Source organism: Coregonus lavaretus (assembly GCF_964263955.1).
Source record: "Coregonus lavaretus genome assembly, chromosome: 17".
In the NCBI taxonomy this organism is placed as follows: Eukaryota; Metazoa; Chordata; class Actinopteri; order Salmoniformes; family Salmonidae; genus Coregonus; species Coregonus lavaretus.
In genome coordinates, this window is record NC_140004.1 from 25,383,861 (window position 1) to 25,509,035 (window position 125,175).

Below are 125,175 nucleotides of genomic sequence, written 5' to 3' on the forward strand. Positions count from 1 at the left end.
CACTGACCTGTAGCTTCCAGCCTCCCACTTAGAAGACCTTTTACTGTCACAGTCTTAAAGCATCACCCGAGCTATACAGGGCTGTACAGTATACAGTATGAGCTGCTGTAATCTGAAATCCTCAAATCAATAGAGAACTTCTTAGTGGGGGGATGGAGGAAATTGATTTATCAATCAGCGGTATTAGTTACTGTGGATTATCATAACCTATTTTCTGGCAGTGTAGAGATGCACATCTGTACAGTACAGTACATGGACTCTGACCTTGTTTAAGTTCACATCATTCAACATAACATTGTCGACATAATGCTATACAGGTTGTAAAAAGTAATGTATATAGGGCTGTTACGTTGACCGTATTATCGCCACACCGGCAGTCACAAGTCATGACCGCAGTCAAATTCCACGTGACTGTTGAGTCATGGTAATTAGGCTTCTCCGAAACTGCTAACGGCCAGTCACTAATGGCCTGGTGCTCAGCGCTCCATTGTCCTTCAAATCACTCTGACAACAATGCAAATGCAATAGAAACATCTAAAAAACACTTCATGAACACCCTGGCATTCAGAGTTTGAGCGGAATAGTATTCCTTTAAGCCCAGGTTGCAAACATTTCTATAGGCTTGCTACGCAATTGCTGAGAAAGCACAGTTTTGATGGCCTCTATTAAAAAGAGGAGGATCCCATCAACTTTCTATAGGCTATGCCTGCTATATTTATTTCTCAACTTTCCTAATATTAAAGGCTTACTCTACCCCAATTTCACCCTTTGCCCAACCCCTTCAAATTTAAAAAATTTGTGGGTGGGGGAATTGTCCATAAATACTCATTTTGGGGGTGGGTAAACCTAGTTGTACCTGATCCCAACACTTTCTTACTAAAGGATACTTATCAGAAATCCACTGGCGTGCTCTCATAATAAAATTGATGTGCATTGCATGCAAATACAGCTCTGGACAGTTAGCTCACAGTGGTAAGGTGCCGAGTACCTGACAGCTATTGCCACTTGCAGTGTAAATTCGAATCCCCCATAAGGTGCAAAACAAATATTTGAACTGTGGACTCACATTTATTGCGGTATTGTGTTGGGAAGAAAAGTGCAATCATCACCTTGAAAATGAAAATTAGGGTCTCAATTCAATCCAACCCCCAATGCAGTATTTATGCAGTAGCTCTTTCCAATGGTCAAATTAACTCACATATTGTTACAGTATTGGGTACTGTATAAAAACCTACAACTATTACCAGGGCACATGTAATGCTTTCACTTTTCAGCATTAGATGTGTGTGGGCACAGGATGAATATAGTAAATAATGGATTTGTAGAAGAAAAAAAATATGGGATTGTAGGATTAGAACTCATAACCATAGAGAGAAATAGCAATAGCGTCTTTTTGTAGGCACTAACTCCCCCATGGGTCGTTGGACAAAGCCTATGGGGAAATTAATGGTGTTTTTGTAGGGTTTTTGGATAAACGCTTTGTATACGTTTTGTTCTATGAGGTAATCTTCATCAGCTAACATCAATTTTTGTGAATTTTGAAGAATTTATGTAATAACAAAACCACAAAAAGCACATAAAGGCTTCATAATTAACTGACTGATATTATTTCATAGAACAAAACGTATAAGACCTGCGTTATTCCTCAGACCTTATTTTCGGCTATCCTAAAACCATATTCTTTCCCCATTCATTTTCCCTATGGGGATGGCTGAATGAACCAGAGGTAACTAATTTTCGGGTTTTAGGACTACAATCTGGCGAGCTCTATTGAACAATGAGCCAACTGTTTTAACAGACTGCACCACCAATCAGTCATAGCAGTTGGGAAAAAATACAACGAGTTGACATTACCACCATTGTCATCTATTTCTTGTTCAAATGGTTGTATCTACGAATATAAATGTATGATCCTCATAGCCTACATGTTTTTTTTCTTCGTAAGAGCACATAGATGTGTATGAAATGGTAAGCAAAAACGTTGAATTTGGTCATATGCAAAAAAAATGGCATTATTGCCTATAGAATTTTGTGTAACATCAGTAGTCTAGTCAAGGAAGCATCATGCAAAATATATTGGCTCCACTTACTCCACTTACCAAGCAAAACCTTTGCCAAATAAGGTGCTGTCACCTGCTTTTACAGTATATTAAGACGTGAGGTGGTACCATCCAGCACATCTAGACGGGAGTTTATTTCATACCGAACCCCTACTCTTTAAGCACATTGCATTGCTTCACTTTACAACGCTGGCATGAAAAAGAAGCGTGGGAAAAGCGCATCCACCCATTCGCTATTCAAGTACATACGGATGACATGTCTTTTTTTGCCTGCCCCTGTTCCGACAGGTGCATGATAATGGCCCATTCTAAATCAAAATTAATTTCACACATATATTATCCTTTATGTAAAGACAATATTACATTGGGAATTGTCTGATGGGTGTAAATATTATCACTTGTGAATGATGCCCATGCGTGAGCGTCTTGATCAGACCGACAGGGTCATTGCACCAATGTTGCATAATACATTCTGCAGTCAAACTTTTTTCATGATGTAATCCCAAAATTGTTGTGGATATGTGTGCAACAAAAGTTCAACATTCACCTTTTGCTACTATTTCTGCCTCTTCAACGCAATGCTGCAAGGCAAACACAGCGTTCCATTGGAAATGAATGTACTTCTGGTGTACCAAACAGTGCATGCATTTTTTGGGGATACTTTTTCAAATCATAGTTGCATGCATGTATTTTAAAATGAGAGAATGCCAAGAGTGTGCAAAGCTGTCATCAAGGCAAAGGGTGGCTATTTGAAGAATCTCAAATATAAAATATATTTTGATTTGTTCAACACTTTTTTGGTTACTACATGATTCCATATGTGTTATTTCATAGTTTTGATGTCTTCACTATTATTCTACAATGTAAAAAAAAGTAAAAATAAAGAAAAACCCTTGAATGAGTAGGTGTGTCCAAACTTTTGACTGGTACTTGTAATTGTTGTGTTATTTGTTCACTTATGTTCCCTTTATCTAATATTAGGTTTTGGTTGAAGATCTGATAACATTCAGTATCACAAATATGCAAAAGAAGAGAAAATTAGAAAGGGGGCAAATTATTTTTCATAGCACTGTAAATACCAGATTAAATTGAGAATAGTCTGATGTGTGAGAATATTATCAAGTGCTTGTTAAATTGTGAATGAGAGACTGATGAAGTGTGTGCAATCTGCTCAAGAAACAGAGCAGAGCTCATGCCTTTCATGCAACTTTTTTCAAATCATCATTAGAGTTGCATCATGCAGCCTTTTTAAAATGTAGATATTCCAAAGGTCCGCAACATGCAATCATTTCTTTCACTTGCTTTGGCAATGTAAACATATGTTTCCCATGCCATTAAAGCCCATTGAATTGAATTGAGAGAGAGAGAAGGAGGATGAAAGGAATAATGATGCCTGTGGGGTTGATCTTTATACACTGAACAAAAATATAAACGCAACATGTAAAGTGTTGAGCTGAAATAAAAGATCCCAGAAGTTTTCCATACGCACAAAAAGCTTATTTCTCTAAAATTTTGTGAACACATTTGTTTACATCCCTGTTAGTGAGTATTTCTCCTTTGCCAATATATTCCATCCACCTGACAGGTGTGGCATATAAAGAACCTGATTAAACAGCATGATCATTACACAGGTGCACTTTGTGCTGGGGACAATAAAAGGCCACTCTAAAATGTGCAGTTTTGTCACATAACACAATGCCACATATGTCTCAAGTTTTGAGGGAGCATGCAATTGGCATGCTGACTGCAGGAATGTCCACCAGAACTGTTGCCAGATAATTTAATGTTCATTTCTCTATCATAAGCCGCCTCCAACATGGTTTTAGAGAATTTGGTAGTACATCCAACCGGCCTCACAACCGCAGCCCACGTGTATGGCATCATGTGGGAGAGCGGTTTGCTGATGTCAACGTTGTGAACAGAGTGCCCCATGGTGGTGGTGGGGTTATGGTATGGGCAGGCATAAGCTACGGACAACCAACACAATTTAATTGTATCTATGTTAATTTGAATGCACAGAAATAGCATGACGAAATCCTGAGGCCCATTGTGAGGCCCATTTTCTTTAAGGTATCTGTGACCAACAGATGCATATCTGTATTCCCTGTTGTGAAATCCATAGATGAGGGCCTAATGAATTTATTTCAATTGATTGATTTCCTCATATGAACTGTAACTAAGTAAAAACTTTGAAATTGTATTTTTGTTCAGTATAGATAGATTGAGCTCAATTGTCACCTACGTCTACAGTTTTAGTTTGTGTGTGTGTGTGTGTGTTTGCATGCATGTGTGAGTGAGAATGTATGCGTGTGTATTTGAGTCTGTGTGTGTCTAGTCCCCTGTCCCAGTGTGCACATGGGTGTAAGCCACGTCCACATGCCGTTAGTGCTGACTCCAGTGCACAGGAAGAGCTGCAGTGAGGAACTCAACGTGCCCTCATAATGAACAAACTGAAACTGGCTGTTCAGCAACTACGCCTGCTGGGTTGTGTATGCCTTGTGTGTGTCGCTCCAAAGAGGTGTGTGTGTGCATGCAATATTAAGGCTGCCAGGCGGTTGTATGTTGATACTGCGGATTATCAAATCATTGACATGTATATATGTCTGCAAGACAGCGGGTGGGGATTGGGGGAGTGGCTGGGGGATTAGAGGAACTGAAAGTCCTGTACTGTAGGCTGGCTGTCTGGTGCAGAGAAGAGGGGAAGTTGGAACCTGTAAGTACTGTACTGTAGGCTGGCTGTCTGGTGCAGAGAAGAGGGGAAGTTGGAACCTGTAAGTACTGTACTGTAGGCTGGCTGTCTGGTGCAGAGATGAAAGGAAGTTGGAACCTGTAAGTACTGTACTGTAGGCTGGCTGTCTGGTGCAGAGAAGAGGGGAACCTATAAGTACCGCAGTGAGTGGCATCTGTTCTGACCTAGGACCTGCCTGCCTGTACCAGTTACATGGGACATTACTGCTGCTGCAGGGACTCCACCTTACACACACATCTATCTCCAGTCTCTCCTCTCTCTCCCCCATCTCTCTCCCTTCTCCTGTCCATCCTATCTCCTCTACTCTCCTCTCCCTCTCTTTTATGCTCTCTCTCTCTCCTCTTTCCTCTCCTCTCTTTCTCTCCTCCCTCCGCTCTTCTCTCTTCTCTCTTCTCCTCTCTCCTCTCTCACCTCTCCAGCCAGGTCTCCCAGGCACTTAAGACTGGTGTTACACACTTAGCGAGAGCTTCAACATTGTGTGAACATCCCCAGGACAGAGCTGCTACACACACACACAGATGCACAGACTAACACAGACGTGACTGCGGCCAAACCAGGGCTGGTCTCTCTGGAGGCTGGTCACTCTGGAGGCTGAGTCAGGACAGTGAGGAGAAGGAGGGGACAGAAAGAAAGGGGGATGAAGGAGGGAGGAATGAGAACTACAGCTCTTAACAGCTAAACCAAGTAATATTTCATATATCTATCTGTCTGTCCATTAATCTCTCTGTCCATCTGCATGTAGTTTTTGTAATAGTAGGTACAGCATCTCTCTGCCTTTCTGAGGTGCAGAGCAGCGACAGAACTTTACTGACATAATGTATGTAAATATAAGGTTGATATTACATTAGATTGCACTTTGCCCTTTGCATAGATACGTCAGCATGACAGAGGAGGAGTTGGTGAGAGTATTATATACAGCTGTGGAAAATATTAAGGGACCACTGCACATTTTTCTTAAATCAGCATCTCTACATGTATGACAGCCATTCCATTCCAGTGTCTGTTGAATTCCAACACAGGCATACCTAATTCTACTGAATTAGGTACTGATTAGGTGATCACCTGAACCAAATCTTATTTAACGAGGAAAAGTAAAAAAAAAACACTGCTGTGGTCATCACTATCCTCTTGCAATAGGACCAGCTGGATGGCAAAAACAGTGCTAATAGTACCTCAAAAGTAATATTAATCAAAAAATAACTATTGACCATGCCAAAAGAGTTGAAAAGGAAAGTTTTGAGTGAGGAAAAGAAGGGTTCAATTCTGGCTTTACTGGCAGAGGGATACAGTGAGCGTCAGGTTGCTTCCATCCTTAAAATTTAAAAGACGGCAGTTCATAAGAACAAGGTCAAGCAGCAGACATTGGGGACAACAAAGCTACAGACCGGCAGAGGGCGATAACGACTCTCTACTGACTGGGATGACCGCCAACTCATTCGAATGTCACTCAACAACCGTAGGATGACATCAAGTGACCTACAAAAAGAATGGCAAACGGCAGCTGGGGTGAAGTGCACGGCGAGGACGGTTCAAAACAGGCTCCTAGGGGCAGGGCTGAAGTCGTGCAAAGCTAGAAAAAAGCCCTTCATCAATGAGAAACAAAGAAGAGCCAGGCTGAGGTTTGCAAAAGACCATTAGGATTGGACCGTAGAGGACTGGAGTAAGGTCATCTTCTCTGATGAGTCCAATTTTCAGCTTTGCCCAACACCTGGTCGTCTAATGGTTAGACGGAGACCTGGAGAGGCCTACAAGCCACAGTGTCTTGCACCCACTGTGAAATTTGGTGGAGGATCGGTGATGATATGGGGGTGCTTCAGCAAGGCTGGAATCGGGCAGATTTGTCTTTGTGAAGGACGCATGAATCAAGCCATGTACAAGGTTGCCCTGGAAGAAAACGTCCTTTTGCTCTGACATTGTTCCCCAACTCTGAGGATTGGTTTTTCCAGCAGGACAATGCACCATGCCACACAGCCAGGTCAATCAAGGTGTGGATGGAGGACCACCAGATCAAGACCCTGTCATGGCCAGCCCAATCTCCAGACCTGAACTTCATTGAAAACTTCTGGAATGTGATCAAGAGGAAGATGGATGGTCACAAGCCATCAAACAAAGCCGAGCTGCTTGAATTTTTGCGCCAGGAGTGGCATAAAGTCACCCAACATCAATGTGAAAGACTGGTGGAGAGCATGCCAAGATGCATGAAAGCTGTGATTGAAAATCAGGGTTATTCCACCAAATATTGATTTCTGAACTCTTCTTAAGTTAAAACATTAGTATTGTGTTGTTTAAAAATGAACATTAACTTATTTTCTTTGCATTATTCGAGGTCTGACAACACTGCATCTTTTTTGTTATTTTGACCAGTTGTCATTTTCTGCAAATAAATGCTCTAAATGACAATATTTCTATTTGGAATTTGGGAGAAATGTTGTCAGTAGTTTATAGAATAAAACAAAATTTTTATTTTTACCCAAACACATACCTATAAATATTAAAACCCGAGAAACTGATAATTTTGCAGTGGTCTCTTACTTTTTTCCAGAGCTGTATGTATAGGATGTGAGGCCTAGGGTTGTGAAATTGAATTAGCGTTAGAAAATAAACTTAAGAACGTGTGAACAGTACAAACCCCAGTGGCCCCACATACACCAATGTGTAGATGGGTAACGTTGTATCATTCAGTATTATGTCAGTATTCTTTTCCTAATGTAATTATCTCCCCCATTGCAGTCTCTTAATGAGATGTCCCGCTTTGCCGATTTTTGAGGCCTTTGTCTGTTAAAGGTTAGAAAGACAAATCCATTTATCTGTGGGGGTTGTCTGGCTCAGTGTGTTGTCGCTCGCTCTCCCTGCGCTCTGTTTTCGTACCTTCCCCTTTTGAGAATATTGCCCTTCAGATTCAATTTCTCCACTGCAAATCTAATCAGAGAGGTGTAGGGGGCACAGCTCTGATAAATGACCACTAGGCCCTGCTTGGAGGGCAGATTGCTTCTGGGAGCAGGAGTCACAACAGTGCACTCATATACATATATACCCTGTCAGCAAGGTGAGCACAGGGCAACACACACACACACACCCACACACACACACACACCTCTGAAGGGCAACTTCATCGCCCTTCTCTCTGTGTGTGTGCGTGCGTGTGTTCTGCCTCTGCTGTTTTTATATGCAGTATGTGTATCAGTTGTGTTTGCTTTCAGATAGAGACATTGAACTGCTTTTTTCTGCTGGTCTATACTGTGTACAGTAGAGACAGTAGTAGCCTACAGGCTGTCTATGATACAGTCCTGGTTGTGCCCTGGCTAAAAGAGCTTCCCTGTCTGTCTGTTTGTCTGTCTGTCTGTCAGAATGCTCTCTGATGCCTAAGGTAGAGCAGCTGCTCCTGTTGGTTTACCCACATGTATACTATGGTAGGAATACTATAGAATTCACTATAGTGTTTTTGCTGTCTTTACTGTAGTATTTAATGTAGTATACTGTAGTATTTACAGTTTACTATAGTATAAATAATGTAGTAAAAAAAAGAGTAGTATATACTACAGTAATTACTGTAGTGTTTTTGCGGACTGTAGTATACTGTAGTATTTACTGTAGTGGTTTTGCAGACTGTAGTATGCTATAGTATTTACTGTAGTTTTTTTGCAGACTAGTATGTTATACTGTAGCATTTACTGTAGTGTTTTTGCGGACTGTAGTATATTGTAGTATTTACTGTAGTGGTTTTGCAGACTGTAGTATGCTGTAGTATTTACTGTAGTTTTTTTGCAGACTAGTACGTTATACTGTAGTATTTACTGTAGTGTTTTTACAGACTGTAGTATACTGTAGTATTTACTGTAGTGTTTTTGGGGACATTATTGTAGTATTTACTAAAGTGTTTCTGTTTTATTATATTTGACATAAGTGGGAGGCTTTCTCCTTGAGGAAACCTACTGGAGAAATGCTAAAAGAGCACATTTTCCATAACCTGTAGGTAGGTACAGTAGGTCGTTCTGGGCTCTGAATGGAGAGTTCAGAGCTTCTGCTCTTTTCTATAACCATATGGAACACAATATATGGTCTATACTTGGCATGTAGGTTACTCACTTATGGGTGGCACGAATTGGGATACAGGGGAGGGAAATGGGCAGGGTATATGCAAATTAAATACTGTAGTATACAGTCAGTGGTGGAAAAAGTACCCAATTGTCATACTTGAGTAAAAGTATAGATACCTTAATAGAATGTTATTAAAGTAAAAGTGAAAGTCAGCCAGTAAAATACTACTTGAGTAAAAGTCTAAAAGTATTTGGTTTTAAATATACTTAAGTATCAAAAGTAAATGTAATTGCTAAAATATACTTAAGTATCAAAAGTACAGTGGGGAAAAAAAGTATTTAGTCAGCCACCAATTGTGCAAGTTCTCCCACTTAAAAAGATGAGAGAGGCCTGTAATTTTCATCATAGGTACACGTCAACTATGACAGACAAAACGAGAAAAAAAAATCCAGAAAATCACATTGTAGGATTTTTAATGAATTTATTTGCAAATTATGGTGGAAAATAAGTATTTGGTCAATAACAAAAGTTTCTCAATACTTTGTTATATACCCTTTGTTGGCAATGACACAGGTCAAACGTTTTCTGTAAGTCTTCACAAGGTTTTCACACACTGTTGCTGGTATTTTGGCCCATTCCTCCATGCAGATCTCCTCTAGAGCAGTGATGTTTTGGGGCTGTCGCTGGGCAACACGGACTTTCAACTCCCTCCAAAGATTTTCTATGGGGTTGAGATCTGGAGACTGGCTAGGCCACTCCAGGACCTTGAAATGCTTCTTACGAAGCCACTCCTTTGTTGCCCGGGCGGTGTGTTTGGGATCATTGTCATGCTGAAAGACCCAGCCACGTTTCATCTTCAATGCCCTTGCTGATGGAAGGAGGTTTTCACTCAAAATCTCACGATACATGGCCCCATTCATTCTTTCCTTTACACGGATCAGTCGTCCTGGTCCCTTTGCAGAAAAACAGCCCCAAAGCATGATGTTTCCACCCCCATGCTTCACAGTAGGTATGGTGTTCTTTGGATGCAACTCAGCATTCTTTGTCCTCCAAACACGACGAGTTGAGTTTTTACCAAAAAGTTCTATTTTGGTTTCATCTGACCATATGACATTCTCCCAATCCTCTTCTGATCATCCAAATGTACACTAGCAAACTTCAGACAGGCCTGGACATGTACTGGCTTAAGCAGGGGGACACGTCTTGCACTGCAGGATTTGAGTCCCTGGCGGCGTAGTGTGTTACTGATGGTAGGCTTTGTTACTTTGGTCCCAGCTCTCTGCAGGTCATTCACTAGGTCCCCCCGTGTGGTTCTGGGATTTTTGCTCACCGTTCTTGTGATCATTTTGACCCCACGGGGTGAGATCTTGCGTGGAGCCCCAGATCGAGGGAGATTATCAGTGGTCTTGTATGTCTTCCATTTCCTAATAATTGCTCCCACAGTTGATTTCTTCAAACCAAGCTGCTTACCTATTGCAGATTCAGTCTTCCCAGCCTGGTGCAGGTCTACAATTTTGTTTCTGGTGTCCTTTGACAGCTCTTTGGTCTTGGCCATAGTGGAGTTTGAAGTGTGACTGTTTGAGGTTGTGGACAGGTGTCTTTTATACTGATAACAAGTTCAAACAGGTGCCATTAATACAGGTAACGAGTGGAGGACAGAGGAGCCTCTTAAAGAAGAAGTTACAGGTCTGTGAGAGCCAGAAATCTTGCTTGTTTGTAGGTGACCAAATACTTATTTTCCACCATAATTTGCAAATAAATTCATAAAAAATCCTACAATGTTATTTTCTGGATTTTTTTTCTCAATTTGTCTGTCATAGTTGACGTGTACCTATGATGAAAATTACAGGCCTCTCTCATCTTTTTAAGTGGGAGAACTTGCACAATTGGTGGCTGACTAAATACTTTTTTTCCCCACTGTAAAAGTATAAATCACTTAAAATTCCTAATATTAAGGAAAGCAGGCGGCAACATTTTTTTGTTTTGAAAATGTACGGATAGCCAGGGGCACACTCTAACACTCAGAGATTGTTTACAAAAGATGCATTTGTGTTTAGTGAGTCCGCCAGGCCAGAGACAGTAGGGATGACCACGTGTTCTCTTGATAAGTGCATGAATTTGACAATTTTCCTGTCCTGCTAAGCATTAAAAATGGAACAAGTACTTTTGGTTATCAGGGAAAATGTATGGAGTAAAAGTACAATATTTTCTTTAGGAATGTAGTGAAGTAAAAGTAAAAGTTGTCAAAAATATAAATAGTAATGTAAAGTAAAGATACCCAAAAAAACTACTTAAGTAGTACTTTAAAGTATTTTTACTTAAGTACTTTATACCGCTGTATACAGTACATTCGGAAAGTATTCATACCCCTTGACCTTTTCCATAAGTTGTTACATTACAGCTTTATTCAAAAATGGATTAAATTCTTTTTTTTCTTCTCATAAAATACAGAAATACCTTATTTTCATTAGTGTTCAGACCCTTTGCTATGAGACTCGAAATTGAGCTCAGGTGCATCCTGTTTCCATTGATCATCCTTGAGATGTTTCTACAACTTGATTGGAGTCCACATGTGGTAAATTAAATTGATTGGACATGAATTGGAAAGGCACGCACCTGTCTATTTAAGGTCCCATAGTTGACAGTGCATGTCAGAGCAAAAACCAAGCCATGAGGTCGAAGGAATTGTCCGTAGAGCTCCGAGACAGGATTGTGTCGAGGCACAGATTTGGGGAAGGGTACCAAAACATTTCTGCAGCATTGAAGGTCCCCAAGAACACAATGGCCTCCATCATTCTTAAATGGAAGAAGTTTGGAACCACCAAGACTCTTCCTAGAGCTGGCCACCCGGCCAAACTGAGCAATCGGGGGAGAAGGGCCTTGGTCAGGGAGGTGATCAAGAACCCGATGGTCACTCTGACAGAGCTCTAGAGTTCCTCTGTAGATTGGAGAACCTTCCAGAAGGACAACCATCTCTGCAGCACTCCACCAATCAGGCCTTTATGCTAGAGTGGCCAGACGGAAACCACTCCTCAATAAAAGGCACATGACAGCCCACTTGGAGTTTGCCAAAAGGCACCTAAAGGACTCTCAGACCATGAGAAACAAGATTCTCTGGTCTGATGAAAACAAGATTGAACTCTTTGTCCTGATTGCCAAGTGTCACATCTGGAGGAAACCTGGCACCATCCCTACGGTGAAGCATGGTGGTGGCAGCATCTTGCTGTGGGTATGTTTTTCAGCGGCAGGGACTGGGAGACCAGTCAGGAGGGAAAGATGAACAGAGCAAAGTACAGAGAGATCCTTGATGGGGCGGCAGGTAGCTTAGTGGTTAAGAGCGTTGTGCCAGTAACCGAAAGGTCGCTGGTTCTAATCCCCGAGCAGCCTAGGTGAAAAATCTGACAATGTGCCCTTGAGCAAGGCACTTAACCCTAATTGCTCCTGTAAGTCGCTCTGGATCAGAGCGTCTGCTAACTGACTAAAATGTAATGTAAAATGAAAACCTGCTCAGGACCACAGATTGGGGCGAAGGTTCACCTTCCAACAGGACAATGACCCTAAGCACACAGCCAAGACAACGCAGGAGTGGCTTCGGGACAAGTCTCTGAATGTCATTGAGTTGCCCAGCCAGAGCCCAGAATTGAACCCGATCTAACATCTCTAGAGAGACCTGTAAATAGCTGTGCAGTGGTGCTCCCCATCCAACCTGACAGAGCTTGAAATGATCTGCAGAGAAGAATGTGAGAAACTCCCCAAATACAGTGGTGTGTAGATGGATGAATTTATATCCATTATAGAATAAGGCTGTAAAGTAACAAAATGTGGAAAAAGTCAAGGGGTCTGAATACTTTCCCAATGCACTGTATACTATAGTTTTTAAAAAATGTTGCGGACTGTAGTGTTTTTACATTATTTTTTGTGTGGATTTTACTGTAGTATTTACTATAGTATTCTACAGTATAGTACAAAATTATATACTAAGTACTACACATGATCGAGGAATACTACAGTTAGTAGTATAGTATTCTACAGTATAGTACAGTTTACTACAGAATTATTTAGTACAGTGCCTTTAGAAATTGATTACATGTTGATTGTTGGTCACTGGCCTACACACAATACCCCATAATGTCAAAGTGGAATTATGTTTTACCACATTTTTACAAATTAATAAAAAATGAAAAGCTGGAATGTGTTGAGTCAATAAGTATTCAACCCCTCACGAAAAAAGATTGCACTCAGAGTGCAGTATAACTACAGTACACTGCAGTTATTCTGCAATTACTGTGTCCAAAAATCGGAGGGCCTGTTGTCTGGACCTATGGCAGTCTCTATGGGGGTGCCACAGGGTTCAATTCTTGGGCCGACTCTTTTCTCTGTGTATATCAATGACGTCGCTCTTGCTGCTGGTGACTCTCAGATCCACCTCTACGCAGACGACACAATTTTGTATACATCTGGCCCTTCATTGGACACTGTGTTAACAAACCTCCAAACAAGCTTCAATGCCATACAACACTCCTTCAGTAGCCTCCAACTGCTCTTAAACACTAGTAAAACTAAATGCATGCTCTTCAACCGAACGCTGCTTGCACCCGCCCACCCGACTAGAATCACTACTCTCGACGGGTCTGACCTAGAGTATGTGGACAACTACAAATATCTAGGTGTCTGGTTAAACTGTAAACTCTCCTTCCAGACTCACATTAAGAATCTCCAATCCAAAGTTAAATCTAGAATCGGCTTCCTATTTCGCAACAAAGCCTCCTTCACTCATGCTGCCAAACATGCCCTCGTAAAACTGACTATCCTACCGATCCTTGACTTCGGCGATGTCATTTACAAAATAGCCTCCAACACTCTACTCAGCAAATTGGATGTAGTCTATCACAGTGCCATCCGTTTTGTCTCCAAAGCCCCATATACTACCCACCACTGTGACCTGTACGCTCTTGTTGGCTGGTCCTCACTACATATTCGTCGCCAAACCCACTGGCTCCAGGCCATCTATAAATCACTGCTAGGCAAATCCCCGCCTTATCTTAGCTCATTGGTCACCATAGCAACACCCACCCGTAGTATGCGCTCCAGCAGGTATATCTCACTGGTCATCCCCAAAGCCAACACCTCCTTTGGCCGCCATTCCTTCCAGTTCTCTGCTGCCAATGACTGGAACAAATTGCAAAAATCTCTGAAGCTGGAGACACTTATCTCCCTCACTAACTTTAAGCATCAGTTGTCAGAGCACCTTACCGATCACTGCACCTGTACACAGCCCATCTGAAATTAGCCCGCCCAACTACCTCATCCCTATATTGTTATTTATTTTGCTCATTTGTACCCCAGTATCTCTATTTGCACATCATCTCTTGCACATCTATCATTCCAGTGTTAATACTAATTGTAATTATTTTGCACTATAGCCTATTTATTGCCTTACCTCCATAACTTGCTACATTTGCACACACTGTATATATATTTCTTTCTGTTGTATTTTTGACTTTGTTTTGTTTTACCCCATATGTAACTCTGTGTTGTTGTTTTTATCGCACTGCTTTGCTTTATCTTAGCCAGGTCGCAGTTGTAAATGAGAACTTGTTCTCAACTGGTTTACCTGGTTAAATAAAGGTGAAATAAAAAATAAAATAAAAAATACCACAGTCTACTGCAGTTACTGCACTTTTACTGCAGTTTAAAAACTGCAATCTTTTTTTTGTAAGGGCTTTGTTATGACAAGCCAAAATAAGTTCAGGAGTAAAAATCTGCTTAAAAAGTCACATAATAAATTGCATGGACTCACTCTGTGTGCAATAATAGTGTTTTAACATTATTTTTTAATGACATCCTCATCGCTGTACCCTACACATACAATTATATGTAAGGTCCCTCAGTCTAGCAATGAATTTCAAACACAGATTCAACCACAAAGACCAGGGAGGTTTTCCAATGCCTCGCAAAGAAGGGCACCTATTGGTAGACGGAAAAACAAACAAAAAAATATCCCTTTGAGCATGGTGAAGTTAATAATTACACTTTGGATGGTGTATCAATAAACACAGTCACTACAAAGATACAGGCGTCCTTCCTAACTCAGTTGCCGGAGAGGAAGGAAACCACTCAGGGATTTCACCATGATGCCAATGGTGACTTTAAAACAGAAACAGAGTTTAATGGCTATGATAGGAGAAAACTGAGGATGGATCAACAACGTTGTAGTTACTCCACAATACTAACCTAAATGACAGAGTGAAAAGAAGGAAACCTGTACAGAATAAAACAATTCCAAAACATGGATCCTGTTTGCAAAGAATGTGGCAAAGCAATTCACTGTTTGTCCTGAATATAAACTGTTATGTTTGGGGCAAATCCAATACAACACATTACTGAGTACCACTTTCCATATTTTCAAGCATAGTGGTAGCTGCATCATGTCATGGGTATGCTTGTAATCGTCAAGGATTGGGGAGATTTTCTGGATAAAAAGAAACGTAATGGAGCTAAGCACAGGCAAAATTCTAGAAGAAAACCTGGCTCAGTCTGCTTTCCACCAGACGCTGGGAGATGAATTCACCTTTCAGCAGGACAATAACCTAAAACACAAGGCCAAATATACAGTGGAGTTGCTTACCAAGAAGACAGTGAATGTTCCTGAGTGGCTGAGTTACAGTTTTGTCTTAAATCGACTTTAAAATCTATGGCAAGACCTGAAAATGGTTGTCTAGCAATGATCAACAACCAATTTAACAGAGCTTGAAGAATTTTGAAAAGAATAATGGGCAAATGTTGCACAATCCAAGTGTGGAAAGCTCTTAGAGTCTTACACAGAAAGACTCACAGCTGTAATCACTGCCAAATGTGCTTCTACAAAGAATCGACTCAGGGGTGTGAATACTTATGTGAATGAGATCTTTTTGTATTTGACTTTCAATAAATGTGCAAACATTTCTAAAAACATGTTTTTACTTTGGCATTGTGGGGCATTGTGGGTAGATGGGTGAGTTTTTGTTGTTGTTGATATTTAATCAATTTTGAATTCAGACTGTAACACAAGAAAATGTGGACTAAATCAAGGGGTATGAATACTTTCTGAATGCACTGTAAGTACTGTAGTATTCTATAGTAAACTCTAGTATTTTTTTATGTCGGTGGTTTTGGCTCGGTTCTTTAGCTAGCTACACTTATTATAGTATGTAACATCCATGCAACAATTGGCACTGTTCACAGATTAGAGGTGTTTTGAGGAGTAGTCAGAAGTCAGTAGTTGTCAATGGTGTTGTAGTGGGGCATTTCCAACAAAAAGGACCCATGAGCACCAACATGTGGTTCATAAAAGCATATATTAATTGGGTGTCAACTGAAAGCTAACTACAAACAGCTAACCACAGTTGAGTCACCTGCCACTGTCCTCCCTCCATTAGCATACTGATATGTTCAGCTGATAACTGTTTTCTTTCTCTTTCTTTCATCTGGTGGTCAAACCAAGAGTGTTAAAACAGTCTGAGTCTGGTCAAACCTTCTCTCTCACTCTCCAGTTAATGTCACCTCTCCCAGCTCTTACCGACACCTACCCATGAGCCCCCTCTCTTTCCATTTACTGTAACCAGCATCCTTACCCACTGAGCACCAACTGACACTGGACATCCATGGACGTTGAAAAGTAGTTTACATTTGATGTTAACGTCCACAGATGGACTGGACCGGACCAAATCATATCATGGACGTACAGTATGTTTCACAAGTTTGGATAGCACAGTAATGTACAGTACAGTGAATAGAGCACAGTAGTGTACAGTACAATACAGTAGAGTACAGCGAGTAGAGCACAGTAGATTAGAGTACAGTACAATACAGTACAGTACAATACAGTACAGTAAAGAAAAGTAGAGGATAGTACAGTAGGGTAGACTAGAGTCGAGTAGAGTACAATATATTGTACTGTACTGTTCTGAACTATACTCTACTCTACTGCACTATACTGAACTCTACTCTACTGTATTGTACTGCACTGTACTCTACTGTGCTCTGCTGTGCTTCACTGTGATGTCCAAACTTGTGAAACATGAGGAGAATGACATTCATACCATAATTATGCATTTCCACTTCACTTCCTGTAGTTCAATAACCAAAATAGATTTTTTTAAACTCAAGGTGCCATGTCATAGCTGACACCCCATTATTTCTGCAGACATCTTTGAATCGTAATTCAGAGCAGATATATAAAAAACTGAGGGAGATTGTACCGTAATTTCGTTACCAAAGTTTGCATCTGCACAATTCTTCCACAAAATTATTTTTTGTCAGTGGACATTGTTAAAACTAGTCCTTTTGCATAGCGATGTATGGTCTGTTAAACCTTGAAGTAAATGACCTTTGTTTGGAATACATTTTAAAGTGAAAAAACTGAGTCAAAGCAAAAATCTGTTACCATGGAATTGCCCAGTGTTAGTATGTGAAGGGGGGCCCAGGGTGAGTGCTGATTGGCCCAGTAGGGGTAGCTCCACTCTGCTCCCACCTGGGAGCTTCTAGACTCAGACAAAAGAGAAGTGCTGAAAAGCACCATAATGACGCCCAGAAAGAAAAGAATGGAGCAACAAAAAAGAGGGAGAGGAAGAAAGATGAAAATAAGCCTCTCAAATCCAGGTTTTTGGCTGTGCTGTCTCTTTGTTTTAGTTTTTTAATGCGTGTGTTTTATTATGTTAATGAAATGGCAGTAAAAAATGGTCTGGAATGGAAAAGTTCCCCTTCTCAAAGGAGGGGGGGAGTTAGTGAGAAAATGAGTTTTTGTTAATCAATGTCATTGATAAAAACAGATTAGAGCTTACTCTCCTTCCTCACATACCCTCCATCTTTCTGTTGTCCTCCTCCTCCCCTCCCTCGCTTCTCTCCTTCATCTCCCAGTCAGACATTCTCTGCTTCACTGGTCCCATGGGATTACATGAGAAAACATGTTCATATTTCTTCTCAGTACAATAATACAGTTACAGTATATTCATCAGGCGCCATATGCAAGCTGGTTATTTTCATCGTATATGCCCACATGAAAAAATACTACAGCTTACTATAGAATACTACAGTACTTACTATATAATTCTACAGTAAATGTAGTATACTATACTACACAGTGTAGTATCCCCCAATCATGTGTAGTACTTACTATATAATGTTGTAGTATAATGTAGAATATTATAGTAAATACTACAGTATTATTCCGCAAAAAAACACTGTAGTAAATACTATGCAAAAACACTACAGTCTGCAAAAACACTACACTTGTTTAACTATAGTAAGTACGAAGTATTTAATTTGCATATACCCTGCCCATTCCCTTCCCATATTGCAATTTGAGCCACCCATAAGTGAGAAACCTACATGCCAAGTATAGGCCATATACATTATTGTGTTCCCTACAGGTTATAGAAAATAGCAAAAGCTCTGAACTATCTGTTCAGACCCTAGTCCTACCTAACTACCTACCTACCTACAGGTTATGGAAAATTTGCTCTTTTAGCATTTCTTCAGTAAGTTTCTTGAAGGAGAAAGCCTCCACTTCTATGTCAAAGATAATAAAACAAAACTACTACAGTAATGTCTGCAAAAACACTACAGTAAATACTACAGTATACTACAGTCTGCAAAAACACTACAGTAAATAATACAGACTTCCTGACGGACCACCCCCAGGTGGTAAGGGTAGGTAACAACACATCTGCCACGCTGATCCTCAACACCAACAACGATGAGACAGCCTATAGGGAGGAGGTCAGAGACCTGGCCGTGTGGTACCAGGATAACAACCTCTCCTTCAACGTGATCAAGACAAAGGAAATGATTGTGAACTACAGGAAAAGGAGGACCGAGCACGCCCCCATTCTCATCGACAGGGCTGTAGTGGAGCAGGTTGAGAGCTTCAAGTTCCTTGGTGTCCACATCACCAACAAACTATCATGGTCCAAACACACCAAGACGGTCGTGAAGAGGGCACGACTATTCCCCCTCAGGAGACTGAAAAGATTTGGCATGGGTTCTCAGATCCTCAAAAAGTTATACAGCTGCACCATCGAGAGCATCCTGACTGGTTGCATCACCGCTTGGTATGGCAACTGCTCGGCCTCCGACCGCAAGGCACTACAGAGGGTAGTGCGTACGGTCCAGTACATCACTGGGGCCAAGCTTCCTGCCATCCAGGACCTGTATACCAGGCGGTGTCAGAGGAAAGGCCTAAAAATTGCCACCCTAGTCATAGACTGTTCTCTCTGCTATCTCTCTTAACAGCTTCTACCCCCAAGCCATAAGTCTCCTAAACAGCTAATCAAATGGCTACCTGGACTATTTGCAACAGTAACATGGCAAATCTTACTAACATTTGTTGCAGAATATATGAATAATTAAAAATAAGAAAAATTGAGAATCAAAACCCTTCAATGTTGAGTACCATATTTCCATGTACCATTGGTTCATTGAGCTTTCAACCTTAACATAAAATGATCCTTCATTGGGAATGATATACAGTGGGGAAAAAAAGTATTTAGTCAGCCAACAATTGTGCAAGTTCTCCCACTTAAAAAGATGAGAGAGGCCTGTAATTTTCATCATAGGTACACGTCAACTATGACAGACAAATTGAGAAAAAAGAATCCAGAAAATCACATTGTAGGATTTTTAATGAATTTATTTGCAAATTATGGTGGAAAATAAGTATTTGGTCAATAACAAAAGTTTCTCAATACTTTGTTATATACCCCTTGTTGGCAATGACACAGGTCAAACGTTTTCTGTAAGTCTTCACAAGGTTTTCACACACTGTTGCTGGTATTTTGGCCCATTCCTCCATGCAGATCTCCTCTAGAGCAGTGATGTTTTGGGGCTGTCGCTGGGCAACACGGACTTTCAACTCCCTCCAAAGATTTTCTATGGGGTTGAGATCTGGAGACTGGCTAGGCCACTCCAGGACCTTGAAATGCTTCTTACGAAGCCACTCCTTCGTTGCCCGGGAGGTGTGTTTGGGATCATTGTCATGCTAAAAGACCCAGCCACGTTTCATCTTCAATGCCCTTGCTGATGGAAGGAGGTTTTCACTCAAAATCTCACGATACATGGCCCCATTCATTCTTTCCTTTACACGGATCAGTCGTCCTGGTCCCTTTGCAGAAAAACAGCCCCAAAGCATGAAGTTTCCACCCCATGCTTCACAGTAGGTATGGTGTTCTTTGGATGCAACTCAGCATTCTTTGTCCTCCAAACACGATGAGTTGAGTTTTTACCAAAAAGTTATATTTTGGTTTCATCTGACCATATGACATTCTCCCAATCCTCTTCTGGATCATCCAAATGCACTCTAGCAAACTTCAGACGGGCCTGGACATGTACTGGCTTAAGCAGGGGGACACGTCTGGCAATGCAGGATTTGAGTCCCTGGCGGAGTAGTGTGTTACTGATGGTAGGCTTTGTTACTTTGGTCCCAGCTCTCTGCAGGTCATTCACTAGGTCCCCCCGTGTGGTTCTGGGATTTTTGCTCACCGTTCTTGTGATCATTTTGACCCCACGGGGTGAGATCTTGCGTGGAGCCCCAGATCGAGGGAGATTATTAGTGGTCTTGTATGTCTTCCATTTCCTAATAATTGCTCCCACAGTTAATTTCTTCAAACCAAGCTGCTTACCTATTGCAGATTCAGTCTTCCCAGCCTGGTGCAGGTCTACAATTTTGTTTCTGGTGTCCTTTGACTGCTCTTTGGTCTTGACCATAGTGGAGTTTGGAGTGTGACTGTTTGAGGTTGTGGACAGGTGTCTTTTATACTGATAACAAGTTCAAACAGGTGCCATTAATACAGGTAACAAGTGGAGGACAGAGGAGCCTCTTAAAGAAGAAGTTACAGGTCTGTGAGAGCCAGAAATCTTGCTTGTTTGTAGGTGACCAAATACTTATTTTCCACCATGATTTGCAAATAAATTCATTAAAAATCCTACAATGTGATTTTCTGGATTTTTTTTTCTCAATTTGTCTGTCATAGTTGACGTGTACCTATGATGAAAATGACAGGCCTCTCTCATCTTTTTAAGTGGGAGAACTTGCACAATTGGTGGCTGACTAAATACTTTTTTTCCCCACTGTAAACATGAAAATATTGTTTAAGAAATTATCAGCAATCTAAATCAGAATACATTTTCACGGTACGAAACAAAATCATCATGTTGATACTGAGCAACTCCAATTGGTCAGCAACTATTTCCATCCCCGTAACACCATCTGTAGAAACTAAAATTAGCATATCTTGTTGGACAAATCCAGGTAGTGACTCCCGGTTTAAGTAAAATGTATTCTGTTTAGTGCCTAATGAACATGACCAAGGACAAGCATCATGATCCCACTATTTATAAGGCAACACCTATGGACTCTATGTTCCATTAGCATATGGATATAGGTAAAATAGATTAGGATCAGTTTCACTCTCAGGATCAGAGTTCACCCTCTCCATTCACCAGGGCATGCTGAGAATAGTGTCAACATCTTTAGTACACAACTTCTTTACCCATGTCACAATCAGCATAACAATCAAAACAATCAATCCCTAATACATATTAATTGCTTCACTCATATAGTTATTAACATACTAAAAACGTACTCAAATCAATTAGTCAGTTTTCAAAAAATCATTCAGTTCCCAAATCATAATCAAAACCCAATTAATTATCCAACCCAAATTCAGAATGACAATGCTTCAGTGATTCACATTAGTCCCATCACTCAAAGTTAAAACCCTCAACTTAGCACACATCGACACTGGCAGAATGTATATTTTAATTAAAATACATTATATTCATCTTATAATTTTAGTATTAACTTTCTCATCAGGATTATAATTACAGATCGGTATCTTAATGCATTCTTAATCTAAATTACTATACATTTTGCAGTGTATAGACCTCCACAATCAACCTGATACCCCAAACAAACAATTTTAGACAAGCCTAAATCAATTACGGGCACAGTTGACCAACCCCCCCTTCAGGCACTCATTCTTCTGGCGTCTCTTCATTGTCTTCTTCAGATAGCTTCACAGTTCAAAGGGGATGGCCCAATAAATGTCCCAATTTTAATGTCTAAGGAATAATCTGATTTTCTCAGACAGACCAATGTCTCACCTGAGCCCCACCACAACACCTATTATGTCTTGTCCCTTTGCCAACCAGCATACCAGCAACATGAGAGATGTTTGGAACAGAATCCATGCTCACTCCACGTGGACTCCTGTCACACCCCTGAGAGAAAAGGCATGAGAGAAAAGGCAGTTGATAGCTTCGATTGGATGCTGTGTACAGGTTGCTGGCTCGGACTCAGGTCTCTCGGTAGAAGTGGTGCAGGACAGGGCCGTATTGAATGCCATTTTCTTCTTCAGCCGGTCAGAGGGGGTTGAGGTTCACACCGTTCTCGGCCAAATTATCCCTTCCTTGCATCTAGGTACCATCTGTAGTCACCTTCACCAGAACCTCGAGAGAAGACAGATCAGAACAACAGTTTAGTTCAGTTCATTTCTGATTCAGGAAATCCAGACAAGCACTGACTGTATGACAAATTATTACTTTTACCAATATTCTTAATACACATTTCTGAAACAAATGTCAAATAGAATAACAACACATTCTGTAGATTGTTTTTTTTCTTCAAATTGGCTTATACTCCCCTATCACACTGTCGACCTCACTGCGGAGTCACAGGATCAGGAAGTTAGACCGCTAACCTCAATCATCCAGCAGACCCAATCTGGTGAGATTTGTGTCGAAACACAACAGAACAAACAACACAACAATACACTCCATCATTTATCACTCAATACACTTCTATATATCACTCAAGGTGTGTAAAACTTCAATCCAAAAACTCTTCAGAGGACTGGTAATTCCCCCCTTTTGACACATTACTTACATTGTGATTAATGTGTAAAACACTAAAGTAAATATTACAGTATAGTGCAGTCAGCAAAAACACTACAATAAATACTATAGTATAAACTACAGTTTTCTTTTATTACAGTATTTATACTATAGTTAACTGTAAATACTACAATACACTACAGTAATTACTACAGTAAATACTACAGTATTCACTGTAGTGTTATTGCGTAATAAAGTCTGGGTAACACTACAGTGAATACTACAGCAAAGTCTGCAAAAACACTACAGCGAATGCCATAATATTTATACCATAGTATAGTATTTTTTCATGTGGGTAGGATCCTTTAACCAGTATCATTAGGCTAAGTGCTGAAGTCAGTCACAACACAACCACTACAGATAATTGAAAAAAGGCAATAAATAAAGAATCATTAAAACATCTCACTAACTAATTCAGGATCCTAAGCCTTGCTCTCAACTTTCCCCATCTTTTGTCTCTCATTGACTCCCAGTTTAAAAACCAGCTAGAGGTCATGTGAAAGTTACCAACCAAAAGCAACAGGAGAGAATCAGTGTTTCACTGTGTACAAAGCAGGCTCTTTTGAGTTTTTGCTGTACAGTAATGTCATAGCATCGCCCAATGCTTATTCATACCCCAGGCTTCCAAAAGATCCTTTGATAAAACAGACTCTTCTTTCAACCCCCTCTTCACTGCCTCTCTTCTGTCTCCCTGGAGCCTAACTGCCTGAGAGAGAAGGAACAGAGAGAAAGAGAGGAGAGCGAGTTGAAGTTCAGCAGAGGCAATGCTCCCTCTCAACCACAGATCAAAGAGCTGCTCTCCTCTCCTCTGTTGTGATGTGAATCGGCCTGCTTTAAAGGGAAATATCCACAGACTTCTAACAGAGAGGCTCCAGAGTTCCCTAACAGAGGGGGGAGAGGGGCTCCAGGGGCCCCTGACAGAGGGGGTAGAGGGGCTCCAGGGGCTCCTAACAGAGGGGGCAGTGGGCCACTGTCTTCCCCTCCAGGCTGAGGCCTCCACACACAGCTCCCCTGGCAGTCACGGACCAGTCCACTGTGTGAGGCAGAATCTCAACAACACAGAAAGAGAATGGAAAGATGGATATGACTGTGCATGTGTATGTTCATTTGTGTGTCCTTGAGTGAGAGAGAGAATGTAATGGTGTAGAGAGTGAGAGAGGAAAGGTAGAGGTGACTGCAGTCCCTATCCTCTCCTCTCTTACCTGGCTCCTCCTCTACCTGTGTCTCTCCAGATGGCATCTCAGCTCTCTGCTGATGGAGGACTCCGCTGCTCTACTCTTTCTGCTCTCTCTCTGCTCTGCCCTGTGGAGGTGGCAGCTCTCCCTCCACAATGCATTATTTATCAGTCTGGGATCTGCAGAGTAAATTCTCGCTCACACTCCTCCCTCTCCCTCCCCCTCTTTCTCTCTCCCTCTTTCCTCTCTCTCTCTCTCTCTCTCTCTCTCTCTCTCTCTCTCTCTCTCTCTCTCTCTCTCTCTCTCTCTCGATCATTCTCTCTCGATCATTCTCTCTCTCTCTCTCTCTCTCTCTCTCTCGATCACTCTCTCTCTCCTTCAACACACACACACACACACACACACACACACACACACACACACACACACACACACACACACACACACACACACACACACACACACACACACACACACACACACACACACACACAGTGTTTTACAACTAACCTTGTGGGGACACAAAATTCAGTCCCATTCAAAATCCTATTTTCCCTAACCCCTAACCTTAACCCTAACCTTAACCCCAAAACCTAACCTTAACCCTAACCCTAAACCTAACCTAACCCTAGCTCCTAACCCTAACACTAACCCTAGCTCCTAACCCTAACCCTAAACCCCTAGAAATAGCATTTTACCTTGTGGGGACTAACAAAATGTCCCAAGTTGGTCAAAATGTCCCAAGTTGGTCAAATTGTAGGACTTCTGGTCCCCACAAGTATAGTTAAACACATGTACACACACACACACACACACACATTCTCTCTCTGTCTATCTTTCTCTCTACCTACCTATACCTACCTCTCTCCCTTTATCTAAACTCCTTCACCCCTCTCCTCTTCTTTCATCTTTCCGTCTGTACTGGTTTGTACTCATCTCTTTTATCTCCCCTCTTTCCTCTCCCCTCTCCCCTCTCTCTTTTCTCCTCTCTCCTCGTTCCTCTCCCCTCTCCCCTCTCTCTTTTCTCCTCTCTCCTCTTTCCTCTCCCCTCTCCCCTCTCTCTTTTCTCCTCTCCCCTCTCTCTTTTCTCCTCTCTCCTCTTTCCTCTCCCCTCTCCCCTCTCTCTTTTCTCCTCTCTCCTCTTTCCTCTCCCCTCTCCCCTCTCTCTTTTCTCCTCTTTCCTCTCCCCTCTCCCCTCTCTATTTTCTCCTCTCTCCTCTCTCCTCTCCTCTCTCCTCTGCTTTCATCCCATCTCGACTGTACTTTGAACTCTCCCCCTTATCCTTTTTGTAACATCATTCTAGAAGTGCAGACTGATACAGTCCTGTATGGTGCACTGGTCCACTGATATGACAATGAATCCCAACAGAGTAGTTCAACACTAATAGAAGTATTGTATAATAAATAACTGTAATATTATATTGTAATAAGTATTGTAGTCCTCAGACCCAGCATAGGGAGTGTTGTTGGCTGTGCCTCCAATTGGCAAAAGAGATGCAACAGTCATGTGCTTGTGTTTCTAGGTACTGTAGGGCGAAGAAATGCAACTTACCATGGCGTGACAGGTAATTCACTAACAGTGCTGAGGGCAGACAAACCATAGGTGAGCTTTATGCACTCAGAGACTGTTGGCTCACCCAGTACGAAATCAATATCAGGATCACGTCTGGATTTAATGCACCCATACATTGGAACTGACCAGCATTATTTTACAGAATGCACTGAGTGTATATTAGCTGTATAGTTATAATCTCATATTGACCATTTCCGCGCTGTAGGAGTCTCTGGGTCAGATTTTCTAACTAAGCGTTTGCACTTGTTATGTCCTACAGGGAGTAAAACTAGTAATTCCTTTCTGAAAATAACAGGTGTAAACTTTGCACAGCTGCAGGCGCTTAGTAAATCTTGCCCTTCTAATGTTTTCATCCAGTGACATGTGGTTGGGTCCCCCACCCGTCAATGTGCTCTCTAGGAGCTAAAAGTCTCCATTGATCTGTAATGTGTTTTCCAGGCCCAAGGTTGAGGACAAGTGACATACAGATCAAACTGACAGGAAAGATTCAGGACTATCTTCTTTAGCTAGCTATGTGTGCGTGTGACTGTAAGCTCTACTTGATTGGTCCACAGCGTACCTGCAGTATTATGGGATTTTATTTGACATTAATTCATGCACTAGCCTTAGATCACAGTTCCTCGTTTTTAACAAGATGTGAATAATTTAGTACGGGTCCATTTAGTCTAGATATACTGTGTCAGAATTTTTACAGGACTGGCAGGTTTGGAGCCAGGCGTACTGCAGCATTACATTTTACATTTTTACATTTTAGTCATTTAGCAGACGCTCTTAACCAGAGCGACTTACAGGAGCAATTAGGGTTAAGTGCCTTGCTCAAGGGCACATTAACGTCATTTAGCAGACGCTCTTAGCCAGAGCGACTCACAAATTGGTGCGTTCACCCTATAGCCAGTGGGATAACCACTTTACAATTTGGGGGGGGGGGGGTTAGAAGGAATACTTTATCCTATCCCAGGTATTCCTTAAAGAGGTGGGGTTTCAAATGTCTCCGGAAGGTGGTGAGTGACTCCGCTGTCCTGGCGTCGTGAGGGAGCTTGTTCCACCATTGGGGTGCCAGAGCAGCGAACAGTTTTGACTGGGCTGAGCGGGAGCTGTGCTTCCGCAGAGGAAGGGGAGCCAGCAGGCCAGAGGTGGATGAACGCAATGTCCTCGTTTGGGTGTAGGGACTGATCAGAGCCTGAAGGTACAGAGGTGCCGTTCCCCTCACTGCTCCATAGGCAAGCACCATGGTCTTGTAGCGGATGCGAGCTTCAACTGGAAGCCAGTGGAGTGTGCGGAGGAGGGGGGTGACGTGAGAGAACTTGGGAAGGTTGAACACCAGACGGGCTGCGGCATTCTGGATGAGTTGTAGGGGTTTAATGGCACAGGCAGGGAGCCCAGCCAACAGCGAGTTGCAGTAGTCCAGACGGGAGATGACAAGTGCCTGGACCAGGACCTGCGCCGCTTCCTGTGTAAGGCAGGGTCGCACTCTCCGAATGTTGTAGAGCATGAACCTGCAGGAGCGGGTCACCGCCTTGATGTTGGCGGAGAACGACAGGGTGTTGTCCAGGGTCACGCCTAGGCTCTTCGCACTCTGGGAGGAGGACACAGCGGAGTTGTCAACCGTGATGGCGAGATCATGGAACGGGCAGTCCTTCCCCGGGAGGAAGAGCAGCTCCGTCTTGCCAGGGTTCAGCTTGAGGTGGTGATCCGTCATCCATACTGATATGTCTGCCAGACATGCAGAGATGCGATTCGCCACCTGGTTATCAGAAGGGGGAAAGGAGAAGATTAGTTGTGTATCGTCAGCGTAGCAATGATAGGAGAGACCATGTGAGGATATGACAGAGCCAAGTGACTTGGTGTATAGGGAGAAAAGGAGAGGGCCCAGAACCGATCCCTGGGGGACACCAGTGGTGAGAGCACGTGGTGCGGAGACAGCTTCCCGCCACGCCACTTGGTAGGAGCGACCGGTCAGGTAGGACGCAATCCAGGAGTGAGCCGCGCCGGAGATGCCCATCTCGGAGAGGGTGGAGAGGAGGATCTGATGGTTCACAGTATCAAAGGCAGCAGACAGGTCTAGAAGGACAAGAGCAGAGGAGAGAGAGTTAGCTTTAGCAGTGCGGAGAGTCTCCGTGACACAGAGAAGAGCAGTCTCAGTTGAATGACCAGTCCTGAAACCTGATTGGTTTGGATCAAGAAGGTCATTCTGAGAGAGATAGCAAGAGAGTTGGCTAAAGACGGCACGCTCAATAGTTTTGGAAAGAAAAGAAAGAAGGGATACTGGTCTGTAGTTGTTGACATCAGTGGGGTCGAGTGTTGGTTTTTTGAGGAGGGGAGCAACTCTCGCTCTCTTGAAGACGGAAGGGACATGGCCAGCGGTCAAGGATGAGTTGATCAGCGAGGTGAGGTAGGGGAGAAGGTCACCGGAGATGGTCTGGAGAAGGGAGGAGGGGATGGGGTCAAGCGGGCAGGTTGTTGGGCGGCCTGCAGTCACAAGTCGCAGGATTTTATCTGGAGAGAGAGGGGAGAAAGAAGTCAAAGCATAGGGTAGGGCAGTGTGAGCAGGACCAGCAGTGTTATTAGACTTAACAAACGAGGATCGGATGTCGTCAACCTTCTTTTCAAAGTGGTTGACGAAGTCATCCACAGAGAGAGAGGAGGTGGGGGGGGGGGAGGAGGATTCAGGAGGGAGGAAAATGTGGCAAAGAGCTTCCTAGGGTTAGAGGCAGATGCTTGGAATTTAGAGTGGTAGAAGGTGGCCTTAGCAGCAGAAACAGATGAAGAAAATGTAGAGAGGAGGGAGTGAAAAGATGCCAGGTCGGTAGGGAGTTTAGTTTTCTTCCATTTCCGCTCCGCTGCCCGGAGCTCTGTTCTGTGAGCTCGCAGTGAGTCATCAAGCCACGGAGCTGGGGGGGAGGACCGAGCCGGCCGGGAGGATAGGGGACACAGAGAGTCAAAGGATGCAGAAAGGGAGGAGAGGAGGGTTGAGGAGGCAGAATCAGGAGATTGGAGGGAGAAGGATTGAGCAGAGGGAAGAGATGATAGGATGGAAGAGGAGAGAGTAGTGGGAGAGAGAGAGCGAAGGTTGCGGCGGCGCATTACCATCTGTGTAGGGGCAGAGTGAGTAGTGTGGGAGGAGAGCGAGAGAGAAAAGGAAACAAAGTAGTGGTCGGAGACTTGGAGGGGAGTTGCAGTGAGATTAGTAGAGGAGCAGCATCTAGTGAAGATGAGGTCAAGCGTATTGCCTGCCTTGTGAGTAGGGGGGGACGGTGAGAGGGTGAGGTCAAAAGAGGAGAGGAGTGGAAAGAAGGAGGCAGAGAGAAATGAGTCAAACGTGGACATAGGGAGGTTGAAATCCCCCAAAACTGTGAGGGGTGAGCCATCCTCAGGAAAGGAACTTATCAAGGCGTCAAGCTCGTTGATGAACTCTCCAAGGGAACCTGGAGGGCTATAGATGACAAGGATATTAAGCTTAAATGGGTTAGTGACTGTGACAGCATGGAATTCAAATGAGGAGATAGACAGATGGGTTAGGGGAAAAATTGAGAATGTCCACTTGGGAGAGATGAGGATTCCTGTACCACCACCCCTCTGACCAGATGCTCTCGGGGTATGCGAGAACACATGGTCAGACGAGGAGAGAGCAGTAGGAGTAGCCGTGTTTTCAGTGGTGATCCATGTTTCCGTCAGCGCCAGGAAGTCGAGGGACTGGAGGTTGGCATAGGCTGGGATGAAGTCAGCTTTGTTGGCAGCAGAACGGCAGTTCCAGAGGCTGCCTGCGACCTGGAACTCCAGGTGAGGGGTGCGAGCAGGGACCACCAGGTTGGAGAGGCAGCAGCCGCGCGATGTTGTGCGTTGTTTGTGTAGCCTGTGCAGAGACGAGAGAACAGGGATAGGCAGAGGCATAGTTGACAGGCTGTAGCAAATGGCTACAAAAATGCAGAGGAGATCGGAATGAAATGAGCTAAGCATCTGGGAGAGGAGAGAGGGGGGCCTCCCTCACCAAAAACTTCTACCTCAGAAACTAAAATTGTTTCACTGAACAGTTGTTCAATGTTTAAAGGAATAAACTCAAACCCACTTTATTCAGCTAGCCAACTATGACACCATAGCTGACTAGCATGCTAGCATCCAATAACACACAGTTTAACACACAGTTAAGCACAAATACTCACAACAAACCACCAATAGTGTGTTAACTAGCTAACCAGCATGCCAGCATCCAGTAACACACAGCCAAGCACAAACACTTGGTCACAGCAAACCACCAATAGTGTGATAACACACTAAACAGATCATTCGTGTCTGTGTCAAGTTCCTTTCATGACGCAGCAATGATTCAACATTGGCTAGCTAGGACAAGTATATTGTAATTAGCTGCTACCGTACCGTTCGCTGGTCGTGCTGGGTAGCTAGGTCGTGCTGGGTAGCTAGCAATGGCCACTGTGTTGGCTTTGTTTTAAGAACGGCTAGCTAGCTAGCTTCGTGCTACACCCGGCACACAATGGCTACTGTGTTGACTCTGACTCTGTTCGAAAAAACGGCTAATTAGCTCGCTTCGTGCTACAGCCGGCACGGCGGAAGACACTGCCAAGACACAGTAGCTACCCACGATACCTAGCTATGACGCCGTAGCTGACTAGCAAGCTAGCATCCATTAACACACAATTAGCACCAATACTTGGTTACAACAAACTGCCAAGAGTGTGTTAGCACACTAAACAGATGATTCATGTCCGTGTCTAGTTCCTTACATAACGCAGAACGCAGCAAAAATTAAACGTTGGCTAGAAGCACATTTAACAGTGGGACAGCTAATCGTTACCAGTAGCTACCCGCTAGCTAGCTAGCCTCGTGCTTCGATACTAACCTACAATAACCTACGGAAACCTACAACAACAACAATACTAACCTATAATAAATACAATACCTAACTACACTAACTACCAACCTACGATCTAATGCATGGTTAAGCTATACTCAACACCAAATGAGAAGTTTGCTTACCTCCAGCTGGAGAGACCTGAAAATAGCTGTGCAGCGACGCCCCCCATCCAGCAGCGACGCTCCCCACATTTAACAGTGGGACAGCTAATCGTTACCAGTAGCTACCCGCTAGCTAGCTAGCCTCGTGCTTCGATACTAACCTACAATAACCTACGGAAACCTACAACAACAACAATACTAACCTATAATAAATACAATACCTAACTACACTAACTACCAACCTACGATCTAATGCATGGTTAAGCTATACTCAACACCAAATGAGAAGTTTGCTTACCTCCAGCTGGAGAGACCTGAAAATAGCTGTGCAGCGACGCTCCCCATCCAACCTGACAGAGCTTGAGAGGATCGCCCTTGATGAGGAAGACAGGGACACAGGAGAGAAATAGGATATAGGATATAAAGGATATAAAGAGAACAAGAGAGGGGTAGAAAACAGAAACAGATGTATAGGAGCAGCCGTAGGGAAAAATATGTGTGTTTTTTGATCAACATGAAACAAAGTGATGATTGATGATTCGCTGTGACAATAATACTGTATGGCTGATGGTTTCTTAACTGTGCACCAGTCATGTGTAGGAGAGGAGAGCCAGTGCTGGTGCTGACGGTGAGGCTCTGGTCAAAAGTAGTGCACTATGTAGGGAATAGGGTGCTATTGCTCTCTCTCTCTCTCTCTCTCTCTCTCTCTCTCTCTCTCTCTCTCTCTCTCTCTCTCTCTCTCTCTCTCTCTCTCTCTCTCTCTCTCTCTCTCTCTCTCTCTCTCTCTCTCTCTCTCTCTCTCTCTCTCTCTCTCTCTTTCTCTCTTTCTTTCATTCTCTCTCTCTCTCTCTCTCTCTCTCTCTCTCTCTCTCTCTCTCTCTCTCTCTCTCTCTCTCTCTCTCTCTCTCTCTCTCTCTCTCTCTCTTTCTCTCTTTCTTTCATTCTCTCTCTCTCTCTCTCTCTCTCTCTCTCTCTCTCTCTCTCTCTCTGGAGTGTTTATTGTAATGAGGGCTTCATGCACTGTGCATCTCAGCCTCTCAGCCTAGTGAAACCAAACCTCACAGCTCAACTGGATACATTCCACATTATGCTAATAATGTCAACCCCACTGCAGTTGATCTCTCTTTTGAACGGGCTGATATCTGAATGGAACCATAGTTTAGTGTGAGATGTGGCTATGCTGTTTCGGCTCTCTCTGGTAAGGAGTCAGCCTATCACCGGTCTCTCTCTGGCTATGAGTCGGCCTATCTCCTGGCTCTCTCTGGCTATGAGTCAGCCTTTTTCCTGGCTCTCTCTGGCTATGAGTCGGCCTACAGTGCCTTGCAAAAGTATTCACCCCCCTTGGCATTATTCCTATTTTGTTGCATTACAACATGTAATGTAAATGGATTTTCATTTGGATTTCATGTAATGGATATACACAAAATAATCCAAATTGGTGAAGTGAAATTAAAGAAATAACTTGTTTCAAAAAATTGTACAAATAAATAACGGAAAGGTGGTGCGTGCATACAGTTGAAGTCGGAAGTTTACATACACTTAGGTTGGAGTCATTAAAACTCGTTTTTCAACCACTCCACAAATTTCTTGTTAACAAATTGCTTGTCACCTATAGTTTTGGCAAGTCGGTTAGGACATCTACTTTGTGCATGACACAAGCAATTTTTATAACAATTGTTTACAGACAGATTATTTCACTTATAATTCACTGTATCACAATTCCAGTGGGTCAGAAGTTTACATACACTAAGTTGACTGGATCTTTAAACAGCTTGGAAAATTCCAGAAAACGATGTCATGGCCTTATAAGCTTCTGATAGGCTAATTGACATCATTTGAGTCAATTGGAGGTGTACCTGTGGATGTATTTCAAGGCCTACCTTCAAACTCAGTGCCTCTTTGCTTGACATCATGAGAAAATCAAAAGAAATCAGCCAAGACCTCAGAAAAAAATTTGTAGACCTCCACAAGTCTGGTTCATCCTTGGGAGCAATTTCCAAATGCCTGAAGGTACCACGTTTATCTGTACAAACAATAGTACGCAAGTATAAACACCATGGGACCACGCAGCCGTCATACCGCTCTGGAAGGAGACGCGTTCTGTCTCCTAGAGATGAACGTACTTTGGTGCGAAAAGTGCAAATCAATCCCAGAACAACAGCAAAGGACCTTGTGAAGATGCTGGAGGAAACAGGTACAAAAGTATATACAGTGGGGAGAACAAGTATTTGATACACTGCCGATTTTGCAGGTTTTCCTACTTACAAAGCATGTAGCTACACTTCAACTGTGAGAGACGGAATCTAAAACAAAAATCCAGAAAATCACATTGTATGATTTTTAAGTAATTAATTTGCATTGTATTGCATGACATAAGTATTTGATCACCTACCAACCAGTAAGAATTCCGGCTCTCACAGAGTTTTTCTTTAAGAAGCCCTGCTGTTCTCCACTCATTACCTGTCACGTTCGTTGAATGACGGGTTAGACTAAGGCGCAGCGTGATATACGTACATGTTTATTAAACTAAATAAACACACGACAAAACAATAAATGAAACGTGAAGTCCAAGGTAGAACACACAACATACCTTACAAGGAACAAGATTCCACAAATAGACCGTGCCAATAGGCTGCCTAAGTATTGGTCCCAATCAGAGACAACGAGCGACAGCTGCCTCTGATTGGGAACCACACCGGCCAACATAGAAATACACATACTAGATAATACAACATAGAACATACACAACAAAGAACATACACACCCTGACCCAACATATAAGAGTCCCCTGAGTCAGGGCGTGACAGTACCCCCCCACCCCAAAGGTGCGGACTTCGACCGCACAACATAAACATAACAAGGTAGGGGCCAGGTTGGCATTCCGCCTCGGAGGCGGATCCGGCTCGGGGCGTGACGACCTCTCACTCTCCGCCTCCCTGTTGCGCCCCTGGTCTGGTCTGGACCTCGGCGCGCTACTTCCCCTCTCCTTCCTCCCACGATACGCCAGGCCCTGTCTGGACCCTGGTGTGGGAGACCCCGAACCTGGAGAGGGGCTGACGTCATGGTCTGGACTGGAGCCGCTGACCGGAGCTGGATCAGGCACCGGTGGAGCGGACTGCTCTGGCTCCGGAGTGGAGCAGCTGACCGGAGCTGGATCAGGCACCGGTGGAGCGGACTGCTCTGGCTCCGGAGTGGAGCAGCTGACCTGAGCTGGATCAGGCACCGGTGGAGCGGACTGCTCTGGCTCCGGAGTGGAACAGCTGACTGGAACTGGATCAGGCACCGGTGGAGCGGACTGCTCTGGCTCCGGAGTGGAGCCGCTGACCGGACTGGCAACGCGCACCACTGGCTTGGTGCGAGGAGCAGGAACAGGCCGGGCCGGGCTGGCAACGCGCACCACTGGCTTGGTGCGAGGAGCAGGAACAGGCCGGTCTGGGCTGGCGACGCGCACCACTGGCTTGGTGCGAGGAGCAGGAACAGGCCGGGCCGGGTTGGCGACGTGCACCACTGGCTTGGTGCGAGGCACAGGAACAGGCCGGGCCGGGCTGGGAACACGCACCACTGGCTTGGTGCGAGGAGCAAGAACAGGCCGGGCCGGACTGGCGACGCGCACCCCTGGCTTGGTGCGAGGAGCAGGAACAGGCCGGGCCGGACTGTGGAGGCGGACTGGAGGTCTGGAGCGGAGAGCTGGCACCACCCGTCCTGGCTGAATGCCTACTTCCGCACAGTATGTGTGAGGCATCAGCACAGGACGCACTGGGCAGTGCACGCACACTGGCGATACAGTTCGTAGAACTGGCGCAGGATATGCGGGACCGAGGAGGCGTACTGGAGACCAGGAGCGTTGAGCCGGCACACCCCGTCCTGGCTGGATGCCCATCTTCGCACGGCACGTGCGTGGTGCAAGCACAGGACGTACAGGACTGTGCCGGCGCACTTGCGACACAGTACGTAGCTCCGCATAACACGGAGCCACCCCAGTCATACGCTTCCTCGCGTGAGTACGGGGAGTTGGCTCTGCTCTGACACTAGGCTCTGCCAACCACCCCGTGTGCCCCCCCCCCAAAATGTTCTTGGGGCTGCTTCTCGGGCTTCCTCCTCGACCGGCCTCCTCCGTGTTGCCGTTGCACCTCTCCTGCCTGGGCATCTACCTTGCCCATGGTCCTCTCCCCGCAAATATCTCTTCCCATGACCACAAATTGCCCACCTGTGACATGGCTATTCGCTCCGCCTGGGCACGCTGCTTGGTCCTCGTTTGGTGGGATCTTCTGTCACGTTCGTTGAATGACGGGTCAGACCAAGGCGCAGCGTGATATACGTACATGTTTATTAACGTAATAAACAACACGACAAAACAATAAACGAAACGAAACGTCCAAGGTAGCACACAAAACATACCTTACAAGGAACAAGATCCCACAACTAGACAGTGCCAATAGGCTGCCTAAGTATGGTCCCCAATCAGAGACAACGAGCGCCAGCTGCCTCTGATTGGGAACCACACCGGCCAACATAGATCCACACATACTAGAATATACAACATAGAACATACACAACAAAGAATATACACACCCTGACTCAACATATAAGAGTCCCCTGAGTCAGGGCGTGACATTACCTGTATTAACTGCACCTGTTTGAACTCGTTACCTGTATAAAAGACACCTGTCCACACACTCAATCAAACAGACTCCAACCTCTCCACAATGGCCAAGACCAGAGAGCTGTGTAAGGACATCAGGGATACAATTGTAGACCTGCACAAGGCTGGGATGGGCTACAGGACAATAGGCAAGCAGCTTGGTGAGAAGGCAACAACTGTTGGCGCAATTATTAGAAAATGGAAGAAGTTCAAGATGACGTCAATCACCCTCGGTCTGGGGCTCCATGCAAGATCTCACCTCGTGGGGCATCAATGATCATGAGGAAGGTGAGGGATCAGCCCAGAACTACACGGCAGGACCTGGTCAATGACCCGAAGAGAGCTGGGACCACAGTCTCAAAGAAAACCATTAGTAACACACTACGTCATCATGGATTAAAATCCTGCAGCATACGCAAGGTCCCCCTGCTCAAGCCAGCGCATGTCCAGGCCCGTCTGAAGTTTGCAAATGACCATCTGGATGATCCAGAGGAGGAATGAGAGAAGGTCATGTGGTCTGATGAGACAAAAATAGAGCTTTTTGGTCTAAACTCCACTCGCTGTGTTTGGAGGAAGAAGAAGGATGAGTACAACCCCAAGAACACCATCCCAACCGTGAAGCATGGAGGTGGAAACATCATTCTTTGGGGATGCTTTTCTGCAAAGGGGACAGGACGACTGCACCATATTGAGGGGAGGATGGATGGGGCCATGTATCGCGAGATCTTGGCCAACAACCTCCTTCCCTCAGTAAGAGCATTGAAGATGGGTCGTGGCTGGGTCTTCCAGCATGACAACGACCCGAAACACACAGCCAGGGCAACAAAGGAGTGGCTCCGTAAGAAGCATCTCAAGGTCATGGAGTGGCCTAGCCAGTCTCCAGACCTGAACCCAATAGAACATCTTTGGAGGGAGCTGAAAGTCCGTATTGCCCAGCGACAGCCCCGAAACCTGAAGGATCTGGAGAAGGTCTGTATGGAGGAGTGGGCCAAGATCCCTGCTGCAGTGTGTGCAAACCTGGTCAAGACCTACAGGAAACGTATGATCTCTGTAATTGCAAACAAAGGTTTCTGTCCCAAATATTAAGTTCTGCTTTTCTGATGTATCAAATACTTATGTCATGCAATAAAATGCAAATTAATTACTTAAAAATCATACAATGTGATTTTCTGGATTTTTGTTTTAGATTCCGTCTCTCACAGTTGAAGTGTACCTATGATAAAAATTACAGACCTCTACATGCTTTGTAAGTAGGAAAACCTGCAAAATCGGCAGTGTATCAAATACTTGTTCTCCCCACTGTATACACCTGTTCTGAAAGGGTCTGCAACACCACTAAGCAAGGGGCAACACCAAGCAAACGGCACCATGAAGACCAAGGAGCTCTCCAAACAGGTCAGGGACAAAGTTGTGGAGAAGTACAGATCAGGGTTGGGTTCAAAAAAAATATCATAAGCTTTGAACATCCCACGGAGCACCATTAAAAAATTGAAAGAATATCGCACCACAACAAACCTGCCAAGAGAGGGCCGCCCACCAAAACTCACGTACCAGGCAAGGAGGGCATTAATCAGAGAGGCAACAAAGAGACCAAAGATAACCCTGAAGGAGCTGCAAAGCTCCACAGCGATTGGAGTATCTGTCCATAGGACCACTTTAAGCCGTACACTCCGCAGAGCTGGGCTTTACGGAAGATTGATCAGAAAAAAGCCATTGCTTAAAGACACAAATACGCAAACACGTTTGGTGTTCGCCAAAAGGCATGTGGGAGACTCCCCAAACATATGGAAGAAGGTACTCTGGTCAGATGAGACTAAAATTGAGCTTTTTGGCCATCAAGGAAAACGCTATGTCTGGTGCAAACCCAACACCTCTCATCACCCCGAGAACACCATCCCCACAGTGAAGCATGGTGGTGGCAGCATCATGCTATGGGGATGTTTTTCATCGGCAGGGACTGGGAAACTGGTCAGAATTGAAGGAATGATGGATGGCGCTAAATACATGGAAATTCTTGAGGGAAACCTGTTTCAGTCTTCCAGAGATTTGAGACTGGGACGGAGGTTCACCTTCAGCAGGACAATGACCCTAAGCATACTGCTAAATTAACACTCGAGTGGTTTAAGGGGAAACATTTAAATGTCTTCGAATTGCCTAGTCAAAGCCCAGACATCAATCCAATTGAGAATCTGTGGTATGACTTAAAGATTGCTGTACACCAGCGGAACCCATCTAACTTGAAGGAGCTGGAGCAGTTTTGCCTTGAACTGGGGCGGCAGGTAGCTTAGTGGTTAAGAGCGTTGTGCCAGTAACCGAAAGGTCGCTGGTTCTAATCCCCGAGCCAACTAGGTGAAAAATATTTCGATGTGCCCTTGAGCAAGGCACTTAACCTTAATTGCTCTGGATAAGAGCATCTGCTAAATGACTAAAATGTAAGAATGGGCAAAAATCCCAGTGGCTAGATGTGCCAACCTTATAGAGACATACCCCAAGAGACTTGCAGCTGTAATTGCTGCAAAAGGTGGTTCTACAAAGTATTGACTTTGGGGGAGTGAATAGTTATGCACACTCAACTGTTCTGTTTCAAAAGAAAAAACATTTTGCATCTTCAAAGTGGTAGGCTTGTTGTGTAAAACAAATGATACAAACCCCCAAAAATCAATTTTAATTCCAGGTTGTAAGGCAACAAAATAGGAAAGATGCCAAGGGGGGTGAATACTTTCGCAAGCCACTGTAGTTCACCTCACTCCATTCTCAAAGTCATGTAGCTTTTTCGAACATACTCTTCCAAAGTCTTATAAAGTCTCAAATGTTGCTTCAAGGCCCTTTTTAGAATGCCATTATTATTTAGTTATACATTGTGTTCAATGATTTCACATTGTGTTCAATTATCAATTAAATCAGCACCTCGCTCAAAACTATTCTGCTGGAAAACACAATTATCTCACTGTTTAGAAATGGCAAAGCTTCACTGCACCATTTGGTCATTGTACACAACAGAAATAAGATTGCTTTAGTAAACGTACTGTAGCAGACCCAGTCCGCTCTATTCCCTGGATGAGAGTGTCTCATATGACAGCCCAATTCAGTTTGGGATTGTGTAATGTTAGCCCACTGCAAGAGAATTGCAGACCTCCTTGTCAGGTATTTGTGCTCTGAGGTCCTCAGAGCATCACCAAGAGATCGTGTTGTGTTATTTTTATTGTGGACACAAGAGCTCAGAGTAAGAGATGGGGTGGGAGGTGTATGGGGTGAAACAGAAAGGAGGGCCAGAACCAGGGATGATCACAGAAGATGGAGGGAGTCTGAACAGGGCTGTTACTCTCTGCTTTACTCTGTAAAACAGCAGAGGGAGGGTCTGAAAAGGGTGTCTCTTTACCTGCATGTTGATCTCTCTCTTATCTGTGGTTCCTCTTCACAGTTAAAGCAGGCCATGGAGGCTAGTGTGGTAGTGTGTCTGTCACTGAGAAGAGAGGACTGTACCTCTTTAGGGGCGAGGAGGCATCCCCTGCAGAGCCATTCGGGCCCTGCTTGCACCCCCCCCCCCCCCCATGGCAATAAATGTTGCAGCATGTATTTTACAAAATAAATGTTTCCCAATAGTGTAATTGTATAACAATACAAAGTAACATACTTGTGTAAAACTGGAGAGGGGTTTTCTATACATTTATTGTTTCAGTGTAACAATACAGTTGGATTTGGTTTCTGTGTATTTACATGTACTATACATGTTTGTTTGAGGTACTGTAACTACAGTGTACTGTCAATAACATGTTTTTGTGTTGAGTGTAATTTCCATGTATTCACCCTAAACACAGTACTTATTTTAACTGTACCTTTTCCTATGTGAAGCCATGGTAAGTACACCACATATCCACGAAAGAAATTATTGGCATGAACCTGTAGTTAACTGTAATTGCTTGTCCAAATATGTATATATTCTTAAATCCCATTCCTTAATAGTTTTGTGTGTATTGGGTATATGTTGTGAAATTGTTAGATATTACTTGTTAGATATTACTGCACTGTCGGAGCTAGAAGCATAAGCATTTCGCTACACCCGCTATAACATCTGCTAAACACGTGTATGTGACAAATAACATTTGATTTGATTTTATTTGAATTGCCCAGAAACATCATATGTTATTCTTATGTTTTAAGTAAGACATCACATACAGAGAGCTTCTAATGCTAAATATTCACTGGAATAGTAAAGACCACAATAGTAAAGGCCACAGTAGTATAGACCACAATCGTACAGCCGAGCCATCCATTATGACCCATCACTATGGATAACAGGACCTGTTACCATCAGCTCAGGCTAGTAGCACTCCTTCACAAGCACATCTATCCCTAGCACCCACTCCTGATCCCCAATGCCAAGCACTGACCACTGTGTGTGGCGTCATTTCCCATAGTCCTACCATTGTCCTACCCCATGGTCCTGCCATTCCCATACACATGTCCCATCTTAAACTGACCTGTTTCCCACAGCCCAGTGTGTGTGAGAGGGGGGAGGGGGAGGGTGAGGGAGGGTACGGCCATGGTACTGGGATGGGGTGGGATGCTTCCTCTCCTGCCTCTGTCTCCCTCCTCCTCCTCTCCTCTTGTTTTCTACCTATGTCTGAATATGATGCTCTTCTCTTCCCTTTCTATTCTCCGTCTTTCTCATTACCCTTCCCATTATTCTATCCACTCTCTCCCCTGTCCACCCTCTCTCTCTCTCCATTCTTTCTCTCTCTCTCTCCCTCCCTCTGTCTCCCTGTCACTGTGACTGTTGAGATTAACTGGGTTCTGTCTTCATGTCGTGTGTCTTTTTAGGCCCACGCGGTGCATCGCTGGCTAATCGATCAGGACGATAGTTTGAGCTCTGAGCTGCCGGATGGCCAAGGAGTATGGCACTTTGATGAAGCAGTAAATATCCGCCACACGTATATCTGGCTTTTTTACTCTATATATCTATATATCTATATATGACCATCTTGTTTCTGTCTTTTTAAAGTTTGTGTCACTGTTGTTGCTCTTGCTGCTGCTGTTGTTTTATCTTACTCTCTTTTTTCTTGTCTGTTGCTTCTGGTAACTGTAGTTCTATCTGGTTGTGTCGAGAGTCCAGTGTTGCTGTTGTGGTGTGAGCTGGTTTAGTCAGGTGTCGTAAAGTCAGACTGGAGTTTTTTCTTTCTTCCTGTCCTCGTATTTAACTTCCGTCTTTTGTTTCTTCTGCGTTTATGCTTTTTATTTGTGTGTGTGTATATCTATATCTTTGCGTGTGGTTTATCAGAAAATGTTCTCCCATGCAGCATATTACATGCCAAGAGTCCACGGGCAAAATATACTATGATGATGGTTCTCATGAAATAGTACCCGTACACTTTCCTGTACCTATACAGATATTAAGTGTATATGGAAAATCTAAAAGCTTTCTTTGAAAGTACGCAACACAGGTACTGTGTAATCAAAAATTCAGGAACAACTATTTTTCCTGTGGGTTCTTCTGTTTCTGTGTATTTGTGTGTATATGAGTGTATTCACAAGGGTGTGTGTGTGTGTCTGAGTGAGAGAGAGAGAGAGAGAGAGAGAGAGAGAGAGAGAGAGAGAGAGAGAGCGACAGAGAGAGCGACAGAGAGAGCGACAGAGAGAGCGACAGAGAGAGAGAGAGCGACAGAGAGAGAGAGAGAGAGAGAGAGAGAGAGCGCGACAGAGAGAGAGAGAGAGAGAGAGAGAGAGAGAGAGAGACAGAGAGAGAGAGAGAGAGAGAGAGCGCGACAGAGAGAGAGAGAGAGAGCGAGAGAGAGAGAGAGAGAGAGAGAGAGAGAGAGAGAGAGAGAGAGAGAGAGAGAGAGAGAGAGAGAGACAGAGACAGAGACAGAATACATGAACAGTACGTGGTTGCCTTCTGATTGTCTGTATGTCTGGTGCTGTACCCATGTTTACGTGTTTGCGAACTTGCACAGCTCCATGCTGGGTATTAGTGTTATTTGGTGTGTGTGTGTTGTGTCTGTGTGTGTGTTGTGTCTGGTGTGTTTGTGTATTTTTCTGTGCTGAAGCTGTTGTGAATTGTGTCAATGTGGTGTCTGTCTTGTCAGTTAGGTCAGTGTGATGTCTGTCTTGTCAGTTATGTCAGTGTGATGTCTGTCTTGTGTCAGTGTTGTACGGTGGTGTGCTGTGTTGTGGTGTCTTGTGTTTGTTTTGTTGTGTCGATGTTGGTTCTATGTGATGTCTGTTTTATTTAACCTGATGCTTTCCTGTTCCTCCACCTGCATATTGGCTGCTTCGACACTCTACAACCCCAAATGATACAATGATTCCACCTTTATTCCCCCAGTCTACACACTCTACACACTATACAGAGCCTTCAGAAAGTATTCACACCCCTTTACTTTTTCCACATTTTGTTGTGTCACAAAGTGGGATTAAATTGGATTTAATTGTCCGTTTCTTTCAACGCTCTACACAAAATACTATGTTATGTCAAAGTGGAAGACAAATTAGGACAACATTTATGAAAAATAAATCTCTAATATAGTATTCAACCCCCTGAGTCAATACACGTTAAATTCACTTTTGGAAGCGATGACATTTACATTTAAATTTACATCATTTAGCAGACGCTCTTATCCAGATTACAGCTGTGAGTCTTTTTGGGTAAGTCTCTAAGAGCTTTGCACACCTGGATTGTACAATATTTGCACATTATTATTTTATAAATTTCTTCAAGCTCTGTCAAGTTGGTTGTTGATCATTGCTAGACAGCCATTTCTAAGTCTTGCCATAGATTTCAAGCCGATTTAAGTCAGAACTGTAACTAGGTCACTCAGGAACATTCAATGTCGTCTTGGTAAGCAACTCCAGTGTATTTCTGGCCTTTGGTTTTAGGTTATTGTCCTGGTGAAAGGTGCATTTGTCTCCCAGTGTCTGTTGGAAAGCAGACTCAACCAGGTTTTCCACTACGATTTTGCTTATGCTTAGCTCTTCCATTTATTTTTATCGCCCCAGAAAACTCCCTAGTCCTTGCCGATGATACGCATACCCATAACATGATGCAGCCACCACCATGCTTGAAAATATGAAGAGTGGTACTCAGTGATGTGTTGTTTGATTTGCCCCAAACATAATGCTTTGAATTCAGGACATAAAGTTAATTCTCATTGCTACATTTTTTTCAGTTTTACTTTAGTGCCTTATTGCAAACAGGATGCATGTTATGTAATATTTGTATTCTGTACAGCCTTCCTTCTTTTCACTCTGTCAATTAGGTTAGTATTGTGGAGTAACTACAATGTTGTTGATCCATCCTCAGTTTTCTGTTCTAAAGTCACCATTGGCCTCATGGTGAAATCCCTGAGCGGTTTCCTTCCTCTCCGGCAACTGATTTCGGAAGGATGCCAGTATATTTGTAGCGACTGGGTGTATTGATACACCATCCAAAGTGTAATTATACTGAACAAAAATATAAATGCTACAAAATAAAAGATCCCAGAAATTTTCCATACGCACAAAACGCTTTTTTCTCTCACATTTTGTGCACAAATTGTGTTTTTTTATTTTTTTATTTTTTATTTAACCTTTATTTTACTAGGCAAGTCAGTTAAGAACAAATTCTTATTTATAATGACGGCCTACACCGGCCAAACCCGGACGACGCTGGGCCAATTGTGTGCTGCCCTATGGGACTCCCAATCACGGCCGGTTGTGATACAGCCTGGAATCAAACCAGGGGGTCTGTCGTGACGCCTCAAGCACTGAGATGCAGTGCCTTAGACCGCTGCGCCACTCGGAAGCATTTGATCCTTTGTCAAGATAATCCATCCACCTGACAGGTGTGGCATATCAAGAAGTTGATTAAACAGCATGATCCTTACATAGATGCACCTTGTGCTGGGGACAATAAAAGGTCACTCTAAAATGTGCAGTTTTGTCACACAACACAATGCCGTAGATGTCTCAAATTTTGATGGAGCATGCAATTGGCAGAGCTGTTGCCAGGGATTTTATGTTCATTTCTCTACCAACGTCGTTTTAGAGAATTTGGCAGAACGTCCAACCGACCTCACAACCGCAGACCAGGTGTAACCATGCCAGCCCAAGACCTCCACATCCTGTTTCTTCACCTGTGTGATCATCTGGACGGGCATTGGAAAACCTCCCTGGTCTTTGTGGCTGAATCTGTGTTTGAAATTCACTGCTCGACTGAGGGACCTTACAGATAATTGTATGTGTGGGGTACAGAGATGAGGTAGTCATTAAAACATTATGTTAAACACTATTATTGAACACAGTGAGTCCATGCAACTTATTATGTGATTTGTTAAGCACATTTTTACTCCTGAACTTATTTAGGCTTCCCATAACAAAGGGGTTGAATACTTATTGACTGAAGATATTTCAGCTTTTCATTTTTAATTAATTTCAATACATTTCGAAAAACATAATTCCACTTTGACATTATGGGGTATTGTGTGTAGGCTAGTGATATAACATCTACATTTAATCCATTTTAATGCAGGCTGTAACACAACAAAATATGGAAAAAGTCAAGGGATGTGAATACTTTCTGAAGGCACTGTTTACTACAGGTCCATAGGGCTTTCACAGTACCTTTTCCACACAGCACATGCACCTTCAGGTGATATTCTACACAGTGTAGCTCTTATACGGTACTGTATATTCCTACTCTGCATCACAGAAAAGTAGAGGTCACAGATAAGACATCCCAACAGTTCACATATACACTAATAACGACCATAATTCTGACCACACATACAGGCCTTACACACTTATCAATGTTGAATGTTATTTTTCCTTTTGTGGTGTCTGTATGGATGATTTCATTAATTGTTTTTGGTTTGTATTTTTGGTTTTCCTATGTTGTAGTCATTTTCTGTGTTTGAACAAACTCAGAGAGCAAGAGAGTGTGTTTTTGTTTGTCTATCCAAGCATCTATTGGTTTGACTATAAGCTGAACCCTACCCTTATCCACAAGCAGGACAATGTAGTTTCCTTCAAGTGCCCAGACAAGGAAAGCTCCCAATGGAAATAAAAGTTACTGATCTTATTCAATCCATTTATGTAGGAATGGAGATGGTAAGGAGATAGCATTTGGGGGTATTATCCCCAATCCCCATGTGACAAAAAAGAACAGACGCAAAATAACATGTCAGTTTTATTCCTGTCCTGGCCTGAGATAGGGGGCAGAGAGGCTGTGTGTTTTCAGAGAGGAGCGAGAGTGTGTTCACAGTGCTGCAGTGATGAATCTTCCTCTAGAATCCAATCCACCTGCCTGGCCCATTGCCAATGCAGCAGAGCAGAGGAAAACAACAGCAGCACAAGCCCCTGCAATGGAACCCCAGCATCTAGACCCCAGTGTTCTATAACATGCTCTCTCCCCTCAAGCTCTCCTTCACTCTTCCCTAATTTAAATTATGACCCTCCGAAGGTTCTCCTTTCCCTTCATTGTCAAAATAGGAAAAGTAAAAGTGTAGTGAGAAATGTGCAAACAGTTTAACATGGCAGTTGAGTGATTTAAAGCGAACAGTCACCTCCTAAACCCTGCTCTACGATCCTTGACACATCACTTGAGGCCCAATTTAATTTACACCAAATGAAACGCTCCCTCGAACCTCCCCCCTCCCTCCCTGTAAGTTAGAAATATGAGGTGTCAGTTGTTTATGTAAAGCGTTGGTCTCTCACGTCTACAGTAATGGCTGCTTTAATATGTGCTGTAGTAGCGTGCCCCTTATTGTCCCGACATCCCTGATCACCCCTCATTGAGCCCTCAGCAGCAGATGCCCAGGAACACCAAAGCCCCATTGGTCACAGTTCAACTGCACCACAGTCACAATATGAGAAAAGTGACTGCCACTCCCCAGCACTGTCAAGTGGATTCTCCTCTCTCAGTCACAGCCCACTGTAGCAACAGACTACATTAAGAAGCCCATTGATGTCCAGTCACCAGCAGTCCACTCTAATTTGTTTCGGGTAGGGGTATTAGATTTTAATTTGCATGTGAAAAACCCTGGCTAGCGTTTAAAGTAGCGTCTTTAAACTCCAATTTTACTCATAGTGATATCGATGCTGGCAGTACAGAATTCAGATTAAGGTAATGGGAGATTTTATTACAATATGAAAAACTACAAAAAATGTTTTATAATATATTTGGCCACCTACCAAATGTTTGGAAGAAGAAATGATAGCATAATATTTCCCTAAGTTATCTGGCTGACCCACTAGGAAGTGGTAATATTTTGGCTTCAGCAGAAGTGCTATGCAGTCTGGCCTAATATAGATGTATCCCACCCAAGCAAGGATGGCCCCTAATGTCTTCATTAAAAACATAAACCATAGCACTTAATTAATTTGAAGGGCTTTTAAAATCCTTTGAAATGCTGCTCAAGAAGATTCCAACATCTATGACCTATGAGCTCAACCACAGGTACCTTAAATTAATTTAGGCTACATAATTATTACCACTATTTATATAACAGTGAAATGGGGAGTGTTTGAAAAATCTAAAAGCCAAATATCTCCTGACAAATTCTTGTAGGCCAATATTTTTACAGATGGGACCGTTTCGGTAAGCGTTTGTGTCTCCCAATGGACAGAAAGAAAATCCCAACTAGCTCTCACAGTCTCACGTCACAATTAGATGTTCATCCATGTTACTCAAACGTCAAATTGTTGTTGCAAATGTCACATTTTGAAGGGTTTGAGGTTAAATTTAGGCATCAAATCCGAATTTTTAAGGTTAGGGTTAAGTTTAGGCATTAACTCCGAAATCTCAAGGTTAGGGTGAAGTTTAGGTATTAACTCTGAAATCTTAAGGTGAGGCATTAACACCGAATGGTTAAGGTAAGGGTTAAGAATTGAAATCTTAAAACAAACATCTCAAAAACAACTTTCTATTGCTGGATTAAAAATTCCAGTATTTGGAATTAGAGGTTGCAATCCATCTATTGCTGGATTCAAACTTGCAACCTTTGGAATCAGAGGCAGATGGTTAAGTTTTGGCATTAACTCCGAATATTTCAGGTTAGGGTTAAGTTTAGGCATTGACTCCGAAATCTTAAGGTGAAGCATTCATTCCGAATGGTTAAGGTAAGGGTTAAGGTTTGGGATAGGCTTAAAATAAAAATAACTTTCTATCGCTGGATTTGAACTTCCAACCTTTGGAATCCGAAGCAGATACTTACGCCCATCCGCCGTCCCCATCCACAACGCCCGAGCAAAACCAAAACCTACTTGAAGGTAACAGCGCTCACTGTTGCCCCCTAGTGGCCAGTTTCCACGTCATCTCCCGACATCCTCAGACATGGATGGACGTCGAATACTGACTTGTATCAAGGGTGACCCGGCTGGAAATCCATAAACCAGTGCAGGATCCCCAGTGTCCAATGCTACTTAATAATATAAACCTTTGCTATCTTCAGCTTGGAATTAGCGTGTGTCCATCTCAACCTTCAGGCTGACGTTTGGCAACTTGAACCTTCAGCTCCCTCCACAGATTTCCTATGGGATTAAGGTCTGGAGACTGGCTAGGCCACTCCAAGACCTTAATGTGCTTCTTCTTGAGACACTCTTTTGTTGCCTTGGCCATGTGTTTTGGGTCATTGTCTTGCTGGAATACCCATCCACAACCCATTTTCAATGCCCTGGCTGAGGGAAGGAGGTTCTCACCCAAGATTTGACAGTACATGGCCTTGTCCATCGTCCCTTTGATGCGGTGAAGTTGTCCTGTCCCCTTAGCAGAAAAACATCCCCAAAGCATAATGTTTCCACCGCCATGTTTGACAGTGGGGATGGTGTTCTTGGGGTCATAGGCAGCATTCCTCCTCCTCCAAACACGGCGAGTTGAGTTGATGCCAAAGAGCTCCATTTTGGTCTCATCTGACCACAACACTTTCACCCAGTTCTCCTCTGAATCATTCAGATGTTCATTGGCAAACTTCAGACGGGCATGTATATGTGCTTTCTTGAGCAGGGGGACCTTGCGGGCGCTGCAGGATTTCAGTCCTTCACGGCGTAGTGTGTTACCAATTGTTTTCTTGGTGACTATGGTCCCAGCTGCCTTGAGATCATTGACAAGATCCTCCCGTGTAGTTCTGGGCTGATTCCTCACCGTTCTCATGATCATTGCAACTCCTCGAGGTGAGATCTTGCATGGAGCCCCAGGCCGAGGGAGATTGACAGTTCTTTTGTGTTTCTTCCATTTGCGAATAATCGCACCAACTGTTGTCACCTTCTCACCAAGCTGCTTGGCGATGGTCTTGTAGCCCATTCCAGCCTTGTGTAGGTCTACAATCTTGTCCCTGACATCCTTGGAGAGCTCTTTGGTCTTGGCCATGGTGGAGAGTTTGGAATCTGATTGATTGATTGCTTCTGTGGACAGGTGTCTTTTATACAGGTAACAAACTGAGATTAGCAGAACTCCCTTTAAGAGTGTGCTCCTAATCTCAGCTCGTTACCTGTATAAAAGACACCTGGGAGCCAGAAATCTTTCTGATTGAGAGTGGGTCAAATACTTATTTCCCTCATTAAAATGCAAATCAATTTATAACATTTTTGACATGTGTTTTTCTGGATTTTTGTTGTTGTTATTCTGTCTCTCACTGTTCAAATAAACCTACCATTAAAATTATAGACTGATCATTTCTTTGTCAGTTGGCAAACGTACAAAATCAGCAGGGGATCAAATACTTTTTTCCCTCACTGTACATGAAATTAGTTTCAATAGGAAATATAGCCAAATGAATAGGAAATGTAGTCATTGGCAAGGTTAGAAATAATGATTTTTAATTGAAATAATAATTGTGTCCTTCAAACTTTGCTTTCGTCAAAGAATCATCCATTTGCAGCAATTACAGCCTTGCAGACCTTTGACATTCTAGTTGTCATTTTGTTGAGGTAATCTGAAGAGATTTCACCCCATGCTTCCTGAAGCACCTCCCACAAGTTGGATTGGCTTGATGGGCACTTCTTACATACCATACAGTCAAGCTGCTCCCTCAACAGCTCAATAGTGTTGAGATCTGGTGACTGTGCTGGCCACTCCATTATAGACAGAATACCAGCTGACTGCTTCTTCCCTAAATAGTTATTGCATAGTTTGGAGCTGTGCTTTGGGTCATTGTCCTGTTGTAGGAGGAAATTGGCTCCAATCAAGCGCCGTCCACAGGGTATGGCATGGCGCTGCAAAATGGAGTGATCCCTTTTACCCTGTAAAAATCTCCCACTTTACCACCACCAAAGCACCCCCAGACCATCACATTGCCTCCACCATTATTGACAGATGGCATCAAGCACTCCTCCAGCATCTTTTCATTTGGTCTGTGTCTCACAAATGTTCTTCTTTGTGATCCGAACACCTCAAACTTTGATTCGTCTGTCCATAACACTTTTTTCCAATCTTCCTCTGTCCAGTGTCTGTGTTCTTTTGCCCATCTTAATCTTTTCTTTTTATTGGCCAGTCTGAGATATGGCTTTTTCTTTGCAACTCTGCCTAGAAGGTCAGCATCCCGGAGTCGCCTCTTCACTGTTGACGTTGAGACTGGTGTTTTGCGGGTACTATTTAATGAAGCTGCCAGTTGAGGACCTGTGAGGCGTCTGTTTCTCAAACTAGACAATCTAATGTATTTGTCCTCTTGCTCAGTTGTGCACCGGGGCCTCCCACTCCTCTTTCTATTCTGGTTAGAGCCAGTTTGCGCTGGACTGTAAAGGGAGTAGTACACAGCGTTGTACGAGATCTTCAGTTTCTTGGCAATTTCTCGTATGGAATAGCCTTCATTTCTCAGAACAAGAATAGACTGACGAGTTTCAGAAGAAAGTTATTTGTTTCTGGCCATTTTGAGCCTGTAATCGAACCCACAATTGTTGATGCTCCAGATACTCAACTAGTCTCATAAAGGCCAGTTTAATTGCTTCTTTAATCAGCACAACAGTTTTCAGCTGTGCTAGCATAATTGCAAAAGGGTTTTCTAATGATCAATTAGCCTTTTAAAATGATAAACTTGGATTAGAAAACACAACGTGCCATTGGAACACAGGACTGATAGTTGCTGATAATGGGCCTCTGTACGCCTATGTAGATATTCCATTAAAAATCAGCCGTTTCCAGCTACAATAGCCATTTACAACATTAACAATGTCTACACTGTATTTCTGATCAATTGTATGTTATTTTAATGGACAAAGAAATTGCTTTCCTTTTGAAAACAAGGACATTTCTAAGTGACCCCAAACTTTTGAACGGTTGTGTATGTAATCAGTTTGATTTCTGCATTGTTTGGTTTTCATTTAATTTGTAGTATCTGAAGTAAATTACCATCTTATCATTTTTGACAGACTTGTCACCATCTCTTTTCTTGCTTCAAAGGTAATCCATCATATTGGCAATCTTTAATTTTCTTCTACATTACGCTTGTGTTTGCACGTGAGAGTGTGCGGACACACAAACAAACACATAAGCATGCAGAAACTCTCTCTACCTCCCCAGGAGGCGTTTATTTATTATCTCTGTTGCCGCAGTCATTCCCAATACATCCTACCTCGTTTCCACTGAGCCATGTACCCCTTGCTCTCTTCATCCGTCTCTCTTGCCATCCCTCCACTCTCTGGCTCTCTCCCTCTCTCCTCTCCTCTTGTCTCCTCTCTCTGACTGGAGGTGAGAGATGAGGCTGGTGATACATAAAGGCAGTTAGCAGCAAATCAATGATCAATGGAGGCCTGTACCTCTCTCATGGCCCGTACATCTGGACATGCCAGGAACCCAACACACACACACACACACACACACACACACACACACACACACACACACACACACACACACACACACAGGGACAGACAGGATACAGTAGATAACGGATAGCAGTACACTATGTCTTGACTAGTGGGAGGTAGACCTCTGGTATTGAACACAGAATATTCCCACAGCACTACTTCTACTACCATACTCTTTACTACTCAATGGAGACACTACTGTCCTGCTGTTTTTATACTTAATAAATCACTATGCAGACATTACTTAGTTTTCTGCAGAGTGAAGTATGACATCCACAGTATTGGCTAGCAACCCTGAAGCCCCAGAATGGCAGAGCCCATTTCTGACAGTGTCAGAGGGGTGCCTCAGGTTTGAATGGAGTCAGTGGCGTCTGGGGTCACTCTGGGCTCCACACTTATTAAACAGGTTGAGTGAATTATGGCCGGGCGGGCTGCTTGGACCGGACTCTCCCCTGCATACATCACCATGTCACTCAGACTCACTTATTCTGCAGAGTGGCTCCTCCAGGCAGCTCTGCAGCTCATACCCTTGCAGAACAGAGACACAGGGAGGGACTATCCACTCCATAGCCAAGATTGGCACATCCCAGTGTGAAGCAGGGCTCCATAGACGGGGGCTGCCATACAATAACAGTACTCAGCCCAGGCCACTGTGTAATGGGGCTGTGTGTAGGCTGGGCTGGCCCAGTTGGTGCAGTGCAGTGTGAGTTAGCCAGCCTGCGTGTGTTATTACCAGACTGGAGCAGAGTGAAGTGACAGAACATTATTATAACAGCACAGAACAGGGCCAGCATAGATTGGGCTGCACTGCATGGATGCCAATCTCTCCCCTTTCAACATCATCTTGTTTTCTCAGGCTTTCTCTCACACATATACACTGAGTGTACAAAACATGCTCTTTACATGACATAGACTGACCGGGTGAATGATTTGATCCCTTATTGATGTCACCTCTTAAATCCACTTCAGTGTAGATGAAGGGGAGGAGACAGGTTAAAGAAGGATTTGTAAGCCTTGAGACACTTGAAACATGGATAGTGTATGTGCCATTCAGATGGTGAATGGGCAAGACAAAATATAAGTGCCTTTGAACGGGGTATGGTAGTAGGTGTCAGGCGCACCGCTTTGAGTGTGTCAAGAACTGCAATGCTGCTGGGTTTTTCATGCTCAACAGTTTTCCGTGTGTATCAAGAATAGTCCACCACCCAAAGGACATCCAGCCAACTTGAGACAACTGTGGGATGCATTGGAGTCAGCATGGGCCAGAATCCTTGTGGAACGCTTTCGACACCTTGTAGAGTCCATGCCCCGACGAATTTAGGCTCTTCTCAGGGAAAAAGGGGTGCAACTCAATATTTGGAAGGTGTTCCTAATGTTTTGTACACTCTGTATACACACAGTATTCTTACACATTAACTTACTCCCATTCCATAAGTTTCACACTACCCCTCCGCACCACACAGCCAGGAGAGACAGAGGGGGAGAGAGGGTAGGAGAGATCAATGGCCATGACTCATTCTGTGCTTTAGCCAGCTCTCTGATGCCCCTCTCAGACAGCAGACAGAGGGAGCGAGAAAGCACACTACAGTGAGCCGTTGCCACCCCCCCATTATATTTCTCCCTGTCTCGCCACTCAAAAAGACTAATGGGTCACTAGTCTTGGTCTGAAATTGCTGCCATTGCTCTACTGAATTGCTGTGGTCACAGTGTTACACGGGTCCATCTTGTCTTTACATGTCTACAGACAAATCTCTCACCCTGTTGGTGTGATTGGGGCACAGTAGCTTACAGTATGTATAGGGTATAGGCCAACATTTATACTGTACAGTCCATGAGTGTCTTAGCCTGAAGCGGTCTGTTAGCCACCTTTAAGCACTATAGCTTCTTATGAACGGCGTTAACAGTCCTGTCTTAGCCTAGTGTGTTCTGTAGCCTGGTGGCCCACAGGCTAATGTTGCCTGTGAGGAACTGAGGCCCAGGCTGAGGAGGTGGCCCCACGCTGGTCTGTTTGTCAAAGAATACAAGTACTAAAGTCCCAGGCCACTACAGAGACAAGGATTTTAAAATGTCATTTTTTTCTATTTCGTTTAAGGACTTCAGGGTGAACACATTTACAAACACCAACACAGATACATACACAAGAACAGTCCAGCAGTTCGTCCTGGTAGAAGCCATGTAGTTGCACTGCGTTGTTGAGTCCATTTGGGGGTTTGCCGCTGCCGCCTGCCTACCGCACGGTTGCTGGACTCCATTGCACGCCCTCCAGCACAGGCCACATAGAGGGGGAGAACAGAGCAAGGGTAAGGAGGAGATCATTCTCACGGAGCACCTCAAATCACTCTCACATGTACGGAAAGTTATTAGTCCCATATCTGGGAAATAGCCAGTAGCAGTGCGTGGTTGAAATCACTGGGGAAGCCAATACTGTATATAGGCCTAAAGGCTGAGACAATAAGAAGACACAATGGCAGAATAAATTCAATCACACCTTTGTTTTATCACGAAACCGGATAGCAACCTCTGTCCAGTGAAGTCCACAAAGCATATTGCATGTAACAGACATTACATGACCTACAGCACGGTCAAGTATGTTAATGTTTCCAACATTTCCGGACCACTAAACAACTATTGATTTAGAACCACAGAGTTACCGCAAGTCGCAAATAAAACAGGAGCAGCCTCCACTATTCCAGCACCATTTCAACATCATCAAATCACCTCTGCTTAGTCTAATACAGTGACAACTAAAAGATACCAAAAACAATTTAGTCCAATCAATGTAAGCTAAATATCATGGGACTGTCCATGGTTCTGATTTGTGTGTGTGTGTGTGTGTGTGTGCGTGCGCGTTCGTGCAAGTAGAAAAACATGTTGACTCACCCTACTTGTAGAGAAACACCAATGCCATCCTTCTTTCTTTCATGTTGACGAAACGGTCTATCACTCTGTCATACAGTACATTATTATTACATACATTATTTTTTGTTGTCCTAAGCCCTATTCACACGGGACTAGTATTACTATAGAACGTCGGTTATGTAATTACTACCCCAGCATGTCCGTTTTTCCGGTGGATGATTTGGACGTGATTAGTTTTACCAAACTGCCCCTGTAATTATTTTTTTAATGACAGAAGCCTGGAGGCTCTTCTAGGCATGAAGATGTTTCATGTCTAGGGATAGCCTAATGTTGGCCTAATGGCCTTCAGTTCAGAGAAAGTCAAAATAAAAGTGCATATCAATAGCCGAAGAACCATGAACTGTAACCTATGCAGACATTTAATTAACTGCCGTATTTGTATTTATCAATTCATTGGCACAATATTGTCGACTTCATCTTTTAAAAGAGAAGTATGGCACTAGGAAAGTTGATATGTGACAAAACAGATAATTCATCGGTAGGCTAGGTCCATAGCACTTTGTTTGAAGCATAATTTTGTTCCAATGTTCTTCTTACCCAAACTGGGTGCAGCACCTGTTAAACTCTGTAATATCCCTCAAAACACAGGGATGACAATTTGCATGGGATAAGTGTTATCAGAGGACCAGGGAGTTTGCCGAAAAAAACTAGGTTTTTAGGGCTGGGATAATAACCTTCCTGCCTAGTAAAAATTACTGACATGGCAGATTCAGACGGGACTAAAATTACAGATGTTGTGATTTGTGCTCGTGCTGTTTCTTTCTCTCGGATACTTTCTCCTGTGAGATACATTCAGCCTCTTGCAAATTGAAGGAAAATTATTAAACACAGAGATGAAAGATACATTATTTTATGTTATGTATTTTTTTCCTTGGTACATTCTTGGCATCCATGAATACACGCCACTGGAAATAACGTGCATTGTGTCAGCCGTCATCTGAGCATTGTAGCAGCATCGGTTCGGCTCAACCCTCTTGGACCAGGAAGTAGCAACGGCGGCAGTGGTCGTGGCAGCGGCAGCAGTGGTAGCAGTTCCGGAAGTGAGCTCTGAGCTCTCCTTTTGAGCAGTGCAGTGGCTCATTAGAGTAAATCAATACAGGTGTGCCAGTTCAGGGGAAAGCCCATCTCCAAGGAGACCAGCCAAGGGGGCGGGGACTAAATTAATAAATTAGGGGAAACACACAGAGGAGAGAGAGGCACAGTAAACCAAAAAAAACATGCACAGGTAAGAATAAAGCACACAGTTACTAAACAAATGTCCACTGCAACTGAAATAAACACCATATTCACAAATTAAGAGCTGGTTCTCTAAAAAGCAAATAATAACCGACTGGCACCTGCGACATGTGTATGTAACACGCCCCTCCTAAACCCACCACCTCTCTGGAGCAGTGCTGAGGCTACAGGCCAATAATGCACTTCCCAATACAGCCACCAGAGGGCTGTAGCTCCAGTACTACGATCTACAGTCCAGTTCCATCCCTACACAGGAGCATGTCTCTGAGCATTAGATTACCAAATACCAGGGAGATTTGCTCTCCAGGATCTGTGCATTATCTCTGTGGAAGCTTTGTTCTGGATCAGATAGTGTCAGTTAGTCTTCTACCGTAGCAGCCTTTCAATTTAGTTGATTTTAGCTACATCTTAATCATTTGGCAGACGCTCAAGTCTAGATGTACTATACTGTGTATGCATGCCTGCCTGCGCGCCTGTGTTCGTCGATGCAATAAAGAGTGTGTGTGTGTGTGTGTCAATGAAAGTGTGTGACAGAATGACAGGATAAAAGAGGGGGACTGACAGAGTGTCCATGTTGATGTTGATTCCAACCCCACCTTATGAAGTCTCCCCAGTGTTTCGGCAAGCATCAGGAAATAGGCAATAAAACCCCACAAAGCGCCCGCTACACGCTGATGGTAGTGGCTCTAAAGAGCAGGGAGTGAGGGGTTTTGTCCTGCCAACGAGGGGGGCAGGATGGGAAGTCTAGAGGGCACATCTGTCCCCACCCTAAATCAGCCACACCACAAAACAGGAGAGCACAGTATATCTCAGTATATAACCCAGGCCCATACACATTCAGAGTAGTGGGTCGTTCCTCTCTCTGTCCCTGTTTGTACCAGTCTAGGCCTAGTCTTGAGCTTATGTGTGGGCCAGAAAGAATGTTTGGTAAAAGTATGACTATGGGAGGCCAGGCAGACTTTGGTAAAAGTATGACTATGGGAGGCCAGGCAGACTGTTTGGTAAAAGTCTGACTATGGGAGGCCAGGCAGACTGTTTGGTAAAAGTATAACTATGGGAGGCCAGGCAGACTGTTTGGTAAAAGTATGACAATGGGAGGCCAGGCAGACTGGTGCTGTTTTAGAAGTCTCTGTAACAGGGAACATAATTGACTCTTGAAAGATACCAGACTGCTTCCATCATTACGCACGTCTGGACTCTGAAGAGCTCTTATCAGTCTGTTATTCCTGCTATGTTATCACTCAACTTTAGCTTCCTCAGTGGACTCAGAGCCAGGGGATATTATGGAGCAGAGGTTTGTTAGATAATACTAAGATTATGAAAGGAGCTTGTTTGCCCTCTATAGCTGAGGACCACAGGCTAATTTGTCATCTCTTCACGGACGTTAGTGTCTCAAGTCCCCTGCCCTGCAGTGGTTGGCACTGGTAACTCTCACCCACATAACACACCCGAACCACTGGTAACTCTCACCCACATAACACACCCGAACCCAGGGCTGAGCCAGTCACGTGATGTTTTTACCCAGGTCACGGTCCATTGCCACTGAGTGGTGTGTAACCCCCTCTCAGGAGGGGCTACAGTTCCCCTCTCCCCTCTCCCCTCATCCCCCTCTCCTACAAGCATTTATCTCTCTGCGTGGTTTTGGCAGTGATGTGCTTTTCCCAGCGTTTAGCCAGGAGAGGCAGAGAGGAGGAAGAGGGGGAGAAAAGGAGGCCTTTTCAGGCGGGGAATGACAGACGCTTTATTAAAAAAGGCAGGGCTCTTTGAGAGTCTGGCCCCCTTGGCCTCCCCCCGCCCCGTGCGTCTGGTCCATTGTCACTGGGTAGTGGCAGCGTAAATGGCCCCCCCACTGGGCGCTTTGTCACTGTAAGTCACTCCACAGACTGGAACAGACCCGCTCACACATCACATGAATTCTCCACCCGAAACACAACGCCTTTCTGTAAATGGCAGGCTGAGAATTTTTTTTTTGTCTGGCTGTCACAAAAAATACAGGAGGGACAGAGAGATGTGGGGAGACATGTAGCAAAGGAAGGACAGCAGAAAAGAAGGGATCAACCTGGGGGTGAAAGAGAGAGAGCTGGAGGACATCAAAACAAGTGAAAAGTAAAGAGAGAGAACGAGGGAGGGAGCTGGTGGAGAGAGAGGGAGACAGTAAATGGAAGGATGAAGAAAGAGAGAAAAGGAAATAGACAAATGAGTGAAAGAGAGACAGGGAGAGGTAGTGGGCGAGGCGACACAGCGTCAGACTGAGGGGAACATATTTGTTTATGAGTGTGTTTGTGAAATGTGTGTCTTTAGATACAGGCAGCCTTCCTCTAGAGATAAACACCCTACCCCCCTCAGCCCCACCCTCTCCCATCCCCTCCCACCCTGGATGGGCCCTGTGCACTCAAGTGTGTGTGTCTACGTGTGTGTTTAGGTGGGACAGGGTCTCAGTGCCCAGTCCCAGCATACACTCTCAGGGGCAAGGAAACGACTGTAGAGCGTGTGTGTAAGTGAGAGAGAGAGAGAGAGAGAGAGAGAGAGAGAGAGAGAGAGAGAGAGAGAGAGAGAGAGAGAGAGAGAGAGAGAGAGAGAGAGAGAGAGAGAGAGAGAGAGAAGAGAGAGAGAAAGAGAGAAAGAGAGAAAGAGAGAAAAGCAGAGAGAGGGAGTGGAGGGCCAACAAACATGCCGGCCAAGATCATCACCTGTGGAGTGAGTAGAAACTGGATTGTGTTCCATAACCAATATCTGTCTCCGTTATTATTCCTTCATCACTCTAATCTCTTCACTCTCTCCTTCGCTCTATTCTCTCACTGTTCATGCTACTGACTCTCTGACAGTCTGTCTGTGGGTTTATCTGTTTGCTCTGTTCAGCAGTCTTGTTTCTGTATACTACAGTTTAACCATGTTGTGGTCTTAGATCACATGCTTAGAACTTCCACTACCTTTCCCTGTGATCTCTAACTAACCCACCTGTCCATTTTCCCCGTCTGTCCACCTGTATAATTTTGCTGCACAGTTATTAGACTATCCTTTTATTTTAATCCATCTCTCTATTTTTTATCAATGAACTGATGCTATTCAAACACTTCATTCTAACACATGAATCTTCAGTTACAGTATAATTTACTTAGATATCAATTAATCTTTACTTTCCTATATCTTCATGCAGTTTCTCTCTTCATGAACTATTTGGAGACCTCTTCCTCGCTTCCCTCTCTCTATTGGGTCTTCCCTTCATTAATGAATCTGTCCATGTCTGTCTGTCACAGAGAGAAAGGGAGTGTGAAAGGGAGTGAAGGATAGAGGACATGGAGATGATGAGTAGAGGGCTATTTGAGACAGTGTAAACACAGTTGTCTGTTCCATATTGATGCTTCCTGATGACGTTCGTCTCATATTAAACAGATTCATATTTTAGTTAATTCATATTTTAGTTCAGTCTTCAATAGAATAGAACAATAGTGACAGAATGTTGACTGAATTATTTTTACTTTAACTCTCTCAAAACAGAACGTCTGCCTGTTCATTTTTTGTCCATTACATTCATTTGACTTGGTGTCCCATAGCAACTACAGATCTCTGTAGGGGAGAGAGTCTAGTTAGTCGTTTGGGATTATTTTAGGGAGTAACGGCGCATGTGTGTCTGTGAGATTAGAAGTGTGTGCGTGAGACGTGCATGTGTGTGATGGGTGTGTGTCCTGTTCTGTAGTCTCTTTGAATCTTGTTATGACTTAGTTTAGGTCTCTGTTATGTTCTGTTGTGGCATGTCTGTTGTGGGTGGGTGGTAAGTAAACTGATGATCAGTACACTGATCTCTCATTAGCTACATCATTTTATCTTGGCTTCAGTGAAGCTCCTGCTAATTTAGGAAGTATGAAAATTAAAAGACACACAGCAGACATCTACGGTATTTTGTCTGTATACTGTATAGCCAGAGGACTGCTGATTCAGCAGTTAGGTGCAGAGGGGGATTTTGGCTACAGCAGAGACCTTCAGAAACAGCAGAGGTCATCTGGTTAAGCATGCTGTGAAAGGCCAGATGATGCAACCTTAAAGGACTCCACACAAAAACGATATTTCGGTACCTGTTTCATTAGTCCATTGTTGACATAGTCCCGAAATGTTTAGCTTTTCAGCAACCAAGTTTTCAAGATATGTAACTTTCAAAATACAGAAATCATATATAATCATATAATGCTGCGTTTTGCATCATTGGATGCAAAATGCATCATCTGGGGATGATATCTGTATTTTCTAAGTTACATATCTTGAAAACTTGATTGCTAACAAGGAAAACATTTTGGGACTATGTCAACAATGGACCAATGAAACAAATACCAAAATATAGTTTTGTAGTGGAATTTTCCATTAAGAAATGTGATGTCACCCATGTGTGTGTATTATTGATAGTTGTGAGGATGGGCTAAACATTTTGTACTGTTGCAATTACTGTATCTGATAAGGTTGCCCTTCTCACTCCCATGCTCTCAGTCTTGTCCTCTGTCTGTATCTTTTTATCTCACACACACATACACACACACACACACATATCATTCAACAGAGCTCAATGCTGCAGCTGTAGATCCACTGACTGTGCTTCTGTCTGATTTCACAGATGACAGCTCAGACTCCCTTTGAATTCTCTACACACCTCACTCAATCACCCACTCTCTTCTGGTCACACTCTAAAGTGTAACACCACGGTGACTACTTAGCTATTTAGCTGTTAACCTAATTACAAAGTCTATTGTAAACATTTTTACATTTAAGTCATTTAGCAGATGCTCTTATCCAGAGCGACTTACAGGAGCAATTATGGTTAAGTGCCTTGCTCAAGGGCACATCGACAGATTTTTCACCTAGTTGGCTCGGGGATTAGAACCAGCGACCTTTTGGTTACTGGCACAACGCTCTTAACCACTAAGCTACTTGCCGCCCCACATGATACTAATTAGCAGTCTCTAGTTAATTCCATATACTTGCATCCTTGTTACCAAAAGTAATGATAGCGTAACTACTCAGTAGTACACATGCTAAATAATTATTGTCACTTTCTACCATTCTTTCTCACACTCTAGAAACAGTCCCCTCTCTACTTCTATGGTTCCCCCTCCCTCCATCTTTCCACAAAAGATCTCAAAAACCATGACAATCTCATCCACTATTGAGGGGTCCAGATGGAGGCGTGAGTCAAAGAGAAAGACAGACAGGAACACAGAAACAGAAAGAGAGATAGAAAATGTGAGAAAGTAAACAGTCAAAAGGAGAGGGAAATATAGGCTGAAGCAGGCAGACAGACAGACAGACAGACAGACAGACAGACAGAGACACAGAAACAGACACAGACACAGACACAGACACAGACACAGACACAGACGCAAACAGACAGACAGACAGACTGTGTTGAGTGAGTGGTTGTAATTTCTTGACTAGGCTGGTTCCTGTAAGTGTGTCCAGAGTAGAGTCCCTGGGGGTCTCTGTCTGACTGGCTCCTCACCACAACACCACCACCCTGACCGGAAACAACACCTTCACTCTGCAGCTAGCTAGCTCAAACAGACAGAGAGATGGGGGGATGGATGGATGGAGAAAGGTGAAAGATGGAAAGAAAATCAATTTCCAGAACAAATGCAAGTCAGCAGAAAAGGGAAATGGAATAGCTGTTTAAGACATCTCCACAGGAATTTCCATATCCAATGTAGCTATGCTGTGGCCCTAGATAGCATGATGTAGCTGTACTATATGTGCAGGATACCATCTTGTCATAAACTGCACGTAAAACCCCTTATTTGCACCTTACTGCTGGGTGCACAAATAGCTGGGGTGGCATCTCAAATATTTATGATTTGCACCTGGTGCTGTGCCTGCAAAGTCTTAGTGTGCCATTTGCTTATGGAGAGGGGATTGTGTGTGTGTGTGTGTGTGTGTTATAAACATGCATTCATTCTCAATAATGCATCTATCACAGTGTTGACGGTGAGCTGTGTACTTCAGGCTATGCGTAGTGCAGACTCAGCGCTGGTTTCTGCATCCGTTTCATTGCAGGTTAATGGTTAGCTGCCTGGGTCAGCCTCACACACAGGTCCATAGGGATCAGAGGACGAGAGGTTTCCTCAAGATCAATGGCCCAGCCCTGTGACTCTCCCTGGGGGAGCAAGATCCTGAAACCAGGCAGCTCATGCCTCCATGCACTGTTCCTCCTTTTCCTATCCCAGCCGCAACCTCACATTGTCCTGTCATCCAGGGCTTAAAGTAGAACCGTCACTGTTTAAAGCGTGTCATCAAACACACACAGAGACATTTGTGCCTCGGTTATCCCCTGGTCTCTGTCAGGTTTAACACCTACTTAGATACTGAGAGACAGTTATCCCTTACTGTTGACACTACAACTGGGACTCATAAGAAACAAAAACACACTCACATACACGAACGCATAACACACACGCACACACACGCACACACAGACTCTCTTACAGACAAACACACACAAACTCTCACACTGCAGTACACCAGCTAGGCAGTGATGTCATCATGTCTGCCGCAGCACCAGCACGAGAGAGGGAGGGAGAGAAGGAAAGAGAGAGGTGGGGAGAGAGAGAGAGAGAGAGAGAGAGAGAGAGAGAGAGAGAGAGAGAGAGAGAGAGAGAGAGAGAGAGAGAGAGAGAGAGAGAGAGAGAGAGAGCATTGAGAGGAGAGGGAAAATGGAGGGGGGAAAAGAGGAGAGGGATTGAACAAGGATTATATGAGACAGGGATGAACAAAGGAAAATAAAGGAAGGCAGGGTAGAATTAGTCAAATGTGATAAGGGAAGAATGTGAGGATTAAAGAGAAAGCGACAGAGGTACAGTGGACAGAGCCTGAGGACAATGGGATACCCCATAGCGCTACAGTGATGTGATGCTAATGATGACACGCTGCAGCTTATTGTCTCTCCTTCCATACAGTACAGTAACAGTTGAGGGTGATTTATGATGTGGCTCTACTAACCCCAGCCAGCCCCACCACATAGCACTGTCCTCTCTCTGGGGCTTCTAGGAGCTAGACCCACATCCATCTCCATCACACTGGGTTAGTTAAGATTAGCATGAGGATTTACAAGGCATGAAAGGATTTCAGGCTGCTGCGTTTGTCTGTTTGTACATGGTTTGTGTGTAAGAGAGAGGGGGAGAGGGATAGGCAGGCTAGTGAGTGAGTGAAAGTGTGCATGTTTACACTGAGAGTAGGGTGACTGCGTAAGCCTGGCATGCAGGGTTTGGGTGTGGCCTACAAAGTGCCCCTTCTACCCTTATCTGGCTGCACCACACACTTACCTCTCACTAACACACACCACTACAGTCCACACTATCACACAGTATTATAAACTGAACTCACACCAACATAAACACACTGTACTGAACATTACAAATGTGCACAACGTCTTGTGTCTCTTACATTTATCCAAAAATCGTCATTGACATTTCATGGTTCTCCAAGTTATTGAACTGAAAAAGGAAGGCTCCCGTTAGTGCTCTGTCCAGTCTGTCCACTGCAGGGATAGGTCATGTCAGACATCTGCACTCTTCCTGTGCTAAAATGACCCTCTGACTTCTGAACTTTGGCTGACCTAGGGGAAGGTGCCAGATGTCCACTTTGTAGGAGTGCATTTCAAAGGAGGCTAATGTGTGTGGGTGTGTGTGTGTGTGTGTGCGTGCGTGAACATTAAGCATCTTTAAATACTTCACCTACTCTTGCCCTTAACAGGTACATCATTTCCCCACTACTTCTCTACTCTGTAATGCAGTGCTGGTCAGGCTTTGATCTCCCTCTAACTCCAGGAGAGGTGGAACTGCAGGCCCAGGGTTGGGGTAGGCTAGGGGCTAGGGGCTAGGGGCTAGGGGCTAGGGGCTAGGGGCTAGGGGCTAGGGGCTAGGGGCTAGGGGCTAGGGGCTAGGGGCTAGGGGGTGGGGGGTGGGGGCTAGGGGCTAGGGGCTAGGGGCTAGGGGGTGGGGGGTGGGGGTTGGCTAAGGGGTGCAGTGGGGGTGGTCAGAGATTGGGTGGTGGTGAGCCAACTATGGAGGCCTCAGTGGGGTTCACCATGGCGTTACCATGCCACCCCATACTGGTTATCCACATATGCTCTCCCGCTTGGCCTGTGTGTGTGTGTCATCAGCTGTCTTTGCTTGAACTGTGGAGAAAAGATGTTCTCTGAGTCACCATGGCAGTGACTGCACACACAAACACACACCATCAACTAGAAAGACAACCAAATTACACTCTGACCAGCTGTGCACAGTCTTTGGTGGAATGTGAAGCGACCCTATGCATCGTGTGTGGGCAGCATCTATTTGAAGCTAAGTAGGTTTCTAGACATCTGTGCACACACACACACACATCCACTATATGAGTATCTATTTCTGTCAGGAGGGTACCCCACCACGGTAAGTTTAACCCTGGTAACAGGTGGGTGTGTGTATCTCTGTATGTGGGTACAACAGGGAGAGTGATTGAGTAGTACTAGGGAGTCAGTTTGTTGTCGTGAAGCAGGCTGGAGGGAGGGGATTTGGGTGCTATCGCCTTTCTCACAGTGGACGAGTTGGAGAGACAGAGTATGAGAGGAAAGGAGAGAGAAGAGAGAGGCCATGGCTGACCAGGACAACTCTGTCACTGTGAGTAACTGAGGAAGGGCTGCTTACGCAACCCTACAGTGTTGTTGTGTACCTTCTATATATTAGATAACTAGCTGCTAAGTGCTAACAAAATGCTAAGTGCTGTTTGGTGTTCACTCCAAGAGGACTGTGTTTCAGCCTTAACTTTCCACATTGGACAGAAGTTGATCAAAACAACTTTTAGTAAACACAAACCCTCTTTAGTGTGTATGGAAGAACAGTGTGTGAGTAAGTCTTTATACGTTTTCAACATGTGTATGTGCATGTCTGTGTGAGTATGTGCATAGTTCAAGGTCTTGTACAGGAGAAAGCAAAGGTCTAATACATGTATAGAGTTTCCAGAGTGACAGTGTGAAGAAAGGTGTTGACAGACGGAGAGAAAGAGTTAAGTAGTGAGTTAAAGAGGTAGTTAAGGAGAGAGTTAAGGAGAGAGTTAAGGAGTAAGTTAAGGAGAGAGTTAAGGAGAAAGTTAAGGAGAGAGTTAAGGAGAGAGTTAAGGAGAAAGTTAAGGAGAGAGTTAAGAAGGTAGTTAAGGAGGCAGTTAAGGAGGCAGTTAAGGAGAGAGTTAAGGTGGGAGTTAAGGAGAGAGTTAAGAAGATAGTTAAGAAGAGAGTTAAGGAGAGAGTTAAGGAGAGAGTTAGGGAGACGGTTAAGAAGGTAGTTAAGGAGCGAGATAAGGAGGTAGTTAAGGAGGTAGTTAAGGAGAGAGTTAAGGAGATAGTTAAGGAGTTAAGTATAGGCAATACTTTTAAGGAACAGGTAAGCTGTGGCTTAATTGGTTAAAGCGCCTGTCTAGTAAACAGGAGATCCTAAGTTAGAAAGGTAACCAAAAAGTTGCTGGTTCGAAAACCCGAGCTGACAAGGTGAAAAATCTATCGCTGTGCTGTTGAGCAAAGCACTTAACCCTGTAAAACAACACATTTCACTGCACCTATCTGGTGAATGTGACAATAAAACATATAAACACTCACCGGCCAGTTTATTAGGTACACCACCCCATTCACGAAAATTGATTGCTCCTACAGACAGACAGTGAGTCACATGGCCGTGGCTTGCTATATAAAGCAGACTTGTCGGCGAAAACAGCTCGTTGATGAGAGCGGTCAAAGGAGAATGGCAAGAATCGTGCAAGATCACAGGCAGGCCACAAATAGACAAATAAAGGCGCAGTACAACAATGGTGTGCAGAACGGCATCTCGGAACGCACAACTCGTCGATCCTTGTCACGGATGGGCTATTGCAGCAGACGACCACACCGGGTTCCACTACTATCAGCTAAAAACAAGAAGAACCGGCTCCAGTGGGCACACGATCACCAACACTGGACAATTGAGGAGTGGAAAAACATTGCCTGGAACATGACATCGAGTTCAGTTTACTTGAGTGGCCTACGCAGTCCCCAGACCTCAACCCAATAGAGCATCTTTGGGATGAGATGGAATGGGCTGTTCGCAGCATGAATGTACCGCCGTCCAATCTGCATCAACTGCGTGATGTCATCACGTCAGCATGGAGCAACATGTCTGTGGAACGTTTCCGATACCTTGTAGAATGCCACCAATAATTCAGGCTGTTCTGGAGGCAAAGGGGGGTCTGACCCAGTACTTGATGAATCTCTCGTGGCTGAGAGATAAGTGGTGAGTGTTGTGTGTGCTCAGGCTGTGTGGAGTTAGCGTGCTGCTAGCTAGCGGCTCAGCTATCAAGGTCTATCGGTCTGTTACAGGGAAATGCTCTGAAAGATTTTCTGCTGCAGGCAGCTGGAAATAGCTTTCCCTTTCGTTCTTTTTCCTCTTCTCTTTATCAATCATGCCATCTCTTTCCCTCCCTCTCACTCTTTTTTTAAGCAGTCCTTTTCTTTGCGCAGTGCTGCACCATTTGCACTAGTGCTCTGTTGATGGGTGATGGTTTGTATCATAAGTTGCCATGCCCACAGCTTGGGCATGTGGGTCTTCATTCTCTCTGTTACCACTGCCTGAAAAGAGGGCCAGTGTTCCACTCATAGCTGAATGGGGGCCAACATCAATGTCACTGTGACTGTGTGTGTTGTGTAACTTGTGTTGAACACATTTTTGAGTCACTATGTGTGTGGTCGCATTTGCTTGGGTTGGTATGGGTGTGTCTGTCTGTTTTTGTTTCTGAGCATAGCCTATGTGTAAATGTGTGTGTGTGTGTGTTTGTAATTCTGAAAATTAGTAATGAGTGCTCCTGAGGAGTGTGAGAATAATTGATAGAGATAGATAATGTAGATAGATAGAATGAGAGAGACTAATGGTGGGGCAAGGATGGTTTGCCGCAGCAGACTCTCTCTCCCCCTCTCTCTCTCCCCCTCTCTCTCTCTCCCTCCCTCTCTCTCTCTCCCTCCCCCTTCTCTTTCTCTCTCTCCATCTCCCTTCCTCTCCCTCCCTCTCTCTCCCCATGTCCCTCTCTCTCTCTTCCTCTCTCCCCATGTCCCTCTCTCGCTCTCTCCCTCTCCCTCGTGCCGCATGAGTGGTCCTGTTTCAGCACCCCTGCCTGAGAGAGGCATGAAGCCCCCAAACACAAACAAAACAGAGACAAAAACAAAGCCACACCATGTGCTAGACCATTAGCCAGAGCATTCACTAAACACACACGCCACCCCAGACCGCCAGCCAGACCGCCAGCCAGACCACCAGCCAGACCCCTGGGCAGCAGAGCAGAGCAGACACACACCAGAAGCCACCAGCCTTATGTTGGGAATAGGGTGCCATTTGGGATGCAGATGATTTAGGGAGTCAGAGGCGACGGGGATGGAGCCTGGGACAGAGGCTCTGTCTGTCTTTATATGGACGCCAATCACCTGCACCCTCTCCTCTAGGGTCCCCACCCTGCCAGGCCTGGCTCTGATTGGCCAATGGGAGGGGGCTGGGCCATATGTCCTATCCTGTTCAATAACAGTGAGGAGGAAGAAGAGGAAAACACCAATGGAAAGCGTTGATAGTCTCGTCCTGTCCGTGTATCTTTGACATTGTGTGGTTTTGATTTGAATGATGTTTCTGACAATAATAGAAATCTCTCTCCATCCCCCTCTCTGTCTTCCCTTTTTACGCCTATCTGTCCCTCTACCACTCTATGTGCCTCTGTTCACCCCCCACCCCCCTCTATCCCTGCCTTTCTTTCTTTCAGGCTGATGCTGTCAGTAGTTTTCTCCGGGCGGCTCGTTCTGGTAACATGGACAAGGCCATTGATCACATAAAGAATGGCATAGACATCAACACAGCCAATCAGGTGAGAGAGCTGCAAAGCCCAGTAGCCAATCAAAATGCTTTTAGAGAGTGCATCAGTGCATGTCCCTAAACTCTGAGATGCATTTTGGATTTACCAGGAGGACCAATCAAAGCTTTCCTGTTTGTCAAAGTTTCATAATCAGTTAATGGAGCTGATTTATTACAGTCTTTAATTTAATTTGTCCATTTACATTGGCTGTGGAAATAGTATTTCACAGTGTTGCATCATCATACTGCAGAGCTAGAATAATGCATGAATACACGTAAGAAAATAAGTTAACTACTGTAAAGGTACAGCAGATCAAATAAAGATATTTCATACTGCGCAAGCACAAAACAACAGCACACACACACACAAACACGGGAAGAGTCATATCAGCAAGGTTCAGATGGGAAAGAGAAAATATGGAAGAGTGAGAAATGGCAAGAGAGAGAGGAAAGAATAGTCACTGGCTAACACTAGTCTAGTCAGTGTAGGGTATCCCACAAACACATGTTTCAGAAGCAATCTAAGAAACCCTTATGTAGATAAAATGCTGAGTGTTACTGTGAGATGGCTGTAATGATCCCCTCTCTATTGGAATGAGGTGATTGAGTGCATCCCAAATGGCACAATATTCCCTAAATAATGCACTACTTTTGACCAGGGCCCATAGCACTACATAGGGAATAGGGTGCCATTTGAGACACATTCATCGTCTCTCTCTCTGTCTCTCAGTGAGAGCTTTGGCTTGGAATGTGTTTGATGTGATATCAGCAAGCAGAATGTCTGTCTTGGCTCTGGGTCTAACTCAGTGTACAGTGTGTTCTGTTCTGCTCCAATACCTACTGTGTGGATTGTCCCTGACTGCATGTACGGTATATCATTGTTTGTGTTGAATGTGTTATTTGTGTTGAATGGAAATTACTGAATGTGTTTATTTTTGTGTGTTAGATTTCAGTGTGTGCAATATGTGTGTGTGTGTGTGTTTGTGTGTGTGTGTGAGAGAGTGTTTGGAGGCCCGAGTAGCCAGTCTCCCAGCAGCAGTTGACAGGTAGGGCTGAGGGGGACTGATGGGGAGGTGTTAAATGGGGCAGGAATTACTCTTCTGGCCCTTCTCCTCCATCCTGCCTGCTTTACTCTGACGGCTGCTCCCATGGTGGCCAGAAACGGCCACGCCGCGAGGGGAATGGGGCTGCCCACACGCCATAAAAAAAAGGCAGAGTTTGTGTGTGTGTGTTTGCAATTAACACTCTACCTCTCTACTCTTATACTGCCTGCGCTAATGCTACAATCAAGATTAGCATCAAGCACATTCCCAGCTTTAAAGCTCATGAACATAGGATTCAATACATACAGTGAATGTAGTCAATACAATCAGTGAATGTATTTATGTGTACTATATTATGTTTGTATAATTATTTGTAATTGTATGATTAAGTAGAAGTAGAAAGACCTCAGGCTGCTAGAGAGACACCCTGTGGACAAACAGGAACACTACAGACATACCAGAACAGTTTATCTGCGGTCTCAGGGTGCCATCGACAGCCAGACTCATGCCATTCTTCTTCAAATCATGTATGAATTAATGCAATGTGTGTCATTTCAAACCAAGTCCGTATTAGTGTTTTTGAATTGTGTCAAGTGTGTTGAGTGTGGTTGTGGAATTGGACGTGATATTGGTTGTGTGTGAGTAGTGAGTGTCACCCAGTGTATTGTTGTTGTATTTGTTAGTGCGGTGTCAGCCTGATGGAGGTTCGGTGGAGGCTGTGGCAGTCGTGTCTCTCGTACCCAGTCTGAGTAGATACCTTTGCCATGGGCTAGCTCACCGGCCACCCAGCCGCACTGCCTCTCTCCCTCCCCTCCCTCCATTCCTTCCCCTCAACCCTCCTCTCCTCACACCCTCTTAACCCCTTAAGTTATTTCTCTCTTACTCTCTCTTCTTCTTTTGCGTCATTCCTTCTTCCTTTTACCTGTTCTTCTTTCTCATCTATGCTCCCCTCCCCCTCTCCCGATCTGCAGTAGAGTGATGGTGTGCTGTGGTCTCTCCACTCAGAGGAATAATATCAGTGGTGTGGGAAAGGTCCAACCTCACATGTCCTGTGTGGCTGAAGGAAGGCTGTGTGAGGTCAGACCTATCCCACACGGCTCGTATTCTTCCCAGCCCCGAGACCACCGGCCTGCCATCCCCCTCCCGTCCTCTTCCTCCTCCTCCTCACCATCATCATCATCATCTTCATCATCATCATTCCGGTCACCATTATTGCTAAATAAGCACTGTTAATATCTGGTAGATGCTGTATGTGTTGAGGCTGTTTGTCCTGACCATAAGGTACAGTTGGGCTCAGTAACATGCTTTCGCATTTTCTACATCTAGCAAGTGCTGTATAATAAGCAGAGCAGTGCTGGTCTGAGGATCTGATCCTTTGGTGTGTGTCAGTATGCAGTGTGTTTAGTGTGTTCAGTGTGTTAGGGACCCTACAGTGTGAGGTCTCCTCTTCTCTCTCTCCTCCCTCAGAATGGGCTCAACGGGTTGCATCTGGCCTCTAAAGAAGGCCACGTTAAAATGGTGCTGGAGCTACTACATGGAGGCATCGATGTGGAAACCCAGACTAAGGTACTCACACAACCTCATGCACTATGCCACATTACCACACCCATGTACTCCTTAAGGCTATGACCCCACCAAAGTACAATATATTGAATAATCAAATTATTCTACATATTAAAGCTTACTACTACTTACTTACTGCTTTCACACAGACACTACTATATGTCTCATGTCTTCTCTTGTCCTGTGCCTCCACAGAAAGGCAACACAGCTCTGCACATCGCTGCCCTGGCTGGGCAGGAGCAAGTGGTGGCAGAGCTGGTAAATTACGGGGCCAACATCAATGCCCAGTCCCAGGTGAGACCCCAGCCAGTGTCGGAAGAGACCCCGACACCCCTGGCAGAGCCCCCTGCAGAGGAGCCACTCGCCACAACGGATAACCATACAGTTAGAAACAGTTATAATACAGTTATGCTGCATTATACTGCATGGAACTCAGGGTTTGGGGTCTGAATTTCTGAATGTATTTCAATTCAAATCATGAATTGAAATTTGAATTTGAATTAAAGAAAGTAGAGATTAATTCAAAGAAATTCAACTGAGACATGAAACATGAAAGTCTCATTCCGTTGCCACATCTGCCACTTATTACTAAAACAAATATAGATACCATTTCAAACATAAGCTTGAAAAAAACTCAAACAGTATTTTGATTTGTATTTTTGTCATGAAATGTTAGGTTCCCTTCCATTCTGGAGTGTTTGATCTAATGGGAAATGTATTTTTTCAAATATTTCATAACATGTAAGTGAATTATGAATTATTACAGACAAACTACAAAATGATCTTAGAATACTTCCAGACCACTGTATTGATATAAAACTCGTTTTAAGAGGAATTTTAAAAATGAAATGTTTCAATGTTATACATAGTATTACCATACATGCTGTCAAAATAAATATTTGTATAGTGAATGGTAAAATATATTAGCAATTAGCATTTCATTTAATTAAATTGTACTTCCTTTAGTTCAAATTCAATTACATTTCTGCTGCCTGTGGTAGGTGGCCAATTAAATTCAATTAAAATTAGATAATTGAATTGGAAATATAGCTGTGAGCAGCATCACGAGCAGCATTAACAGGGTCTGAGCAATAGAAATAGTACCTATTGGTCACCCATTGGGCACTCTGGCAATGAAATGGGCAAAGGCCATACCTTTAAGCACGTTTACCAATTGCATGTTTTCCAAGTTGCAAGATTCTACCTCTAATATGAGATGAGTTATGTCTAATACATGCTACCATGCTACTGCCATAGAGTACTGTCCCTTCCAACTTCATGTTTACCAAATTCCTACGGTTCAATGGTAATAGCCTTCAGTGCACCGTAGTGCCCTCCACTGGCGTATAATGGCCATATTGGAATGCAGCGACTTTTCCTTCACAATTTAGTTAGGGACTTGTTCATAGATTGTACATACCAAATATTGAGTGATTCTGAGTTGTGGTTCATGAGAATAATAAGCAATTTAGCATTAGCATTACGCTAGCACTTTTTGGTCAAAGTTTGATGACCTGTGGTTTCCATGTTTTTTTAGGTATCAACACTAAACTTGGAACAAATCTTCAGGGACATGTTGTCAATCATCTGTACGAGTTGGATTTGATAGTTTGGGCTAATGTTTTGAATGTGTTTTGAATGTGTGCATGATTTTTAATGAACTGTAGCGCCACCTAGGGGCCAATGAGTGCTAATGTTGGCACCATAGGTACGCATTATGGGTTCTACCATCCTGCCAAATTCTACAATGTTTGGTTGAGATATTGACCAAAAGGAACAACTATGGGGTCAATTTCATGCCTTAAGTATTGAATTCAAAATGAAATAAATTTTTAACATAAAGTTGAAAATGTAGATAGAAAACAGAAAATCAAAATATGTAGAATTGTAAACAACATTTACATTACATTTTCGTCATTTAGCAGACGCTCTTATCCAGAGCGACTTACAAATTGGTGCATTCACCTTATGATAGCCAGTGGGACAACCACTTTTTTTTTTTTTGGGGGGGGTAAAAGTATTACTTTATCCTATCCCAGGTATTCCTTAAAGAGGTGGGGTTTCAAGTGTCTCCGGAAGGTGGTGAGTGACTCCGCTGTCCTGGCGTTGTGAGGGAGCTTGTTCCATCATTGGGGTGCCAGAGCAGCGAACAGTTTTGACTGGGCTGAGCGGGAATTGTGCTTCCGCAGAGGTAGGGGGGCCAGCAGGCCAGAGGTGGAAGAACGCAATGCCCTCGTTTGGGTGTAGGGATTGATCAGAGCCTGAAGGTACGTAGGTGCCGTTCCCCTCACAGCTCCGTAGGCAAGCACCATGCGAGATTCAACTGGAAGCCAGTGGAGTGTGCGGAGGAGCGGGGTGACGTGACAGAACTTGGGAAGGTTGAACACCAGACGGGCTGCGGCGTTCTGGATGAGTTGTAGGGGTTTAATGGCACAAAAATAATGATATCAAAAGTAACAAAATAAAATGCAAACAAATACTTTTAAAGCGAGAGCAAAACTCTCCATTTAGAAGCAATAAATTATTTGAAAACCAATGCAAAAATACTTTTCAGTTAAAGCCCCTTTTACATCAGAAACCCAGCCTACGATGCCAGGACAGCGGAGTCACTGACCACCTTCCGGAGACACTTGAAACCCTACCTCTTTAAGGAATACCTGGAATAGTATAAAAGTAATCATTCTTCCCCCCATAAAAAAATTAAAAAGTGGTTGTCCCACTGGCTATCATAAGTTGAATGCACCAATTTGTAAGTCGCGTCTACTAAAGAGCGTCTGCTAAATTACGTAAATGTAAATGTAAAACCTCAATCAGCAAGCAATGCAGATGTGAAAGTGGCTAGGTAAAACTCCCTAGAAAGGCAGGAACCTAGGAAGAAACCTAGAGAGGAACCAGGCTCGGAGAGGTGGCCAGTCCTCTTCTGGTTGTGCCGGGTGGAGATTATAAGAGTACATGGCCATTAAGGCCAGATTGTTCTTCAAGATGTTAAAACATTTATACAGTGGGGAAAAAAAGTATTTAGTCAGCCACCAATTGTGCAAGTTCTCCCACTTAAAAAGATGAGAGAGGCCTGTAATTTTCATTATACGTACACATCAACTATGACAGACAAATTGAGGAAAAAACATCCAGAATATCACATTGTAGGATTTTTAATGAATTTATTTGCAAATTATGGTGGAAAATAAGTATTTGGTCACCGACAAACAAGCAAGATTTCTGGCTCTCACAGACCTGTAACTTCTTATTTAAGAGGCTCCTCTGTCCTCCACTCGTTACCTGTATTAATGGCACCTGTTTGAACTTGTTATCAGTATAAAAGACACCTGTCCACAACCTCAAACAGTCACACTCCAAACTCCACTATGGCCAAGACCAAAGAGCTGTCAAAGGACACCAGAAACAAAATTGTAGACCTGCACCAGGCTGGGAAGACTGAATCTGCAATAGGTAAGCAGCTTGGTTTGAAGAAATCAACTGTGGGAGCAATTATTAGGAAATGGAAGACATACAAGACCACTGATAATCTCCCACGATCTGGGGCTCCACGCAAGATCTCACCCCGTGGGGTCAAAATGATCACAAGAACGGTGAGCAAAAATCCTGAACCACACAGGGGGACCTAGTGAATGACCTGCAGAGAGCTGGGACCAAAGTAACAAAGCCTACCATTAGTAACACACTACGCCGCCAGGGACTAAAATCCTGCAGTGCCAGACGTGTCCCCCTGCTTAAGCCAGTACATGTCCAGGCCTGTCTGAAGTTTGCTAGAGTGCATTTGGATGATCCAGAAGAGGATTGGGAGAATGTCATATGAAACCAAAATATAACTTTTTGGTAAAAACTCAACTCGTCGTGTTTGGAGGACAAAGAATGCTGAGTTGCATCCAAAGAACACCATACCTACTGTGAAGCATTGGGGTGGAAACATCATGCTTTGGGGCTGTTTTTCTGCAAATGGACCAGGACGACTGATCCGTGTAAAGGAAAGAATGAATGGGACCATGTATCGTGAGATTTTGAGTGAAAACCTCCTTCCATCAGCAAGGGCATTGAAGATGAAACGTGGCTGGGTCTTTCAGCATGACAATGATCCCAAACACACCGCCCGGGCAACGAAGGAGTGGCTTCGTAAGAAGCATTTCAAGGTCCTGGAGTGGCCTAGCCAGTCTCCAGATCTCAACCCCATAGAAAATCTTTGGAGGGAGTTGAAAGTCCGTGTTGCCCAGCGACAGCCCCAAAACATCACTGCTCTAGAGGAGATCTGCATAGAGGAATGGGCCAAAATACCAGCAACAGTGTGTGAAAACCTTGTGAAGACTTACAGAAAACGTTTGACCTGTGTCATTGCCAACAAAGGGTATATAACAAAGTATTGAGAAACTTTTGTTATTGACCAAATACTTATTTTCCACCATAATTTGCAAATAAATTCATAAAAAATCCTACAATGTGATTTTCTGCAAAAAAAATTCTCATTTTGTCTGTCATAGTTGACGTGTACCTATGATGAAAATTACAGGCCTCTCTCATCTTTTTAAGTGGGAGAACTTGCACAATTGGTGGCTGACTAAATACTTATATACTTATATACACACAAAAAAATTATGCACGCATGACTGTAAGTCGCTTTGGATAAAAGCGTCTGCTAAATGGCATATTATTATTATTATTTATTTTCCCCACTGTAGATGACCAGCAGGGTCAAATAACAATCACAGTGGTTGTAGAGGGTGCAACAGGTCAGCACCTCAGGAGTAAATGTCAGTTGGCTTTTCATAGCCGAACATTTAGAGGTCGAGACAGCAGGTGAGGGAGAGAGAGAGAGAGAGAGAGAGAGAGAGAGAGAGAGAGAGAGAGAGACAGAGAGAGAGAGAGAGAGAGAGGGGAGAATTAGAGGGTTGGTTGCAATAATTTGAAAATCATTTGTTCTTGCTTTTAAATTAAGAGTTTTGCTCTCGCTTTAAAACTGTTTGCTTGCAAGTTTTTTTTCTTCTTTTGATATCAATATTTTTTGTTAAATTCTATAAATTTTGCTTTCGAGTTTTTGTTTATTTAACTTATTATTTTTAAATTGTCAACTTTATTTGTAATTTTTACAATTTATTTTATTTTGAATTCAATACTTAAAGTGTGAAATTGACCCCATAAAAAACGCAGAAAGAACTAGAAGAACACAGAAAAAACTATATATTTCTTGCGCCTTAGGTGCTAGGACGCCTAATTAAGGAGCAATTTGCAATTCAATTCAGAATTGACCCCAACCCTGATTGAGTAAGAATAAAGGAAGTTGTTGGGAGCATTTATAGAGTGTGCAACTTTCTTTATTTTTACACAGTTTCAGTTTACTATTCCGTTAGTCAGCACCTCTACTAACATTTTTGGGTGTGCATAAGCTCCTGCATTTGGCCCAACCCCTGAATGAAACATGATGTTAGGCCATCATACACTCTTACAAAAAAAGGGTATATCTACAGCCTAAAAGGGTTCTTCTGCTGTCCTCATTGGAGAACCATTTGAAGAACCCTTTTTGGTTCCAGGTAGAAACCAAAAGAGTTCTACCTGGAACCAAAAAGGGTTCTAAGTGGAAGCAAAAAGGGTTCTCCCATGGGGACAGCCGAAGAACCCTTTCGGAACCTTTTTTTCTAAGTGTGTATTAGCTCAATGCAAATCTATGTTAATATCTGTCTGCTTTCTTGTCTTTTTGTGTGCCTGTGCTTCCTTCCTCTGTGTGTGTGTGTGTGTGTGTGTGTGTGTGTGTGTGTGTGCATGTGTGTGTGTGTGGTGCTGCTGTGTTGTGCCCCTCCCTGTGTGTGTGTGTCCATGTATGTGTCTGTCTGTAACAGAAGGGTTTCACTCCGCTCTACATGGCCGCACAAGAGAATCATCTAGAAGTTGTGAAGTTCCTTTTGGAGAACGGGGCCAATCAAAGCCTTCCCACTGAGGTAACAGCCAATCAGCAGAGCATAGGGTTGGAAGATTCCCGGAATCAGGAAGGAATAAGCAGGAAATTATTCCATCTCTAACTTTACACTACACCTCCTGCACTATTCCCTCCATCACTTATCAATCATTTGGACTCTCACTGGCCTTCCCTTCTCCATCTGTTTCTTTAGGTCACTTAACCTTTCTTGACCTCTGTCCCCTCTCCTCTCTCCTCTGTCAGGATGGTTTCACCCCTCTCGCCGTGGCTCTTCAGCAGGGACATGAGAACGTCGTTGCCCTGCTCATCAATTATGGCACCAAGGGAAAAGTCCGTCTCCCCGCGCTGCACATAGCGGCACGTAACGATGACACGCGCACAGCTGCCGTGCTTCTACAGAATGACCCTAACGCAGACGTCCTGAGCAAGGTAGGTACTCACTGTGTGTTTGTGTGTTAGTCTTCACTTTTGTGAGAAACTTTAGTTTAGTGTGTGCCACAGTGAGTGAAGATGATACTTGTAGAATTAGAGGCCATCAGTATTAGAGCTGTATAGAATAAGGTATGGTCTCCTGTGTGTCCCTATAGACAGGCTTCACACCGCTCCATATCGCTGCACACTACGAGAACCTGAACGTAGCCCAACTGTTGCTCAACAGAGGAGCCAATGTCAATTTCACCCCTAAGGTATGTCTGTTCCCCTCTGCTCTAGTATCACTGACACATAGTATTGTTACCAGTCCCTCACTGGTCTCTTTCTGGTCTTACTGTCGATCCCCTACTTAATGTGTGTGTCTGTATTTCTCTCTAGAATGGCATCACACCTTTGCACATCGCATCCAGGCGGGGGAACGTGATCATGGTACGACTCCTGCTGGACCGAGGGGCACAGATTGATGCCAAGACCAAGGTAATGTACTGCATCCCCTCCCTGTGTCTCTCTCTAGTCTCTACCTCATCTGGTCAGGCCCTTTCCTGTTACACATACAGTGCTATATTTTCCCAGACCAGGTGTTGACTCTCTCGCTCTCACTCTCACACTCTCTCTCTCCCTCCCTCCCAGGATGAGTTGACTCCACTGCACTGTGCAGCCAGGAACGGACACGTGAGGATCATTGAGATCCTACTGGACCAAGGGGCTCCCATCCAGGCCAAGACCAAGGTACACCTAATGCTAACCCACCAAGGCCTGATCTCTGGACTGTTGTTCTCAAATACTGTATGCACACAACACAATAAGTAATAGATTGCCTCTCTCTCTCTCTCTCTCTCTCTCTCTCTCTCTCTCTCTCTCTCTCTCTCTCTCTCTCTCTCTCTCTCTCTCTCTCTCTCTCTCTCTCTCTCTCTCTCTCTCTCTCTCTCTCTCTCTCTCTCTCTCTCTCTCTCTCTCTCTCTCTCTCTCTCTCTCTCTCTCTCTCTCTCTCTCTCTCTCTCTCTCTCTCTCTCCCTCCTACAGAACGGCCTGTCTCCCATCCACATGTCAGCACAGGGGGATCACATGGACTGTGTGAGACAACTCCTGCAATACAATGCTGAGATTGATGACATCACACTGGACCACCTGACCCCCCTGCATGTGGCAGCCCACTGTGGGCACCACCGCATGGCCAAAGTGCTGCTGGACAAGGGAGCCAAACCCAACTCCCGTGCACTGGTCAGTACTGCACTCATACATACCTACCACACATACCTACCACACAACTTGTTGAAGTGTGTGCCTTAGTGACCATGCTGTTGTATTGTGTTCTCAGAATGGTTTCACTCCGCTTCACATCGCCTGTAAGAAGAACCACATGCGTGTGATGGACCACCTGCTGAAACACTCAGCTTCCCTAGAGGCTGTTACAGAGGTGAGAGAGATAGGGGTGAGAGAATGAGATGAAATGTAAGCTAGGGGAAAAAAAGAGAGGGATTCTGCCAAGGAGAGAGGGATGGATCTTTTTGTCTGTGTATGATTCTTTCATTGCCTGTTTTTTCTCTCCCCAGTCTGGCCTGACTCCTCTACACGTGGCCTCGTTCATGGGCCACCGCAAAATAGTCACCCATCTGGTACAGAAGGGGGCTTCTCCCAGTGCTTCCAATGTGGTGAGTACCCGAATGTTACCCATCCACCCACCTCATTACTGACTGAACCAGCTCCTCTGTCTGATTTACATTGCTCACACACGTGTTTGTCTGATTGTGTGTGAGCAGAAAGTGGAGACTCCTCTCCACATGGCATGTAGAGCTGGACACTATGAGGTGGCAGAGTTCTTATTGACCAATGCAGCACCAGTAGACGCCAAGGCCAAGGTAATGACTTCACACACCTTTACACACACATATATCTAGCTAGTTCCCCACTTGACTCCCATGTATATTTATCTCTCCTCTTCCCTCCCTCTCTCCTCTCCTCCGCCCTGTCCAGGATGACCAGACACCGCTCCACTGTGCGTGTCGGATGGGCCACAAGGAGCTGGTCACGCTGTTGCTGGAGCACAAGGCCAACCCCAACTCCACCACCACAGCCGGACACACACCCCTCCATATCGCTGCCCGCGAGGGACACGCTCAGACCACACGCATCCTACTGGACATGGAGGCCCAGCAGACCAAGATGACCAAGGTACAGTCTGTTGTCCAATGCCCACACACTCTACTTACACACTCCTCTATCAACTGTCTAACACTAACACACTCCAAATATTTTCTCTATGTGGGACTGTGTGGTCTGTTGTGGTCTCTCCCTGATGTCTCTCTATCTCTGTCTGGGATGTCTCTGCAGAAAGGCTTCACTCCTCTCCATGTGGCCTCTAAATATGGCAAAGTGGACGTGGCAGAGCTGCTGCTGGAGAGAGGGGCCAACCCTAATGCTTCTGGCAAAGTAAGGGTTGGAGAACACAGGGAGGAGGGAAGAACATGGGTGTGGGGAGGGAAGGGAAGGGTCAAGGTATTTGAGATGGAAAGATGTTAAAGTAAAGTGATGGCGGTTTAAATGTGTGTGTCTCCTTTACCTTTAGAATGGACTGACTTCTCTCCATGTGGCCGTCCATCACAACAACCTGGACGTGGTTAACCTGCTGGTCAGCAAGGGAGGCTCCCCACACAGCGCAGCTAGGGTGAGAGACTACACACACACACATCCTCACACACACATATATCATCTTACAATGCACTCATAACCATTAACTCTCTGGTCCTCGTGTTTCAGAATGGCTACACCCCTCTCCATATAGCGTCGAAGCAGAACCAGGTGGAGGTTGCCAACAGCCTGCTGCAGTACGGCGCCTCGGCCAACGCTGAATCCCTCCAGGGGGTCACGCCCCTTCACCTGGCAGCTCAGGAGGGCCGGCCTGACATGGTAGCCCTGCTCATCTCCAAACAGGCCAACGTCAACCTGGGGAACAAGGTGAGTCCTCAGGGACTGATGCAGGGAAGTAGTTAGGATTATTTGGGTGAAAGCTGTTAGTTCTGCTGCACCCTCAGCGGGTCGGGAGCAGAACTAACAGGGGAAAAGGAAGAGAGCCTGTGACACAACTTTTGCTTTTGGATGTGCGCCTCACTGTTTACAGTCCCCGGTGAAACATATAGCGGATGTCTATAGATAGTGCCTGTCTTTCTTTGAGATGAAGTTCTTGCCACAAAGTCGACAGACACCACGTACCAATTTTGTTGTTGTCAACTTTGTCGGAGATTCCATTATCACTAGATAACGCTGGCTAATATCTGGCTAGCAGCTATGTATCTATGGTATGTACTAGTTTGCTCTCTGAAGTTGTTTCCATCCAGAATATGAACAAGGCAACACTCCATCTTAACTCCTCCTTAGAACCTCCCCTGACAGTTTTTTATTTTCTTGTCATGATTGTGGGGCATCCCGCTCAGGCGTTTCTCTTACGCCTGCGACGTTAGGTTAGTTCTGCTGTAACAATATGCCTAACCTTAGCCCCTGGCTCCTCTCCCCTCAGAGTGGACTGACTCCTCTCCACCTGGTGGCACAGGAAGGCCACGTGGGCATCGCTGACATCCTGGTGAAGCAGGGGGCATCAGTGTATGCTGCCACAAGGGTAAGACCACACTCCTGTTGACCTCTGGGACAAGGCACGGGACACAACAGTCTCTCTGATCAATAGCATCCAGCAACACATACTGTACCACCTCGGGACTCTGTAAACACTTTTTATTTTTAAAGCATCTCAGTAGATAATAGGATATTGCAGCAGATAATTGCATTCCACCCAACATGAACACTCCTTCTTTTTGCCCAGTTGTAGAGAGTTGGTATAAGGTACACACCCCTGCCTCATCATGACATACACACTGTTACAGTTCATTGTTATCTGAAGCTAATCTTAACCTCAGTGAATCTTAATGCAAGGTCAGTGTGGTATGGAGCCTAACAGTAACAGTGCTACATAGTGAACGATGGGGGCTCCATGGCAGATAGAGTGTCTCAGACGTGACCTTTCCTCTCCTTAGTATAAATAGCCACTGACTGGTTCTCCTGGCTCAGGGTTACATTACCAACATCATTAAATGACCTACCTACCCTCAGGCCAGCTAGGCCCTCCATTACCCTGAAACTCAGTATATCAACCGTAGAGCATATATGGTAAAGGAGACACATACTATAGATATTGTGTAGTGTGTATGTGTTGAATTTGTAATCATGTAACTCAGTGTTTAGTTAACTGTCTACTAGTAAGTGTGTGCTGGTTGTATTGGATACTGATGGGGTCTTAATCTCTCTTTCAGATGGGATACACCCCTCTCCATGTTGCCTGTCACTATGGCAATGTAAAGATGGTGAAGTTCCTCCTGCAGCAGCAGGCCAACGTCAACAGCAAGACTAAGGTGAGCACCTCCCTCTGGACACACATGGAACTACACTTACCCCAAATTATACTGCAATTTTAACAGTGAAGCACAGAAAATATGAACTGGCCTTGTGATGTGATTATTTTCATTGTGTCTGGTCAGTATGTTAATGTTTGTGTCTCTGTCCCCCAGGTTGGTTACACTGCCCTGCACCAGGCAGCCCAACAGGGCCACACAGACATAGTCACCTTACTGCTCAAACATGGAGCCCCGCCCAACGAGGTCACCACTGTAAGTACCACTGCTTTTCACTCCCTTTCACTCCTCCACTCATCCCTCCATCCCTCCACCTCACTCTCTCTCTCTCTCTGTTAGAACGGTACGTCAGCCCTGTCCATCGCCAAGCGGTTGGGGTACATCTCCGTAATCGACGTTCTCAAACTGGTCACCGAGGAGACGGTTTCCATTGTAAGGAGTAAACAAGTACCGACTCTTCAAATATTTATATTACACTCCTTCTGACTCGATGCAGACAATCCTTCCACAGTCTTTGTCTCATCTTGAACCTGTCTCTCTTCTCTCTCTTCTGCCATTCTCTCCCTCAGACCACCACAGAGAAACATCGTATGAGTTTCCCAGAAACAGTAGATGAGATATTGGACGTATCAGAGGATGAAGGTACACAACACTTACAATATGTTACAGACAGTAGAACACACAAAGACAGATACCCCACAGAACACACTTTCTCCTCTTTTTGGCAAGATAGGAGATATATTGTACTTTAATTTCTTATTAATAATGAGATTATAGCTATAAAAGAAATCCTCATATCTTGCAGTACAGTTAGTTGCCAGTCCATTCTGGCTTTAAAAATGTATGAACAATTTGAATATTGCAGGGCCTCCTAAAATATGCCTCTTTCACCTTTTGATTTTTTTTTTAGGAATTGCACAGCTAACAATAGGTATGACTGTCTCTTTCTTTCTTCTCTGTGCAGTGCTCATAGGTCGTCATAGAGTGTGTGGCTCCATTTCAAGCTCTTGCCGTCTTTCTCTCTGGTTCTCTTTCTCTCCACCTTCTTTCTCTCCACCTCTCTTCTTCTACGCCTGGTCCTTTTGGGACTGTGTCTCTCTCCTGATGTTCACTGTGGTGCATGCATTTCACGGCTCCATGACTATAACCTTTCTTTATCCCTCCAGTAACATAGACCTGACTCTCAGTCACTAACTCCCCAGATCAGATATACTCTACAGTATTTCTCTCTCCATGTCACCGCGGCTAGGGGCTTGGGATGGCTGTCCTCACCAGCCTACTGTACTCTTAGAGAAAAGCCCTGTAGTGGAGGTTGCACACTCACCCATTCAATGTATCAAACCATTCACTACGATTTTTTAATCAAGGTGAAAATGGAATTCTCTGGTTAAAAAATGTGCCAAAGTTACTGTACTGTATCAACATTCCAAGATGTTGACTGTGTTTTCTGGATCTTGTTGTCTTTATCAATGTTCCTTCACTGTGATCCACTACATCAGCTGTTATCTGTATAGCCTGTTTTTTTTTAACCTTTATTTAACTAGGCAAGTCAGTTAAGAACAAATTCTTATTTACAATGACGGCCTACACCGGCCAAACCCGGACGAAGCTGGGCCAATTGTGCGCCGCCCTATGGGACTCCCAATCACGGCCGGTTGGGACACAGCCTGGAATCGAACCAGGGGGTCTGTAGTGACGCCTCAAGCACTGAGATGCAGTGCCTTAGACTGCTGCGCCACTCAGGAGCCCACTACATTGCTACAGTGTGTAAAGACGTGTGTGTGTGTGTGTATGTCTTCGTGCTGTGTGTGTTTCCATTGGTGTGCATATACTGTGTAAGGAAATGAAAACACAGTAATGGTTGTAAAAAAAAAAAATTTGCACAAAAGTCTTCAGAAGACCCACGGGTGTCTTATCTACCAGCAAAGTCCACAGTGTAAATCTTACAATACCCTTGACAATGATGTCAGAAGACGTCACACCCTGGTATTTTTAGCACCCTGATAATTTAACTGACAAATTGACATTGTTGGTCTAAAATTAGAAAGTGGTCTAGTTGCTGCCTTAAAGACACATATCACCTATTCGCTAAAATGATCGAATATATAGATAAGTAATATTTGAATATTTAGACAAATTTACTTTACACTTCTGTTTTTGAAAACATCTGACACGCACTCATGAACAATCATTGCAACGCTCAAGAGATAAGTTGACTAATTTTGAACCTGATGTAAGTAGAACACGCTCTCCATCGATTGGGCTCCGGACCACATTCATGCACCCACTCAAATGTTAGCTAGGTAACATTAGCTAAGGTAAGAGTGTAACGTTAGCTAATGCGAATGGCCAGTTCATGCACCACAATATATCATACTTTCTTACTCAAAACATAGCCAGCTAACGTTAGGTAGCTAGCTAGCTAACGTTAGCTACGTTAAGTTTAAAAACACCAACATTTGGGAAAATGCCACGATGCTCATGTTAATTTGCATTGCTAATGCTAGCTACAATCAATGAGATGCATTGCTTACGTTTACTACCGAACTAGCTAGTGAGTTAGCCAATGTTACCCCAATAAGATTGTACCACAACTCAATGTTGATAACATATCCCAGCTACATTCTTCCACAAAACATAGCTAGCTAGCTAAATAGGTTCAAATCAGGTTCAAAGCCAACACCAAACTTTGGGAAACTGTCACACAGCTAGCTAGCTATCTTACAATGCATGCAATGGGCATAGCAAAACTAGCTATGTAGGCTATTCCATAGACCAAGCTATGGTAAGACGAGGTAGCCAGATTTCAGACAGGACAAACACTGCAGTTAGCTATGCTACATTTCCTCCACTAAGGACAACCAAGACCACAACACAAACTATAGCCGAGAAAACAAACCTCATATAGTCAATGGTTGAACCCCAAACGCACATGTAAACAGAGACTCAGTTGAGTGTGCAAATGCATGCTAACATCATCAGACAACTTACCAGACTTGACTGACAAGATTGCTGTTTCAAACATGTAGAATAAATTCCAGGTCCGGCATACTTGTCATTATTATAATCCAAATTTGTGCTGATTTATCAACACAGGGTCAAGTTACATTTTAGTGTGTTTCCAGAAGATCTGAAGTCGCCATCCACAGGTAAAAAGTAGTCAGGGTGTGCGAGTGCTGCACACAGTGCACCCAGGTAGAACAACAACATCAGAATCATTTCTTGCTTGCATGACCCGTTGTGCGCAGTCAAAAGGAAATTAGTCTGCTTTCAACAAATCAACTGTTTTAGACTATTGTCTTTTAACCAAGCAAGAGAAATAAACATTACATCAGTAATGAGTGAATGAACAAAATCATTTTGCGACGAACGCTTCCAGACTACCTCCAAATCAGTGTTTATCTAATGCACCAGGGCTGTCCCCTTTGTGTGTCCCAAGTCGTTTCCACCGAAATTTGGGGCCAAATCTGAACCAATTATAGAAGTGTATGTTTCGGCCAAATCAAGTCCAAATCCGAGCAAATCTGAACCAAACATAGATGTCTATGATTGGTTCAGATTTGGTCCGGAACGGAACAAAAATCTACGTCCATGGACGAGATTCTCTAAAAACACGCCACTTTGATGCAGCTACAACTTTTTGGTAACAGGTTAGGAGAACTTACACAGCAGGTTAGGATAATTAACGTAGCAGACTAGGATAATTCAGTTAAAGTTAGGAAAAGGGTTAGGGTTAGCAAAAATGCTCTCCTAATCTGCTAAGAAAAGTCACTTGTATAGAAGTGGTATTTTTTTAGGGAGTCCCGTCTGTGGACGTTAAAATCAAGGCCAGTCTGGACCGCACCAAAAAAAGACGGCCGGTCCGAACAGGACCAAAAAAAGATGTCCAAAAGATGTTGGCGTAGGTCCCCTTAGTGGGAAGTATTCATCAACAAGTAAAAAACTGGAGGGGGGTCTGGGGGTGGCTCACTCAGCCAACTTGTTCAGTACTTTGAGAGTCACTTACAGGAAGTGGTATGTGCTTACTGTAAAGCAGCTGTTGATATTCACCCCCCATTGTGCACATGATGTTAGGCCTAAACATCATGAAATTGAGGCAGAAATTACAGACAGTAGCCTACAATTAGCAAAATAGAACTCAACTGATTGAACAGGAAATTGATTTCAATATGATTGAAATATATACAGTGAGGGGAAAAAAGTATTTGATCCCCTGCTGATTTGGTACGTTTGCCCACTGACAAAGAAATGATCAGTCTATAATTTTAATGGTAGGTTTATTTGAACAGTGAGAGACAGAATAACAAAACAAAAATCCAGAAGAACGCATGTCAAAAATGCTATAAATTGATTTGCATTTTAATGAGGGAAATAAGTATTTGACCCCCTCTCAATCAGAAACATTTCTGGCTCCCAGGTGTCCTTTATACAGGTAACGAGCTGAGATTAGGAGCACACTCTTAAAGGGAGGGCTCCTAATCTCAGTTTGTTACCTGTATAAAAGACACCTTTCCACAGAAGCAATCAATCAATCAGATTCCAAACTCTCCACCATGGCCAAGACCAAAGAGCTCTCCAGGGATGTCAGGGACAAAATTGTAGACCTACACAAGGCTGGAATGGGCTACAAGACCATCGCCAAGCAGCTTGGTGAGAAGGTGACAACAGTTGGTGCGATTATTCGCAAATGGAAGAAACACAAAAGTACTGTCAATCTCCCTCAGCCTGGGGCTCCATGCAATATCTCACCTCGTGGAGTTGCAATGATCATGAGAATGGTGAGCAATCAGCCCAGAACTACACGGGAGGATCTTGTCAATGATCTTAAGGCAGCTGGGACCATAGTCACCAAGAAAACAATTGGTAACACACTACGCCGTGAAGAACTGAAATCCTGCAGCGCCCTCAAGGTCCCCCTGCTCAAGAAAGCACGTATACATGCCCGTCTGAAGTTTGCCAATGAACATCTGAATGATTCAGAGGAGAACTGGGTGAAAGTGTTGTGGTCAGATGAGACAAATGGAGCTCTTTGGCATCAACTCAACTCTCCGTGTTTGGAGGAGGAGGAATGCTGCCTATGACCCCAAGAACACCATCCCCACCGTCAAACATGGAGGTGGAAACATTATGCTTTGGGGGTGTTTTTCTGCTAAGGGGACAGGACAACTTCACCGCATCAAAGGGACGATGGACGGGGCCATGTACCGTCAAATCTTGGGTGAGAACCTCCTTCTCTCAGCCAGGGCATTGAAAATGGGTCGTGGATGGGTATTCCAGCATGACAATGACCCAAAACACACGGCCAAGGCAACAAAGGAGTGGCTCAAGAAGAAGCACATTAAGGTCCTGGAGTGGTCTAGCCAGTCTCCAGACCTTAATCCCATAGAAAATCTGTGGAGGGAGCTGAAGGTTTGAGTTGCCAAACGTCAGCCTCGAAACCTTAATGACTTGGCGAAGATCTGCAAAGAGGAGCGGGACAAAATCCCTCCTGAGATGTGTGCAAACCTGGTGGCCAACTACAAGAAACGTCTGACCTCTGTGATTGCCAACAAGGGTTTTGCCACCAAGTACTAAGTCTTGTTTTGCAGAGGGGTCAAATACTTATTTCCCTCATTAAAATGCAAATCAATTTATAACATTTTTGACATGCGTTTTTCTGGATTTTTTTGTTGTTATTCTGTCTCTCTGTTCAAATAAACCTACCATTAAAATTATAGACTGATCATTTCTTTGTCAGTGGGCAAACGTACAAAATCAGCAGGAGATCAAATACTTTTAACCCTCACTGTAGGTCTTTGTAGCCTACTGTATTTATATTTTAATGCAGTCATCTCGGTTTTCATTTGAAGCATCTTTTTACCCTATGCTTGTTTATAACAATTGCAAAGAAATTGACAACTTTGTATTGTAGTGAACTTTGTTCTGAAGTTATCGGCGGTCACAGAAAGACAGATAAACATCTTGATTCTATGTTTAGCTGAGATCTTCCGTGTATAAAGTGATGCGGAAGGGCAAAAAAGCATCTAACAACCCAGTTAGCTGTTCTACGAGTGGTCTGAGGCAGTTGGTAAATAACAAGTGTTTTCAAGTGCAACATTGGTAACGATGGCTTTGGGAAACAGCTCTGAGAGTTAACGATAGGCCTATGATGGTTCTGATGATGAACTTAGCCTTAAGATGCTTTTGGGAAACTGGGCCCTGGACAATAAATTATGTGAGAGACAAAACACATACTTTTAAAAAAATAATAATTTGAAGCGCAAATTACATTTTCGAAAGACACCTAATTTAATTTTGTATTATTATTTTTATTTTTTCACCTTTATTTAACCAGGTAAGCCAGTTGAGAACAAGTTCTTATTTACAACTGCGACCTGGCCAAGATAAAGCAAAGCAGTGCGATAAAAACAACAACACAGAGTTACATATGGGGTAAACAAAACATAAACTCAAAAATACAACAGAAAAGATATATACAGTGTTTGCGAATGTAGTAAGTTATGGAGGTAAGGCAATTAATAAATAGGCCATAGTGCAAAAATATTTAAAATTTTGTAATTAACACTTTAATGATAGATGTGCAAAAGATGATGTGCAAATAGAGATACTGGGGTGCAAATTAGCAAAATAAATAACAATATGGGGATGAGGTGGTTGGGTGGGCAAATTTCAGAATGGCTGTGTACAGGTGCAGTGATCGGTAAGCTGCTCTGACAACTGACGCTTCAAGTTAGTGAGGGAGATAAGAGTCTCCAGCTTCCGAGATTTTTGCAGTTCGTTCCAGTCATTGGCAGCAGAGAACTGGAAGGAATGGCGACCAAAGGAGGTGTTGGCTTTGGGGATGACCAGTGAGATATACCTGCTGGAGCGCAGACTACGGGTGGGTGTTGCTATGGTGACCAGTGAGCTAAGATAAGACAGGGATTTGCCTAGCATTGATTTATAGATTACCTGGAGCCAGTGGGTTTGGCGACGAATATGTAGTGAAGGCCAGCCAACAAGAGCGTACAGGTCACAATGGTGGGTAGTATATGGGGCTTTGGTGACAAAACGGATGGCACTGTGATAGACTACATCCAATTTGCTGAGTAGAGTGTTGGAGGCTATTTTGTAAATGACATCGCCGAAGTCAAGGATCGGTAGGATAGTCAGTTTTACGAGGGCATGTTTGGCAGCATGAGTGAAGGAGGCTTTGTTGCGAAATAGGAAGCCGATTCTAGATCTAACTTTTGATTGGAGATGCTTAATGTGAGTCTGGAAGGAGAGTTTACAGTCTAACCAGAAACCTAGGTATTTGTAGTTGTGCACATACTCTAGGTCAGACCCGCCGAGAGTAGTGATTCTAGTCGGGTGGGCGGGTGCAAGCAGTGTTCGGTTGAAGAGCATGCATTTAGTTTTACTAGTGTTTAAGAGCAGTTGGAGGCTACGGAAGGAGTGTTGTATGGCGTTGAAGCTCGTTTGGAGGTTTGTTAACACAGTGTCCAATGAATATGTATGAATGTATAATCACCTTCCGGTGTAAAAACCATGGAAATTAAAAACAAAAAACTACATTTTAAGTGAGAAGTAGGGATATGTCTGAAGCTGAAAAATAAAGGAAATTTACATGAGCACCACAATGCCTACTCCACTTATGCTCTACCAAGGTTTTCCAGCACACAGCTTTGACCTACTACAGTAGCTATGTTTGTCTATTGTTCTTCAAACAATGTGTAGGCAGGTTACTTAGCATTCAAACCTCAAACAGCCTAATTCATACTCTTCAAGAGGAATAATGGACTTTACAGTGTCCTGCTATTAAACAATATATATATATACTGTACCAGTCAAAAGTTTGGACACACCTACTCATTCCAGCGTTTTTCTTTATTTTAACTATTTTCTACATTGTAGAATAATAGTGAAGACATCAAAACTATGAAATAACACATATAGAATCATGTGGTAACCTAAAAAGTGTTAAACAAATCAAAATATATTTTATATTTGAGATTCTTCAAAGTAGCCACCCTTTGCCTTGATGACAGCTTTGCACACTCTTGGCATTCTCTCAAACAGTTTCACCTGGAATGCTTTTCCAACAGTCTTGAAGGAGTTCCCACATATGCTGAGCACTCGTTGGCTGCTTTTCCTTCACTCTGTGGTCCAACTCATCCCAAACCATCTCAATTGGGTTGAGGTCGGGTGATTGTGGAGGCCAGGTCATCTGATGCAGCACTCCATCACTCTCCTTCTTGGTCTAATAGCCCTTACATAGCCTGGAGGTGTGTTGGGTCATTGTCCTGTTGAAAAACAAATGATAGTCCCACTAAGCGCAAACCAGATGGGATGGCGTATCGCTGCAGAATGCTGTGGTAGCCATGCTGGTTAAGTGTGCCTTGAATTCTAAATAAATCACAGACAGTGTCACCAGCAAAGCACCATCACTCCTCCTCCTCCATGCTTCACGGTGGGAACCACACATGTGGAGATCATCCGTTCACCTACATCCGTTCACCTACATCCGTTCACCTGCGTCTCACAAAGACATGGCGGTTGGAACCAAAAATCTCAAATTTGGACTCATCACACCAAAGGACAGATGTCCACCGGTCTAATGTCCATTGCTTGTGTTTCTTGGCCCAAGCAAGTCTCTCTTATTATTATTGGTGTCCTATAGTAGTGGTTTCTTTTCAGCAATTCGACCATGAAGGCCTGATTCACGCAGTCTCCTCTGAACAGTTGTTGTTGAGATGTGAACTCTGTGAAGCATTTATTTGGGCTGCAATTCCTGAGGCTGGTAACTCTAATGAACATATCCTCTACAACAGAGGTAACTCTGGGTCTTCCTTTCCTGTGGCGGTCCTCATGAGAGCCAGTTTCATCATAGCGCTTGATGGGTTTTGCGACTGCACTTGACGAAACTTTCAAAGTTCTTGATATTTTACGGATTGACTGACCTTCATGTCTTAAAGTAATGATGTACTGTCGTTTCTCTTTGCTTATTTGAGCTGTTCTTGCCATAATATGGACTTGGTCTTTTACCAAATAGGGCTATCTTCTGTATACCACCCCTACCTTGTCACAACACGCCTGATTGGCTCAAATGCATTACGACGGCAAGAAATTCCACATTTTAACTTTTAATTGAAATGCATTCCAGGTGACTACCTCATGAAGCTGGTAAAGAGAATGCCAACAGTGTGCAAAGCTGTCATCAAGGCAAATGATGGCTACTTTGAAGAATCTATTTTGTCTATAAAATATATTTTGATTTGTTTAACACTTTTTTGGTCCTACATGATTCCATGTGTTTTATTTCATAGTTTTGATGTCTTCACTATTATTCTACAATGTAGAATATAGTCAAAATAAAGAAAAACTCTGGAATGAGTAGGTGTTTCCAAACGTTTGAATGGTACTGTAGATATATATATATAAAATTAGGCTGTATGTATTTTTAGATATAGGCCTATTGTGAATGTGTATTATTGTTTCTTAGCTCATGTCAATATTACACAGGTAAGTTAACGGTTACAGAAATCAGGAATGCAGACACGCTCTATAGACCTCTATATATGAGTGACTGTGTCCAACACACCTGTTGTTATATTGGGCACCTACTGACCCAAAAAATATGTTATGAAATTGCAATTGCTAAAATAAAGGTTTAAGGAAGTGGAACTACAGGCAGGCACTACATTAATACAAGACAAAGAGCTCGCTCAATCAAGCATGATGATCTTGTAAGTATAAAAGCAAAGCTTGCTTTCATATAATATTTTTAAAAAGCTTGAAAAGGTAGTGGAATGGGATTAGTGTGGTGTGTGAAAAATCCAATACTTGAACTTGTATGCGGTACAAATCCCATTATTGTGGGAGCACCTCCTCTAAGAGTATGAATTAGGCAGTTTGAGAAGGTTTGAATCCTAAGCAACCTGCCTACACATTGTTTGGCATAGCTGCTGTAGTACGTCAAAGCTGTGTGCTGGAAAACCTTGGTAGAGCATGGGTGGAGTAGGCATGTTATTTTTTTGTTATTTTTTATGTAACCTTTATTTAACTAGGCAAGTCAGTTAAGAACAAATTCTTATTTACAATGACGGCCTACACCGGCCAAACCCGGACGACGCTGGGCCAATTGTGCGCTGCCCTATGGGACTCCCAATCACGGCCGGTTGTGATACAGCCAGGAATCAAACCAGGGGGTCTGTAGTGACGCCTCAAGCACTGAGATACCTTAGACCGCTGCGCCACTCGGGAGCATTGTGGTGCTCACGTGAACTTCAGACCAATCCCTACTTCTCACTTAAAACATTGTTTTTTGTTTTTAAAATCCATGATGAGTCTTCTATCTATCGCTATGGTGCCAGTCCACTTGTCTGTCCATGTATTTGTACTCTATGTACTTTGTGTGTTTTGTCACTCAGCCAGGACTCCCAGAGGGAGAGAAGAAACCTCTCAACCCTGTTTAAATCAGCTTCATCCTGCCTATTGGGTCCATGTTGACGTGGAATGTCTAAAGGGACAGGGAAATCCCAATGGACATCGCTATAGTGATGTTGTCCTATTTTAGACTTGGTTCATGTTGAGTCATATTGTAACTCTCCAGATGTTAAGGAAATCTGGGATGTTTTACCATAAATATCCAATATGCTGTTCTCCAAATATTCAACTACTGGAAACAGTTTATTGATGAAAAGTATTTGAATACATCACATTTGAGATGAATATTGAACAAAGAGTATGGGCCATCTTATTTCTATCTTTCTCCATGTTCTCTCTCTCCATCTGCCTTTGGGTCTCACTGTGATCGTGACTTCACTAAATCTCTTCCCATTAACACATGTACAGTGTGTGGAGTGTAGTAGCTAATCCCTTTAACTCACCAACCTAACTACTATATAAACCATGTGTTATATTTACTGAACTCATTCTATGCTCTCTAACGCTGATTCACATGCTTCAGTTATCTTGTTGGGCACCTACTGTCTATTACACCCCCATCTGACCTGGTCTGTCCTCTCTCTCTGGCCTTGCTGTTGTTGTCTGAAGGGGAGGAGCTTTTGGGGACGGAAGGAGCCAGGTACATGAAGATGGATGACTTGAAGGACCATGATGACGATTTCCTGTCACCCAAGAAATCTATGGAGTACGAGAGAGGGCTGGGCACTGTGTAGGGGGGCTGGGATGGGTGGTAGATGGAGGGGGTTAGAGTGAGAGGGAATGGGGGTATATTGGTAGTAAAAAAAGGGTGGAGGTATTGTAAAGAACGGGGAATTGATGGGTTAAACCTATATTGGGATGTGGGAAGTGGAATGAGAATATATTCCCTACTCACTCCTTCTTGTTTTCTTCTCTCCAACAGCAACTACTCGCCTGCCATTCCCAGGATCCCTTGTGTCTCCCCGGAGATGGTCCACCTAAAGGAGCATGAGATGGAGCAGGTACAGAACAGACCGGTTAGGTTCAATCCCATGGGCTTGCCATATTATTAATGAAAATATTTGTATCACTGTAACCCTGTGGAGGGTGATAGAAATGTAAAAATGCTACGATGAGACAAGGTTTTTCTGTCTGTCTGTTAGGTACACACTCCAATGCCATTACATAAGGAGTATGATGATGACTCCCTGATCCCCAGCAGTCCAGCTACAGAGACCTCTGACAACGTCAGTCCCGTGGCCAGCCCCATACACACAGGGTCAGTACACAACCCTAACCCTACATCTAACCCATACACACAGGGTCAGTACACAACCCTAATCCTAACCCATACACACAGGGTCAGTACACACAGTGTCCGTCCTACCCTGCCTGCAGCCCTACACTGACAAATGCCTTATGTTGTCCATAAATCAATCTCTAAGAGTGAAAATAGAAACAATATTATACTGTGTCATAATGTGAGGCATGTCTTTTGTCAGGTTCCTAGTGAGTTTCATGGTGGATGCTCGGGGCGGCTCGATGCGAGGCAGCAGACACAACGGCCTGCGTGTCATCATCCCTCCACGGACTTGTGCCGCCCCCACACGTATCACCTGTCGTCTGGTCAAGCCCCAGAAACTCCCCACCCCTCCACCCCTGGTGGAGGGAGAGGGCCTGGCCAGCCGTATCATCTCTCTGGGCCCAGCCAGCATGCAGTTCCTAGGGTGAGGACTTGAATAAACACACTGTAGAGTATTGAAGGCAGGACAGGTGCATTTCGTAATCAGGAAAAAAATTGGATTGTTTAATTGTGTTCCACCTTCGGTGAGGGTATCCTCTAATTCAGGGGTGTCAAACATACGGCTATTGATGTGTGTCTGTGTGTGTCTGTCAGGCCTGTGATCGTGGAGATCCCACACTTTGCAGCTCTGGGTCGAGGGGACCGGGAGCTGGTGGTTCTGAGGAGTGAGAATGGCTCTGTTTGGAAGGAACACCGCAATCGTTACGGCGACGATGTGCTGGAGACTATCCTCAATGGGATGGATGAAGGTAGTAGAATGAGAAGTTCTACTAACTCAGTCAGACCTGATTACAGTCACTGATAATGGGCTGTTTGGTGTTTATTAGTGCTTTCTTATCAGTACTGTATCAGTATTCCCCACTCTTATTGACCATTACGGTCTGCCTGTTTATTCCTTTAGATCTGGAGAGCCAAGAGGAGCTTGGGAAGAAGCGTATCCGACGAATCATCTCCACTGACTTCCCCCTCTACTTTGCTGTGGTGTCGCGTGTCCAGCAGGAGAGTGACCTGATTGGCCCAGAGGGGGGTCAGCTCACCAGTAAGCTGGTGCCGATGGTCCAGGCTACGTTCCCTGAGACAGCGGTCACCAAGCGAGTCCGTCTGGGCCTGCAGGTGAGATGGGAGAATGAGGAGGAAGAAGCAGGAGGAAGACAGTATCGTTAGTGCCTTCCTGTATGACCAAGCATGCTATATGCAGGGTTGGGGAGTGACTGATTACAGTTACATGTAATCAGTTACATTACCAGCAAAGATATCGGAATCAGATTATAGATCATTTTTAAAAAATGGATGATTACTTCTTGGATTACTTTGAAATTCAGAAAGGATGTTTGCGAAAAGATACATTGACACCTTTCTGTTTTCTCAATGACATTTAATTCAGCTGAGTGAGTCTGACCATAAGTCAGAGACCACTATGATGACACACCAAATGTGTTTGATGGATCCTTTTTGTCTTCTTCTAATGCCTCTTAAGGGGAAAAGTCATCCAAAAGTAACAGAAAGTAATCAGATTAAGTTACTCAGTTTGGGTAATCCAAAAGTTACGTAACTGATTACAATTTTGGACAGGTAACTAGTAACTGTAACAGACTACATTTAGAAAGTAACCAACCCAAATCTAGCTGTATGTATGCTATATGTATTTGGTTTGATCAGCACATTTGATATTTTTTTCCTTGCCAAGAGTTTTTGGTTTTTGTTGTCAATATGGAAATTGCCTTTTTTCTGTGTTCTACACTACACACAAACATTGAGATTTACTACATACACGTAGTACAGTAGTCACTTAACTGTGGGCATTTTAACCTTCAAAGTTTATTTGAGGCTGTTTTGAAAGGGCATCATTGAGTCACCAATGTTTGCAAATGAGCATGCCAGTATCCTAAAGCTTAATGCATCATTCACTACTGTGGTTATGTTCTATAACTATAGTCATGGTTACATAATGCAGAGGGACCTTGTTACAGTGAATGTTCTTTAGCAGCATGCCTGTTATAATCAGAGTGGAGAGTGGTTTAGATTTGATTTCGTAACAGTGGTGAGTGGTTTTATCCCTTGCCATGGATAACCTCCATATTGGCCTACATACTGTAGTAGTCTCATCTTTTTAGGGAAATATGTGTATGTTACAGTGAACATGGCACAGAATGGACTTCACCATGCATGGAACTTCCATCTCCCCTGCTGCTTTGGGGCATCCGCTGTGCTGCATGCAGCCTGTAGAGCTGTGAATGTAGAGCCTTATAGCCTCATAACCCCAGTCATAGCTTTACGCTAGCAGATACGGCAACCTTTTCAAAGGCTGTACTAAGTGAGACAGTTCACTTGAATGTGTAGCGAGGGAGATCATTTATTGTATTCTATACATCACTTCCCATTCATCAAGTGAAATAAGTGAACGAGGGAATCTGCACATGAATACTTGAATTGTGAGATGTTTTATGTACAGTACTGTGACTAGTTACACAGGGCCTTGGGTCAAACAGTCCCTTTTTCTTTAATATCTGTTTTGTATGAATGTATAAAGGTTCAGACATTCATTGTCGATGTACACTGAGTGTACAATTAAGTGATAATGCCCAAGAAGCCAGTGTTTGGAGGATATATTGGCACGGGTGTTGTTAGCAAACCATGCCAATTTATCCTCCAAACACCGGCTTCGAGTGCATTATCACTTTTATACAACGGGTTACCAACATATTCGAATAATGATTTACATATATTCATAACAATGCCAAGAGTATGCAATGCTGTCATCAAGGTAAAGGGTGGCTATTTAAAGAATCTCAAATATAAAATATATTTTGATTTGTTTAACACTTTTATGGTTACTACATTATTCCATATGTGTTATTTAATAGTTTTGATGTCTTCACTATTATTCTACAATGCAAAAAAATTTTAAAAATAAAGAAAAACCCTTGAATGAGTAGGTGTGTCCAAACTTTTGACTGGTAGTGTATATCCATAAAAATTATGCTGATTCATGATTTCGACTGGCAGAGAAAAGCTGCCTGCCTTTATGTCTCGTCCCGACTCCCAACACGTTCATTACTATGCGACAGCTGGAGATCGAATTTGAATATTGAAACAATGTCGCAAATGTCGGAGAGACAGACAGCAAGGTTTTTACAAATCTCCCTGTTGAAAATTAAATGTTAGTCTAAAAGAAATGTGAGATAATGTGTAGATGCTTTTTATAGTGGAGATCAAGTTTTTAAAATGAGACAGTGGATTGCGCAGTTAGATGGAACAGAGTAAATACAGTGCCTTCGGAAATTATTCAGACCCCTTGACTTTTTCCACATTTTGTTAGGTTACAGCCTTATTCTAAAATTGATTAAATTGTTTTTTTCTCTCATCAATCTACACACAATACCCCATAATGACAAAGCAAAAACAGGTTTAGACGTTTTTTTGCTAATTTATTAAAAATACAAATGAAATATCTCTAATTCGCTCTTCTTTTCTCTTCCTATTTCTCGCTACATTGCTGTCCATCTGTTCCTATTTCTCTCTACATTGCTATCCATCTGTTCCTATTTCTCTCTACATTGCAATCCTTCTGTTCCTATTTCTCTCTACATTTCTATCCATCTGTTCCTATTTCTCTCTACATTGCTATCCATTTCTTCTTATCTCTCTACATTGCAATCCTTCTGTTCCTATTTCTCTCTACATTGCTATCCATCTGTTCCTATTTCTCTCTACATTGCTATCCTTCTGTTCCTATTTCTCTCTACATTGCTATCCATCTGTTCCTATTTCTCTCTACATTGCTATCCATCTGTTCCTATTTCTCTCTACATTGCTATCCATCTGTTCCTATTTCTCTCTACATTGCTATCCTTCTGTTCCTATTTCTCTCTACATTGCTATCCTTCTGTTCCTATTTCTCTCTACATTGCTATCCTTCTGTTCCTATTTCTCTCTACATTGCTATCCATCTGTTCCTATTTCTCTCTACATTGCTATCCTTCTGTTCCTATTTCTCTCTACATTGCTATCCTTCTGTTCCTATTTCTCTCTACATTGCTATCCTTCTGTTCCTATTTCTCTCTACATTTCTATCCTTCTGTTCCTATTTCTCTCTACATTGCTATCCATCTGTTCCTATTTCTCTCTACATTGCTATCCTTCTGTTCCTATTTCTCTCTACATTGCTATCCATCTGTTCCTATTTCTCTCTACATTGCTATCCATCTGTTCCTATTTCTCTCTACATTGCTATCCATCTGTTCCTATTTCTCTCTACATTGCTCATCCACCACATCCTCTCCCCTCCAACATCAGGCCCAACCAGTCCCAGATGAGCTGGTTGCCAAGCTGCTGGGTAACCAGGCAACATTCAGCCCCGTGGTGACTGTGGAGCCACGGCGACGCAAGTTCCACCGGCCCATCGGCCTGTGCATCCCCCTGCCCCCCTCCTGGAGAGAGAGCCCCCGGGACTCTGGGGAGGGGGACACCACCAGCCTGCGCCTGCTCTGCAGTGTCATCGGTACGCCAACACTGTCTGTCACACTTTAGCAAGCCTGACTGAGGCCTTACGGTGGACTAATTCAACAGTGAAACTGCATTACTTAAGGAATAGCTTAATAGTTTCCCTTTATTTAGAGTAACTATGAGTTGGCCTGCATGAACACCTCATAGACAGAAGGACATTTATTGAACATAGTGATTCGAAGTCTCTCAGCTGTGAGATGGGAAAACAGTGCAATCCAGATTTATGTAGGTCTGCATGCCAGAGAAGAAGCAATGTCATTACTATACTCAGCAACTGTTAATTATCTTCATTACAATGGCCATCAAAGTGATATGGTGAAGTAAAATCACCTTGCATGAATGAATTACATTTTATTTTCGTGTCAAATCGCCAGTTGGCAACCCATATCTTACGGGATTAATTGACACATAAACAAACATTACAATGGTTCACAGTGATAATTCAGTGATAATTATAATTGTGTTCTGCGCAGTGCGCACCGCATAAAGAATGACAAATAAATCAATACATAATAGCAGATAAGGTTATCCAAGCAATAATAATAACCCTAGAGCAGTAATAAAAGGTACAAAAATAAAACAATACAGATAAATAAACACAGAAAAATGAAACGGAAGGTGTTTATCTGACACAAAGAGAAGATTCAAATGTGAGACAGGCCTGCACATAACCTATATACATATGTGCACTTTGCTATATGTCTGGAGCTAAATATTTTTATAATTTAATTATAGGTTGCCTTTTCTTTTATTCCAGGCTTTATCTAACAATTCAGCAAGCGGAAATGCACAAAGGACAAAAAAACATTTCAGTTTCTCCTCATCGCTCAGCCACATAATGCCAGGGTATATCTGGAGGGCTTTCTGGAATAAAGACAAGCGTATAATCGTGGTAGAAAGGGCAATAGAGGATCAAATGAATTTCATTCTCTATCTCTTAACCTACATAGTCTTTCCTGGAAAAGGTCACACATTTCAGTTGCCCATGCTCCCCCTATTGAGCACCAGGCTCCCCCTATGGAGCGATCCCATTGAAAAACCTTGCTGGCAATTGGCACGCCTGCCATCTCACCTCACAGGGTTCCTAGTTATTGCCAGTATAGGCGCAAACTTGTGGACAAACCTAAAAAATGACGTACTGCTCTATTATGGACATGTTTGTTTTTGAGATACAGTCTCTCTTAGAACTCCACACTCCTGCTGATTGAGGTTTAGGATGTGAACTTGTGTGTCTAATTAACATGATTGCATGTTTAATGTACCTTTTTCTCAACCCAACCTCCAATTTAAACGCCAACCTATGGCATAACTGCAGTAATAGAATTACGCCATGGCTTGACGTTTTAATTACGCCAGGTGTTGCAATAATTTAACTGTCACAGAATTACACCATGACTTGATGTTTTAATTACGCCATGTGGTGCCAAATTTTAGCTGTCAGTCAAATTCCTCAAAAGTGAAACTAAAACTTAAGTTTAGGCATTAATTCCGAATGGTTAAGGTTAGCATTAGGGATAGGGTTAAACTTAAGTTTTGGCATTAATTCCGAATGGTTAAGGTTAGGGTTAAGGTTTGGAAAAGGCTTAGGACTAGGATTAAACACGTGACCTTCGGAGCCGGAGTCTGCGGCCATCCCTGTCCACAATGCCCTAGTAAGCCACAAGTCTACTAGAAGGCAGTAGGCACTCATGTTGCTCCTAGTGGACGGTATAGCGTTCACATTTCGCCAGCTCCAAACTAATCTGGTACCTGGCGTATTCCATTAGAGAATGGGCTGCTTTTTCTCCTCCTCCCTATGTCTTTGTGTAACTGATCTCTCTTCCTTATCTCCAGGTGGCACAGCCCCAGCCCAGTGGGAGGACATCACTGGTACCACCAAGCTCATATATAGCAAAGACTGTGCCAACTTCACAACCAATGTGTCAGCACGGTAAGTATAGAGTAACAACTCACTCACTAGCATTCATGTTAATTAGACAAACAAGTCCACATCCTAAATCTCACAATCTAAACCTCAATCCAGCTCTTTTTGTTACTGGAGAGCAGTTATCAAGGTATGCTGATCTCAAAGGATCCAATCATGAATAACTTAAGGGTTGCCATAAGTCCTACACAATAGTGTCTCTTCTCAGGTTCTGGCTGGCTGACTGTCCTCGGACAGCCGAGGCTGTGTCTTTCTCCAACCTCCTTTATCGGGAGCTCTCAGCCGTGCCCTACATGGCCAAGTTTGTGGTGTTTGCCAAGATGAACGAGGTCCGTGAGGGCCGCTTGCGCTGCTACTGCATGACTGATGACAAGATGGACAAAACCCTGGAGCAGCACGAGAACTTCAGCGAGGTGGCCCGCAGTCGTGACATCGAGGTCAGTACAGGGAGTTATATTGATGGTTATCATGATTATGTCATTGTTTATTAACTTCAGGCACTGTGAAGTGAGTGGAGTGAGTGGACCAGTCTGTGTATAACGTTAGTGTCGCCCCTCTCAGGTGATGGAGGGAATGCCGCTGCACCTGGAGTGTTCTGGGAACCTGGTCCCAGTGAGGAAGGCTACCCAGCAGCCTCGCTGTTTCAGCTTCCAGGCCTTCAAAGACAACAGACTCCCCGTCTCAGTCAAGGTGCTTAACCCCCATCTCACTGTCTTCATCCCTCTCTCCAATACTCCCTCCATCTCTGGGTCTCCCTCTCACTCTGAAAATGTATCTTGTCTGTTTCTCTCGGTTCTCTTCTCCAAGGTGAGAGACAGTAGCAAGGACCACTCTGGATTCCTGTCCTTCCTGCGCAAGTCTACCAAGTACGAAGACAGCCAACATGTGCTGTGCAACCTCAACATTACCATGCCCCTGTGTATCAAGGTAGGCCTCAACAAATAGTTCACGTTTTTGGGGTGCTTTAAAAAGCACTGCACTTTCATTTTAGAATACACACGTTCATATTTAATGTTGTGAACTTGTGAGATCTGAGACAAATCTGCTGTGATTATTTATTCCCAAGGCTTTTGCTTGTATTTGATTGGCAGGCTGCTGGTAGTGAAGACCGGAGGCGAACTCTGACTCCATTAGCCCTGCGAGAGAGATACAGCGCCATGAATGAGCCTGCCATGGGTAAAGGTGCCTGCCATCCCATCCCATCCCATCCCTATGATACTCCATACAGACCGCCATTGTCTTCCGACAGGTGGCATCATTCCTACACGACGCTTGTCCCTCAATCAGTGCAGACGAGTTAGTCAAGCTACCTGACATAAGACAATGACATACCCCACACCAACACGTTCACATTCCATGTGCCCCTTCATGCAGTAATAATCACAACGGTGCATTAACTTCTCATGTTAAAGTATCAGTTGTGATCTGGTTTCTGCAGCATCAATGAGTGCCATGGAAAGGACAGAGTTGAAGATGGCTTTGATAGCTGAACAGTTGGGACTGAGCTGGGCTGGTGAGTGAGTGGAATGAGCGTCTGTGTCTCGTGCCTGTGTTTGGTGCTTGTGTCAGTGTCAGTGTCTGTGTATCAGTGTTTAATGGCTTGGGGCTGCTTTTCCCTTCCTCCCTGCCTCTGTCTCTCAATGGTCTGTACCTCCTCCACCTTTGTCTCTCCAGAGCTGGCGAGGGAGCTACAGTTCAGTGTAGATGACATTAATAAGATCCGTGTGGAGAATCCTAACTCCCTATTGGAGCAGAGTTCTGCCCTGCTCAACCTATGGGCCACCCGTGAGGGCAAGAGAGCCAAGAGTAAGTACCTGAGATCCCATATATAGGTTGGTGGATCCCTCCTGTGCAACCTCTTATCCTATATTCATCATATCCATTCTCCACTCACCCATCGTACAGTCTTGCACTGGCTCCTGGAGTTGCACGTGAGACTTCTCCACTCTATGCAGTACCTTATATTAACATTGTGCTAACTCTATCGTTTTCTGGGACAGACCTGGGTCTGTCAGGGTACTGGTAAACAATTTCATTATTCTCCTCATAATATCTTCCATTTCCTTGTCTGTTATTTAACTGTCCATTTCCCATTTTCCTGCCTCTCGTCTCTGTTTTCTCTCTCTCTCTATCCTTCTCTCCTCCCCCTTTCTCTGTCTCTCTTTGTCTCTTGTGGCTCCTATGTGCAGTGGAGAGTTTGTACACAGCTCTGAAGAGCATTGACCGGATGGACATAGTGAACATGTTGGAGGGCCAGGGGCCACAGCCTGCAGGGAGGCAGGCCCGGGAGCCAAGCAGACGCAGACACAATGAGATTGACCACGTCTCCCCCAGCCTGAGCAATGGTAAGGCTTCTCCCCATCCCCATGCAGCCCTCTCCCACACCCAAGCCCCATGTCCTACCAGTTCTTCTCTCTCCTCCTCCTCTCTGCTACCTCTATCACCTTCCTGCCTCAATCCTCAGTCAATAGCTGTTCTATGCTACTGCCATAAACTTGAGATTTCTACAAATGTGTAACGCAGCAACCTGGACCAGGACTCAAGACACTCCGACAACAACTGCCTCTGTGGTGCCACTCAAAGCCTGACTCGGATACATTCCCTTGTTTCTGGTTGAATACTATGAATCAATTACCTATAGTGCCTTCAATCAAAATTACAACCTTGTCTAATAGTACCAGCTAGATTTTAGGATTCTCTCTCCACTGAAATGGCCCTTGAAACATTTTGCTGGGGGGAGAAACTATTACTGGTATATGGATTTAAGCAATATGAACGGAGCCTGCCAATAAGAGTATAGATTAAAATAGAGAATTATTAGATATATTTAAAGATTACAACTTCAAGAAACATTTGTTTTCATGTGTGTTTGATAAAGTTATTAGCAATAGGAGAGTTGATGATTTAAAAATAAATAGATACAATGACTGAAATGCTTAGTGTTAGTCAGCTGTGTTGGGTGAGTCTCAGATTCTGTTCATGCCAAATTTACATTTTGTTAGATCTTTATTCAGTACATAAGTTATTACACTGCCTCACTACTGTGTCATATCTGTGTATGTGACAGATGTATGTTATTACATCCTATAAAGTATGATATTGGTTATGAGTTGATTATGTTAATCTTTATCCAACATGATTTAAACCACAATCTGCCTACTTAGGCCTTATGTGAGATACAATGCAGGATATCTTGTGTCTGTAACAAACTCATACATGAATCCTGTCTGTAGCTTTTCTTTCAAACGTACTGTAGTTGGCTTTCCTTCCAGTGGTCACTTCTCAAACGTTGACTCCTTTTCCTCATGGTTTATTCTTTTACACAAGCATGATATACATCAGATTGACTCCAATTTCACCCCTGGACCAGTGTGAAAAAATAATGCACTGGACTGACCATCACTGGAGTGCTGTGGCCTCTCTTCTGGCTCTGCTCTGTGCCCCAGTGTCTCGTGTCATCACAGCAGGTGCCAGTGCCAGGTCCCTTCAGTGAAAACTGGAGCAATAATTGGTGATGTAACTCATGCATAGATATGACCATGACGGACAAAGGGACAAACGGGAGATGCTCAGTCAGATCACAGCTGCAGTGAATCTGATATCTGACACCTGTCCAGTCTGCCCCCCAAAGCTCTTTCCTTTGATGCTGTCTGTCTGGCTGTGTAACAAGGTGGCCACACTCTCACGGGACAATACCAACCTGACCTCCAGACATGGTATTGTGTGTTTTTTACAACAATGATTTTCAAGAGGTCTATGATTTATATGAGTTATGACTGATGTTATGAACAGGTTTGTTTCTGGCTTAGCGGATGTAGCTAGATAGTACGTATATGACATAAGGGGATGGTACAGAATGAGGATTCACCTCTGGCTCAATGTCAGTCTGGAAGATGATTACTCCCTTGATGACTATTACAAGAGTTCCCTAATTAACCTTCACAATCAAAGTAATTGAGATCACAATAGATTCTGAGGTGGGAATCCAAATCTGGAGACTGCAACTAAATCCCACATTCTACTCTTAACCCAGGCATAGTATATATAGGAAACAGAAGGTTTGTTTTTCTACACTTTAGACATTGTGGAAAACACTTATTTTTACGATACCTTCCAGTCTACCTGTCCCTGTCTTTTGCTTCTTTTTGTCACATTGGGCTCTTAGTGATTTTGCCATTCAATTCCCTTTCTTATCTCTAGTGGTTTGAGTGGTTTGAGTCTGAGACACATAATATGTAACTCAATAAAAGCAATGAGATCAGTTTAGTAATACCAGAGAGGCTTGGGAGGCCTGAACTGAATCCAGCTAGGCTCCTGTAAGGGTAACACATTACTTTCTCTCTGCATGGCGGCGTAGTAGGAGTCTCTTCGGACAGGGGGTCGTTCCATTCGGTGTACTCTTTGTTCCTCTGGGATCCTCCTACTTGTTCCCTTTGACTATCTGTCCCCTCTCTCTTTGTGTTTCTCCGGACATGTCATCTGCAGCCCAGCCGCCCTACTCTTCCTCCTTCTCACTCCTCCTCTCCGACCTCTGAACTCATGCCCTCCGACCTCATGTTGACCTCTGGCCCTCATCTTTATTTTACGACCAGTTGTGCATATTTTTTATAACTCTTTATTTTTTGTACTCTTGAAAATTCCACCTTTTTAACCGTCTGCTCTGTGACCAATCCCCCTCACACACTGTGTGCTCAGCACCCCCGGAAGGGGGGAGGTGTCCCTCGCTCTGTCACACTCTCAGTCCATGTCTCCCTCTTTCTTCCTTGTCTCCCCTGTCTCTGTCTGTCTCTCTTTTGTTCTGTGCCTGTATTTTTTTCTTTCTTCCTCTATCTGTCTTCTTCCCTCCTATTTTCCCTATCTGTGTTTCCCTCCCTGCCCTGCCTGTGCACGAGGCCCACTCTCGTCTCCCACCTCCGATATGCTTGCATGGAAGCATTGGAATGAGGTTGCAGGAGCAGTGGCCTGTGGGAGACTTAGTCTGGAGCTGTGCATGCCTCTGCGTCTTGTAGCTGCTTTACTAACATACTGATATTGCATGGTATGCATGCTGGGCACAGGAGGTTGGTGGCACCTTAATTGGGTAGAACGGGCTTGTGGTAATGGCTGGAGCGAAACCAGTGGAATGGTATCAAAAACATCAAACACATGATTTCCATGTGGTTCATACCATTCCATTTGCTCCATTCCGGCCATTATTATGAGCCGTCCTCCCCTCAGCAGCCTCCTGTGGTGTGGAATGACCTGACTGTCTAGTCTGCCTGTTTAGATCCTCAAAATATTGTATTCCTTGTGGGTGGTAAAAAAGGACCTGAACCCTTTTTTAACCGTGTATTGTAACTGCTCTGTTCATGTATGAATGTTGTGAAGTGTTGTTTATCTGTTGTCTGTGTGTATGTGTGGGTTTATCCTGTGGCTTTGAGTCACTCCAGAATTTGGGGATGTAGTATCTATGCCCCTTCTCTGTCACACACCTCATATTTGCAGGGAGTGTGTTCATGTGACCCTTCCATTGAATCTCTCTGTTCTATGCGAGTTGGTGTGTGTGTGTGTATGTGTGTGTGTGTGTGTGTGTGTGTGTGTGTGTATACATGTCTGTGTTTTATATGTTTTGTCCAGTGGGTTGTCTTCTATGAGTGTCTGTGTGCTTCAGTGTGTCTTTGTGTATTTCACAGTGTGTGCTTTCTTCCAGTCTGTGTGTGACTGTATGTGTCTCACTCTGTATGTGAGCTTCAGTCAGTTTTCTATGTTTACAGTGTGTTTGTCTTTTTACCAGGAGGGTCAGGCCACCATGTTAATTCCTTCTCACTAACACCCTCCCCTATTCCCCTCCTCCCTCTCTCTGTCACCATCCCACTTCACCATCCAACTGACCATGGGAGTGACACCACCCACAGACACAAACATAGAGAGAGAGAGAGAGAGAGAGAGAGAGAGAGAGAGAGAGAGAGAGAGAGAGAGAGAGAGAAGGACTGGCAACAAGAATGGATGGAAACGAACTGGATGGCAGAACAACACAGATTTTAGATTGTCTTTTAGATTGTCAGAGACACAAACAGACAATCTAAAACCATGTACAGTAGAAACTAACCTGGTATTGGCGATACTACTAACAATCGAGAACGAAGATAGTATCGCCAATACCAGGTTAGTTGAAATATCTCTGACAATGTTTTGTATAGGCAAACCTGTAACTCCCAGTATAATGGATACCAACAATGTTTGGTTAAATCACTATCTGGTGTTACAATCTGTTGCTAGCCCTGGACCAAAGGTAAGGTGGCTGTCTCCCTGGGCACATGTACATAAAACACGGTCCTCATTTCTCACATAGATGCACATCTTAAATCAGGTTACAGACCAGTTAACTAGGCCTAAGACCACTAGACTTAGCGAGTGCAACAATATTAGTAGGCTAGTTATTGGTTTCGTAACAACATACACAACCTCAAAAGATGATTTACAAACATACAGTATACCGTGATATGACATGAATCACCCCACTGGCTATAGAGTAATGTACAGTTCCAGTCAAAAGTTTGGACACACCTACTCATTCAAGGGGTTTTCTTTATTTTTACTATTTTCTACATCAAAACTATGAAATAACACATATGGAATCATGTAGTAACCAAAAAAGTGTTAAACAAATCAAAATATTTAAGATTCTTCAAAGTAGCCACCCTTTGCCTTGATGACAGCTTTGCATACTCTTGGCATTCTCTCAACCAGCTTCATGAGGTAGTCACCTGGAATGCATTTCAATTAACAGGTGTGCCTTGTTAATTTGTGGAATTTATTTCCTTCTTAATGCGTTTGAGCCAATCAGTTGTGTTGTGACAAGGTAGGGGTGGTATACAGAAGATAGCCATGTTTGGTAAAAGACCAAGTCCATATTATGGCAAGAACAGCTCAAATAAGCAAAGAGAAACGACAGTCCATCATTACTTTTAAGACATGAAGGTCAGTCAATACAGAAAATGTCAAGAACTTTGAAAGTTTCTTCAAGTGCAGTCGCAAAAACCATCAAGGCTATGATGAAACTGGCTCTCATGAGGACTGCCATAGGAATGGAAGACCCAGAGTTACCTCTGCTGCAGAGGATAAGTTCATTAGAGTTAACTGCACCTCAGATTGCAGCCCAAATAAATGCTTCACAGAGTTCAAGTAACAGACACATCTCAACATCAACTGTACAGAGGAGACTGTGTGAATCAGGCCTTCATGGTCAAATTGCTGCAAAGAAACCACTACTAAAGGACACCAATATTAAGAAGAGACTTGCTTGGGCCAAGAAACACGAGCAATGGACATTAGACCTGTGGAAATCTGTACTTTGGTCTGATGAGTCCAAATTTGAGATTTTTGGTTCCAACCGCCGTGTCTTTGTGAGACGCATCTGTGGTTCCCACCGTGAAGCATAGAGGAGGTGTGATGGTGTAATGGTGTGGGGGTGCTTTGCTGGTGACACTGTCTGTGATTAATTTAGAATTCAAGGCACACTTAACCAGCATGGCTACCACAGCATTCTGCAGCGAAACGCCATCCCATCTGGTTTGTGCTTAGTGGGACTATCATTTGTTTTTCAACAGGACAATGACCCAAAACACACCTCCAGGCTGTGTAAGGGCTATTTGACCAAGAAGGAGAGTGATGGAGTGCTGCGTCAGATGACCTGGCCTCCACAATCACCCGATCTCAACCCAATTGAGATGGTTTGGGATGAGTTGGACCGCAGAGTGAAGGAAAAGCAGCCAATAAGTGCTCAACATATGTAGGAACTCATTCAAGACTGTTGTAAAAGCATTCCTCATGAAGCTGGTTGAGAGAATGCCAAGAGTGTGCGAAGCTGTCAAGGCAAAGGGTGGCTATTTGAAGAATCTCAAATATTTTTTGTTTACTACATGATTCCATATGTTATTTCATAGTTTTGATGTCTTCACTATTATTCTACAATGTAGAAAATAGTAAAAAAAAATAAAGAAATGACCCTTGAATGAGTAGGTGTGTCCAAACTTTTGACTGGTACTGTATACAGCAGGGTTCTTCAATTCCGGTCGTGGAGGGCCGAAACACTTCTGTTTTTTATTTCTACCTGGTAGTTAATTGCACTCACCTGGTGTCCCAGGTCTGAATTAGCCCCTGATTAGAAGGAGAGGATGAAAAACAGAGGTGTTTCGGCCCTCCAGGACCGGAATTGAAGAACCCTGGTATACAGGAAAGTTCATCAGCTAGAAGTCTTAAAGTTTGTGGAAATGTTGAGGATTCTATAGTACAGGGGTTATGCATATCATATTGAAGGATGCTTGATATGTGAATAACTGATATAGAGAAATGTGTTGAACTTGTGACCCACATGTAAACAGCCTCCCCGGTCCTATGGCCTTCTGAGTGGGATGTCTTCAGAGAGGTTCTGCTGTCTTGTAACTAAGAGAGATGAGAGGTCCAGGAGGCCAGCTGGTGTCACTCATACCTACTGCACATTCAACATAACTCACCGCCAACAATGAATCATGTTGCACCTCTCTCACACATACACACACACAAACACACACACACATAGTGTTCTTACGCTTGCTCGCACACACACACACACACACACACACACAAATATACACACACACCCCTCCCTCCTCTACTCCCTCCTCACAGCTCTTTTATTCTCTACCTCTTGCTAAATCTTCTCTCGGTTCATGCCAGTATGTAATCAATTCCATTTCTACCACTGGTCAGTCAGAATTAAATGGTGCAATTTGTCTTTATATACATATCCATTCATCACTGGGTTTATTTGTCTGATACAAAATATATTTGTTCCTCATGGTCATCTCAGTTGCAGAGAAGTACAGTAGCTACTGTTGCACAATAGTCATTCTTTTTAGATTGTGTCTATAGCCATCCTTAGTTAGTTGCACTGAAAGGACAACTTTTCCTCAACTGCAGTCACCCTGTATCTGTCAAGGCCTGATGGTTGTTTAACAAAATATGATAGGAGGTTCAACTAGTCAAAAGGTTACTTTGGTCTTCTTGACCTTGAATTTGACATTTCATTTACTTGGCTATCTCTCTCAGGTCATTTCTCATACAGTAGATATTTAGTTCACTCCCACTGAAATGTGAGCTAGTGTGAGAGTTGGAAGAGAGCAGACTCAGAAAGCAGCTTTGGCACCGTCCTCTTGTTCAGAGGCTGTCCGCAAAAGAGAACTTACCATGCTTAATGTACCACACCACTGCATGTTCAAAACTTAAAGCACTCTTAATGATGCCAGACAAGAAATGTCTATTTTCCATCTAGAGGTGTTGTTGGAGTGACTTGAGTCAAAGGTCATCTTGCATAGCAAATTCTCAACGTTAAATTCCCTGTTGATATAAAATGGGGTTTGGGGCAGCTATGCTTGCTGTGAGCTATAATAAATTAAACTGTATATAAACGTGTGTGTTTGTGTGGTGTGTGTGTGTGTGTCTTTGTGTGTAGTGTGTACCTGTATGTGGTTGTGTTTTTTGTTTTCTAAGGTTTGTACTGTAATGTCTGTTGTGGTGGGTGGATAGGTGACTGTGTGTGTGTGTGTGTGTGTGTGTGTGTTTGTGAGTGTGTTGAAGAACAAGATTGCTTGCAAGCATGCTGTTCAGCCTGACTAGAATATTTAACTTGCCTGGTTTGTGTGGGTGTGTGTGTGGGTGGTAAGCCTGTGTGTGTATGGATGGACGTGTGTATGGCATGTGTATGTGTGTATAAGTGTGTGTCCCAGGCGGACAGGTGTGTGTCCCAGCCCCAGGTTGGTTCGGGGCAGAGGCAGTAACTCCTGTCCCTCTCCCTGCAGGTGGCAGACAGCGAAGCAGCACCAGTCACTAGCAGGCCTCTCGCTCTTGGTCTGTCTCTCTACCTGGCTCTGGCTGTGTGTCTGCTGCTGCCTCCGCTGCTGCTCTCACTGTCAGTGCTGGCTGATCTGGCTTGTTAACCCCCCCAGAAGCCCCCCTTGCTCCCTTGCCCCCATCTCCTTGCACCTCTTCTTCAGATCCCACTGTCTGGCCCCTTTCTCCCTCCTTGCCCCCTGGGCTCCCCCTCTGCCACCTCCCCCTGGCTGCCCTGCTCCTAGGCAGGGGCACATCCCCCCCTGGGGTCCCTCCCGGTGTTGGTGGGGCGAGGTGGGGGGCAAGGTGAGGTAAGGCGGGGGGCCCGTGTCAGTGTGCCTCTCTCTGTGTCGCTCCAGGTTACGGGCTGATGCAGGAGGAGCTGCTCTCCCCTCCCTCCATGCAGTACAGCCTGCCCTCCCCGCTGGGCAACGAGCCCTACTGGCAGGAAGTCTCCAGTCTGGAGTGTGCTCCCATGGCCACCACAGAGGAGGACACGCTCATGGAGATGTCCGATGTGCAGGTGTGGCCCTCTGGCAACAGCCCCTCCTTAGTGGCCGTGGAGGACTCCTCGCTGGAGTGCAGCAATGCCGACGACTCGGAGGGGCTGCTGGGGCTGCCGTATGGGAGCCTGGGCCGGCCGGGCAGTGGGGCCAGCGGTGGGGGCGGGGGGCTGAGTGGATCTATGGAGCTGGTAGAGGACAACTCAGAGATGGGGGCTGTTGACTCGTTCAGCACCGCCACCCCTGCCACCCCTGCCTCGTTCAGCACCGCCACCCCTGCCACCCCTGCCTCGTTCAGCACCGCCACCCCTGCCACACCTTCTTCGTTCGGAGGCACCATCGCCGCCGCGGTCAACAACGTTAACGGGCTGGACAAAGGTCAAGTGTCAAATGTCGTGAGGTCAGAGGCAGCAGCGGTCGGAGGCAACATGGCGGGTGGAGATGGAGCTGGAGGAGGAGGAGGAGGAGGAGGAGGAGGAGGAGGGACAGGCTCAGAGGAAGGGCTTTCTCTTGTTGCAGGACAACAGCAGCGGGTGTACGCCCGGCTGAGCGAGTCGCCCGGTCTGAGCCGCGTGGCAGATCGTAATGGAGACAGGTGAGTGTGTTGTCAGACCTCAGTCAGTCTGCAGCTCAGCTGGACACAGTACTGGCCAGACAGGGGGTGGTCCAGAGTTCAGACACTCACCTCTGAGACAACTCACTGAGCCTCAGGACACGTCAATGTTGCTGTGTTTCCTAACCTAATAATACAATATTTAGTTTTAGTAAAAGAGTGTTCTATGAAGGAATATTAGAGTCAGCTTTTGTTTGACCCACACATTTGATACACATTGGCCTCTTTCTCCTCCTTTGACCATTTGTCTCTTCTCCTCTCACTCCTCCTTTCTCTCCTCCTCTCACTTGTCCTCTCTCTCCACCTCTCTTCATCTCTCTCCTCCTATTTTCACTCATCCTCTGCCTCCTTAGGTCCAGTGGTTGCAGTGGTGGTAGTGGAGGCAGCGGTGGAGGTGGTGGAGGCTCTTTCCTGTCCTATCTGCAGGAGCAGTCGGGTCCAGGCTGGCAACCTGTCACGGACCACACTCAGGCCTGGGTGGGCTCGCAGACAGCCAAACCCAGGCAGGCCATGGACTCTATGATGTCATCAGTACGCGCCGCCATGGACGTGGACCCCAGCCAGTCCCGCGTGTCCCAGGAGGCCTTGCTTCAGCCGGTGCGGGACATGGGGCACACGGAGATCCTGCGCGGGCACTTCAGGGGCACCCAGCCGTTTGAGAAGGGCCTGGGGTTCCCTCACAGGGTGCCAGAGCTGCGGACCTGGGACGAAGTACGCCTGAGGGGGCAGGTATGTGGGAAACCAATGCTATTATCTTAGCTATCACAAGACTATGTTATACGCCACTTAAATTAAGTACAATAACTCTGGCCCAAGTATGCATAGGTACGTTTTTACATATCCATGAGATGGTAAGTAAACATTGATTAAAGGCAGCTATAATACATTAGGTATGGACAGGTCCCTAAATGATCCAGCTCATCATGTAAAAGCTATGTTAATGCTGTAGGAGTTGTCTGACCACAGTCCAAACCCAGTGACAGTAGGCTATGACTGAAGTTGATTATTTATGGTACTGTAATCCCACGCTCTTCTCACGCCCACATATAAACACACACACACACACACACAAACAGAAGGCCCAAGAAGGGCAGAAACAGCCTGTCAAGCCAAATATAGCAGCCCCTGTCACCGGATCCCCAATCCCACCCCATCACACGTGTCATCTACTGTAGTATACTGGCACTGCATCAGACCAACCAGAGCACCCTAAAGGACATGCCAGCTTTATCACGCTGTGAGAGGGCAAAGAGGGACTGTTGCTGTTTGAGTCTCTGTGGGCTCCCTGGTAGGTGATGATATTGTTATATTGGGACTGCCAGTGTGTTGGTACAGTTACCACAGATAACAATGTTAACCATAGAGAATCAGTGGCAGGAAATGGTCTCGCTGCAGACTATCTGCATCTTACTGTACTGTGCAAGTGAAATAGATCCCAAACCATTACAGAATAATAACCTATGTAATTGTGGTGGAACATATTCCATGGGAAGTAATAATGTAAGTGTGAAAGTATAGTGTATGGTTGTGTGTACCAGAGGGAGGCCTTAAGGTCAGGGTGCAAGTGTATCAGTGTTCTTCTCACGCTCAGCCTCTCAGACTTACAGAGCAGAGCAGAGCAGAGCGCCTCTCTGGAGCAGCCAGAGGTATTTAAAGACTACGGATCATATGGCTGGGAGAGAGAGAGAGCAGAGGGGTGAAGGGTGAGAGGGTTGTTTTTGAAAGCACAGAGGAGGGGAGAGAGAGGGTGAACGAAAGAGAGAGAGGGAGAGGAAATAGGAGCCTCCCAAGGTTGCAGTCACTTGGATCTGATGGCATGGGCCAGCCAGTCCTACTGACCAGCTGACAGACTGAGAGAGCGAGGGAGAAGGAGCCAGAGAAAGAGGGAACAGGGTCTGGTGGAGTAGAGCTGAAGAAGGGACAGAGGGAGAGATAGAAGGAGAAGACGCCAGCCCTGTTGAAAGAAGAGAAGGCCCGAGGGTGCAGCTGTTGCTCCAGACTGACGGAGAGAAGTGTTGGTGGAGAGTAGACAAGAGCCTGCACAGGCCTGTGTGTGTTAGTGTGTGGTGGGTGTGTGAGTGGGTGTGTAGTGCGCTCCACTGGGTCACTTGGTTGGACACACTCTGCCCAGAGGTAGAAGCTTGGAGGGGCAGTGATGTGGGCCATGGTGACTGAGCTGCTTTTCAGCTTTGTGCTGCTGGCCTTCCTGGTGATAAGCTGTCAGAATGTGATCCATATAGCCAGCGGCTCCGTGCGCTCCGTGCTCACCTACGTGCACGCTGCGCTGGACCGCGAGCTGGGCGAGGCCGAGGGCGTGGCCGACGAGGAGGAGAACGTCACCACCCGCGTGGTCCGCCGCAGGGTCATCCTCAAGGTACCCCACAGAGAGGGGAGGGGGTGGGGAAGGAAAGGATGAGAGAACTGACTAGCAATGGAAAAACATCATAAAAGAAAACGTGGTGGAAACAAACGGTGGGGTGGAAAGTAGATGGTTGCTGTGCGTACGTACGTGCATGTGTGTGTGTGTGTGTGTGTGTGTGTGTGTGTGTGTGTGTGTGTGTGTGTGTGTGTGTGTGTGTGTGTGTGGGGCATGGTTAACTATACTTGTGGGGACCAGAAGTCCCCACAAGAATAGTAAACCAAGAGAAAAATGACCAACTGGGGACATTTTGTTGGTCCTCACGTGGTCAAAATGCTATTTCAAGGGAGTGTATGGTTAAGGTTAGAATTAGTGTTAGGGTTAGAATTAGGGTTAGGGTTAGGAGATAGGGATAGTTTTAGTGTTAGGGCTAGGAGCTAGGGTTAGGTTTAGGGTTAAGGTTAGGTTTTTGGGTTAAGGTCAGGGTTAGGGTTAGGGAAAATAATATTTTCAATGGAACTGAATTGTATGTTCCCACAAGGTTAGCTGTACAAGAGTGTGTGTGTGTGTGTGTGTGTGTGTGTGTGTGTAAAGCTCAGAGGCGATTGTAAAGTTCAGACGTGATTTAAGGTTTGGCTGTGACAAAGGGAAATGTTGGTCAGGGGCGAGTGGAGACATACCTCTCTCTGGATCATATTGTTCATATTTGGCAAGGTGAGATAGGATAGTAACAGAGGGAAGTAAGAAGAAAACTAGGGATGTTCAAACAAACCATAGGCCTACAGTTGAGACCCATTTAGGCTGTAGATACACAGGCCTTGTATGTGCTGTGGCCGTAGGCCTACAGTTGAGACCCACTTATACAGGCCTTATACGTGCTGTTGTGTCTGTGAAGGGTTCAACCTGTGTGGTCTAACTGTGAGTGTTTAAACCTATGAGCTCAGCTCAGTCTCTAAACTCACTGTAATAAGAACTAGGGCTGTGACGATACCAGTATCCCAATATGTTTTCCATGGCAAAAATGAAAACACGAAGCAGACCAAAGTCTTTGGTCCATTATAAACCTGCTGTATGTAAGATATTGTGTGTTATAGCTTGGAAAATAACTACAGTGGGGAGAAAAAGTATTTAGTCAGCCACCAATTGTGCAAGTTCTCCCACTTAAAAAGATGAGAGAGGCCTGTAATTTTCATCATAGGTACACGTCAAATATGACAGACAAATTGAGAAACAAAATCCAGAAAATCACATTGTAGGATCTTTAATGAATTTATTTGCAAAATATGGTGGAAAATAAGTATTTGGTCACCTACAAACAAGCAAGATTTCTGGCTCTCACAGACCTGTAACTTCTTCTTCAAGAGGTTCCTCTGTCCTCCACTCGTTACCTGTATTAATGGCACCTGTTTGAACTTGTTATCAGTATAAAATACACCTGTCCACAACCTCAAACAGTCACACTCCAAACTCCACTATGGCCAAGAGCAAAGAGCTGTCAAAGGACACCAGAAACAAAATTGTAGACCTGCACCAGGCTGGGAAGACTGAATCTGCAATAGGTAAGCAGCTTGGTTTGAAGAAATCAACTGTGGGAGCAATTATTAGGAAATGGAAGACATACAAGACCACTGATAATCTCCCTCGATCTGGGGCTCCACGCAAGATCTCACCCCGTGGGGTCAAAATGATTACAAGAACGGTGAGCAAAAATCCCAGAACCACACGGGGGGACCTAGTGAATGACCTGCAGAGAGCTGGGACCAAAGTAACAAAGCCTACCATCAGTAACACACTACGCCGCCAGGGACTCAAATCATGCAGTGCCAGACGTGTCCCCCTGCTTAAGCCAGTACATGTCCAGGCCCGTCTGAAGTTTGCTAGAGTGCATTTGGATGATCCAGAAGAGGATTGGGAGAATGTCATATGGTCAGATGAAACCAAACTTTTTGGTAAAAACTCAACTCGTCGTGTTTGGAGGACAAAGAATGCTGAGTTGCGTCCAAAGAACACCATACCTACTGTGAAGCATGGGGGTGGAAACATCATGCTTTGGGGCTGTTTTTCTGCAAAGGGACCAGGACGACTGATCCGTGTAAAGGAAAGAATGAATGGGGCCATGTATCGTGAGATTTTGAGTGAAAACCTCCTTCCATCAGCAAGGGCATTGAAGATGAAACGTGGCTGGGTCTTTCAGCATGACAATGATCCCAAACACACCGCCCGGGCAACGAAGGAGTGGCTTCGTAAGAAGCATTTCAAGGTCCTGGAGTGGCCTAGCCAGTCTCCAGATCTCAACCCCATAGAAAATCTTTGGAGGGAGTTGAAAGTCCGTGTTGCCCAGCGACAGCCCCAAAACATCACTGCTCTAGAGAAGATCTGCATGGATCTGCATGGATCTGCATGGATCTGCATGGGGGAATGGGCCAAAATACCAGCAACAGTGTGTGAAAACCTTGTGAAGACTTACAGAAAACGTTTGACCTGTGTCATTGCCAACAAAGGGTATATAACAAAGTATTGAGAAATTCATAAAAAATCCTACAATGTGATTTTCTGGAAAAAAAATGCTCATTTTGTCTGTCATAGTTGACGTGTACCTATGATGAAAATTACAGGCCTCTCTCATCTTTTTAAGTGGGAGAACTTGCACAATTGAGATGATTGTGGACTACAGGAAAAAAAAGAGGACTGAGCACGCCCCCATTCTCATCGACGGGGCTGTAGTGGAACAGGTTGAGAGCTTCAAGTTCCTTGGTGTCCACATCACCAACGAACTATCATGGTCCAAACACACCAAGACAGTCGTGAAGAGGGCACGACAAAGCCTATTCCCCCTCAGGAGACTAAAAAGATTTGGCATGGGTCCTCAGATCCTCAAAAAATTCTACAGCTGCACCATCGAGAGCATCCTGACTGGTTGCATCACCGCCTGGTATGGCAACTGCTTGGCCTCTGACCGCAAGGCACTACAGAGGGTAGTGCGTACGGCCCAGTACATCACTGGGGCAAAGCTCCCTGCCATCCAGGACCTCTATACCAGGCGGTGTCAGAGGAAGGCCCTCAAAATTGTCAAAGACTCCAGTCACCCTAGTCATAGACTGTTCTCTCTGCTACCGCACGGCAAGCGGTACCGGAGTGCCAAGTCTAGGTCCAAAAGACTTCTCAACAGCTTCTACCCCCAAGCCATAAGACTCCTGAACAGCTAATCATGGCTACCCGGACTATTTGCATTCAGCCACGCCCCCCCACCCCATCCTTTTTACGCTGCTGCTACTCTGTTAAGTATTTATGCATAGTCACTTTAACTCTACCCACATGTACATATTACCTCAACTAGCCGGTGCCCCCGCACATTGACTATGCAACGGTACCCCCCTGTATATATAGCCTCCCTACTGTCACTTTATTCTATTGTATATATAGCCTCCCTACTGTCACTTTATTTTTTACTTCTGCTCTTTTTTTTCTCAACACTTTTTTGTTGTTGTTTTATTCTTACTTTTTTTGTTTAAAATAAATGCACTGTTGGTTAAGGGCTGTAAGTAAGCATTTCACTGTAATGTCTGCACCTGTTGTATTCGGCGCATGTGACCAATAAAATTTGATTTGATTTGATTTGATTTGACTAAATACTTTTTTTCCGCACTGTAAATGGGACTGACAACATACTGATGTTTGTTTCCAACATTAGGGCTGTTTTCCTAAAGAAGTTAAATCTGCTTCGTATTTGTTTTCCTTGCCAAGATACTAACGAGTATCGCGATTCTGGGATCGTCCCGGCCCTAATAAGGACTGTAATCCTATTCTCCCCCCTCCCTCAACACCTCTAATAACTCTATTAGTTCCTGCCTCTATGGATTGTGGGGGATAGGGCAGCTTTTCCCATAGCCATATAGCTAGCTGCCTAGCTCTGTGTTCACTAGTTAAACTGTGGGACCTTTTGATCTTATAAATAGCTGTGCCAGCACCTCCCATGTTATTACGGAGTAATAGTTGTATTATCATGAACCTCATTAACTGTGATTGTATTAGTGCTAACACCACAGCAGGGCTATTAGTGATCCCCTGATCTTTACTGTATATCTATCTGTTGTTTCTCTCTCTCTCGTGGGGTTGGGTTTGGTGACAGTGGCTAAATGATGAGACTCTCTCTCTCTGGGGGGCTATTTTAAAGTGCTCTAGATTCCAGGAACCTTTTCGTTCTGTTTGACTCCTGGTTTTCTCTCTGAGTCAGACTCCTTACTGTATAAGTGTGTGCTGTTGCTTCATTTGCCATGAATCTATGAGCAGGTGTGTGATGTGGTACAGTATACCATGTGTACTACAGTATGACAGTATTGTTTTGTGATGTTCAGTACATGTTGTCTGTCCCGTAGGGTGATGAGGCCAAGGATCTTCCCGGGGAACAAGTGAGCGAGGAGCAGTTCACAGACGAGCATGGAAACGTCGTCACCAAGAAGGTCAGACAACTATCCCAGCATGCCTCTCTTTCTCGCTCTACTCTACAGCCCTGCACTGTGGCCTATCTACCAATTTCCCCCTGTTACTATTCATGTTCAACTCACTACACTCATCCTCATAGAAATGATTATTACATTGATAATCAAGAATCATCACATTCATCATCATGCCTTGATTTATTCCCATGTCATGATTCTGTAATCACGGCATGGGAAAATTATCCCTGACATAAACTGTCTCTCACATGTGTCACAGTCATGTGTAGTTACTCTATGAAAGGTTGTGGGTCACAGCTATAATGCGGATGGGGTTGATAAGGATGCATATAACCAGGACAGTGTTTAATAATGAACATTACGTTCCTTTACTGTGAGTGAGAGGTACACAGAGAACTCAATATAGTGAGTTTATGTTAAACCTCATTCAATCTTTCCTTCCCCGCATTCTTTACCTGTCTTTCCACCACCCTCTCTCATCCGCCTCTCTATCCCTCCCCTGGTGTGTGTATGTGTGTGTGTGTCCATGTGTGTGTGGTGTAGATTGTGCGGAAGGTGGTGCGCAGGGGGAAGGGCTCAGGTGATGAGGGGTGTCAGGAGCGGTCAGTGAGCGTGGATGGCTCTCTGCAGGATGAGCTGGAGGCTGAGGCGGAGCAGTTCATGAACTACGCCGTCCTGAGTAGCAAGGTGGGCCACTGACCTCCATCAGCCAGGCCACACTCACCTGGGCTACTATACGAGGGGCTGAGACTCAGTCATCTGACATAAGAAGAGCATTGATTCACAGCCAAAGTGGACTCAGACTAACGGGAACATTCAGGGCCAATCTGTATACTGCCTTGAATCTATATATGGACTCAATGTAGCGATCAACCACTACAGAAGATGACTAGGGTGTAGCTGTGAATAGGAACTCTTTACTGTGCTGGGATATATAGATTCCTCTGCTAGTCCAAACTAGACCATAGTGGGCTAAACCTGCATGGGCTGTGGTGTGTGAATGAGGTATGTGTGTGTAATTTAGATCAACCTGTGTTATCATTCCCCAACCCCCTTAGCTACAAACAAAAATATTGCTTGTGTGAGTGTTGCCCTTTTCGCTTCCCCTCGCTGTAGTGTACTTTCCATCCACCTTGCAAGCCTCACTCATCTGTGCTTCATTTCCCCATCATGTCCAACCTCTCTGTCTTGAACTGCATGTAGGACCAACCAAATAGTCCACAACTGCATCCTGCTCTGATAGCTTGCACTGTCTCTCTGCGTTGGCTGAAACAACCAACTAATACTTACAGGTTTCCTAACAGCATTCATGGATATCTGCTTTGTGTCTTCAGTCAGTCCATAGATAAATGTCTCTTTCTTTCCAGTTGATATGAATGGCTGTGTGTTGGTTGGTTCCTCTTGCTGTGCTAATGTAATGAGGTCCATTCTCTCCCCTTCAGTAACCCACACTGTCTATCTGTCTTCTCTGCCTTCATCCATTCAAAGTCTCTATAGTCCATTAACTGTGACTGTGTGCTGTATCACTGTATCACTCCAACCTGCAGTACTCTCTATTCCATGTCAATGTTTCTGATGCTTCTCCTTTTCTCTTTTCCTGTCTGTCTTTACAATCCCCACCCCATCTCTCTTTTCCTGTCTGTCTTTCCAACCCCCACACCATCTCTCTTGGCTTGGCTGTCTTTCCAACCCCCACCCCATCTCTCTTGGCTTGGCTGTCTTTCCATCATCTCTCCTCTCTTGAATTCTCTCCTTTCCTCTCCTTTTGTTGTCTTCCCCTCAACTCTCTCTTCACTCCTTACCTCAATTGTCACTTTTAACCTCTTCTCTTCTCCTCTCCACCCTTGTCTCTTCATACATCTCTTCACCACCTCCTCTTTCACCTCTCACACACTGTCCCACTATTCCCTCTATCTCTACCTATCTCCCTCTCTCTCCTCTATCTCTCCCTATCTCCCTCTCCCTCCTCTATCTCTCCCTATCACCTGAGTCCCTCTCCCTCCCTCTCTCTCCCTATCTCCTGATTCCCTCTCCATCTTTTTGTTCTCCTACTAATTCTCCCTAACTTCTACCTCCACCTCTCCCTCCTACTCTCATCCTCTTCTCCACCTATCTCTGTCCCTCCTCTTCCCATCTTCCTCTCCTCTGCTTCTCCACCCCTTCTCTGGCCCTCCTCCTCTCCTTCACCTCCGCCCCTGGCTCTCTCCCTGCACCCTCTCCCACCATCCCCCCTCCTCGTCTGATGTAGCCGGATATTGTGGATATGAAGAAGGGTGCTCAGATAGTGAAATGTGCCAGTCTGCGGAGAGTAAAGCAGTGAGGCATGCAGACAGAGTGGCAGAGTGACGCGTCCCCGCAGGTACGGGACTGATTGACCCAATAAGACACCTCTCACCTGGGTTAGGGCTCCTCTATTTAATCCTGCCTCTCTGTCTGGATTAAATAGACCTGATGATGTTGTTACAGTAATTCAGTATTAATGACATTTAGCTAATTTTAGTACTGCAGTGCAGAGTGACATTTGATGTGGGTTAGCATTGAACTAATACTGTATCATTGGCATTCGATGCAACTACTGTGCATTATTATGTTACAGTATGACTGTTGGGTGGCATTAATTTAGTTGATTCACATTTAATGTTGACTATAGATTTGTGCGGGCAACGGGGGTACAAGTCCCGACTCAGCCTTTCCTGTCTACGGCCTTAAACTTTCCTCCCTTTGTCTCTTCATTGCCCATCTCCCTCTATCTACAGTACTTCCAAATGTTCTATCAGAAAGTAACATACATCAGTACATATAGAACTTTATAAGATATTATATTAGTGTGTAGAGTTTTGCTGTAGATGAGTCCCTTGTAGCTCAGTTGGTAGAGCATGGCGCTTGCAACGCCAGGGTTGTGGGTTCGTTTCCCACGGGGGGCCAGTATGAAAATGTATGCACTCACTAACTGTAAGTCGCTCTGGATAAGAGCGTCTGCTAAATGACTAAAATGTAAATGAGTATCAGTGTGTCATATACAGTTGGATCATGGATGTACAGCACAGTTGTTGTCATAATGTCTTAGGAGAGACTAAACTACAGCAGAATCTGTGGTCAGTGTGTGTAGACTGTTACAGTGGGTATTCATCAGTGTGTGAAGAGTCAGTTCAATGTGTGTCACTATGTGGGGGTGTAGTACTAATAGAGTACATGTCTGACTGGGTTTGATAAGAAAAATACAGTAGGCCTAGCTACATGCAGTATCTTTCTCCTACATACAGTATCTTTCTCCCTATGTTTATGTTAGCGCTGACTGTCGTGCCTATTACAGATGGCATGGCATGTGGCTAGAATGGCAAAGGGTGTTGGGGATCCAGCAGGTTTTCAAAGGTCAAAGTTGACAGGCCAGTTGTTCTTTCAAATGAAAATAATCTGGAGCACCTGTGTTTATGGGTGTGTGTGTGTGTCCATGTGTGAATATGTGTGTAAAAGCTTGACTTGCTTTGTGTGTGACCGTTACACTGATGTATAAGACACACCCAGACGAGAAACATGTCCCATGAATTTGCACTCTGAGGAATGCAGTAGCCTTAGTCAGATTGCTGACATTTCCGACCAGAGACGGCACACACCATTACATGCCACCCACTACACTCAGTTTCACTTTGATCAGTAAAACAGAAACACTTACATTATAAACAGACTAATGACTTAGTAAAATCACATACTTGACTAACAATGCACAACACTCTCATAAAGTAGGAGAAATAAACCCCCTTAGAGCCATAGATACAGTTCCTTCAGAAAGTATTCACACCTCTTGACTTTTTCCACATTTTGTTGTGTTACAGCCTGAATTTTAAAATGATTAAATGGAGATTTTTTTTGTCACTGGCCTACAGACAATACCCCATAATGTCAATGGGGAATTATATTTTTCAAAAATGTACAAATGAATGAAAAATGAAATGTCTTGAGTCGATAAGTATTCAACCCATTTGTTATGGCAAGCCTAAATAAGTTCAGGAGTAAAAATGTGCTTAACAAGTCACAAAATAAGTTGCATGGACTCACTCTGTGTGCAATAATAGTGTTTAACATCTCTGTACCCCACACATAATTACCTGTAAGGTCCCTCAGTCGAGCAGTGAATTTCAAACACAGATTCAACCACAAAGACCAGGGAGGTTTTCCAATGCCACGCAAAGAAGGGCACCTTTTGGTAGATGGGCCTTTGAGTATGGTGAAGTTATGAATTACACTTTGGATGGTGTATCAATACCCCCAGTCACTGCAAAGATACAGGCGTCTTTCTTAACTCAGTTGCCGGAGAGGAAGGAAACTGCTCAGGGATTTCACCATGAGGCCAATGGTGACTTTAAAACAGTTACAGAGTTTCATAGCTGTGATAGGAGAAAACTGAGGATGGATCAACAACATTGTAGTTACTCCACAATACTAACCTAATTGACAGAGTGAAAAGAATGAAGCCTGTACATAATACAAATATTCCAAAACATGCATCCTGTTTGCAACAAGGCACTAAAGTAATACTGCTAAAAATGTGGCAAAGCAAGTACCTTTTTGTCCTCAATATTATGTGTGTTATGTTTGGGGCAAATCCAATACAACACATTACTGAGTACCACTCTCCATATTTTCAAGCATAGTGGTGGCGGCATCATGTTATGGGTATGCTTGTAGTCGTTAAGGACTGGGGAGGTTTTCAGGATAAAAAAGAAATGGAATGGAGCTAAACACAGGCAAAATCCTAGAGGAAAACCTGGTTCAGTCTGCTTTCCACCAGACACTGGGAGATTAATTAATCTTTCAGCAGGACAATAACCTAAAACACAAGGCCAAATCTACACAGGAGTTGCTTACCAAGAAGACAGTGAATGTTCCTGAGTGATCGAGTTACAGTTTTGACTTAAAATCGGCTTGAAAATCTATGGCAAGACTTAAATGGTTGTCTAGCAATGATCAACAATCAATTTGACGGAGCTTGAAGAATTTTGAAAAGAATAATGGGCAAATATTGTATAATCCAGGTGTGCAAAGCTCTTAGAGACTTACCCAAAAAGACTCACAGCTGTAATCACTGCCAAATGTGATTCTAACAATGTATTGACTAAGGGGTGGGAATACATATGTAAATTTGATATTTCTGTATTTCATTTTCAATACATTTGCAGAAATTTCTAAGAATATGTTTTCGCTTTGTCATTATGGGGTATTATGTGTAGATGGGTGAGAAAAAAATATATTTAATCAATTTTGAATGCAGGCTGTAACACAACAAAATGTAGACTAAGTCAAGGGGTATGAATACTTTCTGAAGGCACTGTATATATGACTCTGGAGTCCCCTATTTCCAAGCTTGAAAGGAAGGTTGGGGTAAATTGTCTCTTTATCCAAGGACATTTGTAAGACAAGCTCTAACCTAGCTACTGTTAGAAACCCTAATATGTGAATGCTTCCATACCAGGTTACTGCTTGGCTAATGGAAAAACGCTGCCAAAGATTTTAACTAACCTGGTATTGCCGATACTCCTTTCGTTCTCAATTACATAAAACAGTTATCTTATAAATGTCCAGTTGCAGATGGTTCTACAAACAGTAGAGAAAACTCAGAAGGACAGCTGCATACCGATCCAACAGAACTGTTTGATTCTCCTCACACTGATGGGAAGCTTGTCCTTGCTCCATATAAACCTCTGTTTCTTTTTCCCTCCAGGAGTTGAACCCCACACCAAAACAATCCTACTTATGACACATGACTGGCAGCAATAGACAGGAGGAAGAGTGCACATGAAGAGGAGTGTAATAATGGAGATAAAAGAAGAGAGATCTGAACGACAAAACCCCAACTTCATAATAACGACAACCACAATGGCTACGCCGATGATCGGCACGCACCGGAGAAGGAAATGGATTTACTTGTAGTTTTCGTACTTTTTTTTTTTTTAAAGAAACAATCAAAAAAACATCAAGTACTAGACTAGAAGCATGATTTCGTATAAAACAAAAACCAAACAGAGACAACAAAAAAACTAGCAACCAAAATGTGCTTCCTGTTATATGTATCAGCATGAATGACTGCTGGCGCATGGCCTGTCTTTAACTACAGTACTAGGGGTTATGGGGGTGGGTTGGGGGAGGGAGGGAGGGAAGGGATCACTCCCATTTGGGATGGGAGGTCATGATGGGGTGTAGGGAAAGGTGAATACGTCATACGTCCCTTTCCTGAAGAAAAAGGGCAGTGTTTGTTTGTAAAACTTCTGAAAAGGGAGTCTGTTAAATACTCTGAATTATTTCTAGGCAAAGGTTTGCTCCCCCCTCCCTGTCACACTAATCAAACTCTTCTAGCAAACAAACAAACATCACCACAGGCTAGTTTTAGCCTTCTTATGTCCTACTGTCCCACTATCCCACTCCAGTAGCATACACTTAGGATATTGGCGTTGTACATACTATATGCACTTAAATGCTACGTGACTGAGTGTTACGTGTGTTTTATGTCACAAAAACCCTATGCGATACTGATGATGCTGCTGCTGTTTCAGATCTTCTGCCCTGGTTTTCTTGTTTGGTTAACTCTATGCGTATATTCTATATATCTTGATCTGTGTGGGTATAAGAACAAACAAAACAAAACTTTGTGTCATTCTGCCTGTTTTATCTGTCCGTTATTGTGTGTCCGATTATTTGTTATTTTGTGATTTTCATGTGCTCCCTCCCTTTGCTCCCTTCAGCTCACCTAGAGGGCATTATTGGCTTCAGATACATTTCACAGTTCTTTGTGTTTTAGGAAGAGGAGTTTCTGTGTTGACTTGCATCCCCAACCACATAACCAACCTCCCCAGAGTGGTTTGTGTGTTTCCAAGTTGAATGTTATTGGAGTAAAGGCTGGTGCGATTATTAGGACTTTGAGTAGACCTTTCCCCTACCCTACGAGTAGACCTTTCCCCTACCCTACAGTATGTGTGCAGCTATAGTCCAGTTTGTCTGGTGGATCCTGTCACCACCATCTCCTGTATGCAGCCCACCTCAGGCATCTATACACCCCATCCTCCCTGCACCTCTCCCTGCACTCCCCCAGTCCCTCTCAATGTGGATGTAGTAGTCCTGTCCTCTACCAGCTGGGGTCAGGGTTTCCTAATAATTAATGTAGCATCTCCCCTCTGTTGTGTCTTTGTCACACAGCGACAGTGTTTCTGTCTGATATCACAGGATATATCCAAGAGAGAGTTTAAGATCATCTCAGCACCTACCCGTCATTCAATAAGGGTAAATAAGTAACTTGACCACCACAGGCAATAATGTAGCTTTGGTTAAGCTGGTTACAGGTGAGAGTCAGCCAGAGAGAGGAACGTAGCTACTGAGATTTGTAAGTGTTGGGATTGTAAGTGTTGTTTGTTTTGTTGGCAACTCTCAGAAGTGTAGCGAAGACAGCCAGCCACCAATCACTGTGATTAAAAACTGTAATATTGACCCCACAACTGTGAGCCCACACAACCCCACCCCAAACCTGTCTCCTGTCCTCTTACCCCTCTCCTCATGTCCGTACAACCCTACCCTGTTTCCCATCAGAAATGTATTGTTGGATGTTCGTTTAAAGGAAAGCAATAACTTTGGTTGAAGGAGTAGGTCTTTATGTGTGTGTGTGTGTGTGTTTGTGTGTGCTATGATCCCCCTGATCCCTCACTACTTTGACCTTAGATGTACTGTCTGATCAGGACCAATGACCTTAGATGTACTGTCTGATCAGGACCAATGCCAGAACCCAAGTAACCCACCTGCTATCCACTTGACCTGCATGGAACAGAAAGAGTTTCCATTTTGGTTGTGTAAAGTAGACCAAGGAGACAAGTTAGTGGACTGAGTTACTGGTTAGGGTTGTTGGAGAGTTCTCCTCTTAATCAAAATGTTTTTCTCCCAGTCCCAACAGTGTTTGGTTCTTGTGTGCGATTGTGTGTGTTTGAAGGTTGGGGGGGCAAGGAATCTAACTTCGTACCAGCCATTCCCTGAGTTTTATGCAAGCCGTCAAATGTCTCATTTTCAAACTCATCAAGGGAATGTAGCAACACTGAAAAACAGCTAAAAGTGTCCACTCATTGTTGATTTAAGCCTTAATGACATTCATATTTTCTTTTAAGGAGAAATTCGAATGGTGTGTGCGTGCATGTGTGAGTGCGTGTAATGAGTCCTCTGATTGTAAGTACAATTGAGACTGACACAGTACAACAGCATTTAGTGTTGACAAATGACAGTGCAGGGTTGAGGGAGGTAAATTGGCATGGGTGTGAAGGTGATGTGACACTACTGCTGGACATAGAACAGAGGCTCTCCAGTCCCTGACCTAATTCAAACAATACATGGTTTACAGTAGTGTTATCTCAGTACAGTATACCATCCTACATCATATTAGATGTAATACATCCTCTTGGCATTGTATCGTAACTGATCTAATACATTACATTTCTCATATTGTAGGAAAATGTGTCACAAACACTCCAGAGAGTATATGAATCAACACTCTTTGCAATAATAATACCCATACATTTAAATGAATCTCCAGTCCAGGCCCATGCTTTATCTGCCTCTGTAGCCACAGATAATGAATGTAAGGTGTTGCGCTGTAGATGTTAGTTGAGTAGGAAGACTAGATGTCAGGCTGTTTGAGTCTATCTATGGAACTCAGGATCTGTTGTTGTTTATCAAAGAAACTGTATAAAACTGAACACTCATATATATGCATACATATTCATAAGTCAATGCAACCCATCCATGCATAATCTGAACGAGCAAGAGAAAGAGAACAAATCTTCAGCTCAGGACTTTGCTCTGAGACATTTTATCATCTATCCCTCCCTCTGCACCATTAAAAGATATCACTTTTATGACCCCACCTTGACTAGGTCAAAGCTATGGGGCAACAGAGAGAGGAATGGTGATGCCAAAGTGGAGCGCTACCATGTGACAGCTTAAGGTTGGCTCAGTAAGAGCTTTAGTAAGGCAAGACATACAAACATTCTACATCCATTATGCTTCTTAGTTTGTTTTCAGTGTCTGGTCAATGTGTATACGTCCAGTCTTTAAGTCTGGATGTAATGAGCCGGGGTTGACAGGGAATACAGGGCTATGTGGATCTATGGGGAAAGAGCGTTAGTTAGACAACTCTCTGAGAAAACATGGTGGCTTCATTTGCTAGGTTTTTTTAGATGGCAAGCATCTTTCCTCAACACCGCCCACCCCCATTCCATCCCTGCTCCCTAAAACCAAAAAGAGATTGAGCCAGTTCTAAGACTTCCTTCCACACAGTGACAGGTTGAGAAGAGGAGTCAATGAGAGGGATGAGTGGATAGGACTTTAGATTTATTCAAAGTTACAGTGAAAATATCATGAACTGAAGGACTATGGAGGTGACAACATACACCAAGTTCATGCAAAAAAATATTAACTGTTGCAAAAACTAGAGAACACATGTATACTCCTTTAGAATGTATTGAAGACATTATTAACGCAATAGCATATTACTCAATACTTAGGAATGCAACTGCGCACATGCACAGAAAATGTTTTTAATATGAATTAATATATATAATATATGAAAATATATATTTACTTAGAATGCTATGCACCCTTGTCAACAGGATTATAGTAATGTTATGGATGTACTTTTGGCATCATAGCTACCAAGAGACTGTTGAGTTATGGGTAATGCCTGAAACCTGAGAAAAATAGGGGCCTTGTGGGTATTTTAACTTGTTTTGTTTGCTTTTTTTATTGTTATGGAGAGGTCAAATATGGAAAAAAAATATATACATGTACAAGCCTTTTAATCAAATGAAATCCGAAGACATCTATAGATAATTTACCCTGTACACCAGCTCAAATAATTTACAAAATTAATAAAGAAATGAAATGTCCCTGTGTTTGTGTGTGTGTGAGTTTGTATGAGATTAGTATTATTTTACTTG

General features: G+C 44.0%; 1 protein-coding gene across 1 annotated transcript; it reads left to right on the forward strand.

Annotated features, from left to right (window-relative positions):
* The first annotated feature begins 56,672 nt into the window (after window positions 1–56,672).
* LOC311145192 (ankyrin-1-like) lies at window positions 56,673–121,316 on the forward strand. The gene is made up of 44 exons (XM_084181403.1): window positions 56,673–56,761; window positions 65,843–65,944; window positions 68,442–68,540; window positions 68,733–68,831; window positions 74,384–74,482; window positions 74,704–74,889; window positions 75,048–75,146; window positions 75,271–75,369; window positions 75,523–75,621; window positions 75,916–76,113; window positions 76,211–76,309; window positions 76,446–76,544; window positions 76,653–76,751; window positions 76,867–77,064; window positions 77,224–77,322; window positions 77,459–77,557; window positions 77,650–77,847; window positions 78,407–78,505; window positions 79,194–79,292; window positions 79,449–79,547; window positions 79,632–79,724; window positions 79,862–79,934; window positions 80,203–80,223; window positions 90,327–90,423; window positions 90,640–90,718; window positions 90,860–90,975; window positions 91,199–91,423; window positions 91,594–91,748; window positions 91,901–92,112; window positions 95,296–95,500; window positions 97,339–97,435; window positions 97,638–97,866; window positions 97,991–98,119; window positions 98,237–98,356; window positions 98,521–98,605; window positions 98,868–98,942; window positions 99,104–99,235; window positions 99,619–99,774; window positions 107,638–108,376; window positions 108,748–109,123; window positions 115,130–115,213; window positions 115,754–115,897; window positions 117,459–117,569; window positions 120,930–121,316. Exons 1-43 carry the CDS (start codon window positions 56,735–56,737, stop codon window positions 117,528–117,530), a joined length of 6,009 nt encoding a protein of 2,002 aa, XP_084037529.1. The 5' UTR covers window positions 56,673–56,734; the 3' UTR covers window positions 117,531–117,569; window positions 120,930–121,316.
* The last annotated feature ends 3,859 nt before the right edge of the window (window positions 121,317–125,175 follow it).

What these genes read in the sequence shown, in the direction of transcription:
- LOC311145192 (XM_084181403.1), top strand. Translation starts at nt 56,735, where the DNA reads ATGCCGGCCAAGATCATCACCTGTGGA. An exon ending in ACGTCAACAGCAAGACTAAG is followed by an intron (nt 79,293 to 79,448) that starts GTGAGCACCTCC and finishes TCTGTCCCCCAG; the next exon opens with GTTGGTTACACTGCCCTGCA. An exon ending in ACAACCAATGTGTCAGCACG is followed by an intron (nt 97,436 to 97,637) that starts GTAAGTATAGAG and finishes GTCTCTTCTCAG; the next exon opens with GTTCTGGCTGGCTGACTGTC.